This window comes from Phyllostomus discolor, chromosome 8 (genome assembly GCF_004126475.2).
Source record: "Phyllostomus discolor isolate MPI-MPIP mPhyDis1 chromosome 8, mPhyDis1.pri.v3, whole genome shotgun sequence".
NCBI lineage: Eukaryota > Metazoa > Chordata > Mammalia > Chiroptera > Phyllostomidae > Phyllostomus > Phyllostomus discolor.
The window spans coordinates 46962951-47072980 of NC_040910.2; the positions used below are offsets into that span (position 1 = coordinate 46962951).

Consider the following 110030-nt stretch of genomic DNA (forward strand, 5'->3'; position numbering starts at 1 on the left):
ATGTTCCTGGCAGCATTCTTCACAATAGTCAAAAGGTGGAAACAACTCAAATGTCCATTATTGGAGGACTGGATAAACAAATGAAGTATGTATATACAATAGGATACTATTCAGCCATAAAAAGAAACGAAGTACTGATACAGGATAAAACCTGGAAGAACCTCAAAAGCATTATGTTTAGTGAACAAAGCCAAACTGAAAAGGTTATGTATTGTGATGTCCCTTATATGAAGTATCCAGAATAAATCGAGACAGAAAGCATATTAGTGGCTGTTAGGGGATGGGGTATGACTACTAAGGTGTAAAGCTTTCCTTTTCGGGTGAGGAAAATGTCTTGGACCAGTCATAGGTGATCGCGTTGCACAACATTGTGAGTGTACCAAATGCTACTGCATGATCCACTTTAAAATTGTTTATGGCTCGTTTTATGTGAATTTTACCTCTAAAAAGTGTTGAGCTTGGCAAACCATTCTTTCAATAGTTCAAGTGTTTATTAACTCAATTCTGATAGCCAACCCCATAAGAGTGCATTGGTTGCCCCCTATCCCATTGTATTTTTCCCCAAACTAAATTCTAATTTCTTAGCTGTATGAAGTATATACTCCCCAGATAGTGTTTTGAGGGGAGGTACATAAACTAATTGCAAAAAAACAATTAATTATAGTACCTTGTTAGGCTTCAGTGTCCTTGTATAAGATGATGGGAAAGTAGCCCAATACTTTCTCAAATACCAGAGCCATTCATGTTCCATGACTGCAAAGGCACACCCATGGTTTTTTTTTTCCCCATGCCTATTTATTGAGACCCCCAAGAAAGCTCCTATTAAAAAAAATGCTCAAAGGCTTTTACTCTACTTCCATTAATTCTAAAGTTCTACTTGAATTCTACTGTGCCAGAACTCTACTTTTGGTGAGCAGGGACCACTTTCAACCAGGTTATCAGGCAGTGTATAGGATTTTTTATGGTCCAAAAATCTAATTTTGGAGTTGATACTAATGATATGTACTCTTGAATGGGCACTTTGCTCATTACATTTAAGTTTCCCCTTTAGCAACTGTATTTATTTCATAAAAAACAAGTGAAATCACACTGGCCAGCAACATGATTACATTGTTGTAATTAGGCTGCCATTCCCAAAATATTCTTTGCTTGGATAGCAGGGATTGCCATGTTCACTAAACCTGTTTTTAAACAAAGGTCCTCTATGGAAAGCTCATGGCCATTGGTATTTAACAGACCTATGTATTAATTTGGGTATCCCTACGTTTTCAAGGTGTGACCCTAAAATTCCTTAACCTTTCCCTCAGGAGCCTATAATTGGGAAGTAAGTGATAAATATTAGTTCCCAGTGAGGAAGCTTGCAATTTGCCCCGGTTATTTTAGAGATGTAAGGGCATTTCTTTGTGCACCCAAGTTGTTACTCCCCATCTTGGGGAATGATGGCCTGGTTCAATCTACCTTTAGGAATAAAATGATTGGTGTCATTTAGCATTGGGTCAGGGGTGGAAGAACCTTAATGAAACTTAGATAGCTTTAATAACAACCCCTGAATTACTTTTACAAGAAAAAAAAAGCAACTTTATAGTTTTATCATTTTTCAGTCGTTTTTGCCTTAAGGGAGTAAGCTTCAAAGGGCATGTAGACCTGGAACTAAGCCACAGTGATGCAGTATTAAGGAATGATGAGCAGAAACAATTCAGAGGCACTATTTTCTTGCTTATGAGCATTTACTTTTCAGCTCTAATATTGAATTTTTTCATATATATTCACCTTACATCTCCAATAGAGCTCCTAAAGAGCAGCATCTGTATCTTATTTTTATCATGAATTAGCACCTGGTACACAGTAGATGCTCATCAAATATATATATTTTTTAAGATTTTATTTATTTTTTAGAGAAGGGAAGGGAGGGAGGGATAGAAACATCAATGTGTGGTTGCCTGTCACGTGCCCCTCCACTGGGGACCTGGCCTACAACCCAGGCATGTGCCCAGACTGGGAATTGAACTGACGACCTTTTGGTTCGCAGGCTGGCACTCAACCACTGAGCCACACCAGCAAGAGTACTCATCAAATATTTTCACTATCTCTTTTTAAATAATTTCTCACTGGTCAAATGCTTCCTTAAATGTGAGTTCAAAAGTTTCCAGGAAAACAGCCCCAGCAATACCATTTCAAATAGGAGGTCTCTTCCAATTCTTTCAATTATATGAACATACAACTGGTGCTCACCAGACTTTAACACATGCTAACTTTCCTTTCTCACAGACTCAGAAAGCTCCAAAGGAAGAGTACATATCTAAAATAAATGTTTATTCCATTATATTAATTTTTTACACATAGCATCTTATATGTGGCAACTTATATTGGTTTTTCCATTCATGGGAGTGACATCAAGTTTTCTTTTTAAATGTCTTAGAGAAAATACTTCAATTTATAGAGGAAACCCTGAAGTAATGCAGAGATGGAACACATGAGATAAATTCTGAAGGTGATTCACCAAGGATTAAAGATTGGAAAACAACTCCCTAGTCAGTGTCTTATTCTTGAGGGGCCACTAGGTGTGTTTCCAGTGGTGAAGTTGTGTCAGATTCAACAGGCCTTTGAGAGTTCACTGATGTGATAGAGCCAGCATCATGTGTTAACAAGATTCTGCCACATCTTGTGAGGATCACACACCATTCAGTGACAACAAAAGCAGGAATCAAAAACTGATGCCAAAATAAATTCTTGAAAGTTAAAAACAAACAAAAAAGCCCATCATAAAGCAAGGTGTATCCTAGTAATGAGCTGCTCCCAGACAATATCATCATCATCATCATCATCATCGGCATTCAACTAATGGCTGTATTTATTTAACAAGCAAAGCTTTATCAAAATCTAATTACCCAAATTTTATTATTTCAACTGTAGAGAGAGCACAGCTGCTTGGGGGAATGTACAATACTTCTGCAGCCTTCAAACTGAGGCAGAAAGCTACACAACTCTATAAGACAAGCCTGTGAGGTACATTTTTCTGAAGGAAATGGCTGGGTCTCTTCACCAAAACAAGTTTTCAGCATATTCCAGTACACACACCCTAGTACTGCTTATAAACCAAAGGAGAAAGAGCAATGCATCATATAAACATCCCTTGAAACAGGGAGAGAGTATCACTCTATGGAAATAACATCTTTGGACTCTGCATCAGTTTGTTCCACTTCAGCTTTTGTAGCAGCTGGGGTAGGAACAGTGACTGTTATGGTGCTTTCTGCCTCTGCTTCATCTTCAGCCTCAGCAGCCTGGGCAGCTTCACCACTGGCCTCTGCTTCAGCATTCTCCTTGTTAGATGCCATTTCACAGCGTGTGTCTGCTTCCAGTGGCTGTTCACTAGTGGCTTCTGCCGTATCCACGAGGCCTTTTACTTCGGCCAGCATTTCAGTATTTTTTGGAAGGGGCACTCCTTCTCCTTCTACTGCGCTCACTGCTGCTGTAATCACCTCCGCTAACACTTCTGCAGCCACCTCCTCAGGTGTCTCCTCCTTATCCTCACCTCCTAAATTGTCATCTCCTTCAATTTCTGGATCGACAGCTTCATTGGTGAAAGGGTCTTCACCCTGGCCAAGAAGAAACACAGGTCAGTGCAATCTAAAGAACTGTCCAAATGAGAGATGGAAGGAGGCCCAGGTTGCTGGGGGCTTGTGTTTTCACAATAGCAGAATCAACAAGAAAAATACTTTAAAGTATACCAGGTGAATTAATCCTAAAAGTTCTCAGAGCCTATAAATTCAGAAACGACATCTTTGAAAATCTTTACCACAACTATTTTTTGTATTTTTTGTTCAAGCATGTAACCATGAGGAAAAGTTCAAAAAGACCTAGTATCTAAACCAAAAAGAAAAATTCCTAACAGGAAGTTAACTACTATTAAAAACATTTTTTTAATCCTCACCCCACATTTTTTCATTGCTTCTAGAGAGAAAGGAAGGAAGAGAAACACTGATGTGAGAGAGAAATATCGATTGGATGCCTCCCATATGTGCCTGAACTAGGGATCAAATCCGCAACTTAGGTATGTGCCCTGTCCCAGGAATCAAATCCTCAACATTTTGGTTAAGGACAACGTTCCAATCAATCGAGTCACACTAGCCAGTGCAAGACTATTTTAAATTTTAGTTTAATTTAGGCTCAAAACCCTGGCATGAGGATTGTCCCCATTTTACAGATAAGGAAATGAGACTTAAAGATCAGTAACTTGCCAGAGGTCACACAGCTATTAAACATCAGTCAGGAGTCAAATCCAAGTCTGATTCTCTCAGAAGCCAAACTTCTCACAAGCATATTGTCTCCAGTTTAGAAAAAAGAAACTAAATTATTATGACTACCAGAATAGGAAATGTATTTTTAAAATATGGTGATTAGAAGCTTAAGCCTGCACCTGATTCCAGAGACTAAATCTGTTTAGGCCATTGGTAAAACACTGACAGTCACAGTTATTAAATTGGTTACACTAAGTCCTCACTTAGTGTCATCAACAGGTTCTTGGAACTGCAGATAAACAGTATACAACTAAATTAATTTTAACATAGGCTAACTGATAGAAGTAAGAGTTAAGTACCTGTGGTATCTCATCAACATTATAATGAAATGACATTGAACAGACATTATTTGAGGACTTGCTGTATTTAGATTCTGTGCCTTTAATAGACAGAATGAGCCGTCAAACACTGAAGCATTTAATAAATGAGAGGAAAGCACACAGGTCCTACCTAACCAGGCTATGCTGCAGCTTAGCTACCAGCCTCAAATGTTGAAGTCATGGTGCTGAGCATTTAGCAAAATGGGCTTCCCAAGGAAAAACTAGGGGCTCCTCCAACTTCTCTCCCAGGAATCCTCCTCCTCTTTGGGACTTACGCTGCTCCTGTCACTATGGCTCAGTGATTGTGGCACCTCTGGCTCTTCCCTTTGCCTTGAACCTCCATTTCAGTGTCAGTTGGATTTGCCAGAAAAACCTGTTTTCAGCTTCTTTCCGGGGCAATTACCTACCTTAGATACATTTTTGTCTTTGTTATTTTTTTAAGCATCTCACCATCATTTGCTCAGTATTTTATGGATAGATAGTCAAAGTTTCTCATGGTCAGAGTCAGTATTATTGTACAGATTAATCAAGTAGAACCACATCCCAGAGTTTCCAGGCAAACACCGTGTCTCAGGAAATCCACAGTGGTGGAAATCCCAAGCCTGATATATTCCAACATCCCTCAATTCTTCAAAAACCTCAGAAATGCTAAATACTGCATCCAAGATACAATTCCATACTCATAGTCCATTTCAAAAGCTTTTCCCGTTCATTGGACTCCTAACCTTGAGGTATTTTTCCAGCATCTTCACTATATGTCTGTTGTTCAAAACACTCTTAGCCACATGGAGACTTGTTTTCTTGAACTGTTCAGCAGCCAGCTGTAAGGGGAACCAAATATAGACTTTAAAAAATGGCACATAATGGAGGAGCAGGAGAACACACCAGCCAAGCTAAAGAAAGTTGTCCTGAGATCAGCCATAAGCAGAGATGACCAAACTTTCTTCACTGAGGCAAATCCCAAAGTGCCAGACTCCAAGAGTGAGAGAAAGAAAGAACTAGAGACATCAGAATTAACACTGTGAAACTGTAAAAGTCTGATAATCTTAAAAGATAAAAGCACAGACACACTTTTGATGTACAGGTATGATGTGCGTAAGCAAGGATGAAATAAGCATTTACAGATTAGCAGCTTTGTGAACTACATAGGGAAAGGAGTGAACTTTTTCAGTTTTGAGTTATATTAACTTAATCGTAAGTTTATTACCAAAAGTATGCATGCTCCAAAACAGACCTAGTCACACATATAGTAATCCTTTGTTTACATAGTGCTTTTGGCTGCACTTTAATAAAACTGGGAGATGGGCAGGCAGGCATCAATTGCTCTATTTCATAGGTGGATAAATTAAACACAGAGATGTTAAATCAAGGGTCAGTAAGCTACAGCCAGTGGCCCAAGTGCCATCACACTAACTCCTTTACTTAGCATCTGTGACTGTTTCTGCCCACCAATGGCAGACTTATTGGACAAAGACCCTATGGCCTGCAAAGCTAAAAATATTTACAGTTTGACTCTTTACAGAAAAATTTGCTGACCCCGGACAAAACTTTTAGTCTCAGGCCCCACTAGTTAGTAAGGACCAAACGGGTTCCCAGGACTCTGCTCTGAGTGGCCCTTGGCCTTAGTTTAAAAAAAATCCAGTTTTTCAGCAACTAGGGAATTGATTTATGTGGTTTACAGGGAACATTCTCAAGTCAGGGCAATTTCAGCTACACATTAATCATTTCTAAGCAACATATTTTCTCTTATTTTTAACAGAAATTGGGATGCATCATACAAATAACTAATGAAGTGACAGACTTGATGGAATATGGCGAGAGCCCCTGAAAATATTAGTGTTCCCTGTAAGACACAGAAGGTTCTGAAACCTGACTAGCAGCCTGAGAAGGCTTGCCTGGCAGCCAGCATCCATCCAGATGGGACTCACCCGGCGGTTGTGATTGTGATCCACAGAGTGCAGGTGCCGCTGCAGGAGCTGGTGCTGTGCAGGAATCAGCATGTCGCAAGCCAGGCAGTGAGCAGCCTCAATCTTTTTGAAGAAGTGTTCCTGGCCAATCCCTGTTGATGAAATCCAAGTCATGTGGGATCTGGGACAGCATGCATATGATGCTTTCCTCCCAGCCCCCAACAAGATCCACCTTTTCTCCCTGCAGCCCTCTCCAGGGATTCAGTTAGGACAGAATCTGAGACAGGCGTCATCTGCCTTCCAGCAGGAGTATAGGGTTGGAACAACGAGCCTCTGCACTGGGTTATTTATTACTTCCAATTTTTCTCATTCTTTGATTCAAAGAGGAAATAACTGCAGAGTACTTCACATTACTCTGGTAAGTTGCTTATAGAGCTGAGATCTACTCAAGGACCTCGTTCCACTACTAAGTGTCTCTCCCACAGGTCTTCAATCACATCCTCAGTAGCCCTTTGTTAACTTTACACCAAGTCATGTGCCTTGGTGCTGCATGGAACAGTACACCTCCCATGATCACAACTCACCTTTGAAAGGATCTGGTTTTGGTTTCATGCTTTCCTTCTCCATCAGTTCCTGACGCCGTTTCTCAATCTTCTTATTCCTATTTACAATGTATTCCTAGAGGAGTTGGGAGATGGCACCAAATGAAATCAGGAGAGGGTAGCATGTGTGGGTATATCTTGAATGCACCAGAGGCAGCTCACCACTGGTAGCTTCTAAGCCCCTATCAGATGACAGTCTTGTTTCAGTTGTTCCAAGGGTGGGAAGATGGCTACCACAGCAGCTCTGTGGGCAGAACTAAAGGGAACTACAATGGCTGGAGTTCTCAGCTGTCCTTCTGACTTGGAGATTGGAATAGCTGTTATTCTGGAAAAAGAAAACTTGACCAACCAAGTTAAGACCTCCTAGTTCCCTTCCCTTTCCTTTCCCTTTGAAGAATCTGACACCTGTAGGGTCACTGGGAACTGCTGATGGAGAACAAGTGCGCCTCACCTGAAGGAACTCCACAGTCTTGTCGGGTAGTTTGGTACTTATAAATTGCAGTGTCTCTTTGTGAAATTTGCTTTGCAGATGCTTCTGGATTTCTTCATCTTCAAAGCTACGAAACTTGCACACTGAACAGGCAAACTGAATCCTGGAAAAGGAAGACAAAAACAAGAGTAGTGATGCAGGGATAACCAGTTCATCTTTGGTTAGAACTGAAATGGAAACGAGAAAGCAATTTCTGAACCAAGACTTCTGACTTCTGACTGGGTGTCAAGAACACCAGTTACCACCTTGTTTCTTCATCCTAAGAATGGGAGTAAAACTTCAAAAGCCTTCAGGAAAATGACTCGCAGAACAATTTACTACCATAACAGTCTTTATGGCACAAAGGTCCTTAAGAGAACACCCAAAAGTGGAGACTATTCAGAACTGTGGACTCCCTAAGCCTCTAGCCCACTGTTCTGGGGGCACAGTACGTAACACCACAGCTTCTCAGACGTGTTTCTTTTTGCAGTCATAGGGATGATATAAGGCCACCCAATTTTACATGGTGGGAAAATTCCAAAGACTTTGCACAATTAAAAATTCACATAATCTAAGATCGATTCTCCCACAGGACTCAATGTAAAGGCATATTATGTCAAATTCATGGATAAAAACTGAGGTTTTTTATCACGTGCTTCCAAAGTCTCACAAATGCAATTATGCTGTAAGGTGAGGGGAGAGTGGCCTGCAGACCTCCATACCCCCACCACAGTGGAGTGCTGCTTCCCTTGGATGTGCCCAGGATTTTTGTGCATTTTCCGGGGTAAGAGCATAAGCCCTGTGCTACTCAGGACTCCTCCTTGGCCAACTCAAGAGTTCCGCCAGCCTCCAACACCTGGCTTTAGATCTCTACATAAACACCACAAGCTTTTGTAGGTAACCCTGACAGAGGAGTGAAGAGGAAAAAATCATCCAGGCCTTATGTGTAGAACTGTCAGAAAGAAATGCGCTTCCCAGGTTCATCTTAATCTCTCCTATGAGAATTGCTCCAAGAATTGATAATTGCTCTGAGAATCCTCAGTCACTACGGTGGAATCTAAAGATTTTTTAAAAAAAATATCATCTCAGTTTTCATGTAGCATGAAAATAGATCAAAACTAGCCATCACTTACTCATCTGTTTAACAAGGGTTTTGATGAACTTTTAAAAAAGTTTTATTTTTAGACAGAGTGGAAGGGAGGGAGAAAGAGAAGGAGAGAAATATCGATACGTGGTTGCCTCTCATGTGCTCCCTACTGGGGACCAGGCCTGTAAGTCAGACATGTGCCCTAACTGGGAATCAAACCAGTGACCATTTGCCTCACAGGCCAGTGCTCAATCCACTGAGCCACAACCAGTCAGGGCTGATGAATTTTTTAAACAACTGAGAGCTCCTACTTTTTGGTTCCTGGATTCCCTGCCTGTGTTAGCTCTTTTGAGAACCTGTGCAGAGAAGCAGCCTTGTGTGCTTAAAGCCTTGGCAAGCAAGTGCTCCCATGGCCAGCAGTGGTTTGCATTTTTAGTCAGCAGCTACTTCATTACTGAGCAGGGAGAGCAGTGCATGGTGTGACCATACACCAACACCCTTTTGGCTTTTCAATTTTGTGCTTCTTTTTTCTGCTCAAAGACAATCTTGAAGGTAACATCTATGCACATGTAACTGCTAAATCAAACTCCAGAGGCGGTCTGGATTTAGACAAAGCAACAGAGCACTTTCTTAGCAGCTCTGCTGAGTGGAGATCATTTGACTGGGATACAGACACAAGCCAGGAGACAAGGTAATTCCCTACAAGTATGGACAAGGGCAACAGAGGCCCCTGCTGGGGACATGAGGGTCACAGGACCTCCTGGCAAGGATATGATTCCATACATGTTTCCCAAGTTTTGTCTCCCACCACTTTGACTAGGATTTCCCCACCAGACAGGTCCCCCACCCTACCCGACAGAGTGAAGACAGATAAGCTCAGCCTTGACAGTGCCCAGGTCCCGCTGACCTGCCACTCACCTGTCAGCTGCTCGGTCTCGCATCCTGTCTCTTCTCCTTTGCTTTTCTCTTCTCTTCTTCACTTCATCATCCTCATCATCCTTCTCTCCTACAACAGAGAAATCCCTTCAAGACCCTTTGTTGAGCCCACAGAGGAACTGAGCACCAGGGCCTTGATGGGCTGCAGCGTGACCACTGCACCCCATGCCCTGCTGCTGCCTCCACACACAGCAGGGTCAGGACACCCTGAAGCACCAAAGGCTCCCAACAATGATGGGCTTTGATGAGAACCCTTGGGAGTTCCCAGGGTAGACACTTCACTTCTTTCATAGCCTGATAAGGCTGGAATGGGCCAGGGACATGACCCACCTGTCCCATTCACACTGCAGCCCATCTGCTCTCTGACCTTCCCTACACTGCTTTTCCAATTCAGTGCCCTACAAGTGGGTCTTCTCCCAAAATCAGTTAAGAGGGAAACAGTTCTAGGTAAAGAGGCAGCAGCTGGAAGGCCTCAGAAAATAAAGAAAGCTCTTCTACCTCCCTCCGTCCCACCTCTAGGTGGACAATGAAAACCGTCCCTTAAGCCTCTTCCGAACTAGGGCCTCAGCAGGTCTATCAGTCCTTGCTGGCCCGAACTCTACCTTCCACTCACAAAAGCTGTTACTCTAGGGCTTTCTCATGGCTATATGGAAAGCAATCCTAGAAATAAAAGTGGGAAGAGACCTATCGGTCCTCCATCCATCCCCTGGGGCAGTGCAGGAGCTCCTCTGAGAGCTGTGCAGCCCAGCATCCCAGCATGAGGCCAGGCCAGGTTACCGTGGCTCAGGGCCAGGGCTAGACACTGAAAAAAGGTTGGATAAGCATCTGAACTGTAACCCCTACCCCTGATGCCAGTCACGAGACTGTCCCACGAAGATGGCGACCGGCGTGCGCTGCTCAGAAGCCTCTCAAAAGGGCGTGTGGGATTTTTGGCAAGAGGTCACTGCCTGAAACTATTACTGCTGTTTAATAGCAAAGTCATCCCAGGTAGGTAGCAGGACCTGTGCGCAATAAACATGTCACCTTTGCTTTAGCATTTTCCCCGCTGCACGAGCTGCTCAATGCTGTATGGTCCCATGCTAAAAACATAATTGCTTCAATAACCAGGGTGAGAGGACCTCAGGGGGTTGAACACATAAGGGAAGGAACATCTAAGCCAGGGTCCTTCAAAATTTATGGGAGCAGAGCCAGCCTGTGATTCATGGGGGAAACAGCTATGGACAGACCCATGGAAACAGCAAAATGGCTTTCTGGTAAGCTCAAGGCCACCATGTCTCAGGCTGCTTCTCCACGCTCCCCCAATAGGTTTAGCCTGGCTTTGGTCTTGCCACTGACTTTGGACTCTTAGGTCTCTGCCACTGTAAATGATGGGACCCGCTGAGCAATGCCTGCCTCTGGAGTATCTGGACCTGGGTGTATCTGACAGCCTCCCCACTGCCCTGAACTGCCAATCCAGGCAGGTGCCCAAACTCTGTCCCATGCAACAAGTGCACTGCAACTGCCAGTACTCCTACCATAGAGGCTGAGAGCATGGCCCTGGGCTGGTAACCAAAGAAAAATGTGGAAACAATGAAGCCCAGAAGAATACTGTACGAGGACCTGCATTGGCCAAGGGGAACTGAAAAGATAGGCTGTAGGGCACCTTTTCCTCTTTTCCATTTCTGAGACTCCTTTCACTACCACTGTGAGCTGCTTCAGACACCTGCAAATGAGTCTCTTCTCCGCCCTCTCCATAGCCTGCATTGAATGAGACCAACAGACCCATTTGCAGCAAGTCTACTCCATTCTATGGAATGAAGCCTTGGGGTGAGTGCCATAGCCAAGGCCCACCCAGCAATCACAGCCCCTTTTCTGCCCTGAACTGTCAGCAAGTACTTCCATTCAGGCCCCACCCAGGCTTGCTTCTCAGAAGCCCAGTTTAGCTCGGAGTTGGGCAGTGAATATAGGATAGCCAGGTAGACACAAGAAAGCTCAAAGGAACGATAGGTGATGCCTACCTCTCTGCCTCCCGGAGTCGAAGAATTCGTCCTCCTGAAAAAGGACACACGAAGTTGGGCAGTGAGGTATAATTTTCAGAACTCTCCACACCAGTGCAGTTCCCTGACACCACTTGGTGGAAACTGTGCCACCAGGAACCTAGTCACAATGTGTTAGAACAAGACCCAGGGCCATGGGATAGAGCCTCAGTGTGTCCTGTCATTGCTGGGTGCTCTGAGATTCCGTGATCATAACTAGCTTGCTTTTCTATTAAAGACACTGACCTTCTTTCAGCTCTCTCTAAAGCTAAAGAATGGCCTCTGACAATGTACACCTGCATAGCTCTGCACATTGGAATACCAGGTCATTCATAAACTGTATGTCAAGAAACCTCAACCTGTAGGATGCTACTTCAGACACTCTTTACCGACAATAGGCTTTACCAAGTTTTCCAGCTATGTGTTTATATTTACCAAAGGATATAAAAAAAAAAAGCAGGTGTAGATAAAAATGATCACCTAGCTCTGGCCAGGTGCCTCAGTAGGCTGGAGCATTGTCTCATACAACAAAAGGCTGTGGGTCTGATTCCCCATCAGGGCATGTATCTAGTAGGCTGCCTGTCCAATCTTTGTATCAGAGGCAACCGATTGATTTTTTTTTTATATCACATCAGTGTTTCCTCTCCCTCTCCCCCCATTCCTCCCTCTCTAAAATCAACAAAAATATATTCTCAGGTATGGATTAAAAAAAAAAAAAAGGAATGGGCTCTTTGGCCTTCAGTTAGAAGATATATATTTTTTAAATCTTTACCCAAAGACTTTTTTACTGATTTCAGAGAGAGGAAGGAGGAGAGAGGAGACACTGATGTGAGAAAGAAACATTGACTGGTTGCCACCTACATGCGCCCCAACTAGAGACTAAATCTGCTAACTTTTGGTATATGGGACAATGTGACAACCAACTGAGCCATCCAGCCAGGGCAAGGAAGCCCATTCCTTGAACCCAAGATCAAATTACCAATCAGCTGGTACAGAGATTCCTAGACTCAAGACAGAAGCAAAATACACAAGGGGCAAGCAAGGCCCTCAGAAAAGCTGAAATTTCACTATACCCTACCCCTCTCATCTAACCCTCATCAACTTGACCATTAGAAGCACCTGGACAAAGCCTTTAATACACCCCAGGCCGACCCAGACTTGGATCAGAATTTGCAAGGGGTGGTAAAGGCTGGCTCCCCAGGTCCTCAGGTGTGGTTCTGGCCACGAGCCGGCTTTAAACACGTGCTGGTTAGAAAGACTACCATGAGTAGTTGGAAGGACTAAATGACATGGATGCAGCTCAGCACCAGCATGAAGCTGGCAGTCTGCAGTACATGTTTGGAATCCTCAGCCTGCAGAGCCACCGCACTTACCATATGTGCAACTAGATGCTTCACTACAAGGACACAGCAGGGGACTAAGAATTTTTTCCAGAAGAGAAGGATTGTTGCAAGTGGAATATTCTTAGAAACCCAGCTGCAAGTCAGGGTATTAAATCCACTCACAAGGTGGAGGTGAATCTACCACAGTGGCAGTTCCTGCCTCTGAGAGAAAAAAGCTAAAATAAAATAAGGAAGAAATCTCGCACTAGAGACAAATGAGGCTGACGAGTGAAGGTGGACTTACACCCCTGAATTCTTCATCTCCTGACCGGAAGTCACCAACTCCATCATCTACCAGACACAAAAGGAATAGGGAAAGTCAGCCCCTCAGCAGTTGGCCCACTCGATTTTCACCCTCCCAAGCTCACTGTCCAGTGACCAAGCTCATCTTTACTATGGTGGGGGCTACAGGAGCTTGGATGACACATAGCACCCTTGAGTTCCTGTGCATTCACTGTACGAACAGGCGGGCAGAGCACTAAGCATGAGACTGTTTCCTCTTACACCAACTGAAAATTCACTGTATCCCCCACCCCCAGGGCATACCATTTTCGGAAAAATCTCCTTCGCTGTCAGCCCGGGCCTGTTTGGCATCTGGTTCACTGAAGATTTGCAACTGCTTCCGTTTCCTGCTCATGCCGTCTGGGCCACAGCGGTCAAACGCTCTCCACCTGGGCTACAGACACAAGCATATCCTCATGTACGGCTTACCCAGACCACTAAGATACCCCAAAGAAACGAAGAATGAAGAGGTTTTAAGACCAGAGAGTAAAAGTAGACAAGGTCTTCTCAGAAAGCAAAAACAACGTAGTTTACCCCCGCCTACAAGTTATGCTGAATGTAAGAAGCCAGACACAAAAGGATGCAATACTGTATTCATATGAAATGTCTGTAACAGGTAAATCCTAAATCCATAGGGACAGAGAGTATGTTAGTGGTTGCCAGAGACTGGAGGAAAGAACAGGAAATGACTGCTAAAGACAGAAGTTTCATCCTGGGTTGACAGAAACACTCTAAAATTAGATGGCGAAGAAGGTTGCATAATTCTGTACACTTTTACTAAAAGTCCTATTACACATTTGAAAATGAGAGAATCTTACAATCTATTACTTTTACCTCAATAAAGCTGTTTAAAAAGCAAAGAAAAGCAAGCAGGTTATAACCTTGCAAGGGCTTACCCGATCCTTTATCCGGGTCTGTGACTGGCCACATCTGTAGGGCACAGAGTTGTCATAACCTCCGGTCCCCTGCATGCCCATTACCCCGTAATTGGGAGCCATAGACTGGGAGAAAAGGGAAGGTGGGGGCCTGCTGGGGGAGGGGCCTCCCAGACCCCGCCCACCCACATAGTTCAGCTCAGTCCAGGGAGCAGACAGGGGATCAGAGGAAGCTGATGGCATGAAAGGGTCACTGCGCATAAAAGCGCCGGGGTTGCTCCGGTCCTGGAAGCGACCCTGGCTTCGGTTCCGTATGAAGCCGTCAAGTGAGCCCCGCTCACGGGAGGGGTCCCGGCAGTCGCTGTACTGACCACCAAAGCCACCATTGTGGTCAGGCCCCAGGTCAAAGTCATAGTTGTAGCTATAGCTGGGGCGGTAGGGATTGTGTTCGGGCAGACAAGGCCTGGAGTCGTAGGAATCGAATGACTGGAAGCGGAAGGAACTGCAAAGAAAGCACAACCATCACTACACACTCTGGGTGCAACCTCAACACCTCCTGCAAAGCTGACCTTCCTACACTAAGAACAGCAAAGAAAACCAAACCACCATGCACCCCTCCTAAATGCTAAGAAGCAAAATGGAACGCTGATGAATGAGGGTGCAAGCCGTTGGCTCTAAGCTCCTGGTGCAGAAATGAGGGAGTCTGGCACAGTTTAGCCACAGTCATGCCCTAAACCCCATCACTCAGGAAATATATTATAAGCAAGTCCTATTACAATGTCTCTGCCCCAACAAAGGCCCAACTCATCCACCCACACTCAGGAGGCTGCTTGGGAAGAGCCTTTCTAGGAGAGTGGGTGCCCACTCCCTTCTGCACAAAGCATAACATTTGGATCCCCAGAAAAGGGCTAAGGTACATAATTACCTGTCCCGGTCCTGCATGCCCTCCCCACAGGCGCTGCTCCCACCCCTGCCTCCTTCCTTGGACATCATGTCTAAACGCTGATTGATCTTGGCAATAAGTGAGTCGGAATTGTCAGTGCACGGCTCTGCACCATAAGAACCCAAATGCATGGCAGGGCCCCCAGCGGCTAGGCCATCATTGGCCTTGGTGGCCTCCCAGGAGGCTGGGCCGTAGCTGTAGGTTGCTGCTGTGGTGACGCTGGTGTTCTGGGCACCATAATAATTGTAGTTTTCATAACCTGCCAGAGGGAAGAAGAGCCAAGTCAGACCTCAGCAGCCACAAAGCCTGTCCATGGTCGGCACATCCGGGGAGGAACACCTATTGCCATAAGAGAAAAGGGACCAAGTGCTGTTGGTATCACCCACACTGCCTTGTTACAGGAGGGCAGGAGCAAGACCTCAACTCTTAGCAGTGGATTTTCTGTGACAGATCCTAAGACCTGCTTCCCACCCAAATCCAGAGGTAGCTGAGAACACACAAGTGACAGCTAGGGTTGCTGACATCTACCATGGAGATGTTGCTCCCAGAACACAACCACAGCCCCCTCACCTCCTGTAAGTTCCCCTTGAGGCCTCCTCAGCACCTCAGGCCCAGCCTGCCAAGCCTTCAGGAGAGCTATGAGCACAGCTAGGAGAGGAGATAGGGGTATCCCTGCATCCTAGCTCCTCTGGGTGGCTGATTAAAGGCTCCCTCACCCACCCACTGACTCCCATAAGGGCCTACCTTGCCAGCTGGCCACACCAGTTCCATATGCACCTTAAAAGAAACAAGAATACACAAGAGCTTTGTTTGCAGAACAAAGGCAAGTGAGACAACCCAACCCCCAGATGTTGAAGGACAGCTGTCACCTCATTCCACTATCCACAGGGCCAGGGCTGCAGGTGTCTATTGCAGCACTCTGGGAGGCAACCCTTGGTTGTCTATTAAGGCCAGGAAAGGCTGGGCCCCTGGTGGTAAAACTAATTTCCTCCAGAGCACTCAGCTAAGCAGGGATAAGCAGGGATTCCCTCTTAGGCAAGCCTAGTTTCTCCCATCAAAACAACAGGAAGGATGCTGCATCCTTCCCAGGAAGTTCGTCCAGTACAGGCCACCACCAAGAGGCTAGCAGGCCAGGTCCCCAGGTAGAGCCCTTTTAAAGTGCCAAGCACTCATCAAGATCCAGGGCTCAGGCACCACCAAGAACATGGAGAATGCACCAGTGTGAAATTACGTGCCCAACTCAACTGAGCAAGAGGACAATGTATGTCTGAGTGACATGGAAGGCCTCTTCTTGGGATGGGTGAAGAAGTGACCCTGTCCCCAATGGTGCTAGGGGCAAGTACCAGGCTCAGAAAACAAAGGAAACCATTGCCCCACCCCCTGGGACAGATGCTGCATAAAGCTGGCAACAAGAGCACATTCTGGTCCCTCAAATGCACTCAGCACCATGACCTGGACTCCAGAGCAGGGTGAGCAAACAGGTTGCAAGCCAATCACCAGTTGTACAGCTACCCACAAGCTAAGAATGGGTTTTATGTTTTTAAATGGTTGAAAAAAAAAAAAAGGAAAATGAAAAGAATATTTAATGACACCAAAAACATCATTTATATACTCATCAAAACCCACAGAACTGTATAATACAGAATAAATGCATATATTTTTTACTCTCACCCAAAGACGTGCTTATTGATTTTCAGAGATAGGGGAAGGGAGGAGACAAAGAGGAAGAGAAATATCGATTAGTTGCCTCTTGCATGTTGTACCCTGACTGGGGACTGAACGTGCAACCCAGACTTATGTCCTGACTGAGAATCAAACCCTGCAACCTTTTGGTTTACGGGACAACACTCCAACCAAGTCACATCGGGCAGGGCCAGAGTAAATATTAATGTAAATTAGGGGTTACAATTAAGAATAATGTATCAACACTGGCTTGTTAATTGTAATAAATGTATCCTTCTACCGCAAGATATTAATAATATGGAAAACTGTAGGGGGAAAGATATGGTGAGTATATGAAACTCTATATATTATCTATTCTGTCTTATAAATCTAAACCTGAGAAAACCTATTAATTTAAGAAACCTTTGGTTCTAATAATCAGCTACTTACTTAGAACAAAATAATAGAAATTGCTGAAATAGACTATTTTGTGACACATGAAAAAATTATATGGTGCGTAAATGTCAAATGTTCTTCAGTAAACATTATTAGAAAACAGCCATGTCTATTTGTCAGTAAACATTATGGGAAAACAGCCATGTCTATTTGTTTATAAATTGTCCATGGTGGCTGCTGCACTACAAAGATCGTGTAGCCTCCAGAGGTGAAAATATTTACTATCCGGCTCTTTACAGAAAGGTTTCCTGGTCCCTGGGCTTCCCCCTACCCCTACCCCGTGCTTCTCCAGGCTACAGGCCATTATCCCCCCATGCAGCCCTCGGAATAGCTCTGTCAGTCTGATGCCTTGGGCTGGAGGTCCTGGGAGCCCCTGCCTCCCTGGAAAGCAGGTCCAACCTACCCTGGGTGTTGGTGGGTCCAGCATTCCATGCCCCATAACCTGTGAAGAGAAGAACTGTGAGTTAGGATCCTGGGTGTCAGACTAGAGAATAGGTGTTTTGGAGGTGCTCTGACGAGGCTAAAAGGGTATCTTCAAAGAAGCTCAGTGATAGCCTTCCAAGAAGACAGCAGAGGCACAACACTGCCTCCCTAAAGGTCATCCCACAGTTAGGTGATTACATCATCACACCCCACCTGCCTGAGGTCAAAGCAGAAACAAGAGGGAAGAGGAATGGGCTTTGGGCCAGCTCTGGTCACTTGCTGAGAGACCTTGGCCTAAGTCTCAACCCATAACTAAGGATAACACAGAAGAGCCACCAGTTAACCCAGCATTTAGGACACTCCCATTCCCCCTCCCTGCCTCACCAACCAAATAGCCATAAGTGAAGAAACTTTGGAATTTGGAGACAATTGTGCCTCTCCAAGCCTCACTTCATGTGGCTTTGAACTCTCCAAAGCTCCTATGGGCCTTCAAGTCCCAGGGCTTCATCTGGCCCTAAGGCATCAGACTGTGCTCCCTTCTGTGGTGACTCCCTTGCCCCTCCAGACCCCAATAACAGCATCCATCTGGTCCCTCTTCATCTCTGTGATCCTTGATGTGGTACAGAGCTGGGGACAGGCAGCTATCTATACTGTCAAATGACTTCACCTTAATGAAGCAAAAACACATCTGGTCTCCCTTACCTGAACAACCCAAACCACTAGCTGACCTGCCTACTGTGGGCCAATGAACAACATGTTAGCCAGCATCACAGAATGCTGTTCAGAGACAAGGGAGCTAAGGCTCAGGTTTGGGTACTTGATCAAAAGTCACAATGGAAGTTTGTCCTCTGCAAGGTATACTCTCCCCATGCAACACAGCTTCCACATCTGCAGAGAAAGGCAGAGTGGCGGTTCTAACAGCAAACGACCAACTGCAGGGTATTAACTGCTTCACTGTAGGACGCTGGTCTAACAAAAGGCATATACTACTCACATAACTTCACAGTATCCCTTAAGATATGTTACTATTTTTCCTGTTGTAAAATGTTTGAGAGACCAAGTCACTTGCCCAAAATCATGGAGTTGGGAAATAAGTCAGGGAGCAATTGTCAAGAGTCAGCAAGTCCTAGAAAATAACTCCAGGTGGAAAAACTACAGAAAGATTCAGGGAAGCTGCAGCATCTAAACCGAGTCTGAAAGGTTTTTAGCAGCTACAAAGTGGGGTGCGGTGGTGTGGGGTAACCTCTTCAAGCTAAGGTCCTGCATCAGGCAGGATTGATAACTGGCTGAGAGATCTAGTGGGAAGGCAAGCAAAGAAGGAAGAGACCCAGTCAGGATGTAGAAAAGATCAGGAGAGTCAGGCTGAGCCACTCCAAGACCCCGGACACACCTATGCACCTCAGAACCTCTCTGCTTCTGTAATTCCTGCGGCCTGGGCCTGGATCCTATTAACGCTGACTGCCACCTCTCAAGGTAGACGCCTTCTCTAGGTGCTGTTTCCAAGATCAGATCGCCTGCTTCTCGAACGTCATATACTCAGATAAGGAGCTGTCCCTGGTCAAGCCAACTGTTCCTAAAGGGCAAACTCGACTCCAAGCACAGAGAATCAAGGCTTCCCAGGACACTAATTCTCAAGACAAAGAGTAAGTTCCTAGAAGGTCCGACCTGCCGCAGGCCCTACAACCCAAGTGGGGAAAGAACACGTCCCCTCTTTACACAACCCTCTAGCACCTCCAGGCCACATTAAGGCATTGCCTGAGAGAAAGCCACCAATCTGCCACGACCTCGAGGTACATCAGGCTTCCAGCTTTGCACAATACCCAGCATATGACCCTCAAGATCTCGTCGTAGGCCCACACGAGTCAGGTCCACGGCTGAGCCCCACAGAGGCCTCACCCGGCCCGGCCACGCTGCACCGCGGAGCTGGTGGGGAAGCCTCAAACCCAGTGCCGCCCGGACGCACTCTGGAATGGGAACCCCTCGCCACGTACGACGCGTAGAGGTCCCCACTGAACTCCGCGGTTCCCGGGACAGGCCCGGCCGCCTGAGGAGAGGACTCAGCGCCCCACGAGCTCCAACAGTGGCTCCGCCCCCCCAGACCGCCATTTTGTGGCGTCTTCCGAAGGAGAAGGACGGTCCCCGAACCGCACAGTCGGCAAGGAACTTAGCCGCGCTGGGGGTGAGGAGTAGAAACAGCCCAGGCGGCACAAGGCGGCCCTAGAAGCCCGCCGCAGCGTCGGGACGCTGAGTTCTGCCCGCCTCCTCAAGCACCGCGGTCCAATCCTACGCAGCGCCGCGGGAGCGACAGCGTCGCAGTCCAATGAGCGGCGTGCGCGCGCCCTATCCGCCTCTCCGCACGGCCAGGCTGCGGTAACTGCATTCGGGCGTAGGCCCAGGCCCTGTGGCCCTCTGCGCAGCGGCATATGTGGACAAGGCCTGCCCAACCCACACTACACCAGACTGACCATACTAACCTCCTCCGTAGCCCTGCTCCATGCCTCAGGTTCGGCCCGCCCGCAGCCCTTTTCTAAGCTGCCACCAGAGGCTCGCGCTCAAAGCACCTCCCGCCGTCAGCTACTGGAAGACCAGACGCATACGTAACTCTGCGTTTAGTACCATTGCCTGGCTTTCACGGTGGGCCCGCCCCCATCGCCCCAGCTGGTTGGTTGGCTTGGCGCTCATAGCATCATGGGAGTTTGGGTAGGGCTGCTGGGCCTCACTGTGCGCAGGCTCATAACTCGTCCTTCCCGCCCCTCCCCCCAATCCCGCACGCAAGGGCCCCCACCCACCGGGGAGCTCCCGGCTTCCACCTGCCATCAGCACCACCCACAGAAACACGCCTGGAGGTGGGATGGGAGTAACTTTATTGAGCTCTTCTACCAGCCTGTGTGTCGCACGCCCTGCCCGCCTCCGACCCGGGTCACGGGGTGTCCCCACCGCCCTCTTCCTCATCGTCGTCCACGTCGAGGCCGGGGATACCACGGATCCGGCGCTGCAGCGCACCGCCTAGCAAAGGCACGGCCTCCTCCTCTTCCTCAGGAGGCGGCGGCGGTGGGGGCGACACAGCTCCAGGGGTCGGCTCCGGGGGCACCGGGGGCTGCACTGGCATGCTTTCGGTACCCTCAGTGTCCCCTGCTGCTTCGACCATTGCCCCCTCATCCAGGACGCTGCCCTCAGCCTCCTCCTGTTCCTTCTCCTCCTCAGGGCTGTCAGTAAAAGGGTTCTCACCCTGTGGAAAGGGCACAGATGCTGTTAGGGAGAAAGGACCCGTGGGACCAGGGACTGGGGATGCAGCCGGGGCCTGCATCAGGCACCCACCCATACCTCACCTTCAGGTAGCTCTCCAGCTTCTTGCTGATAAGCTTGTTGTTGAGAATACTGCGGGCCACCATGAGTGATGACTTCTTTGATTGCTCCATCATGAGCTGTGGATAGGGCAAGGCGGGGAAGGGTTGGAGAGGCTTCTCTGGGTGTGGAGACCCCCACCCTGCCAGATGGTGGGGCCCTCCTGCACCGCACACCTCCACCGGACTCCAACCTGATTTCTTAGGTTTTTAAGTGTACCTTGGGTACAAGCGAGCCACCGGCCAACCCTCCGAGCATGGAGCCACTAACAGATTTTATCATTGCTGAAATGCTCCGTTTCCCCACACCATACTTTGTATGCAACTGATTAAAGACATTCTTTACAGCTGTATTGCAGAAATCTGATTCACTTCCATAAAAGCTATAGGAAGTGAACATATTTAGAAAACCTACTAAGAGCTAAATGTGCAATCTGTAACAAAGAGCGGCCCTAATAAGCACAGAACTCTTTAGGATCAATAAGGAGGATATAAAAGCAAGAATATAAATATCTGACAGTAAACTTAAGTGCCACACATCCTTTCTAATCAATAGGATTCCCAGGATGAAGATTTAATATATACACTAATGGCAAGGTTGAAAAACGGCATTTTTACCCTGTTGGAAAGATGCTCAACCGTTTACCTGTATTTTTTGGAAAGCAGTTTGGTAGAAAGTATCAAAAGTAAAAATTTTGAGTACTGTTAATTCCTTCCTGGAATCTATCCTATCCTAAATTTAGGAATAGGAATGGTGTGTGCAGTGGGTTGCAGTAATGAAACACTAGAAAGCACCTAAATGTTCTTCAGTGGAGTAGTAGTTAAACATCATACATTGAAAAGAACATTATACAGTCCTTAAGATAGGGCTCATCTCTCTCCCCTGACATGATAATAAAGTTGTGTGACAGACTGTCTGTATAGTTACCAGAGTCTTTTGCCTGGGAGGACTGACGACAAACTGCTAGGTGATTTCCTCAGCAGTGAGATTACAGGCAAACCACACTTTCATCATTGCGAGGTAATGTGTATACAAAGCCATAAGCAGGAAAGTAACTGATAAAGCTATTTTTCTTGGGAAACTCCACTTCCTGCATCCAGCTCTCTACATCATGTTTCACTTGCTGTTTCTACTCCCTTTATCTGCCTTTGCCTTTTTTTTTTTTAACATGTTCTACCACTTGGGGAAAACATTAACAGAACTCATGCATGCTCAAAATGAAACAAGTTAGAGATGCATAATTGGGACATAACAACAGACCACTTCCTCCCCAACTTTCTCACATGCCAACACAGTATCCTCCTCCTAGGAGGAGCACAGTTGCACACAGGACAATGTCTCCCAAATGAGGTATATTTGCATTCTTTTCAGATTTCTGCTGCAATGACCAGACATCAGCAGAATAAACAAAAACTTCTATGCTGGCGCTTTTAATTCTACCAAACAGGTTCACCAAAGGCCGTGTGCAGGAGTCATTTGCAAGAGTTGTAAAGCATGCTTCCTCCAACTGCACTAAAACAATCTACTTGTCTCCCCCACCTCCTGGTCACCATCAGATGTTATTATCACTGTGGGATACTTCTGTGGCTTCCCATGGCATGTCCCTGCCCACCAGAGAATCCAAGTGCTCTGACACACAGAGTGGCCACCTGCCCAGTGTTTTTATGTGGCCTGGGTTTCCTGACTTGCTTAGGAAGGCTTCCTTTAAAACATCAAGGTAAACAAATAATCTATGTTTTGTTTTGTACATTTAAGATTTCTAGAATCTAATTACATAGTAGGAGGTAGGAGTCAACTTATCCTTCCAAAAATTTATAAGATAAACCAGTTTCCACTAAAACCCCCAACTTTCCACCTAAAACTCATTCGGTGGTAAAACATGAACTAACATTATGTTTTTTTGTACCATTTTTATTTGTTCCACTTACATACAAGTCACCTGAAGAATTATTGAGGGTTCAACTACTAAGAACTTCCCCATATCCAAGTGACCATATCATATGTTCTGAAATCTAAAAATTAATTCAAGAAGATCTGGCCGCAGGGTTTCAGAAAAGGAACCTGTACTGATGTTGACAAACACGAAGTTCCCAAACACATAGGATCTTTCACTAGACTGATGCTATTCTGGTTCCAGTTTTATTACTGTGTCATTATCATTTTTTTCTTATTAATTGCAATGGCTTTGCAGTTGGTTGTATCTGCTTAAGCAAGGCCCTGAACTCACTACTACTTTCTATATAAATTATACTCTACAAATAAAACTTTCAAATAATTTCAGTCAGCCTCCTTCCCCGACTTTGACTGGAATTGTACTATGTTAATGTGGAGAACACTAGTTTTTGTTGTTTTTCTATTAAATCTCCCACCTAAGACCACAGGCTTCATGCATTGAAGTATTATTTGTCTGAAATTTAAGATCCCATAACTTTCTTCTTGAAGCTACATCCCTAGTTATTATATGCATTTTGTGGTTATTGGTAACCCCCCCCATTTATATTTCTAACTGGTTATTACAAGAGTGGAGAAAAACTAGTACTTTTTGTATGTTATTTTAAATCTCAACCCAGTTGCCAAATTCAATGAATTAAGAACATTTTGCTGGAATTATTCTCCTTTTCTGAGACTCATTTATTTGCATATAAAAAGTTTTCATTTTCAGTATCTTTATACTGATGATGTTGCTTATTTCCTATTGAACCATCCTTGTATTCTGGAAACAAACTTATAGCGTATCACACATTTCAATCACTCCTCGATTGATAATTATATTTTATTGAGTATTTTTTAATCCTCTGCCGAGGATGAATTGCCTTCACAGAGAGGAGAGAGGATGAGAGAGAAAGAGAGCAATATTAGCTGCCTTCTCATGTTTCCTGACTGTGCATTAAACCTACAATCTGGGTACGTGCCCTAACTGGGAATCAAACCCACCACCATTTGATTTACAGAATGATGCTCCCCAGCCGGGGCACATTTATTCTTTCATAATAACTAACCTCCAGTTTCATCTTGGTGTTATCTTTATCAAATTTTTGGAATTAAGGTTAAAAAGGCTTTCTAAAAATGAATTTGAGAATAGACTTCCAGCATGGCATCCTGAGAAGTTCTGCAGATTTATTTCTTAATCCTCACCTTAAGATATGCTTTATTGATTTTAGAGAAAGAGAAAGGGAGGGAGAGAAACATCGACTGGTTGTCTTTTGCACGTGCTGCGACCAGGGACCACCCACAATCTAGGTATGTACACTGACCAGGAATTGAGCCCGCATTCCTTCAATTTATGGGACAACACTCCAACCTAAAGAGCCATGCTGGCCAGGGCAAGTGATGGTGGTTTAACCATGACCTGTAGCTTTTCGGCTTCTCAGCTCAGCATGATGAAAACTCCACTACGGACAGCATCACCAAGAATACAGGCCTCCCTTTCTACCCAGCTCATTCCAATTAAGGATTGTATCTTCCCAGGAGGGACAGGATGTCAACATCTAACTATCTGCTGTTGAGGCTAAGTTCTGGGCAAGTTCAGTAGAGAGATGGGTACTCCCTTCTTCTATCCAGTTCCCCATGGAATGGAAGCTGGGTTGGACATGACATGCTAACAATACTGGCTTTTTCATAAAGCAGAGTTCCCATGCTGGGAGAGGCAAGCCAAACCAAGAATACCAGAAGCTACAGCTGCCCCTTCATCCATCTCTTCTAAAGCAGCAGAGTCACTCAAAGAGAAGCATTCCATTGTCCCCAACCCCAATTCTGGAGTTTAGACTCAAAGATTTTGCTCAGGGAGAAAGGAAGGCCTGAAAACAATAAACTTTCAAATCTTGTCCCAAAGGAACATACTTCATTTGCAGGAGTGTAGGGAAGTTCAAGACTAACAGCACTCTCAAAACAGTGGAGCGTGTGGAGAAAACTAAAAGGAGGCAGGTAGATTGACAGCAATATAAACTAAACCACTGGCTGGATGGGTTACCGGAGAAGACAAGTGAAACAGGCAGCTAAGAATAACTGAGTTCACAAAAAAGCTCAAACAATGACCTTAAAAATGATCCATGTAAACTAGCCCAAATTTACTTAGATCAGATTGGGGAGTAATTTCATGACTCAAGGCTTTGTTGAGAACAATAGATAAATCAGCCAACGATTTGTGGAGCTTAACAGCTAAGTGTAAGTCTGGGAAAGAAACAGTCAAAGACAAAGAAACAGTCAATGGTTCTATCGAACCATTATTATCCCAGGATGGCTGTACACTTGCCTATGGCTTCCTCCTCCACGGCACAATCAGAGGCTTTACACTGTGGGGATGAAAGAAACTTCACTAAAATAATTTTTTAAAGATTTTATTTATTTTAGAGAGGGGCAGGGAGGGAGAAAGAGAGGGAGAGAAACACTGATGTGTAAGAGATACATTGTAGATCAGTTGCCTCTCACACACCTTAACTGGGAACCTGGCCCATGACCCAGGCATATACCCTGACTGGAAATCAAACCAGTGACCTTTGGATCTGCAGATCAGTGCTCAATCTACTGAGCCACACCAGCGAGGGAACACACTAACATAATTTGACAAGGCAACTAAACAAACAAGCAAGCAAATGTATAGTAACAAGACTTGGGGGGAAGGAAGAAGAAAAGGCATAGTGACACTGTCTCATCAAATAGAAATCAATAAAAGGATATTAAAAAAATGGATAAAAATCGTGGAGCTGAAAAATATAACAATGGACATGAAAAATTCCCTAGAGGAGCTTCACAGATTTGAACTGGCAGAAGATTTAGTAAATGTGTAGATAGGTAGAGATCATACAATCTGAAAACAGAGAAAAAGGAATAAAGAAAAGTGAACAGTCAGTCCCAGACAACCTCTGACACCATGAAGTCACCCAACTATGTATAATGGGAACACCAGAAAAAAAGAGAAAGGAGCAGAAAAATTATCTGAATAATGGCTAAAATGTTCACAAATCTGATTAAAAACTTTGCTACGTCCAAGAAGCTCAACAAAACTCCAAATAGATAACCACAGAGATTCACAAAGACACATCATAATAAAAATCTTAAAAGCAACAAAAGAAAAATGAATCATCACTTTTTAAAAGGGAACACTAATAAGGTTAAAAAACTGACTTCTCGTCCGAAATTAGGCCGAAAGAAAGTGGGATAACATTTAAAATGCTAAAGAAAAAACTGTCAACCAACAATCCCTATGCCCAGCCAAGCCTTCTCAAAAATGAAGGTGAAATAAACATTCTGTAATAAAGAACTGGAAGAATTTCCTACTGGTGGACTGTATAAAAAATACCAAAAGAAGTTCTTCAAGCTGAAAGCAAGTGATCCCAGAGTAATGTGAATTTACATGGAAAAAAAAATAAAGGTATAATTCTAAAAGACACTATAAATGTGAATTTCCTTTCCTATCTTCTCAATTGATTTAAAAAAGGTTCAGGAGGACATAACAATTACAGATGCATCTAACAAAGCACCAAAAATACATAAAATAAAAACTGACAGAAATGAAGGGAGAAACAAACAATTCAACAATAATAGGTGGAGAGACTAATAAGCATAACAGATCTATAGAACATTCCACCCAACAACAGAATATACATTTTTCTCTCAGGTGCAGAAGAAACATTCTCCAGGAGAGACCTTATGCTCATAGGCCATAAAACAAGCCTCAGTACACTAAAAAGGACTAAAATAACACAGTGTATGTTTTCTGACCACAGAGAATAAAATTAGAAATCACTAATAGAAAGACAATTGGGAAATTCACAAATTGTGGAAATTAAATGACACATTGTTAAATAATCAATGGGTCTAAAAAGAAATCAGAGAGAAATTAGAAAATAACTTGAGGTGAATGAAAATGAGGATATGACATACCAAAAATTATAAGATGCAGTGAAAACAGTAGGAAACCTATCACCCCACCTTAAAAATGAGTAAAATAAACAACAAACTAAACCTAAAAGGCAAAAAGAAGAAAGAATAAAGAGTAGAGTGAAAATTAATGAAGAGAAAAAAAAGGGAGTGGGGAATATCAATGAAACCAAAAGTGTGTTCTTTTTAAAGATTAACAAAATTATCAAAACTTGAGCATGTCAGCAAGACTGACCAAGAAAGAAAGATGACTCAAATTACTAGAATCAGAAATGAAAGAAGGGAACTGTCGACCTTACAGAAATATAAAGGATTATAAAGGAGTACTATAAACAAATGTATGCTAATAAATTAGGTAAGTTAGATGAAATGGATACATTTCTCGAAAGATGAAAACTACTAAAACCGAGTCAAAAGGAATTAGAAAACCTAAGTAGACCAATTAAAGAAATTGTATTAGTAATACTGGGTTGGCCAAAAAGTTCATTTAGTTTTTTCTCATATGATGGCTCTAGTAGTGTTCGGTTGTCTGTTAACTTCATTCAATCTAACAATTTTGTTAGATTGTATCATGACAGCTGTCATATCAGTGTATATTAAAAAAAAGTCAAAATTAGTGAATTTTTGTGCAGTCATTTTATTATTGAACATCAAATAATGTATGCAACATTTTTGGCATATTATGCTTTATTATTTCAAGAAAGGTAAAATTGCAACTGAAACACAGAAACAAGATTTGTGCAGCGTATGGAGAAGGTGCTGTGACTGATCAAATGTGTCAAAAGTGGTTTGAGAAGTTTCTTGTTACTATTGACATTTTGGCAAAATAATTCTTTGCTATGGGGCAGTCTTATGCACTGGAAGATGTTTAGCAGCACCCTGGCCTCTGCCCACTAGAAGCCAATAGCGGGAGACAGCTGACTTACTCAAAATATCCAAATCAATAAAGTTATTGGTGAAAATGAGAACACGTCTTTTATTTTACAGAAAAAAAATAAATGGACTTTTTGGCCAACCCAATAGAAAAACTACTCACAAAGAAAAGCACAGGTCCAGATGGCTTCACAGGCAAACTTTACCCAACTCTTAATGAATTAATACCAATTCTTCACAAACTCTTCTAAAAAAAAAAAAGAAAAGGGAAAACTTTCTAACTCATCCTTTGAGGCCAGTATAACCTTCATACCAAAACCAAAGACATCAGCAAAAACCACAGACCAGTATCTCTATGAATACAGATGCAAAATTCTCAAATGAAATACTAGCAAACCCAGTTCAACAACATATAAAAGGAGTTATATATTATGACCAAGCAGGATTTATCCCAGGTATACAAGGGTGGTTTAATATTCCAAATCAATTAATTGTAATATATCATTACAACAGAATAAAAAACAAAACCACACGATCATCTCAACAAGATGCAGAAAAAACATTCGGCAAAATCCAATACCCTTCCAGGATAAAAAACTCAACAAAATAGAAACAGAAGGGAATTCATTAATCAGATAAAGAGAACCTATGAAAAATCCACAGATAACAACATACTTAATGGTAAAAGACTGTTTTACCCCCCAAATCAGGAACAAGATAAGGACGTCCACTCTAACTTCTTTTTCAACATTGTGCTGGATGGTCTAGCCAGAGCACCTGGGCAAGAAAAAGAAGGAAAAGGCATCCAGACTGGAAGTAGTTAAACTATCTCTATTTGCAGATGATTGACCTTATACACAAAAAATCCTAAGGAATCCACTAAAAACTACTAGAATTAATAAACAAGTTCAGTAAGGTTCCAGAATACAAAATAAATATACAACAATCAATTGTTCTTTAAATTTTTATTTATTTATTTATTTTTAGAGAAAGGGGAAAGGTGGGAGGGAGGGAGAAAATTACTGAAGTGAGAGAGAAACATCAGTGGGTTGCTTCTTGTACGCGCTGCAACAGGAGACAGAACCCATGACCCAAGCATATGCCCTGACCAGGGAGTGAAACTGGCAATGTTTTGCTTTGTGGGATGTTGTCCAACCAACTGAGCCACAGCAGTCAGACAATCAACGATTCTTTTTTTTTTTTAAAGATTTATTTATTTATTTATTTTTAGAGAGGGAAGGGAGGGAGGGGGGCGGGGAGAGAGAGAGAGGGAGAGAAACATCAATGTGCGGTTGCTGGGGGTTATGGCCTGCAACCCAGGAATGTACCCTGGCTGGGAATCGAACCTGGGACACTTTGGTTCCCAGTCCGCGCTCAATCCACTGAGCTACGCTAGCCAGGTCAACGATTCTTTTTAAAAATTTTTATTTATTGATTAGAGAGACAGAGACAGAGAAACACTGACTTGTTCCACCGACTTATGCACTCATTGATTGTTTCTCATATGTGACCTGACTGGATATCAAACCTGCAACCTTGAAGTATGGGGGCGACACTATAACCAACTGAGATAACTGGCCAGAACTCAACTGTATTTTTAAATATTTTTTTATTTCAGAGAGAGGGGAAAGGAGGGAGAAAGAAGAGAGAAATATTGATGTAAGAGAGAAATATTGATATGAGAGAGAAATATCAATTAGCTGCCTTCCATAGGTGCTCTGACTGGGGACCAAACTTGCAACCTAGGCATGTGCCCTGACCTGGAATAGAACTGGCAACCTTCAAGTTTGTAGGACAATGTCCAATTAAGCCACATGGGTCAGGGTTCAATTGTAATTTTTATACACATGCAAAGAACAACCCAAAAACAGAATTAAAGAAAACAATTCCACTTACAATGGCATCAAAAGAATAAAACATTGCCCTGATCCTGACCGATGTAGCTCAGTAGGTTCAGTGTCTTCCCTTAAAGCGAAAGGTCACTGGTTCAATTCCCAGTCAGAGCACCTGCCTGGGTTGCAGGCCTGGGTCCTGGGTTAGGGGAGTGCAAGAAGCAACTGATAGATGTTTATCTTGTACATTGATGTTTCTCTTCCTCTCTTTCTCCCTCACTTCTCCTCTCTCTCAAAATAAATAAACTCTTTTTTTTATACTTAAAAAAAAGTTTATTTATTTTTACAGGGGAAGGGAGGGAGAAAGAGAGGGAGAGAAACATCAGTGTGTGGTTGTCTCTAGCATGCCTCCTACTGGGGGGGACCTGGCCTGCAACCCATGCATGTGCCCTGACAGGGAATTGAACCAGTGACCCTTTGCCTCACAGGTCAGAGCTTGATCCATTGAGCCACACCAGCCAGGGCTAAAAATAAGTAAACTCTTAAAAAAAAAAAGGGATAAAATACTTAGGAATAAATTTAACAACAACAAAAGAAAGTGCCAAATGCACTTCGAAAACTATAGATTTAAATACATGGAAAGACATCCCTTATTTATGAATTAGAGGACAATACTGCTCAGATGGCAACACTCCCCAACTTGATCTGGAAATGGAACACAATCCTATCAGAATACCAGCTGGCTTCTTTGTAGAAACCGGTAAGTTCATCCTAAAACTCATAGAAACTCAAGGATCACAGACTAGCCAAAACAATCTTAAGAAAGAGGAACAAAGTTGGAAGATTCACACTTCCTGATTCCAAATCTTACTACAAAACTATGATGTGGTACTAGCATAAGAACAGATATACAGAAGAACAAAATAGAATTGAGGGTCCAGGAATAAACCCACGCAGTTATGGTCAACTGACTTTTGTTGACGAGGGTGCCACAACCATTCACAATGGGTAAAGAACAATTTCTTCAACAAATGGTGCTGGAACAACTGGACCTCCACCTGGAATAGAATGAAACTGGACCCTTACTTCACACCATGAACACAAATGAACTCAAATGGAGAAGAGATCCAAATTATAGGAGATAATCTGTAAAACTCATATAAATCTTTGTGACCTTGAATTCAGCAATGGATTTTTAAAGATAATATCCAAGCATAAGCAACAAAAGAAAAAACAGATACACTGAATTCATCAAAATTAAACTTTTGTGCTGCAAGACACATCAAGAAGGTGAAAAAACAACCTGCAGAATAGGAGAAAATATTTGCAAATCCTGTATCTGATATGAGATATATCTAGAATATAATAAAAACTCAACTCATCCCTGGCTGGTGTGGCTCACTGGATTGAGAGCAGCCTGTGAACCAAAAGGTTGTGGTTTGATTCCTAGTCAGGGCACATGCCTGGGTTTTGAGCCAGGTCCCCAGTGAGGGGAAGTGTGAGAGGCAACCATACACTGATGTTTCTCTCCCTCTCTCTTTCCCTTCCCCTCTCTCTAAACATAGATAATTAAAATAAACTACAAAAAAAAACCCCAAAACAAAACAAAACTCAACTCAAAAGCACCACACAATTAAAAAAAGAACAAAGGATCTGAACAAACATTTCCAACCCAAGGAAGACAGATGCCCCCCCAGCCCCCCAAAAAGCCTATGAAAGATGCTCAATATCATTAATTATTAGGGGAAACGCAAATAGAAAAATACAACAGATACCACTTCATACCCACTAGCATAATCAGAAAGTCAAATAAGTGCTGTTGAGATGCGGGTAACTCAGAACCCCCAAACATTGATGATGGGAATATAAAGTGGTGCAGCCATTTTAAAAAACAGCCTGGCAGTTCCTCAAGAAGTTAAAGAGTTAGTATTTGACCCCAACACTCCACTCCTAGATACATACCCTGAAGAAATAAAAATTTATGTCCACACAAAAAGTTGCACACAAATATAATAATGTTGACTATTACTTATAATAGTCAAAAGGCTGGAACAACCCAAATATCCAAACTCATGAATGAATAAATCAAATGTGATATACCCATATGAGATAGTATTTTTAGGCCATACAAGTTCAGACACATGCTATAATGTGAATGAACTGTGAAAACATACTAAGTAGAAGAAGGCAATCACATAAGACCATGTATTATGTGACTCCAATCATATGAAAAGTCCAGACTAAGAGAACACGTAGAGACAGATAATAGATTAGCGGTTGCCTATCATAGGGAAAGAAGCACTGAGGGTTTGGGAGTAATAGAAAAAGGGCCTGGGTGTCTTTATGAGGTAATGAAAATGTTCTATGATTAATTATGGTGGTGACTACACAACTGTAAATATGTTAAAAATTACTGAATTATAGCCCTGGCTGGCGTAGCTCAGTGGATTGAGTGTGGGCTGTGAACCAAAGTGTCGCAGGTTCAATTCCCAGTCAGGGTACATGTCTGGGTTGCAGGCCATGATCCCCAGCAACAGCACATTGATGTTTCTCTCTCTTTCCCTTTCTCTGTCTCTCTCTCTGTCTCTCCCTCCCTTCCCTCTCTAAATGTCAAGTATGTGATTATCTAACCACTATGTTGTTTACCGAAAAGTAGTATTTATGAAATAATATTGAATGTCAATTGTAATTGGGGAAAAAAATTATTGAACTATACACCTTAAATGGCTGAACTGTAGAGTATGTGAATTATATCTCAATAAAGCTGTTATAAAAAATAATAATTAGAAGCTTTCTCATTCATTTCTACAGTCTAGAATTTAAAAATATAGAATATTTATTTATTTTTAGAGAGGGGGAAGAGAGGGAGAAAGAGAGGGAGAGGAACATCAACGTGAGAGAGAAATATTGACCAGTTGCCTCTAATAACCTAGGCATGTGCTCTGACTGGAACTGAACCAGCAATCTTTCACTTTGTGGGATGATGCCCAACCAAGATGCACACACATCAGGGGAAAAATATACAGTATTTAAATTGTATTAAATTATCTCTATAAACCAACTACTTCTGGTACCTTGTTAAGTTTCTTTCATCACCCTTCTAAACCCCTCTATGGTTTCTAGTTGTTATGGCTGTTTTTCTTTCTTTTTCTTTTAACTCCTTAGGGTCAATTTTGAATTTATATTTCGCTAGCTATCACCCACTTCACCTAGATTTTCCAAAAGTTAATGCCATGCACCATCCACACTCTGCAATCTGCTCTCTGTTCTCTTCCTACCTCTTATTAGCTCCCAACCCAAGAATCTGACCTTGTAGGATCCCTACAGCTTCTCTGTTGCAAAGACAATGGGCATTTCCCCTCTTTCCAGCTCTCTTAGTGGCAAATACCCAGCCTGAATCTCAACTACCCAAGCCAGACCCTTAACCTCATCTCACTGTTGAGAATCACTGCACTGAGAAAGACCAGAGATGAATTTAATGCACATGAAAAAAGACTGATAAATGCTATTTCCTATGGCCCCCCTTGACTGCTATCACCTGCTCATAAATCCCTTCGGCCTCCTCCAGGGTGATGGCAGCCAAGCCTCTGTCTATCCCAGGCCCATCTTCTCAATTCTTTCCCTACTATACAGCTCCCTCTAACTCCACCCGATCTCTAACAGTTTCCTCCAACCCAGCATGTCACCACCCATTAAACAACACAACAAAACAACTCCCTCACTCCCACATACTCTGGCTTCTATGCTAGGCACTGAGGATCCACTGAAAAAATTAAGACAGACTTTGTTCAATTTCTTGCCAAACTTGTTCTTTATCTGTACAATATTCTGCTTTCTCCATCATGGCAGTACCACAGCCCCCTAGGTACTCAGGTGAGAAATCTGAGACATTCCAGACTCCTGACACTCCCTCAAGCTGACCTCCTGCTTGCTTCCTTAAACAGACCTTCTATCCTGCTGTTCCCTCCATTCCCAAGGTACAGGTATACCTTTATGCAGCAGGCCGTCATTGGCTCAAGCTTCCCTTCCACACCAGGTGCCCAAAGTCTCTAGTTCAACACCAACACTAATCCTGTTAGTCCCCCACTTACAAACTTTGCTGTCTATGGAAACAAGTTCAGGCCCTTCAGTCCACCCATCATGAATCTCTGAAGTCCAACCCCTCCTCCAGCAACATGTGTACTGTACACTTATGTTTCCTTTCTGAACCTAATCTGGCCATTGGCCCCTATGCACGTGGAGTTCCCCATATCCCACAGACTGCTTGCTCCTTACAATCCAGCTCTGATTCTGCCTTCTCCAGCAGAGTCCCCATTTCCCACCCTTGTCTGTGACTGCACTGGGCCAGAAATGTCCATATCTACCTGTCCCCTACAGTCCCTCACTGGAAGGCAGATTATGTAGCCCTAGCATCTCCCACAGGATGGCCACTCACCCTGCGATTCCGGTTATGATCCACAGTCTTGAGGTGCTTCTGGATGATCCCAAACTGCATGGGAATGAAGAGGTCACAGGCTGCACAGTGGGCTGCCTCTACCTTCTTCACAAAATGCTCCATAGCAATTTCTGTAGGGGAAAAAGGAGAGAGCTGCCACTGGCACCAGGTGTCTAAGATAGACCCAAGAGTTTGGGAAAAACACAGACTAGCTCCTCACTTCATCCTGTGAGTTCCATGTGAGCCTAAGGCTGTTCTCACAAACCCTCTCTGGGGGAAGAGGGAAGTCATGCTCAGAGGGCAGGCTGAGGCCCTGTTATTGGAGTGGGATGGAACCTTCTCACCTTGTGTCAGATCCTGGTCTCTGTAAATCTGCTGGATCAGACCATCAAGGTCCTCTACGGTTTTTCTGAGTTCCTCTGTCTTCTTGGTCTTATTGGTGACGTACTCCTGCCAGAGACAGTGAGGAGAGAACCACATCAAGGTTCGTGTGGGCCGCTCTATTTCCTGAGGGGACTGGAAAGAGAGGAGCAGCTGTGCCTCTTCAAGGCTCACCTGCAGAAAGTCAGCCGTCTGCTTGGGAAGCTTGGTGCCTACGTACTTAAAGTGCTCCTTGTGGAACTTGCTGTCGAGGTGGTTGGCCATCTCATCCTCATAGAAGGTCCGGTACTTGCAGAGAGAACACACAAACTGGATCCTGCCACAGGAGGGAAATGAGGGGCTGAGGCCTGAGTGTCCCATGGAACAGTGCTGTCACCTCACCCAACCCTGCTTCGAGCCCTGAACAGGTTCTGTTCATGGGCCTCTGAAGTGCAGTCCCAGCAGGGGGACAGGCTAGGACCAATGGGTTCGGGAGTAGAAAGGGACAGAACATCTCTAGGCTGCAGTTACTGCAACGTAGGGGACAGGGGAGGAGCTGTTCCTTCCCACAGGCAGGAGGCTGATGCAGCAGCTGCTGCAACAGGCAAGGAGTTGCTGGAAGGTAGCCGGAGGGCCTCTCTACCAAGGCTGGGCAGGAGCTTGTGCACTTTGCCCAACTGGGGACCAGAAGGAAGGATGCCCTGGCATGAGCCAGGCGGCCCTGAGGTGCAGAGTGGAGTACGCAGTCCTGAGGCAGGGCCCGAAAAGGTGCTGCATCTTCCTCTGGGGGCCTGGGGGACTGAGAGGCCCAGTCCATCCTCTGCTCAGAGTGCTTGGGGGTGGTGTCAGGAGGGATGGGAGGCAAGCAGGCCTGGGCACCTGCTGCCTCATCTTCCTCTTCCAAGAAGAGACCAGTGTGAGCTAGAAGGAGGACGCCTGCCTGGCCTGCCAGAGGGCAGCCTGGAGTCACCTGAGCGAGGTGCTCTGTCTGGGCCTGGTGTCCACAGCAGAAGCCTGGGGTCTGGGGCCTGGGCTGCAGCAGGCCGCCGTGGCAAGGGGCAGAGGAGGCCAGCCGCCACCGAGGCCTCGGGGCAGGTCCCTACCTCTGCCGGACGTCCTTATCTGGGCCACGGGGTCAGCTTTTTCTGGAGAGCCCAGGGGGCCGGGCGCCGGCGAGGCTGAGGAAGGTCCAGCAAGAGCAAGAGTCTGAGGCGGAGGAGGAGGAGGCAAGCGCCAGTACGGGAGCCCTGAGGGCAGACAGACCCGACCAAGGGGCGTGAAGGGCTCAGCCACAGATAGACCCGGCCTGATAGGGCCGGTGGACAGGGCAGAGGGCAGGCCCAAGGCTGCCACAGCCCACAGGTGCTGCCATCTCTCCTGGGTACAGCGGCGGCCTCTTGGCAGCTAGCTGGGGTGGCACAGGCGCCTTGGACCTTGAGTCTCTGATGTGCTGGCCCCCTCCCGCAGGGGCATCAGGCCCCCAGTGCACCTCGAGGCTCCTGCGCCAATTTGACCAAGCGCCGGAGCTTCTGGGCAACAGTGCTGAGCAGTGTCTGGTCTCAGACCCAAGACACCAGTGGTCGCCAGGTGACCATAGAGAGACAGGGGACGAGCCAGGCCTTGGAGCTGGGTCGGGTGGGAAGCAGGGTCCATGCACGGCCGAGCAGGTGGCAGCTCCCAAGGGAGGCTGGAGGGCGATGAGGCGGCAGAGCTATGGCCCCTTTCTCCTGGCAGCAGCCCCAATTGTGAGGCAGAGGCAAAAAGGTGGGGAGCGGGGAGCTGGTTACCTTTCTACCATGCGGTCTCGTTGCCGTTTCTTCTGCTTGTCCTGGCTCTTCTTGCCTGCTTGTAACTTGCGCTTGGTCTGGCCACCCTCATCCTGGGTGCTCAAGGACCCTATGAGAACAAAGGAGCATAGCTACCAGCTTGGCTCCAACAGGTCAGGATAGGCCCTGTGGCCTGTAGCTGTATCATCTGCCATCTACTCCAGGGGGTCCATTTTGAGAGCAGCTGCTGAGCAAGGCCTCTGGCCTTGACCAGGTGGGTACCATGGGAGCAGTTTTGGCTTAGGTCTTGGCCTTAAACGGGGAAGATACACACTGACCCCACCACTGTCCAGGACACCCACACTCTGCAGAGTGGGCCACTAGGAAGCTGGAAGGCAAAGAGAGGCCACCTTGGTGGGGAGGGCCTATGTGTGGGATGCAGTGAGGCTATGGCCAGGGCCTAAGTACAGCCCCCAGAGGCAAAGATCCCAAAGTTTACACAGCCCTGCCCATCCCCACTGGACACCATGGCAATAGTGGGCTAAGGATGTATTTACTGTTAGGTACCTGTCGGCACTCACTTGGGTGGGGGGACACAGACTCCCAAAACAGGGGCTGGAGAGGGGCTAAGGGAGAGAACATGTACACCAGAGCCGCAAAAACTGCACCAAAGGTCCCAGCTTAGACACCAGCCACTGAGGACTTGGACTTCATATTACTAAGGGACTGAGGGCAGGGGGTGTGCCTGGGGTTCACTTATACTTGTTTGCTGCCCGCACTGGAAGTCAAAACTAATGTGCTAGGAGGAGCCATCACCACCCATAGCCTCTCTGAAAATAGGGACAGAATAGAAAGGGGCCAGAGAAAGAGGAGCCCCCTGCCAGCCCCACAAGGTAAGGCCCAAGCTGGGTATGTTTATGCCACAACCCTGCCCTCAGCTGGATGCCTCCTACCATGAGCACCCGGAAGAGCTGCCGCAACACACAGACCACTCAGGAGACTCACCCTTGTCTGCATCCTCTTTGCCGTCCTCCTTTCCCTCCTCTTTTCCCTCTTCGTCTTCTCCTTCCTAAGACATGATTTCAAAAACCCAATGTCAAGCATTTGCAGTTGTTTGCAATGGCTATAAATGACAAGGCCCTGAATGTGACAGATACTGGGCCAGGTGCCACACACCTTCCCAGCAGCCCTTGCTCCCTCTACCAGAGCTCTCTGCCTCCCTGTGAAAGCCCTGCTCTGTGGCTCAGGGACTCACACAGTCCACTCTTCACTGGCACCCCTGCAGACAAAGCACACAGGGCCAGAGCCACTTACCACTCTGGAGCCCCTTTCCACAGCGTCTGCACCTTCAGTGCCATCAGCAGCTTCCCCTTCAGTGCCCTCATCTAGAAGAGGAGACACATTCAGCCCAGGAGTTCCAGGGGCAGGAGGTAGGGGCAGTGACCAGTGACAAGGGTGACCCTTGCTCACCATTGTCCGAGTCACTGTTGTCCGAGCAATCAGTCCGGGAGGCTTTGCTGTCTGGCTCATCAGGGCTGCCACTCTGCTTCCTCTTCTTCTTCTTGGTCTAGGTCAGAAAGGGGGAGCTGGGTCAGGGCAGGTGGCTCTGAGCTCCTTGTTCTGCCTAGTCAGGAGCCAAGAAGGGAGACCTCTTCCACTCACCCGGAAGTCAGCTGTGGTCCAGGTCTTCCAAGTCCGCCTCATCTGCTTCATGCCATTGCCAAACCCGAAGCCAAAGCGGGAGCCGCCTGGGAAGGCGCCCCCACCACGCATGCCCTGGAACATGCCATACTCCGGGATGATGTTCTGGGAGAAGAGGGAGGGCAGCCTGGAGGCACCAGGCGTGCACTGTCCCCGGGCCCCCATGGGGTCTTCCCACATGCGCCCGTAGCCTGAGGCCATTGGCCGGCTACTCCGGGAGTCCCGGGCCCAGCCCTGAGCCCGTGGGCCAAAGGTGTCGCTGCCACGCATGCGAAAGTGGTCTCGGTAGGCATCATACTGGCCCTCGTAGGCCATTTCCATCTCAGAGTCAAGTTCGCCATAGTCGTAGCCCGACCGGTAAAGGTCACGCTCACTCAGGACAGCCCTCGAGTCACAGGCCTCGTAGGAATCATATCTGCAGAGGCAGGTGGCAAGGATCAGGGAGGGCCTCAGGTTCTGTCGCCTTTCTTTCCCCCCAAACCCCCGTCCTGGGGACAGAAAGCTCTGTTCCAGTACCCACCCACCTTGCTGGAGAGGCTCAATGTTCAGAAATGCCAGGTAAAAGGCCTCTCGGGAGCAGAGTTCTAACAGTAGGAACGGCCCCCTCAGCTGATGTCCCCACAAGCCTGCATGTGGACAATCACCAGCCTGGGGACCCTAAGAAGGACTGAGGACCGGGGTGGAGTAAGTCTCAGGGGCAGAGACACCAGAGACCCCTTAACCCTTTGAAAGCACATGCATGTATCTGTGGTAGCCACTCCACCAAAGGTTGTTCCTTGGCAGAGGCAGAGCTGAGCACCCCAACATCCTCCAGCACATGAAATGCCTGTCCAATGGGCTGATAATGCCCATGAGAAGCCTGAATTGATCTCATCCCTCATGGCTGGGGGAATCCCAAAACTCTCCAAAGCCCCTCATTACCCAAAAGGAGAAGGGGAACAAATGGGAAATGTTTTCCAGGAAAAACACTTTGAGCTTGCCCAAGGACTGGAAAAAATGCTCTATTCCATCAAGCTGGAACCCTGGGGGAAGGGGAGAGGGGGGAGGTGGGGCAGGGGATTGAACCCTATGTAGTAACGAGAAAGGTAGGCTGAACCTCCTATGGCAGGAGACAGGGCACTGCAGAGAGCCATTCTACCCATGGCTGTAGCCCACAGCCCCACAGGCCCAGAACCCACTTGTCTCTCAGGCACAGGAAGTGGCCAGTGCTACCCAGTTGCCACTTCATCCCTCACGCCTGGATCCAGGCTGTGGCAGATGGTACATAGGCAGCAGCAAAGGGGCCACAAGGTCACCAGGACAAGAGCCAAGCCCCTCCCTGCCTTTGGCAGCCTCAATTTCAAGCACTGTGGCTGTCAGCACAAGGGCAAGGGTTGTGCCTGGGGTTCCCTCAACACTTTTTTTGCTTTCTACATAACCCATGCAAGCAAGTCCCTCTGCCTCCCAGTGGCCCTGGGGGTCTCACTTGACCCCACCAGTACCCAGCAAGGCCCCTCCTCACTTTCTGCTCTCCCCATCTGTCAGCTGGAGCCATTAGACCCACTACTCCACTTTGTGCTAGAAATCCATATACTCCCTCCCTGAAGCTTCTTACTAGAGCACAAGAATGCCTGGGCCACCACCAGTTCAGACAGTGACAAATGCCTACAGAGTAATGCTGTGGAGTAGGGCAGGTCTGGGTGCCAGGCCCAGCTCCACCACTTACTCCTGGGTGCCTTTGGGCAAGGGTGTGACATGCCTGTGCCTCATGTTGCCCATCCGCAGAATGAGGACAGGACAGTTCTTCACAGGGTACTTTGGAGGATCGACAGGTGCACACGTCTGTCAGGTGCTGAAGGGCAGCCAGGAAGTGTTCATGTCTGCCCTGTCCCTTATGTAAGGATGGCCCAACACACTGTGCTCAGCCCCACAGCCTCATCCCACTCTTCACACCCAACCCATCTGTCCTGCCCTGACAGCAGGAAGATGTAAACTCTTGTGCAAATTCCAAACGGCTGTCTCCAGAGGGAAGGACTACTTAACACTCTGCTCCTATGAGCCATTTGGAGGGTGCAGTAAAACCAGCCTGGTCTGAGGTTGTTCTCCGCTACAAGCTTGGGGAGAGGCTGGTCATTGGGCAGTGGGGTGAGGGCAGGGGGGCAAAGCCAGAGGATAGTGTACTGGACCCCAGCAGAGTCTCTGGGAGCGTCAGCAAGAGAGCAAGGAGGGAGAAAGCAGACACATAGGCAGTTCAGAGAGGGAGAAGGCAACAGGCAGGAAGCGCCCCTACAGAGCCTCAGGCCCTAGGCAGGTGCCCACTCACCTTTCTCCACCTGAGCTGTACATGCTTCCTTGTATCATGTCTGTCTCCAAGTGCGGCACCATATCTAAGCGCTGGTTAATTCTGGACAAAACGGAATCGGCACTGGCGCTACCCACAGCACTAGGGTTTGCATTTGTGTCAGAGCTAGGCATTTCCCAAGAGTTTGAAGTGGCCATACCGTACCCATAGTTGGTGGTGTTATCCTGGCCATAGCCATAGCCATAACCATAGTTCTCGTAGCCTGCAACAGGGAGACAGACAGAGATGGCAGGGGCAGGGAGAAGACAGGCAGAGACAGAGCCGAACACAGACACAAGGGCATTTTCTGTTAGAGACAATCTAGGGACCCTAGCCACCCAAGGAGTTCTCCTGTGTAGGAGTAGCCAACCCAGAGCCCTCAAAGGCACCCATCCCACCTGATCAGGCTGGGCAGTGGCAGAAATACACAACCAGCTCAATCCCAAGGGAGAGGAGAGCGATCATGGAAATGATACTTGCCTCTGTTTGTCCCAGAGTTCCAAGTTCCATATCCTACAAAAAGTAAAAGGGTAGTTACCTCTTACAATACAATGAGAGTTTAGTTCAGGAATGAAAGAAGACAATGACTTCTACTATCTGGCTGTAGGAGATTGAACCCGTCCTTAACTGAGAAGCCTGGAGCTTGAGAGAACCACTTAAATGATCCAGGCCACTTGCTGCCCTGGCGCTCCACTTTCTGGGTCTCTGACCACCTGCTATTCAAGGAGCTTCCCCTTCAAAACACTCTCAGCTAGGGAATTTGGCTCCCATACTCTCTTAAGGACCCAAAATTAGAAGATTACCCCTGTTCCTGGCTAACCACTGATCAGAGGAAAAGGAGAGTGGTTCCCAGCGCCTCACATAGACTCTGCTGTACAAGAAGCTCAGCACCAAGTCCACATCAACTCTGAAGTCATTTCACTCAAACTGTCCAACAACGTTTTGTGGAGTAGAGAAACTGACCATGCTAGTCCCTCAAATGTCTGGAAGGGCCACCAAGCCATCAAATTGTGTGAGTATAACACATCAGCAGAGGAAAAGACAAGACACAACTCCAATCCGGATTATAAACTAAATATGCTCTGTAGTTTATCACAGAACATGAAAAAAATTCATTCCTTCAGGAACACAAAGCCATTTAGAACTGATGAAGTATGAAGCCAAGTGGGAACTGAGTCAAGCAGACATGCTTCCTCCATAAGGGAATTCATGAGGACAAGCACCTTCCCAGTATCTTTGGTGAGGGCCCAGAGTCATCTCCTACTCCTGGTTCTCTCTGCCCTGCAAAGAGGCCATGCTCATTCCAGAGCAGGACGAAAGTTCAGCGAGATGGCAGCATGATGAATGGCAGAATGCACCCACAGTGGAGCAAGAACACACACACTGAAAAGAACCAGGCAGGCCCCGGCTGGTGTAGGTAGCTCAGTGGATTGAGTGCCAGCCTGTGAATCAAAGGGTTGCTAGTTCAATTCCCAGTCACAGCACATGCCTGGGTTGCAGGCCTGGTGCCCAGGAGGGGTGCATGAGAGGCAACTACATATTAATGTTTCTCTCCCTTTCTCTCTCCCTTCCCCTCTCTCTAAAAATCAATAAATAAAATGTTAAAAAAAAAAAAAGAACTAGGCAGAACCTGGGACAGGTTGAGATCCTTCTTAATCTAGTGCACAAACAGACTGGGGAGGTGTCAAAAACCAGCAAGGGACTTTAGATGACCATTATTTTTAATGCATGTGAGCACAAAAGAGCTCATGAAGCAAAAAAGCACTTCATCTGGGGAAACCAAAGCAGACTCTTCTCATTCACTCATTTATTCAAAAACTAGCATCTTAAGCACACAGAGCAGAGCCTGGCAGATGTGGGCACTGCTCAGGCCCAGAGCATAGCATGTTAAAAGAGAGAGACAATACAAACCAATGAGTGGCAATGGACAGTCAGAAGTGAGAAATCACATAATGAGTGATGAATAAGAAGAGAGGCTGGCAGAGCTACACAAGGAATAATGCACTTAGCCCTGGCAGCTACAGAGAGCCTGGCCATGTGGCTGTTTGCATGAGGGACAGTGACCCTAAATATTCAAAAGGAGACAGGACTGGGAGGCAAGGCAGACTCGTTGAGGCTGTTAGTGAGGCTGTTGAGGACCTACCAGAACAGTGAGGAAGCACAAGGGAAGGAAAGAGTGGACACTGACTCTGTGAATACAAGCACAGGCTGCTGGCTGTTATGATAGGCTCAGACAAGCAGTCCCTATGTACTAACTGCTACGCCCAGAGCAACCCAGACTCGCTGATGGGCTCCCCAGTTGGGTCCTTTCAGGTAGAAACCTTTGTTTATCTACCCTATGGCATTTGGAGACACAACCTCCACCCTCCAAGATTTGCTCCTTCCAAAAGAATATCCAAACTCACTTCCATTCCCAGAAAGATAAGATCATTTTTAACAAAGGGAATTTTTAGGACATTTCTTTTTAAATTATTTTCTAAATCCTCACCTGAGAACATACGCACTAATTTTAGAGAGAACAGAAAGGAGGGAGAAATATAAGAGAGAAACATCAACTAGTTGTCTTTCATATATGCCCTGACTGGGGACCAAACCCACAGCCTAGGTATGTGCCCCAACCAGGAAATGAACCTTTGGTTTGCAGGATGATGCCCAACCAACTGAGCCACACCAGTCAGGGCTGGGCCATGGATACACACACACACACACACACACATTTTTAAAAGAAACAAGTCAGAGAAAATGAGATGGTCACAGTAAGCAATACTTATAAAGCAAAAATAAATTCTTGGTGAAATATCTCATATGGGCACCAAAAAAGAATCTATTAAGCTTTATGTAGCACAAGGAAATTTGCTATAGTAAGAAAAATAAAGCAGGATACACAACTCTAGCCACCCATAAATTATTCAACTACCTAAGATAGGTATGCTGATACAAGTTAAATATTAAAATGGTGAGATCTTGATGGAATATTTTTCAAAATGTTATTTAAATGTTGTTACATTGTTCCTGAAATTTAAGCCAGAAGGAAAAATAAAACTGTTGTTATATTTTCACAGCATGACTGTCTACATTAAAAAAACAAAAACAAAAAACTTCAATCTATAAGTTACTAGAATAAGTGAGCTTAGCAAGGTTTATTACAAAGTCAATATACAAAAATCAACCCAATCTCTACATATTAGCAATGAACAATTGAAAACTGAAATTTTAAAAACTATCATTTACCTTAGCATTAAGAAAGACTTAAGCGTAAATTACAAAATATGTGAAGAATCTGTGTGTTGGAAACTGCAAAAGAAATCTAAGATCTAAATAAATGGAATATTATGGATTGGAAGACTTAATATTGTTAATATGTTAGTTCTCCCAAACTAATCCATATATATTCAAGGCCATCCCACTCAAATCTCATCAGGAATTTTTATAGAAATGGATAAACTGATTCTAAAATTCATATGCAAAAAAATCAAAAGAACTAGAATATTCAAGTCAATTCTGGAAAAACAAATAAACTTGGATGACTCATATTAACTGATGTCAAGGTTTACTATAAAGCAATCAAGACAGTGTAGAACTGGAGGGTATTTAAACATATAAATCAATGCAACAGAATTAGAGTACAGTCACAGACTCACACATACATATTCAATCGACTTTTAACAAAGGTAAAAAAAGAATCTTGACTTATACTGCACACTTTGTAAAAATATTAACTCATGCCCTGGCTGGCGTAGCTCAGTGGACTGAGCGTGGGCTCCGAACCAAAGTATCGTAGGTTCAATTCCCAGCCAGGGCACATGCCTGGGTTGCAGACCTCGGCCCCCAGCAACCGCACATTGATGTTTCTCTCTCTCTTTCTCCCGCCCTTCCCTCTCTAAAAATAAATAAATAAATCTTTTAAAAAATTAACTCAAAATGGACCACAAAATAAATGCCAAACACAGCCCTGGCTGGTGTGGCTCAGTGAACTGTCATCGGCCTATGAACCAAAGTTGCTGGTTCAATTCCCAGTCAGGGCACAAGGTTGGGTTGCGGGCTAGGTCACATCTCCAGCTGCAGGTGTGTGAGAGGCAACCACACATTGATGTTTCTCTCTCTCCCTTCCCCTCTATCTAAAGTAAGTAATTTTTAAAAAATCTTATAAATAAGTAAGTAAGTAAATAAATAAATGTTAAACATAAAACTACGAAGCACCTAAAGAAAAGAAATCTTAGAAGAAAATCTTTGTGACCTTGGGTTAGGTATAAATTTCTTACAAACACAGAATCACAATCTATTAAAGACTGATAAATTGAGTATCAAAATGAAAAATTGGTGTTCTTCAAAAGACACTGATGCGAATAAAGAGAAAAGTCACAGTCTGGGAGAAAATATTTGCAAATGGCACATCTGATAAAATCCCTATACCCAGGATACATAAACCAGAGGGAAAACAATTCAAAAAAGATGTGCAATTTGGTACCGTGTTTGATTAAAAGGGGTGAGGCAAGGCAGGCAGGAGATGGAAGCCATGAAAACCAAGTTTCTCCTCATTTATGAAATACCTGGTAACTCCTCACCCAATTTTAAAATATTTTAAGTCTTCCTATCCTGTAGGGACTACTGCTAGTACTTCAGGTAGCTTACTTATGTCTATTTACTCAGTAAGGGAATGTTACCATTGTAGGCTGTCTTTTCCCAGACCTTGATAGTAAAACAAGCTAACCATTTCAGCAAACAAGACATTATCCTTATTAATTCCAAAGAAGGCTCCTTGTCAACTGACAGGCCATGGAAAGACCAGCTTTATCAGCTGGTGGCTACTTCTGAATTAGATTTAGTACGTCTGTCCACAATTGAGAAATCAAGCAGTGATATTCCCTCAACCTTATATTAGAGGAGCTGCCTGGCTTGAGATAGGCCTGACATCTCCAAAAGCTTGCTAGATTCAGCCAGGCAGCCTCTGACACAGCAGTCCCATATACTACCCTGGGGCTAAGTTAATGGCTTAGTTTTTGCAAGTTAATGGCTTGGTTTTTGCTCATACCAATCAGGCTGCTCTGGCACTAGATGGCACTCACCTACTCTCTGGTTCCCAGGGGCCCACACTTACCATAATCACAGGTAGGCTGAGCACTTGTGTCTGAGTACGTTGACTGCAAAGTAGTTTCAGATCCCTGGACAAAGCCTAAACATATGCAGAATGTGGTTAATTTCCCCAAATAAGCCATCTGTTAATGACCTAAAAATACCCTTTAGTGTAGACTGACAGGTCTGCCCCTTACAGAAAAGCCACCAAAAACTCTAGCTTCTGAACACTTTAATCATACCTCCATAACATATTAACCAATGGAAAGGCAGGCTATATTTAACTTGCTGCACCAGAAGAATTGGATAAAAATTTTCAAATACTTGAAACCAGTAACCCGTTTCGATAAATGAGTACCCAAAATATCATTCACTTAAATGAGGAAAATGCTCATATCAAGTGACTGATTATTGCAGGTGGGCTGTCTCCGATTCAGACAAGGATGGGGGTTATTTTCGAACAATGTTAACACAAATAATATCCTCCCTCCCCCAAATCCCAAACCAAAACCTGCTTTGTATTTTTAATTTTCCTATAAAAATGTATGTATTACAATTACCTTTTGAATGTAATTACTTGGGTTAGCATGTTTATATGGAGTATTACATATATATTATATCCTATTTTCTCAACTTAAAATGAGTTGGTTCCAAGCAAGGAAAATTTGAACCTTTTACAGACACTACTGCTCTTAAATACTTATTGTAATAGACTACGATCAATCCTAACACTATCTTTAAAACTACATCAAGGCCCTGGCCTGGTAGCTCAGCTGGCTAGAGCATTGTATCCACACGACAAGGTTGCAGATTTGACCCCTGTCGGGGCATGTACAAGAATCAACCAATGAATGCATAAATAAGTAGAACACAAATTGATGTTTCTCCTCTCTTTCTAAAATCAATTAAAACAACAACAACAACAACAACAACAAAACACTACATTAGCCCTGGCCAGGTGGCTCACTTGGTTGGAGCATCATCTCATACACCAAAAGGTTGCAGGTTCGATCCCCAGTTAGGGCACATATCTACGTTACAGGTTTGATCCCTCATCAGGGTGCATACAGGAGGCAACTGATTGATGTTTCCCTCTCACATCAATGTTTCCCTTTCTCTCTCTAAAATCAATAAACATAACCCTGGATGAGGATTAAAAAAAGAAAACCTACATTAAAATAATTTTTTTAAATGATTTACCCACAACACAGAAATTATGACAGATAACCATAAGGGGCAATATTTGCCTATTTCCACCAGAACCAACTCATGACCTAAAAATAAAAGCCAGCATCTCCAACAGCTGATTTAGAACAAAAGCATACATGAAGTGCCTTTCCTGGGATAGGCACTCATGTATTGTTGACAGTCTCTCTAGTTCATCTCTTAAGACCATACCCACAAAGATGACAGCAACGGCAGCCAATACTCAACAAGGGTCTCTTTCACAGGGTGCTAAGAGCTATATCTGCATTATTTTATTTTGTCCTTACCACAAGCAACAAAGAGGACAGGGCTAAGATCCCTTACCCTGCAATCCTATAGTCCAAAAATGTCTGTAAACCAAGTGTTCTCCTCAAACGTGGTAAAATGCTCATTAGGGAGCAAAAATGGCCTGTGAGAACAATCTTTCTTTACACCACTAGATACAGAAATAATGTGTTTAATTATTGGGTGCTAGCCCACATCCCAGTGTGGGTGCTGTGAAATGTCCTTTTCTCAAGCCAGAATTCCAAAACACACCCATCACCAAGGGTTTCAAATGAGGATCAGTGGACCCACACTTTCATTTCCAGAGGGAACTGAGAAGAGGCACCGGGGAAGGAAAAAGCCTAAAGTATACAAATCCAACCTTTTTAACCTTCCCTAATTAAAGAGGGCACATTCAGCCCTTACTGGTGTGGCTCAGTGGATTGAGTACCGGCCTGCAAATCAAAGGGTCGCTGGTTCCATTCCTGGTCAAGGCACATGCCTGGGTTGCGGGCCAGGTCCCCAGTACAGTGCGCGCAAGAGGCAACCACACACTGATGTTTCTCTCCTTCTCTTTCTCTTTCTCTCTAAAAATAACAAAGAATCTTTAAAAAATTCTTTAAAGTAAGTAAATAAAGAAGGTACATTCAGCCCTGACCAGGCAGCTGGTTTCCTCAGTTGAATAGAACATTGTCCCATCATCCTGATACACCAAGGCTGCAGGTTTGATCTCTGGTCAGGGCACATGCAAGAATCAACCAATGAAAGCATAAATAAATGAGACAACAAATCAATGTTTCTTTCTCTCTCCCCCACTTCCTCTCTAAAATCAATTTAAAAAATTAGAGAAGGCACATTCAAATGGATTCTCTCCAGGGACCAAGTAGCTTCCTAAGATACCTAAATTCTAAGCATTGATGAAACAGATCAAGAAACACTAAAAGCATTCTTCATATGGTTCGCCTTTGGGAAAGCCTCAGTATAAAAAGGTACCCTATACCAGCTTTCTCCACTGTTTGCTGAAATAGATTCTGGAAACCTTTTTGTTTAGCAATCAGACCACCAACAATATGGCACCAAACTTTAGGTAATATGGTTTGTAAGTACTGCAGCTGCAACTGGAACCTACCACATGCTGACAGGAACACACACTGGAGCACAGTACAAAAGCTGTCTATTCAGGGAAAGGGGCCCTGGTTCTTTCTTCCCTGGCAAAAAGGGAAGGCAATCGATCCAGCCTTACGAGCTCAACGGCAACCTCTGCTCAAATTCTGCCCTCCATACGTTAACTTTCTGTTCCACGACACTGTCCCCAAGTCAGGACCTTCAATAGCCAGTTATGCTCTGTGAGTAAATTCTTTCTTCTCCGGTTCATACATCATTCTCTTCTTGGTTTGATGAACCAGTTTGACCTACTCTGGGTAAAAAATAAGCAAGTTTTTGGTCCTATAAAGCTAAGGGTCAGACCATGGATTTATGGTAACTATGCATCATAGCTGCCTCCTCTTGGCCAGCCTCCCTGACATCTTTTTCACATAAAAATAAACAAAGTGTCTCAGTTTATTTTCCTTCTTTTTCTGAAAGGGGAAACTATGTGGTGGAAACCAGCCTCCAACATGGCCTCTAATGATTCTTGCCTTCTGCCATTATGTTATCCCTTCCCAAACTGATAGAGGTAGTCAGTGTAACCAGTAAGATTGCAAAGATGACTGAGTATGACTTCCAAGGCTTCCACCCTGTGTTCTCTTAGATCATTCGCTCTGGGAAAACTAGCCACCATGCTGTAGGGTCCCTTCAGTAGGACTGTGGAGAGGCCCACATAGGTTCGATCCTTAGTTGGGGAGCCTACAAGAGGCAACCAAGAGATGGTTCTCTGTTAGGTTAATGTTTCTTTCTCACTCCCCAACCCTCTCTAAAAGCAATGAAAAAATGATTTCAGGTGAGGAGGAATGGAAGAGAAAAAAAAAAAAAAGAAAGAAAAGTAATCTCACGAGAGATCCCAACCCAGAACCATCCAGCTAAACCACTTGTTTGTTCTTACACAAAAACTGTGAGATAATAAATGTTCTTATAAAAAGACTGGTAGTTTAAGACCTTTGTTTGAAGGCCTGCTTCTGGCTTTTTCTGTCCTGTGTTTCCACTGCTCTCATCTCTCCCCTCAGTGCCAGAGATGGAGACTCCTTTCCCAAGTACACATAAACTAAGTTCAAAAGGTGGAAAAATTATCATGAAGATAATTTATTTTAATCACATTCTATTAGTAATAGTAATTATAACATTTGCTCCAAGGCCTCCAGAACTTCTTAAAGGCAAAATGGTTGTCTGAGATACAATTAAAGTGCCTTTGACTTTAGTGGTCTGCTTTTTAAAAACGAAAGACATTATAAACCTACTGTGCTTTTTAGTTGATCAAGATCAAGGAAAAAAAACTAATCATAACCTCATTAGCTTTGCTAACTCAGTACTCGCTCAAACCCTGAACCTACAGTCTACAAGATCTGGAGTTCAAATTCAGACTTGGCCATTAGGGACCTCTCTAACTCAGTTTCCTTGTCTATAAATATAAGTGCTCCATTTTTAAGTTACCCCACAGTACCTAACCATTCCTATTGTGGCTTCTTCAGAATTCTTGCCCCTAGATACGGAACTATCTTCCAGTTCTTGGTAAGACTTGGTGAAAAAGATTACAACTCAATTACACAGATGTCAGTAACAACCCTAATGACTTTCCTCCTGAATCAGGAAAGTTACGGAAATGCTAGGGCAGGGTTGCCCAATCTTGGCATTACTAATTTGCAAACCAGATGATTCTTTTATTTTTAAAGACTTATTTATTTACTTTTAGAGAGAGGGAAAGGGAGAGAAAATCACCTATCAGTTGCCTCTTGTACTTGCCTCAACTGGGGACTGGCCTACAACTCAGATATGTGCCCTGATGGGGAATCAAACGAGCAACGTTTTGCTTTTGGAGCCAATGCCCAATCAACTGAGTCACACGGGTCAGGGCAAGTGAGATAATTCTTTGTGGTGGGAGTACATTGTAAGATGTTTAGCAGCATTCCTGATCTCTATCCACTGGATGACAGTAGCACCCCCCCCAAACATGACAACCAAAAATGTCTCCAAACATTGCCAAACGTCCCCTATGGGGTTATAATCACCCCTGGTTGAGAACCACTCGGCTAAGGGATGATTGCTCCTGACCTGGGAAGCCTCGCACCACCTTCTTGCCTAGACCAACATAAAGCAGCCTACAGAGGAGCCCCAGAGGCTTAGGTTCCTTTCTCAGTTCCCAACATTCCTGAGTAGAATCCTGGTTACCCGGCAACCACACGTGCTCAGCCTAATACCCAAAACGACGGGGAGGGGGGAGGGGATGGTTGCCTGTCTCTCCTGTTTGAGCGCCTCATTGGTTACTACCAAGACAATCGCAGCAGTCCAATTCACCCAGGGATGATTTACAATTGCCCAAGCATATCCCTGGCCCCCCTCTCTGATCTCATCATCCACCCTCCACTTTGCTCAAGTCCCACTGGCCTCCCTGGAAGATCTTTTAAGGAGCCAGGCAGCTGCAGCACCGCACCCGCACCCCCACCCCCGGCCTTTACGTCAAGGGCTCCTTGGGTCAGATATTCTTAACTCCCTTACTCTAGTCTGGTCTCTGCTTGAGAGTTACCTTTTTAGAGGTCTCCAACCAGCCCATGTAACAGAACAAGCCCCTCGGAGTACTGACCAGCCCAGAATATATCCCATATTCATTTGTTTGCTTGCTTTGGTCTGCCTCGGCCTATAAACTGCTTGAGGCATTCTTGCCAGTATTTCAGTGCCGATTCAGCACCTAACAGGATGAATCTGACAGATGGTGAATGAATTACCGTGGCAACCAGCCATTCCGCTCAAGGCTCAGCTCCTCCTCAAGGCCCAAAATACCTCGCTAAGTCCAAACCCTCCAAATATTTACTCTTCGCCCCGGGACAGTGTCTCTCCCAGCCCGGGGACCACAAGAGACGGGAGGGAGCTGCGACATCTTGCAGGGACACTGTGCAGGGCAACGGCGACAGAGGCCGAGCCCGCTGACTGATCCAAAGGGGCGAGACCTGAGAAAGGACGACCTGTGGCTGCGAAGTCCGAGGAGGCCGGGCCAGGAGCGGAGGTGGTGAAAGAAAAGACCTCGAGTCCCGAGGCCGGAGCCCGCAGACACAGGCAACAAAAGTAATGACCACCAGCGGCCCGGAGCTGGGACGCGAGGGTGCAAGCACTGACAACTGCGGAGCCGAAGGTTGAAGAGGGAGAATCTTAGGCGACGGGCCCGCGGCGCCATTTTGTGACCGCAGAGAGGGCAGCATCAAGGCCTCGGGGGAGAAGCCGGTGAGCCCGGCGCGGCCTTGGTACGTCCCTGTCCCAGGAGACGCGATCCCTAATCCTGCCGGGCTCACCTGTGTAGCTCATGGCAGCGGCGAATATTGCACTTGAAAACTCAGGCACACCACACACCGGACGCTGAAATTCACGACACAATCCCACCGGCTCTTTCTGCACACAACCGAGCCCCGCCTCCCAACCGCATTGGCTCACTCCCGCCCCTGGCTTCACGCCTATTGGGCCACCACGCTGTCTCTGTCAAACGCGGAGGGCGTTACCAATCGCATGAAAGTCCCACTCTATTCCCCTCCTTCCGTTATCTCAAGCCTGCAGTGATTGGCTAAAATAAGCAGCTCTGGAGGTGGAGTCCTGTACGTTCGAAGGGGCGGAGATATGCACTACGGAACACCCTAAGGCTCGGGAACGCCTGGTGGGAGGAGAGTCTGCGCCTCCTACGCCCACCAGAGGGAGCCGGGGTAGGCCACCGAGGTGCTGTGCCAGCCTGGGCTGTTTCTAACATCTCTGGCTTTCAGCTCCAAAACGAGCATGGTAAAACCATGTTGGAAAGAAATAACTAAGCGCCAAACAAGATGCTGGGCAGAAGTTCAAGCATATGAGGCAACATATGTAAAACAATCAGTCTAGTGCCGGGTGCACTAAATGTTATATTTTGTTATCAATGGTTGCGTAACAATAGCAAATATATTTATATAGCATGTTTATACTATAGATGTAATAAATGTTTGGATTGTCATCTTGAATGCTTCCTCATACCTGCGAGGGCCTTTAAAAATAAATTTGTCAGCCCTGACTGGTGTAGCTTGGATTGAGTGCCTCTGACCTGTGAACCAAAAGGTTACTGGTTTGATTCCCAGGCAGGGCACATGCCTGGGTTGTGGGCCAGGACCCTGGTTGGGGGCATGCAAGAGGCAACTGATGGATATTTCTCTTGCACATTGATGTTTTTCTACCTCTTTCTCCTTTTCTCCTCTCTCTAAAAATAAAATCTGTTTAAAAATAAAATAAATTCTCACTTAAAAAGGTAAGAAAACAGGCGGAATTCCTAACTTGCTCAAGATCCTTCACACTTAAGTGTTAAAGCTGCAATGACTCCTCCAAAACCTTCTTGGTGGTTCTGGACTTCAAGGGATCCTTCAGGAGCCAGGCCAGGCTCCAGCCCTGTTCACACCAGTGTTCACATCACTGGATATGTGCCATCCACTGTCAGAGACATCTCATAACTTCTGAGACATTACTCAACAGAGCTGCAGATACTGAAAATGGCACTTAATGTATGTTTATGAAAACTCATCAAGCTACACTATTATGGCTTTTACACTTTTTTCTGTCATAATTCGGACAGGGTAAGGGGAGGAGGGGTTGAGAATTAATAGCTAAAGAGATTGGTCATGAGTTAATAACCCATGAGTAGTTGCGAGGGTTCATTGTACTATTCTATTTTGTAGGATCGGATTCTCCGTAAAATTTTAGTAAAACGACTCCTCCCCCCACAAAGGGGGGCTTTCTGCAGATCTTGCTGCCTCATGGGACAAGGTTTCTGATGCCTTGAAAAACTTCCTACGTGAAGCACATAAATATATATATATATATATATATATATATATATATACACACACACACACATTCCAGCTTTGGGGCTCATTTGTGTTTCCTCACTCAGGGATGCCTGCCTGCCTGTCCTCTGCAGCAGTCTCCTGGATACTTCTCCTGGGGAGCTTCCTTTATATCAAATACCACAGCCATCATTTTACTCTCATTTGATGATTTCGTTAACATCCAATCTTCTACCTCAAAGTCAGAATGACTTAATAAGGGGTGTGCTCAAAAGTTTTAGTAAAAGACCCCTTAGTGGTAAGACCTCTGACCCTTTTAAGGCCTTACACAGCTATCACTACACAATTGTGGGCGAGGAAGGGCTTCTCAGATAACTTTTATAAGTTCTGGTATCATTTGAACTTTTTGAAAACTCAGCTTATATCACTTTCATATTTTTTAAACTAATTTGTAAAAAGTTGAAATATATGCCTTTAGGTGAGTTCTCATCCAAGATATCCTCCCTGCCTTCAAAGTCTAAGACACACCCACCCACAGCCTGGAAGGAGAGCAGTGGCAGAAGCCTTCCTCCACTGGACAAGATATGTCCTGACCTCCCTCCCACAAGCAGAAAAGCCAAGTGTGCAGGCCAAGACCACTCCTATGGGCATATCGTAACAGTTCTTAGCCTCTTCTTCCCAGTCTGGTACATGGTGGGAACTAGGGAGGGTAAAAGAGGGCTGAGGAGGCCTCTTCTGTCTATACCCCATGAGGTCATTCCCACTTTCTAGTCCTTGGCCATTCAAGTGAAAACGGTAAGTTGAAAAACCACATGTAATAAACAAGGAGCAGCCAACAAAATATCTTAAAATCTCGGAAATGTTCAATAAACATTTGTAGAGCGAGAAAATAAATAACATTACAGAGGAGCCAGCAGCTTCCTTTTTGTCACTGGGGTTCAGGGTGCATGTCTTCCGGCAGGTTACGTTTCTTGATGGTAGGCCAGCCCCTGCCCTCTAATGGCTCCTGGCAGCTGTGCACTCCTTCCTCACCCAGAGTGTCCCCACACCCTCACTGGTCAGCTCCTGCCTCCTAGAGAGAGCCCTTGGGTCTCTACCCTGGCTCCTTTCCTGGACCAGCTGCTCAGAGCCTTGTTTCTTCTCCTCTGCACACAGGAGCCCCTTTACCACCTGGCCAGAGCCCCCCCCCCCCCCCCCCCCCCGCCAACTGGCCATGCCATAGAAGGCCAACAAGCTGGAAACTTGAACTCATCCCCAGCTGGATCTGGTTGGCTTGGCGGCCAATGGGAAAACCCAGGGCCTCCAAGGGCCCTGGGTGGAGGTGGCTTGATCTCAGCACCAGGTGATGCCAGCCTGTCCACTCGACAGAAAAAGACACACTGGCCGCCTGCCCCAGGGTGTTTCCAGAAGAGAAATTTAATCTAATTTACATACTTCTAAGTACATCGATAACCAAAATGTGGCCACTGAAAAAGTTAAAAGATCGATCAGCTCCCAGTTTCTAGCTGGCCCAGGATTGCAAAATAAAAAGATCCACGTTCCTTATTCTCTACACAAAACGCGTTTTTAAAAAAGTGAAAGGTCTAGGGAGCTATACATAGAAAGGAACAGTGAAAAAAAGAAGGAGGGGAATGGGAGTGGGGGAGGAGAGTCCCACCCCACCCCCTCCAGGGCCCAGAGCCCCAGAGGCTCTAGGGAGCCTGGACATGGCAGGAGGCAGCTGTCAGCTCTGGGCTCTTCCCAGCTGGGAAGGCCACTCTGGATGGGGAGGGAAGGATTTCCGTGGCATTGTGGGCTCAGTGGGGGCTCCCAGGCCCCAGTGACCCACAGAGGGAGTGTGCCTTCCCCTGAGCAAGCACCTTGGCATGATGTGGTCGTTTGACTCGGGAACTGGGGGGCTGGGGCAGATCCCGGGCCTCACGAGGTGCGTGCGTACATACGTGCGTGTGAGAGGATATTTACGGGGCAAAAGGACAGGGGGTCTTTGGGGTCTTTGCGAATGGCCACAGATGGCAAACAGAGCCCCGTCTGCTGCTAGACATTGGGAGAGCACTGGCCTTTCTCCTGTGACCAGATCACCTGCCACCAGGGACCTGGCCACTACCCTGGCTGGATCGGATGGGTGTGGCCTAAAGGAAGACACCCTGGGTTTGGCCCCAGAGTCCTTGAACTAGGAGAGGGGTGCCCCGGCTGTAGTGTGCCCGGCCCCCAAGGGTGCCGGTTTGAGGTTTTGGCTTGCTCCTTTGGGAACAGAAAAGAAAGGAGGAGGAGGAGGAGACAGAGGTGGCACGAGAGAGATCTGGAATGCTTTTGTGTTAGGGCGCCTCTGCCGCCGCTGTCTGTGCTGGCGGGGCCTGGGGCTCCTCGGGCTGGGGGTCCACTTTGGAGAAATTCATCTCCAGGATGTGCCGCTGTAAGTGCCGCACCCACTCCTCCTGGATGGAGAGAGGTCCCTGGAATTCCACCTCACAGAACCTGCATGGGAGACAGATAAAGGGAGGAGTGGCCAGTGCCCTGGCTACACCTTGAGTGTCCAGCAAACTTGCTGCTGCTCAGTGTGGACAGAGCAAGCCCAGGATTTGGGGGGAGCCCAGAAGCCAGATGTTACCACGTGGACAGCTACCTCTACCCATCACAGGGTATTGGTGGGTCCCCTGAAGTGCCCATCTCTATCTCTATGCTCAGGGCAATCTGCTGGCTCAGGTGCTGGGTACAGGCCATCTGGCTTCCCAAGCACCTCTATCATCTGACTGTAAGCATGCACTTTGATTGGAGAGAGCAGACAAACAGATCCTGCCCTGGCAGGTTCCAGGACAGAAGGATGAAGCTGGGGAAAGGAGGGTCAGGCACTAGCCGGCACCCACCCTACTTATGCACCCAACTCACCAGCTCCCAGCCCTCACAGCCCTAAGGGAGGTTTCAGAGCACACAGGCCCTAAGCTCAGGCTCCTGTGTGGCTGCAGAGACATGGGTGTAAATCCTACTTCTGACTTGGCCTGCGTAGCCTGAGGTGGCCCTCTCACATCCCAGACTCCCAGTTTCCTGGCCTCAGATGTCCACCTACACTTTGGTAAAAATGAACTAAGACCTATTTTTTCTTAATCAGGCAGACACTTGTTGAGAGCTGTATTCTAGGCACAGTTTGACTGCTTTATAAACATTCAACTCTTTTAATCTTCATAACAAATCAATCAGGTAGGTCTGCTATCAACCCCTTTGTATAGGTGGGAATATTGAGGCATGGAACAGACAGTCCTTTGCCAAAGTCACTAAGCTGCTAAGTGTCAAGATCTCCCTGGCTAAAAAGCTCAGGGCCCCAGCCTAATGCTCTGAGGGGCCTTTGTCTGTAAGAAGCCCTTTGCCTGGGCCTAGCCCATCCCAGGGCATCGTTGAGGCTCCCTCTCCCAACCCTGAGCAGCCCGTCCTGCTCAGAGGCTCCGGGTGGCCAAGTCCCAGGCAGGTAGCCTCCCTCCACCCCTCCCTCTCCCAGGGGACTCATACCTGCACTTGAGGGTATAGATATTGCCGACGAATTTAACCAGTGACGTCTGGGGGGGACGGGGCACCAGGGAAGGGACTGGCCGGACCCGGGGTGGGGGTTGCCGCACCTCCTCCAGCTTCCGCTGCAGGTCGTTGGCCTCCTCACCCCCCCTGGCCGCAGAGGTATCTGCAGGGCGGGCTTGTCGGCGCTCAAATTCTGAGGTAGGAGGAGGGAGAGGGATAGGAGATAAGCTGGAGGGCAAGGCCCCTGGGGAGGTTCCTGCCTTCAGCAAGTAATGGGCAATTACTGTAGGGATTTATAAGATGGGACAGCTGGTGCCTGGATGCTGCCTGGCTCTGGTGACAGATGGATGGTGGATGGTAAGTGAATGGCTGAGCAACTGAGGAAGTGACTCCAGGGCAGATGCACAGCAGAAAACCCAATGGGGAGGAGGCAGTGAGTGGACCCTGCTGGTGTCCATTGCCCTCATGACCCTCTGACCCCAACACTCACTGTTGATGTTCTGCCGCTGGTGCTCCTCAGCTTTCACAGTGCCTGGTGGGCTGGCTGCCAAAGGCCGCTCACCACTGTCGGCTGCCCGGCCAGCCTCTGGCCCTGGCTCACCCCCAGCACTGCGGCCCACCATGGACAGGACCCCAGGTGCCAGCCCCAGGGGCAGCCGCTTGTCACCCTCTCGGCCGTGGCCTGCGCTGCGGAACTTCTTGGTGAAGGGGCGGCCACCCTGGATGTAGCTGCGGTAGGCGCCCACCTTCTGGGGCCGGTGCTTGATCCACTCGCTCAGTGTCTCGATGGGTGAGCCATTCACACACCACTCAGTCACGCCGAACTGCCGCAGGTGTGCCCGAGCATGGCTGGCCAGGGCCTTGCGATTTTCGAAGTAAAGGCCACACAGCTCACAGCAGGCCTCGGTGGCTGCAGGCAGAGGGGGCGCTGCTGAGCCCCGGTCCCAAGGGAGCAAGGGTACCCAGAAGTCGCTGCCCAGGTCGGGAGCCAGTCCCGCCTCCCACTGGGGCCTTGACCCCTGCTGGGGGTGGGCATGCATGAGGCAGTGCCCGGCCCTGCAGGCCCCGGCAGATGCCCTCCCGAGACCCTGCCACCCACTGCTTACAGGAGTGGGAGGTCTTCTCATGGAGGGTCTTTGCCTTGAAGGGCAGTTCAGTCTGGATGTAGGTCTTGGCCTTGACCTCTGCAGAGAGGAGGCGGTCCTCCTGCAGGGGTCGCTTGGCTGCCACTGAACCCAGGTAGCTAGTGGCTGAGGGCTTGGCACCAGTGATGGGTGCCAGGCTGAGCTCGCGGGGTACCTGAGCCAGCCCAGCTCCTGGTTTGCCCAGCCGGCCAGCCATGGGCACCAGTGGCAGGAGAGGCTGCACGGGCCCAGGAGCCCCTGTGGGGGACCCATCCTCAGCCAAGGCAGGGGCCAGGTCTCCAGCTGGGGGCTCCTTCTTGATGAGGCACGGCTTGGACTTCTTCTTAAGGATCTCCCGAAGTGTGTCGATGGGCGAGCCATTGACAGACCACTCAGTCACACCCATCTGTCGCAGGTGGGAGCGCGCATGGCTGGACAGGCCCTTGCGGTTCTCAAAGAACTCACCGCAGAATTCGCAGCGGATGTCACGCACCGGCTCTGCCCGAGATGCTGCAAGGGGTCAGGGAAGAGGGGAAAATAGGGGGGTGGCTACTGGCAGGAGGCCTCCAAACTGGAGGCTAGTGTTGACTGCCCTGCTCCCTCATCTGCCTCCAGGGGCCCTTGTGTACATCTAGTTCTTCTGCTTGTTCTGTCACCTCAAAGTCTAGCGGGCTTCCAGATGATTCCCTGTGACATGGTGACATGTTAAGGAGCAAGTGCTCCCTTGATCCTGGGCTTTCCTCCTCCGCAAAATGGAGATAAAATTCCACCTCCCAGTGTTACTGGGATGGCCTAAAGCGGGAGCAGTTCAGAGAACATGGCACCAAGCAGCGTGAAATCACATGAGCGCTAAAGCCTAGGGCTGGGCCATCCTCATCTGCTGGGCATGCAGTAAGAGCTCAGCCAACCTGACAGTGCAAGAGGGAAGTGAGTGACAAGGACATTACAACTAATGACTGCATACACTGAGCTATTTTTCACCTGGCACCATGGTAAGCATTTTATACTTCAGAAAACCATAGAGTGGGGACCATGCTGATTTCCATCTTCCAAAAGAGGAAACGTGCCCAAGATCATTTATTGTTAGACTGTGGGGCAGCTGAAACCCTAACTTGAACCTGACTCCAAATGTCAAGCACTTAAGTGACTATAAATGTCAGAAAGAGAGTTTTGACACTGGCTTCTAGTGGGTCTCTACTCCTGCCCAAGGCAGATGTCACTAATTGATCCCTGCAATCTTTCTCTTTAGGAATATGGTTGATAGCCACTAACCAGTTGATTGAAGATGACACAAGAAATAGAATCTTTTTTGCCATCACTGAACGTATGAAGGAGAATTAAGCCGCAGCCCAGTTAAGGGTCAGTGTAGCAGGGCTGTACAGCCAGCCCCTAGTCCTCTGGACCTGTGTATTCTCCCTTCCATTTCAACCTTGGGCCCTCTGGGTATCCCGAGGAGGAGGGGGAGGTCACCCCCAACCTGACCTGTTCTCCATGCCTTGCCCCAGGGTCACACTTACACAGGTTCAAGGGGGCCATATCTTCCCGTGGCGCCACCCAGGGACCCTCAGACGGGTGTAGCTCCCCATGAAGGGCCCCCGGCAGCATCTCACGCTTGATCTCCACACGCATTTGTTCAGGCTTCAGTTTCTTGGTCAGGGAGGATGTGGCCAGGCCTGAGAACATCTTTCGGGCCGTGGGAGGAGAAGAGGCAGTTGGTGAGTGGCCCAGGGGGCTGCCTGGTGGCAGTGGCAACTTCTTGGCCAGTGGCGAGAGGTGAAGGTCTGCAGGGCTGCGGGCTTCCAGTGAGCTACCAGGACCTCCACTGCCCACCACCTTGGCCAGAGCTTTTGGGCTATGTCCCGGTGGATTAGGGGGTCCGCCGGGCCGGGACTGGGTCCGTCTTTTGAGGATCTCCCGTAGTGTATCGATGGGCGAGCCGTTGACATACCACTCAGTCACGCCCATCTGCCGCAAGTGCGAGCGCGCATGGCTGGACAGACCCTTTCGGTTCTCGAAGAACTCACCGCAGAATTCACAGCGAATGTCACGAGCCGGTTCTGGGCCTGAAGCTGCAGCAGGAGGAGAAAGGGGCAGTTAACACCATGGGTACCATCAGCATTGTCACCTGCAGGTCTCCTGGTTAGCTGGGCGTGGGCAGCAGCACACCCACAGGCTGGGGTGGTGGTGAAGGGCAGGTGCAGACCAGGGAACTGAGGATAGGGGTGGGGGCCAGACACCCAGCAGGAGCAAGGGGAAGCTTCAGAAGGCCATGGACCCTCAGTCCTGGCAGAGAAGGACAGAACCAAGATTCCACAGCTCTGCGGGTCCCAACAATGACTGGGACAGGAGAACAGGAAGTGGCAGTCTAAATGCCACATGCCATCCGGACCAGGGAAAACCATGGACACCTTTCACACCAACAGGCAGCACCCCACTCTTGGCCTTCTTTCTCAGGGAAGGTCACAGTCATGGAGGTCAAAGGCCAAGAGGGAGGGCCTAACAGCCGACTGCCAACAAGATCTCTGGGCAGAACCGTCCCACTGCCAAGGGCCCCTGTCTACTCCCTGCCCCAGCAGGGAGGGAGTAGGAAGGGGGCTGCGACCCCCCCGGGAGGGGCTCAAGGGCCCGCAGGGAGGAGGGGGCAGCTGAAGCGAGAACCTACAGAGGTTGAGAGGAGACGGCTCCACATCAGAGGCCCAGAAAATGCCGGCGGCTGCGGCGGCCGAGAGGTCCTGCTTCCCCCAGGGGCTGGCCATACCCGCAGCCTTCAGCTTGGCCTTCTTGGCCGGCGGTGGGGGGGGGAGCAAGGAGAGGGCTGTGGAGGCAGGAGGCCGCCCCAGCTGGGCCAGCACGCTGCGCCCGGGTGGGAGGCGATTCTGGACGCCGACCCTCCTGATGAGCCCGTGGAGTACGTCTATGGGGGATCCCTTGGCGTCCGGGTCGCTGACGCCCAGGTGGCGCAGGTGGGCACGGGCGTGGCTGGACAGGCCCTTGCGGGTCTCAAACCAGGCACCGCACAGCTGGCAGTCCAGCTCTCTGCCCCCGTCACTATCTAAAGCTGCGGAGACAAAACACAGGGGGGGGGTTCACGGCCGCCACCTTGGCCGGCCCTGGGGGACTGAGGCAGGAGGGCCTGGTGTGATGCTCGGCTGCTCAGGCCATCTGGGGTCTGAGACTTGTGCCGTGGATTGATTTTAAGAGGTTCTGGGAAGGGGGACGTCCTGCTACCTGTCCTGTTCTTTGGCATCACGGTGGGTGTGGAGAGCTCAAGGATGTGGGGTAGAGAGTCAGTAGGTTCCAGCGATCTAATCTGATGCTCCCAGGCTTTCTTCCCTGGGACCCCAACTATGGGTGCTATGCATGGTAAGTGGCGCATACAAAGCAGGGCTCTGTCTGGCTGCCCAGCATCATGAAGCCAAGGGAACCTGCAGCTCAGGGCCCTGCTCCTAGAAGTACAGCCGACTGTGGAAATAGCTTCATTGGAACCTGAGGTGCCAACTGGGATGGTCATCCCTAAATTCTAGGGGTCACCAATGTGAAGGAAGGCCTGACATTCTAAGGGCTGCCCAAGTTAAACCTGCTCACTGAGTCTGAGGTGGTTTCTTCCCACACCCTATCTAGCCAGGCCCATAGGCAGACTGGTGCTGGTAGTCAGAGGTGCTTCTGTGCAGAACTGATGGCCAAGAGCATGTGAAGATAGGGCCAACCACAGGACCTCCTGTCAGGTAGACCCTTGTCTACCTGCAGGACCTAAGATGTCCCAAGGGAACCCTGGTTCCCTTCATTGCCCCAACCCTTAGGCCCAGATAAGGCCAAAAGCTGCCCCTAAGTGGCAAGGATGACCTTGGCTGGCTTAGCAGCCACAACCAAGCCTCCAGGGAAAGAACAGCAAAGTGGGAGACAGGTTTTAATATGCAGCACAGCCAGCACAACAGGAAACATAGCACTGTGACCAACACTCTGACCCAGGTGACCCAGGACACAGGACCTGCAGTCTCCATTGCCCCTACCCTGGTCCCATAGCCCAACCTGAGGTCCCCACCCCCCCAGTGCTGGCACCTCCCCTGGCTCCCAGGACCCACACTCACTGAGGTTTAGGGGCCCCTCGTCCTCAGACTGAGGCCACTGTGCCTTTGGGGAGGCCGGCCGGGGGCTCAGGGACAGCTGGGGGCTCTTGTCCTCAGGATTCTTGGGGGTAGGGGAGCCTGCCAGGGCCAGTGGCGCCTTCTTGAGGAGTGGGGAGCTGGGCGGGTGAGCCAGGCCCTTGGCTGAGAAGCCAGGAGGCGACTTGATGGCCTTGTTGACAGCAGGGGCATCCAGGGGCTTGGCCAGGGTGAGCAGGCTCTGTCGGGGGGCCCCAGCGACCACCTCCTTCGGCGAGCTGGACTTCTTAGTCAGGCCTGGGGGCAGCCCGAGGGGCGTGTCAGGCAGGCCCTTCTGCTTCACGAGCTCGTAGAGGAGGTCAATGGGGGCACCGCTGCTCTCGGACTCGGCCACACCTAGCTGCCGCAGGTGGGAGCGCGCGTGGCTGGACAGGCCCTTGCGTGTCTCAAAGCAGGCACCGCAGACCTCGCAGGTGGTCAGGCTCTGGGCTGGAGGGCAAGACAGAGGCCAGGAGAGCCAGTTGTGAGCCCCACAGGCCCTGTTCTCCCACTTCTCTTTCCCCAGGGCCCCACTCACCCAGGCTCCTTGCAAGGGTTTTGCTATATAGTCAAGCTCTTGTGATCCTTAAAATGACCATAATGAGGTGGGAACTGGCCTGTCCAGTTTGCAAATAAGGAAACTGAGTCTCAGAGAGTGGAAGAGTTGTGCCCAAGGGTACACAGCAGAAGACAGATTCCTACGCGATCCAGCCGGTGAAATGCTTTTCAGATCTCCAATGTACCAGAGTGTCCTGGCAACAGGTTTTCACACAATCGCTGACCTGCCAGCCACACCCTTCACAGAGCTAGGTCCTGATTACTACATGCCACTCAACTCATGCCCCAAACACTGGGCTGGATGCCCCAGCCACGGTCCCTGTGATGTCCTTCACCCTCTTCTACAGAGCTCTTATCCCTGCCTGTCTTCTGCTTCTTTGCCTCCCCACTCCCCAACATCATGACCCCAAGGACAAGGACCAGGTCTATTTTACATCTCTCACATCCCTGGGGTCCAGCACAGTGCCTGTCACTACTCAATGACCTGAGAATCTATGCACAGACAAGGCAATGTCATGAGAAAGATCACACAGCTAACAAGGGTCAAAGTCAGCCAATGAACTGGGTCTCAGTGTGAGTCCTTGTTACCCATGCCCACTGCTTCTCCGGAGGCCCCTCATTCACCCAGTAAAGGTGAAGCTCAAGGCCATGAATACTCAGGACAGAAGCAGCTCAAAAAAGAAGACAGCTGGCCCTGGCTGGTGTAGCTCAGTGGATTGAGAATGCGCTGTGAACCAAAGGGTTGCCGGTTCAATTCCCAGTCAGGGTACATGCCTGGGTTTCGGTCCAGGTCCCCTGTGGGGGATGTAAGAAAGGCAACCACACATTGATGTTTTTCTCCCTCTCTTTCCCCTTCCCTTCCCCTCTTTCTAAAAATAAATAAAATCTTTAAAAAAGAAGAAGAAGAAGACTGCTGGTGTCTCCTTGCTGTCTCAGGGTGGCAAAGAGAAGAAAACTGTGGCCAACCTGGGGCCCCACATTAATCCCCAGGCCCAAGAGTTCCCTGTGAGTGTGACCAGCCTGACCAGCAACCCCACCCTGCCACCTGGGCCACTCACCCTTGAGGTCTGGCAGCTCTTGCTTGCTGCCATGAGGAACCTCTGCAGCCACTTTGCTGCTCAGCCGATTGGCTACCTGTTCCAGGGGCCCGGGAACAGGCAGGCTCTTCTTGGAGAGCGGGGGGGAGCCCAAGTCCATGGCCACCATGGTGTTTTCCTCAGAACCCAGGCCTGTGAGGTTGGGAAGACAGGCTCAGCCTAGACAAGGCATGGGCTATCCCCCATAAGGACTGAGAGCAGGGACATGATGGTGGGGGAGCCCTCCTCCTCATCCTTGGTGCCTGTTCTCACTCTTGGGGGCAGCTCACCCCATGAAAGTTGAGGCTCCATCCATAACCTCCAGAGCCAGTACAATGCAAGGATGTCAAGGATGCCCACTGACAGCAGAGACTGGGAACAGCTTCCACCCATCTCTGAACACAGACAGGTCAGTAACGCAATGCTTATCTGAGCCAAGAATTCTATGGTGGAAGATCTCAGAGAACATCTTTCTCTTGGCAGAACTTGTGGAGGGGGGCATCTGTTAGTCTTAGGGGCAGGTGGGGGATGGTCAAAATGGGAATTGGGTAAGAAAAGACCAGGGTCAGAGGCAAAGAGACAATGCAGAGATGGGGAGCCAAGGACAGGAAGCAGGCTCCAAGGAGCTTGTGGGGAATCTCCAAATAGGCAAGACATCTGGGGCTGGAGCTGCAAAGACAACAGGAGGACCTTGGTCTGGCCTATCTATCTCAAACTGAGCCCCAGGTAGGGTAAGGTGAGACCTAGGAGATGACTGAGACTGGATGGAAACCACAGAACTTAAGTATACGTTTGTGAAGCATCATCCATCAGGTCAGTAAGCCTCCCTGAATTAGATGTGCATGAGGACAGGGAATCAAAGGAGCATTTTTCATGGTCTAATTTTTAGAGAAAAGGGCCTGAGAGGCCTGTTGAGCCCCAGGTTTAGTGCTTAGAGCATGGACAGGGCTCTGAGAAGGAAGGACCAGTGTGTCAGATAGGGCCTTGGAAGCAATCAGTGCTATGGTGGGGAGTTGGCGGGTCGCCTGCTCAGCTGAGTCCTACGAAAGCAAGCAGAAGGCAGGCAGAGGGGACCAGTGGGGCCGGGACACCGGGAACTTTGTCAAAGTCTCCGGGTGAAGTGAAGTGGTGCGTCTGTCAGATGGAACAGGGGCTGTGTCAGGGCTAAAGTGACTTGGAGTTGATTTCCACGCTGTACGGATCAGAACTCTGGCGACGGACTATGCCAGGACTGTCAGCCCGGGCGAGGGTCCCACGGGGTGGCGGTTTAGTGTTTCTGAAGGCTGGGGGCCTGAGAGCTGCGACAGGAGGCCCGAGACCCGCGCGACTGGAGGGCCTGGGGGGAGGGGCAGTCCCGGAGACCAGACGATGGGCATTGGGGGCAACAAGGCAGACGGGACGTTGACTTCGCCCTCCCCTATCCCTCCCCGGCTCGGGCTCTTACCCGGCGCGGGCACAGGCCCGGGCCCCGGCTCCGACTCGGCCTTGGGCCCGTCCCGCGGCAGTGGCGGCGGCGGCGGCGGGGGTGGGGTCGGCGGCAGCAGCGGCTCGGGGAGGGCCGCGGGGCCCGGGCTCGGGGGACCGGGCGGCAGAGCCCCCGTGGGCGCGCGCTCCCGGACGCCCCCCGCGCGCGGCCCCGCCGCCGCCTTGCTCTCCGCTTTTGTCACTCGGCACTGGGCGGTGGAGGCGGCCATCTTGGCTCCGGCGCACGCGGGGCGGCCGCCCCAGGCGGGAGCAGAGGAGCGCCGAGAGCCGCCGCTGAAACCGCTCCGCCCCGCCCATTGGTGTGCGCCCAGGACGGCCAGTCGAACGCCGAGCGCAGGGAGCGAAACGCTTGTCCCGGCCTTGCTAGTCCCGCCGCTGGTGGATGCACGCGAGCCGGGCTCCAGGGGCCTCCAACGGCCTCCCCAGTATATATAGCCCCCAAGGCTAGGATAGGAATCCTCCGGTCACACGCATCCGTCTTAGCCTCCAGGGTCCCAGAACCCGACGAACGGAGCTAGGACCTGCTCTGGGACCCTGCTCCCTTCTCTTCCCTGAAGTCTCTCATCTGAGTCGGGGATTCTGGAAGATCCCTGATTCCCAACCATGAGGATTCCCCCAACATTCTGACCGCACTGTCCCTACAAAACTCCTCATACGGCGGAAACCACATTTTAAGCAAAACCCTGGTCTCTCTAAAACCAAACCGATTGCCCCCAGCTGTTCCTTGACAGCTGGGTGGGGCCAGAATCTGACTGTTGCCCCGCCTCCAACTTAGCATCCGCCCCCTAAGGCCCACTTCGGGAGGAGTGGGAGAAGCTTTTAAGGACAGCTCCGCAGGGCCAGTGCCCAAACCGAGCCCTAATCTTCAGCATCCTTCCTCAAGGCAAGGCTGCCAGGATCTTAAGCATTCCTTAAACGCCCACCGCCCCCGCCCCCACCACCCACTGAAAGACTGATCATGGCCACCCCTCACAGGAACAAGGCCAGGGCAGTGTTGGGTTGCTTCCTCACAATCTTATGGTTGGCAGGCTCCCTCATCACTAACTGGGAAGCTGGCACACTGGTCTTCTGGTGGAAACTGCTTAGCTAGAGCTCACCCTGGCTGCTGGGTGTGTAAGGGTTGTGAGACTAACATTCAGCCGCAGGCCTACAGCCTACAAACTGCCAGCTGTGCCTTGAAGCCACCCCTGAGACACCACAAACCTAGCCAGGTGTGTAAGCTGAATGTGCAGGGGGCAGTCTCCAGCAAAGGCAAGAAGCCTGAGGTCATGTCCCCCCTCTGCCACTCCCCCAAAATGTGACCCTGACCTGCCATTATCCTCTCTCTGTGCCTCAGTCACCTCTTGGTCCAAGGAGGAAAGGAAAGGGGGCTTTGATAGCCCTCCCCTCCCTTTTGCAGACCCTCAAGTGCCCTATACTGCTAACAGGTCTTGCAGATGGAACCAGAGTACAGATTGAGGTAGGACCTAGGAAGCTCCAGACAGGAGAAACAAGGAAGCCTCAGCCCCTGGACAACCCCCTCACCCCACGCCATTCAGGTACCTTCTCCATTCCTCCAAACCCACCTACTCCTCACTGCCAAGTTCTCTGCCTCAGGGTTCAATAAAGGCTTCCATAATGCCAGGCTTTCCAAGGCTGGGTCCCTTCATGGTGCCAAGCCTCAGGTCTCTTCACCAGAATATTACTTCTGCATTTCGCAAGCCCTCTCACTAGAGAGACCACTGAGCATGATGTTCAGAAGTCTAGCCCTACTGGTCTGTGGCCATGGCAAAGCACATAACCCAGTTTCCTTACCCATAAAGCAGGAACAGAACAATCCTTAGCCCCAAGAAATTGCTTTGTGGCATACATGAGGTTAAACCTTAGTATACTGCAAGCACTAAATTATCGCTGCTGCTGGATAAATTAGGCACCATTGAAAACCTAGAGTGTAGATTCTAAAACCACACTGTCCAATAGGATCAGACTAACCTGCACATTTAAGTGTTCAATAGCCCCATGTGGTCTGTGGTGACTTTGTAGGACAACACATTTCCATCATCTCAGAAAGTTCTACCAAATGGCACTGCCCTAGATAGAAGTTGTCATTAAGGGCAAGGATCAGGAGCTTGACCTGCCTAGAGTTTCAAATCCCAGCTCTACCATGTCTGGCTGTGTGACCTTGGGCAAGTTAATTCAGCTCTCTGTGCCTCAGTTTCCCCATCTGTAAAATGGAGCTCATCATACCACCCTTATAGGGTTGTTAGAAGCATGTACATGAATTCATGTTTGTAAAGTACTTAGAACAGCAAGTGGCTCCTAGTAAGAGCCCAGTAAGGGTGTTAAAATAACTGTCAGGTAAGGCAGGGTGGAACTGGATCTAGGAGGAGCCCTGGGCCAGCTGAGTAAATTAATGACTGGTAAGTGGCAGGGTGGTTATGAGAACAGTTGTCAACATACTTTGTAGAGTAACTTGAAACATTTTCAGGAAAGAGGAGTGGCTGCCCCCACCCATCTCTTCATCCCTCTGGGCTCCTGGGAAGGGTCAGGGCTCCACACCTGCCCACCCTCTCTCCCCTTACCATCTCCGTAGGCTGGCCCTGGGTCCTCAGCCCAGGTGGGCGGGAAGGGCACTGTGAGAGGTAATCGAGGTCTGCGGGAGGTCAGATAGCCACCAGGCATCCCCCCAGGCTCACGGCCAAGGGGGCTAGGAGGCCTCTCGGTGGCTGAGGTGGCCAGAAGCTCCTGTAGGATGTTGATGGGTGAGACGGTAAGCTCCCAGTTAGTGATGCCAAAGTCACGCAGGTGGGCCCGGGCATGGCTGGAGAGGCCAGCCCTCGTGTCGAAGCCAGCCCCGCAGAAGTCACAGCGCATCAGGCTGAAGGTGCCAGGGTCGAAGTTAGCCACTGTGGAGAGAGAGGGGACATGGACTGCCTGAAAGGGAAAGGGGTGGGTGGCTCTCCAGCCCCAGCCATTCCCTCTCCCAGGACTGCTCACCCTCTGAGGATCATATACTTGGTGCTGTTCCTCACTTGGGTGCCTCCCTTCCCTTTGCCCATCATGCTCCTGCTTGATGTGTCAGCTCCTAAGTCTCTCCCCAACTCCAAGAAACATTCTCTCCTGACCTCTTAGTTCCCCCAACTCAACAGTTTGAAGCATCAGGGATCCCACCTTCAAACACTTCTCCAGTAGTAGATTTGCAATCATTTGGGTGAGTGATCGATTAAGACCTTCTCGTGTCTAGAGCTCATGTTCCCAGAGCTTCTTCCCCCATCACAGCCCTGGTCACTCACCATCACATAACTGCCTGGTTTTGTGGCTATCTACCCATGTCCCTCACCCCCAGCGCATGTGCACACACACACTCTCAAACACCATACCAGCATCTCCTAAAGTGGTCTCCATGTCTGCCAGCATCAGAACTACCCAGGGCATTCGTGTTGGAGAAAGACCCGTGGAATCAGAACCTTGGTGCCTGGAACTCTGCATACCTCACAGGCAGCCCCGGAGGTTCTGAAGCCAGCCAGGGTCCCACCACTGCTGTGACTGGGCTGCGAAATCCAGGAGAGCAGGGACTGCTGTTTCATTCACTGCTGTGGCCCCAAAGCCCAGAACAGAGGGGACCTCACTCAGTAAATATTTGTTGAATGAAGAAACCAATGAAATCCCCTGCCTGAGGCTGACTCCTCTGCCTATACTCCTTCCTCCAGCTGCTGGAAGGGCCATGGCATGGGGGTATCCCCACACCTCCACCGAGGTGACTGCCTTTGCTGTGGGCTCCCAGGTCTTCCCAGAGGGGAGGCCCCAACTTCACCCAGCTTGGCACTATGGGAGGATTTAGAGTGAGGGTTGGTTCAGACTCAGCTGCCCAGCTGTGTGTCTTGGGGGCCTCGGAGGGAGGTGAGTGCTGGAGCGAAGTCCCCCTACCTTTTTTTCTTCTTCTTCTGGAAGGAGAACCTGCGCTCGATGGCTTTCACCTCCTCAGCGGAGATGAAATGCCTCACATTGTAGCTGACGCCCACACGGTTTAGGTGGCCCCGCACATGGTTGGCCAGGCCGATGCCATTGTGGAAGCGATCGGGGCAGTAGGGGCACTTCCGCTCCTCATGCTTCAGCGCCACTGCAGGGTCCCCATCCAGGATGGCATCCAGCCCCAGCGGGCCACCCAGTGGGGCATCCAGGAGCAAAAAGTCCAGGGGGTGGTTGCCCCCTAGCCCCAGCTCCTCGGGGTGCAGCCTTGGGGGGGCCCTGGCTGCTGCAGCCAGGACCTGGGACCTCAGCTTAGCCACCAGCACAACTGGTACCATCCCAAGGAGCTGTTGCTGCTGTGCTGGTGAGGCCTTGGCTGCCTGCAGGGCTTCTCGGAAAGTCCGCTTCAGCTCCAGTGCTGGCTCTGGGATGAGGCCAGGAACGGCTAGGGGTGGAAAGACCCATTTCATGGAAAAAGTCTATTTCTGAGGCCAGCTGTACATCCTCCTCCTCCTCGTCACTCCAGGGTGCCTCTGGTCCCCCAGTTGGGCTGGGAGCCTCTGCAGATAGACAGTGTTTTGCTATTACTGGGCTGAAGGAGTAGGGGGGTAGATGCTAATGGTGAGGGAAAGGCTGCCTTCCCAGATGCCTCTGGACCCATGCTGTGTGGCAGTGGCTTTGACAACAGGAAATCCTTGCACTCAGTTGCTGGCAGCCTGGGCCAAAGGCCAGGCTGTGGGTCCGTAATCCGTAGGATTCTCCTGCATGGTGGAGGCCAAAACAGGCTCAGCATTGCAAAGTAGTCCTACAGCCAGCTTCAGGGAAGCTGGGAGTATGACCTTGGCTGGTGCAAGGCTGGCTGGCTGGGTCCTCCTCGAAAGCTCGCCACAACTCCTCCCACTGGGGATGGGCATGTACAAGCCTCACATGCTCCCTGAGAAGGCTCTCGCTGGGCGCTGGGAAGCCACAGAAAACACAAGCATTAAGGCTTGAGGAGGCTCCATAGGGCTGATAGTTGAGGGCAGTAGCATCAGGGCCTGGACTGCTGCCCCCAAAGGGCTCCTTGGCAGTCTGGCCTGGAGACTCGCGCACGTGCAGCTTGGCATGCTGCACAAAAGCTTTGGAGGAACTGGTGCCAAAGACGCACTTGGGGCACTGTAGCCGTGCCTCCCGGCCCTCATCGCTCGGAATCTGCTTTAGTTTCTGAATCTCTTCAAGGATCTTCTCCCTGGAGGCCTGGTGCTGTTGCCGGTGCTGCTCCAGAGCACGGGGGTCAGCAAAGGCCCAGCCACATTCACTGCAGGTCATTGGGGCCAAGTTAGCTGGGGGCTCCTGGCCTGGGGCTCGGCGGTGCTGGTTCATGTGCTCCAAAAGGTGCTCCTTCTGCTTGAAGTAGATGCTGCACTCCACACACGGGAACACAGCTGGGTCCTCGTCCTCGTCCTCATCCAGGCTGGCCACCCCCTCAGCTACCTCCTGCATCAGCTCACACATGTAGGGACTGGTCCGGACTGAGGGCAGCAGTGGCTGCAGTCGCTCCACAGAGGCCTCAGAGTTCACCATCCAGGTCTGAGTAGCCACTTCTGTGGCTGACCTAGGCAGGCACCACTCCACACTTGGCTGGGCCAGACCCTCCAGATTCGTCAAGTGCTCTCTGGTGCCCACCACCGCCACATCCAAGGTCTTTGTGGTGTCTTCTACGGGCACCAGCACTGTCCTGAAGGAGGTGAGAGGTGGTGGTGGAGGTGGCAGGTCCAGGGGCAGCCCTGCATCCTGGGGTGGGGACTGCTCATCTGTGTCTTGGAGCCAGTTGAACCTTGGGTGGCCCTGGTGGGGCTTCTCCAAGAGCTTTGGTTCACCCTGGTGGCACAAGAACCTTCTAGAGCCCTCAAGCTCAGCACGGGGCTTCATGGTTCTTACAATGACTGAATCCTCGAACCTCTGCTCAGATGGGATGCCCTCCCCGGCTTCCTGGACCAGGGGATGCTCCCAGGGCCCTGGGCCATCAGGGAGGCCAGGGAAGTGGCCCAGGAGATGGGGTGGTGGGGAGCCCGGCGGGAAGTCCAGGCTGCCTCCATCCCAGCAGCTGCAAGGAAGTGCCAATGGGGATAGGTTAGCCATGGGCCTCAGTTTCCCTCAGTTAGCCATGAGTGGGGAAAAGTGGTCCTCCCAGGCAATCTGAGATAGGCCCCAGAGACCCAGCCCAAGGGCGACCTCAGAATGGCTGGGAATATGGGTGTGAGGATGGGGAGGTGAGGGAAGTACATGTGGGCCCTTCTAGAGCTATTAGGCCAAAAGCCAGATTCAGGTCCGAGGATGTACCTGTGCATATAGCCTAGCCCTGCTGCATTGTAGGGGAGTGTGTGGAGACCACACTGGGGTCATAAGGTATGTCTCCAAGTCTCCTGGCACAGTCAACTCTCATCTGTCTCCGGGGAAGCCCCAAGGCTTTAACCCATGCTCCAGGCTGCTTTTGTACTAGTCCTCCCAAACTGGGGTGATTTAGTTTATTTAGTTTCACTTTTCCAGCAAATTTGCTAAAACTCTGTGGCATAAACAGCTTTAGGGACATAGCTCCCCTTGCCAATCACCCCCTCCCCCCACATGTCTCCTCTTGGAAGAGCAGTCAAGAGAGGTGCAAAGTTCCCACTAAGCCTTTGGCCCCAGTGACCCTGACCTCCTTTGGGGGAAGAGGAAGGTGAGTGAAGGCCATCTCACTAAGCCTCAGTTTTCCAATCCTAAAAATGGAACAAGGCCCAAGAACCAGGAGCTTCTATGCCCTTATACAACATCTAAGGAGCTCTCTCATGTCCACAATTGAAGAAAACTTAAGATGTGAAGGGTGGTTATTTAAATGATCCCAACCACAGCCCTTCAACGGGGACCTTGACCACATGAAGTGCAGGGTGCAAATGGCACAACTCGGCCTGAGGAAATGCTTCACTTGGCCCAAAGCCTGGCTTCTGGTCAGCCCATGACTAATGTGGGCCCTTAGTATGACTGCTCCAGATCCATCTCCCTTCATTTCCAAGATCCCGCCTCCTCAAGGGGCTGTCAACCACACCAAGAGGCCAGCCAGAAATCACAGAGCCACCTCTCTAAGCCCCATCAGTGACATGAGATACTAACAAGACCACTCCCCCAGGGCTGTGGAAAAAATTCAGTGGGGTAAACCTGTGCCAAGAGCCTAGCACACAGTAAGTGCTCAATAACAGAGAGCTATTATTAATCCTGGTATGACTATTGTCACGTATTGGCACCCACCATGCCTTTTACTAAAGGGTCACTGCTGTCAGCTTTGCTATTGATTCCTGTTTCCATTCAACATCCCTTGGATCCCCAAGATAAGCTCATGAGATGTGTCTTAGGGACTTTACAGATGAGGAAACTGAGTCTCAGAGAGGCCTGGCAACATTCTAAGGATCACCTGGCAGAGACAGGACTCCAAGGATCCAACCTCCAGGTTCCTACCCCTCTGGCTCTGCTCCTGGCAGGGATAATGAGAGTTGACCGTCTGTGTTCATCCCAGTCCTCCCCCCCACCCCCTGCACACGCCCAGGGGCTTGCCTGCTGGGAGCCACCTCCTCCTGCCTGGCCTCCTGAATCCCTCTGGTCCCCTTCTCACTCCATGGGCTTTCCTCAAGCTTGGGTACATCCTGCTTGCCCCCCTGCCCTCCCTGAGGTCAGGGCCAGCGTGGCACTCACCAGCTGCTGATCCGATGGGTGGCGGAGGTGGCACGGGGGAGGGCTTCGCTGAGGCCGGGATGGGGCTGCCCGTCTGCAACAGAGAGGGGAGACCCTGAGGGGCTGGTGTCCCCTGGCTGGGGCCCTTTGTACCCCAGCTCTGGGAGCCCTACTAGGAGCCTTGTGAGGGCCTGGCTCCCCAACCCTCTCCCCTGAGAGGCCTTTGGCCTCTACATTCCTGAGCCTTGAAAGGGGTTTCCTTGGAGAAGCCCCTTAGCTCTCCTGGGGGACGCCAGGGGCTTACTGCCTTTAATCAACTTTTGTCCCTGATGGGCAGCCAGGGTGATTTTTTAAAGTCACGCACTGGTAAAAACTCATCTGGCTCCTCATATCTACAATAAAAGCCAGACCCAAGGTAACCATCTATGAGGCCCCATGAGAGCCTGCGAGGTCAGACCTCTGCAGGTCTCTCTAGCCTTACCTCCCTCTTTTCACCCCTCTCTCACTCCACCCCCAACTGCTGCTGAAGTCTCAAGCCCACCTAACTCTTTCTGGCCTTAGGGTCTTTGCATCAGCTATCCCCTCTGCCCCAAAGAGCACTTCCCTAGCCACCTGCTAAAGTGAGCTCCCATGATTTTCTCTCTCATTACCTATTTCATTTCTTTCTTAGCACTCTCTGACCTGCCTAGCTCCTTCTCTGGATGACTGCATGCCTGTGTCCCCTGCTTGTATATAAGCACCCCTTGAAGGCAGGGGGAACTTTTCAGCCTCATTCACTGTAGCACCCAGCATCTGGCACACAACAGGTGCTCAAACAATACTGGTCAGATGAGTGAGGAGCCCTCTGGCCTGAGCCAGGGAGGTCCATCTTGCCTTCTAGATACCTTCCAGGCCTATATCCTAGAATCTCCTCCTGGAACCCCTCACACAGATAGAGCCAACTCTCCATTATCCGCCTGTGGAGCCAATGCCTAGAGGGACCACAGGGATCCTGGCCTGTGCCTCCTCTGCCCGCCACCCCTGCCTGACAAGGCGAGTGTGCCAATCGGGGCTCCCGCCAACAGCCTGGGCCAAGGTTAACACACTGGGGAACTTGTACCCTGTCCAGAGCCCGACAGATGCAATTGCTGGATTAGTATCAATTTGAAGAAGGGCCAGAAACAGGTCTAGAGCTGGGGCTCATTTTTTTTCCCCCAATCCCCCACTGTCAAATTTTCCCAGGACAGTGAGAGCTGACTGTCAGGAGTCAAAGAATAACAAGTCTGGGCGGGAACAGATAGAAAGCTCAGAGAGTCCTGATCACTGCCTGAGGGGCTTTCTGCAAGGCAGGGCTGTGACTGGTGTCTGGCCTCAGGAAGGTAAGGATGCTGAGGGAAGTGTAGAAATTCATTGTCCAGAGCAGTTTGTCACTCTTGGTGCTATTCACATTTGGGGCTATTACTCTTTGGTGGGGCTGCCCTATGCATGGTAGGATGTTGAACAGTGTCCCTCGTTTCTACCCACTAGATGCCAGTAATCCCTGCCTCCCCCTTGCAGTTATGACAATCAAAAATGTCTATAGATCTATAGTGTCCCCTGGGGGCAGAACTGCCCCTCGTTTGAGAACCCCTGGAGTAGGCAGATAGGGAGCAGAGTCGGGCCAGGGGTATGTGTGGATGCAAGGGGCAGTGTCAGCGTAGGATGATGGGGCAGGTGGAGTGTTGGAGAGGGTGGAAAGCCAGGCCTACACCAGCCAAGGGAGTAAGACCCCAGCAGCAGAGGTGTGAGCTTCTCAGAACAGGGCAACCAGTACACTGGCAACAGGCCCCAGCACAACTCCAAGTTTCAGGGTCCAGTGTCCTGCTTCTGAGCTTCAGGGACCTCAAGCTGCTAAGATTCCGGGCATCCCAGATCTGATGATTCTGTGACTGCCATTGTCTAAGAATGCAATGAGCCAGGGGGGCCCCCTGGCCTCTTTGAGCAGCTCCAGTGAGGCTCCTATTTTTAGTGGCAGTGACTTTGAAGGAAGCAGGCCAAGCAGAGCCCCATATCTAAGACACCTGGGGGCCAGGAGCTCACCCAGCTGGCAGGGATTCAGAAGTCCCTATGGGTCAGATGAGGTGCCCAGGACACAGGCCTCAGCAGTGGCCATGCCAAAGGCCCTCATGGACTCCTGCTTTCTGGGATCCCCAAGAGGTTTGGAAATGAGGAAATACAAGAAGGGTGTCTGCGAGCAGCTTGAACCCCAAGCCAGGCAGCATGGCTGAGTGGTCAAAAAACTAGACTTTGGAGTCAGACAGATCCTAGTTCAAGAACCAGCAGCGACAGGAAGGGCGTGCCTTTCCAATTCTAAGCCTCAGTTTCCTCCTCTGTATAGTGGGAATAGCCACAGACCCAGTCTCATATGGCAGGTAACTGGTGCCACAGAGAAGACAATAAATGTTCCATCCACAGAGGCAGCAGAAGAGGGGAAAGAAAGAGGTAGGAGTGCCCACGGGGCCGGGGGGCCTCCCAGATGTCCCAGGTTGGAAGCTGGAGGCTGGCCCCAGAGTCTCTGGCCCCTGCTCACTCCATGCTCCAGTTTCCTCTCTGGCTTGGGGCTCCGGCAGGGCAGATGTGTTGTTCATCCCCCGACCCCTTGGTCCCAAAGCCAGTACACACCAAACTTTTCATCAATCTGCGTGGACCATCTTAGCCCCCCAAACCCTGGCTGCTCCTGGGAGGCCAACCAGAGAGGGCAAACACTGGAGGGTGGCTGCAGGGAAGTTGTGGGGGCCAACAGCCTTACTGGAGGACAGAATAGGCAGTGAACACAACCATGTCCAGGTGGAAAAGATAGCCATTTCAGGGGTGCCCTTGGGGGATCCTGAGGGCTGGGTGGGGCTGATGGAGGGCCCAGGCTTCAGGGTGGAACAGCAGCCCAAGAAACTATTCCTATTTATAGACATCACAAGACTCCTAGGGCAGGTGCCCATGCCAGGGAAGGGGGGTGGAGCAGGCCGAGAGGGCGGCAGGGGGTAGGGGGAATGCCATGCCTGAAGCCCAGGCCCTTTTCCAACTGCCAGGCTGAGACCCCACTTCAAGCCATCCCCACCCTATGCCCCATTTACTCAGGGACACCACGAAGGGTGGGCCTGCCCCCCCCCCCCGCCCCTCAGCAGCCACATTCCCCTCCTCCCCAGACACATGCACTGGACCCTGGTTGATTTGCTGGGTGCTACTGAGGAGACACCTATCCACCTACCTGCCTACCTGGGGTTTTTGCCAGTTAGAGAAGCACCCAACTCCTCAGAACCAGGCCCTGGAGCCTAGAGCCTGCTCCCTGGGGCTCCCAGAGTCAAGGTCCTGGGCCTGCTCTGTAGGGAAGTTGTGGGAGCAGTGTGACCTGGGACAGGGTCCTGCCTCTCTCAGCCTTGGTTACTAAGGGTTTGGAAGAGGGGATTGCTAAGGCCCCTGAGCTCTAGTACCCACAGGTCTCCCTCTGCCATCCTTTTGCACAATAACTTCAGGTGCCACCAGTCACCTCCATGCCATCGCATGTATGGAGCCTGCTGCCTAACTCACTGTTCCTCATCCTTGAATCCTGGATGCCTTCCAAGCTGGGCCCAATGGGCTTCCCCCATTGCAGCCCCAGTGACTGGTGGTTGGTCTGTCACCCTGATCCCAGGTGGCAGGGTCCATGAGGGAGGGGATAGTGTGAGTGCTTGGTCACCAGCTGTGCCCCAGTGCCCAGCTGAGAGAGTGCTCTGTAAATATCTGAGCATCATGAGCATTGCTAGGTGAACATGCGCAGGTCAAGAATGCCTTGATGGAGTGTGGTGATTAAGGATGAGGGAGGGCTGTCAAGCCAGGTTACTGACTAGCTTTAAGACCTTGGACAACTTAAACCCTCAGGGTCTGTTTCCCCATCTTTAACATGGGATAATAATAACCAAGGTTACCCCACAGGGTTCTTTTGAGAATCACACGAGATGATCATGTAAGGGCTTGGCATGGAGGATCCCCCCACCCCCCAACAGGGTGCTTGCAGATTCCTAGAAACCAAGGCCTTAAGGCCAAGGAGATGAAGGGAGATGTGTCTGGCGCATCAGCTTGCACTGCCCTCACCACTCTCCAGCCATATCAGACTCCTCCTCACCACAGGGCCTTTGCACCGGCCATCTTCTTCCCACCATTCATTCCACACTCCATTCAAATTCCATGCCTTCGGAAAGGCTTTCCCAGGTCCCCCAGGCACAGGCCTGGTATTTTATTGAATACCTTCACAGCATCTGTCACTACTTGTCCTACTTTATTTGGTGGCTTGTTGTCTATCTCCCTTACTAGAATGTTAAGACCCTGAGGGCAGGGACTTGTGCCTCTTGTTTTTATGGCTGTATTCTCAGCCTAGAACAAAAACTGGCATTTAGTAGGTGCTGAGAATTTAATGAGTAACAAATATTCAGGTAGGGACAGTGTGAAATCTCCTTCTGCTGGGTAAACTGAGGCACAAAGGGGTGGCTGGCATCCCTGACAACTCAGTTTCTCCCCAGCCACTAGAGGGCACAAGTTGTTTTGGCACAGGGCTCATGGGGAGGACTCACCAAGACAGTGCAGCAAGAGAGAGTGAGGATAGACTGCTGGGGAACAAGTGGGTAACCCTGGGGAACAAGTAGACTTGGGGCAGGGAGCTTGAGGTTCTAAGCTGGGCACCTGAACCCCCAATTAGTGTGTTCAGAGGAGGGAGCGAGGCAGATCTGAGTTCGAGTCTCAGCTCCTTGCTACCCACTGTGGGGCCTTGGTCAGGTCATTTGCTTGTGGGGCCTCTGTTTTAACTACTATAAAATTGAAAACTAAGTAGAGTGCAAAAAGAAGGCTCTGGACCCAAGCAGAATCTGAATCCCAACCTAGTGCCTGATGGGCTGAGTGAATTGGCCCTGTCTGAGCCTTGGAAATGGGGCTGGATACTCCCCCAGGGCCACAGGGCCCACTCTCTTACCAGAAATGCCACCTCTGCCATCCAGAAAGTCTTGAGGGCCCTCCTTGGTGACAGGCAGGTAATGGGTGGATCGGAAGATGCCACCATCCCCCTCAGCAGCCTCAGCTCCACCTTCGATGTCCTCCCTTGGTGCTGGGCCCGGCAGTCTCTCAGGGCCCCGAGGACGATCTGGGGCAGCCAGGCCGCCTGCCAGGGGTCCATCCATGGATGCTTTCTGCTTAGCTCCACTGAGCTGCTGGGCTGGCTCAGTGAGGCATTGTAGGTCTGGAGGCAGAGAGACAGGTGCTTAGGAGAGGTAGGAAAGGGACTCTGCCTCAGTTTCTCCTTCCTTGAGCCCCAGTCCTCACCCTTGCAGGCCAGTGCCTCAGTTTACCTCCTGGCCAGGTGAGCTGAATAAATGGTGCTGGGGTCCTACACAGGTGTACAGAGAACACTCTTTACATAGATCCTGTGCTGCCTCAGTTTACCCATTTTTACACATGCACACTCAGCCACCTGTTTTCTTCCAGCATTAATCTTATCACTTCTTGCAGAATGCCCTCACTTCCATGCACATGTATACCCTATGCTCCCACCGTGGCATGCATGCCGGCCACTTCAATACTCTGATCTTAGACCCTGTCTAAAGTCCCTCCCATCATTACCACTGCACTTTCCCACACTCTAGCCTTCCCCCCACAATCTTAGGGTTCTCCAGCATTAATACTTTCACCCTTACAACAGCTTCAAGTGACCCCAGATTAACCCCTTTGCCTTCCCCCAATATTACCCCTCCTGTACACCCAGCCTGGATTACTCCATTCGCCCCTCCCAATATCTCGCTAGTCTGTAGGCAATAGGGACGGATGGGGCTCCTGGTCCAGAAATGAGGACCCTGAGGAGGCTGTGAGGGTGGGGGCTGTCCTCTACACCTATAAATACCTTCAAGGTAACGGCGGAAAGTGAAGGGCAGGAATGAGGCGCCCTCCCTGGGGAGATGGTGGGGAGGCCGAGCCCAGGCAACCGGGGCGGGGCCGGGGTTCCAGGCCTGGCTGCGGGCGCTGCCCTGGGGGCCTGGGGGCTTCCAGGGGGCCCGTCCGAAGATTGGCAGTCGTGGCGGGGGTCCCAGCCCAGGCCTGAAGGAAGCACCTGCGGGTACCCACCCGGTGGGCAATGCCGGCGGGGAACCGGTGGAATCGCAACTTCGGAGCACTTTGGCAGCGTGAGGAAGGGGGATCCTGTCTGGACGCCCCCCGGGAGTCGCAGGGGTGGGAGTGGCGCCGCGCCAGCGCACCCCTCGGGGGACCAAGGTCCAGGAGCTGCGCCCTCCGCCCGTGCATCTCGGGGCGGGAGACCCCGCGGGACGCGCGGAGGTGGGGGGGACACCTGCCCCAGGACCCCCGCTCCTCCCCCCACCTGTGCGGCCCCGCCCCCGCCCAGGCCCCGCCCCTGAAGGCCCCGCCCCCGCCCCCCCCCCGGGGGGTCCCGCCTGTCCCGCCCGGCCTGTGCCTCCCCCTCCCCCGCGTCGGCTCCGCCCCGCCCGCGGGCTCCCCAGGCCAGACCGGGCCTCACCAGGGGAGGCGGCCGCCGCTGGCCAGGCACCGGGTGCTCGGAGCTCCCCCTCTTGATGCTGCAGTCGCTGTTGCTACCGCCACTGCCACTACCGGTACCGGTGCCGCGGCCTCCGCAGCTGCCGCTGCCGTCCAACGCTCGGGGACATTGTCCCTTTAAAATTGCTCCCCCCGCCGCCCCGCCCCCCCGGCGCGCCGCCGTGACCTAAGCGCGACAGCCCCGCCGCGCCGCCATGATGGGGAGGTCTGGGCAGCACCCCCCCCCCCCCCTCCCCCCCGCCGCCCCCCTCAGCAGCGCCCCGGAACGGGGAGCGGTCAGCGCGGGCGCGCCATGTTGGGAGTGGCCAGGAGAGTCACCCTTAAAGGGCCCCACAGACTGGGAGTCCAGGGAGAGGCTCTATTATCATGACAACACTCTTGTCCTCCTGCCCCGCCCCCCAACCCCATGGCTCCTCATCACTTCACTGGTTCTTCCAATGCTGCTCGCTAATAGCACCAGAAGAGTGGGAAAGGGGCAGAGAACTTGCCCAATGGGTCACTTAGATCATTGACCACCCAGTCATTCCTTAGCCTTCAGTCCCCAGTCAGCTACCTTCCAACCACAAGCTCACTCCCTCCTTCCTCATTATCCACACTGGACTTCAGTATCTCCATGGCCCTAGAGCCTACCCTAGGTTCCCACTGCTAAGCACCCCTTCTCCCCCCAGAATTTCAGCCTCCTATTACACACACATAATAGGCCTGTTGCCTTCTCCCAGCCACCACTCATCCACATGTCTTACCATGCAGCTCTCCTTCCATTCATCTACACAACTGAATTGTCCACCATACATCTACCCATCCAATCAACTAACCACCTATCTATCTACCTGTCCAACACCTACCCTTCCATCCATCCAAAGACCCACTCTAACTACCACCCATCTACCTCTCATCTACCTACTCATCCATCTACTACTGAACTCAACATCAGATCCTGTTAGTCAGCTAACCATACTTCCGAATCCCCACACCTGTCAACCTATCCGAACATCCATCCAGCTCACCCATCATGTCTCATCTACTTGTCCATCTACCACCACCCAAGTGAATACCTACTTATCCATACAACTCCACCCTTCCCTACTCAGAACCTTTCACCCACCTACCCAAACATCCATCCATCCATCCATCCATCAATTGCATGTTTACTTGCTTGCCTCTTCCACTAGAGTGTACATTCCCTGAGGACAGAAGTCCTGCCTGTCTAATTCATCACTATTTCCCCACTGCCAGCTCAAGAGTCTCAGGCACTTTAACAAATGTTCACACAACACATATAACCACATAATTAATTCAAATATTTATTTCCTAGTATGAAATGGGCTTTTTCTAGACAGATGTACCCATCCAAGCTAACCACCTACTTAACTACTCATCCACTAGTGAGAACATCTAGCAAATGCTAACCTATTAATTTGTCTATGTCCCATCCACTCTACCCCTCACCCATAATTCAAATGTTCACTCATTTACTCAGCCAACAGCCACAGAGCTCAACTACCTCCACACTTACCCACCTATTTCTTCATCTGCTTCCCAGACTCATGCTCTCCCTGCCATGGAGGAGCTGGTATGGGATTTAGGGACCCTGGAAGATACTCTCAAATGGGGCATGGAGATTGGTGGAGGTGGGATCTAGTGGGGATCTGGGCTTCATTAAGAAGTGAATGTTGGGCCTAACAAATGATGAATACCTTTTTTTGAATACTTTAAATAACGGGTCCTTTACTGTGTAAGGACCTTTAGGTCCAACTTACAGATGAGGACATTGAGTCTCTAAGAGAGTGAAGGCATGAAGTCACACAGCTAGTGAGAATCTCTTTACATCTCCCCCTACATTCCCTCCAATTAGGAGATAATTTAGGAGAGGGGTTGTTTTCTAATTGGCAACACTTAGGGACAAAGAAACCATTGATTTTACTGAAATCAAGATTTTACTGGGCAACCTCAGTGCCAGACTGGCTGCCACCTACAGCTCCACTGCACACTGTGGGCCATGTAGGGCTGAGGTAGGGGGCCCTAATATGGATCTCTTTTGCTCCCTGACTCTGTGGTGTGTCCTGGGCAGCTCAGGTGGTGTCTCCGTTGACGCAGGATGCTTTGAGGGGCAAGGGCTGGCTCCGGGTGCCCGGCGTCCATGGAAGGAACTGCAGGCTCTTGATGGCATCCCTCAGCTGGGCTTGAGAACTCTCCATCTCAGCCAAGCGATGCTCCTGGAGAGGCAGCAGCAGTGGGCTCAGAGCCAGAGGAGAGTTGCACCCCAACTCTCATTTCCTCACCTCCCAGATCTGCCCCAGATTTCGGTCAGGGCGGGTGTGTGTCTCACCAGACTTCTGAGACAGTGAGCTTCACTACTTGGAGCGTCTCGATCTAGATCCAAATGCGAGGTCCTGTGGGAATCAAGAGCAAAGGGGGAGCTCAGAGGCTGGGAAGCTCCCTTCCAGCCCCTGATTGGAGAGCTAGGGATTCAGGGAGGCGGGGCTTTAAGTTAGAGGTGGAGTTTGTCCAGAATAGGGAAAGAGGCCTCGGTAAACTTGAAGGGGCTCAATCAGAGCCCGGAATGCCTAGGATGAAAGGACAAATGGAATCTTTGGAGGCGGGGCTTGGTCCATCCTGGGTGGGGTGATGACCAGGTTGGGGGCGTGCTCAGACTGAGAGAGCCTGGCCCAACCTGCTTAGGAGGGCCTGTTCGAGGAATAGGGTTTGACAAGACTACTTGCCAGGGACCTGCAGTCGGGCTTACTTAGGTACTGGCAGAGCTTTAAGAGGTGGGTTTTAGACAGGTAAGATGGGGCATGACCGTGCCTGGAGGGATTTGAGTGCGACTGATTGACTGAGAGACAGGGCCTGAATGAAAGTAAGGCCTGGGTGATCTGGCTACGTGTAGCCGGTCTACCTGGGGGCGGAGCTAATAGAGAGGCAGGACTCACCTTCCACCCAGCCTGGAGTCCAGGTGTTCCAGTTGGACGCGAAGCTGCTGCTGCTGCTCAGTCAAATCCCGGATGTGGATGCTCAGCGACTCCACGAGGCCAGACAGCACCTTCTGTTCCTTGCGCAGGGCGGCCACTTCGCACTGCAGCTCGGCCAGCTGTAGGGCAGGGAACCACTGTAACCTGACCCGCAGTCCCACCCCTTTTTCTCCCGGAAGACCCTGACCTCCCTAGTCCTTGTGCTCTGCCTCCTCACTACCTCCCTCTTGGGGAACATCTCTCTCTTATGCAGAGGAGGAAACTGAGGCTCCGAGAGGATTGAGCTAGGCCCGAGGTAGCATGACTCAGGGAGCTCATATTTGAACCCCGACCTGCCTGGTTTACAAGTCTCCTCTCTGCCCTTGGTGCGCAGACCTGGGCTGGACCTTACCTTGCCCATGGGTCGGTGCGTGCCTAGCGCCTGGTCTCTGTCTCGCGGCTGGTCCAGGTGGCGCTGCCAGGGTACTGACGGCTTCCGAGGAAGTGAGGCCGAGGCCCCGGTGCAGGGCCAGCCGCGGGGCGCGGGGCCTGTGCGTACAGATCCTTTGGGTCGCGGCCGGGGCCCTGCGGACGGGCGGCGGCGGGCTGGGCGGCCAGCTGGTACACTCTGCGTGCGCTGCACAGGTCGGGGCAGTCGTGGGGGCTGCTCCTGGTCTGGCCGCTGCCGGGCCCAGCATCCTGAACCGTGAACGCTGCGAAGGGACTGGCTCTTGGAGATGAGAGGGGTGTGCTTGGAGAGATCCCGAGGGGGCAGGAAGCCAGGCTTCTCCCCTGCTGAAAAGCTGGGGTAAGATAGGAGAGCTCAGACCCTTGACTGGCCCCTGAGCAGATGCTGCTCCTAGCTCTGATCTGAAACGACCACACCCATGATTTCTTTACTCCTATGTAACCCAGTCGCTGATGGGATCACATTTTGACCTCTGACGCTGTTCTGGACTTCTGACAGTACTGTCCTCTCTATGATCCTTGACACTAACCCCAATCTAACCTTTGACTCTTTTCTAGACTTGTCTTGAACTCTAACACAGTATGACCCTTCACTTGACCCTCTCTGTAACTTCAATTCCAATCTGACCTTGGGCTCAATTTCTGCTTACAAAGGTATCCTCTTCCTTCCTAAATGATCCCCTTGTACCCCCAACCTCTGACTTTAGACTGACCTGTCTCTGACCTGCTCCCTGAAAGACCATGGTCTGACCTCTGACCACAAACATGACTCTGCCTATACCCTTGACCCATGTGACCCTTACCTCTGCTTACAATATTAACCTGTCCATAACCCTTGATGGTGTATCTTAACATCCGACCTGACTCTGACCCCTGATTTAACCCCATCGACAACCTCTCACTGAAATCTGACCTTCACTGCTGACCACAATGTCACTTTCTCTCTCTGACACCAGATGTGATTTCTCCCTTACTTCTGAAATGACCAATTTCCATCTTGGACTTCAATCTGGTCCAGTGCCTACCCTCTGACCACACTGTGAGCCTCTCCCTGATACCTTGAGTGACCCCGTCTTCAGCCTCTGACTTCCACCCAACACTGACACTGACCCCAATGTGACCCTGGCCCTCACCCCTGACATAATCCGGCCTTTACCTCTCATCCCAGCCAGACCCTGTGCTTGCCTTTGGCCCTGCCCCTTCTCCCACTTGTCAGAACTGGACAGACTGGAGGCAGGCAGGTTACCTGGAGTGGACCTGGGCTGGGGGTGGTGGAAGACGCATTGGCACAGACACAGGTACAGGCCGGCCTTCCTCTATGGCTTGCAGGATGGTGGGCAGAGGTTCCAGACTGTCACGGGTTGCCTGGTGAGACATATAGGGAAGATGCTGAGCAAGCTCTCTGGGGACAGAATTTCCCTGCCCTCTTGCCTCCCTATGCCATGCCCTGGGCTCTGGTCACACCTGGTTAAGTTCAGCAAAGATAGTACAGAGCTGGGCATGCAGGACTGCTAGCTGGAGGGCCAGGTCACTGCTGCCCTGGTAACCACTGGGTGCTGCATCCACATCAACCATGGCCACTTGGTCCAGGAAGTGTTGCATGGCAGGTCCATGATTCTCCAGGAAGCTATTCATAAAGTCCATGTAGGCCTCCTTTTCACCAAACCTGGGTGAGAGTCCAACTGAGTGGGTCAGGTCTTGCATCTGCCACCCCCATGGCCCCGTTCTGCCCCTCAGCCTTCCAGCACCTACGGGGCACGATTGGCGAGGTTCTGGATGACCTTGGCAATCAGTGTCAGCGTGCGGGCTGGGCCAGGTGCTGGGTGCTCTGGTGCCAGGCCAAAGAGGCTGGGTGCCAGGATGGCAGGACACAGGAACCGCAGGAAGAGAGAGGCACACACCAGCCGGGGGCCCAGTGCCTCAGAACCACGGGCCTTGCATGCTTCTCTCCAACCTGAGAAAATGATGCCCAGCTCTGCTGGGAACCAACTGGGGCAGAATAGGCGATGGTCAAAAGGGGAGTATATGGGAATAAAGCTCACGGATGATCAAAATCCTAAGGTCAGGGATCAAAGTCACCTGCATTCTGCATTCCAAGATTGGCAACATCAATAATGATGCTTGGGGTCAGGATTTATGGTGGTGTTACTATGGTGACTTCTGGAGTCAGTAATCTTGGAGTTGGGGATACAGGTTCACATGGGGACAGAGGCCATGATCTTGGGATTGAGCTATAATATGAGATTGTGGTGCCAGATAGAGTACATGATATGAAATAGAATGTGCTCACAGGGTCACCTAGGTTCAGAAGTCATGGTATCGATGTCCCAGGTGGCATGGGATTAGGCATATAGGTCAGAGGTCAATGAACTGGAATCCCAGGTTTCCTGTGATCAGTTGCATGGGATTTGGAGTAGAGGGTCAATTAAGGCCAAGGGTCATGGGATTGAGGGCATGATATTACCTCAAATCAGAGGTCATAAGATTGAAGTCCTATGTTAACTGTGGTCAGGTGGCATGAAACTAGGGTCTGTGATCACTTGTGTTTAGAGGGCAAGGAATTGCATCCTAGGCTAATGGGTTTAGCCGGCATAACGTTGGGAATGAGTTGCCAGAGTTAGCAAATAAAACTCTGAAATAACTTTAAAGTTAAACTTGAATTTCAGATAAAAAATAATTTTTAAACATAAGTATGTCCCAAATATTGCATCACATTTAACTGGGCATCCTGTATTTTATCTGGCAACTAGCACAGTGGCTGGGAGGTAGGGGCAGGCTCAGGCGCTGGAGCCTGGATTCTTACTCGTAGGAGTGGATGATATTCTGGAAGACCTCCTCGCAGTTGTTTTGCAGTCTGGCTTGGTGCTGGGGGAGCTCTGAGGCTGGGCACTTGCTGGGGTCCACCTCACAGTCCTCAGTGGAGTCACAGAGATGCCGCACGACCTGTCCTGCATCCAGCACAGCCAGACGGGCCAGGGCCATGACCACCAGAAGTCACCACACCCAACCTCCAATCTATCTCCAGTTTACTGTGGGGATCCCAAGGCATCACCTACTGCCAGAATCCAGTTTACCCAGGGACTCCCAGATCTCCCCTGGGATCCCCTAGTCCTCCCAGCAGGCTTATGCCATATCCCCCTCCCTTGCGCTGCTCACCCAGCGTCTCTTGGAGGTAGTCCTGTGCCACCAGCTTCATGTACTCATCGATGGCCTTGGTGGCCAATGTGTTTTCCCGGAACAGCAGCGCCTCACGGCCTCCACTGCGGGCCAGCTCTGCGGTGCCCAGGTCTGTCACCAGTGCCTGGGCATAGCGGGTGTCATGTTGCCTGGGCACAGACTGAGCCAGGGGGAATCCCTGCCCTTGGCGAGTCCTTCCCACCTGGGCACAGGCCCTGCCCCCCAAAGTTACAGGTCAGGCCCGGGCCTTTCTGCTGGGGCACCTAACAGACCGGAACCCCCGCCTCTCACAGCAGAAATGTAAGCCTTTCAGAGCTGAGGCTCAGCTCAGGCCCAGACTTTCGCCGCTGAATCTCAGGCCCCGCCCCTCAGGGAGCACCGCCCCTCGCAGGTGCCACTTAGTTTGGACACCAGGATCCGCCCTGTCGCCGCACTACACCTGTGCTCGGCCGGTGGCCCTCAGCACTCGCACCATGGCAGCCGCCAACTCCTCCTTGCCCTGCGCGGACAGCTCGGGCTCCAGTGCCTCGCAGAGGCGTGCGTAGTGGAAAGTGAGGAACTCTGCTAGCTCCTTGTAGCGCTCGGACGGCAGCACGCGCAGGCGCCGCGCCCTGATGCGCGCCCTCAGCGCGGCGCCGGCTGGCGCCCCAAGCAGCGGGAACCAGCGCTCCAGGCCCGCGGCGGGCGCTCGTGAGGCGCCCAGCTCCTCCAGTGCCAGTGTCGCGCGGCCCAGAGCCGAGCTTCCTGGGCCCGCTCCGCGCAGCCGCAACGACACACGATGCGCTGGCGGCAGCGCCTCGAAGTGGAAGCGCTCTGCCCAGAAGAGCGGACCCGGACCAGCCCGCGGCGCAGTGCGCGCCAGCAGCGCGCCATCCAGCCAAAGCTCGACGCGCACTCCCGGCGGCCCCGCCGCCACTCGTGGCAGCCCCTTCGCTTCGTGCACCCACACGCTGAGCCAAGTCTCTTCTCGTTCCACGTTGTCCTGCGGACCAGAGTCGTAGAGGGAGGAGTGGGTGCTCGGTGGTGGGCACAAGAGGTGAAATGTGAGGCCCATGCCCCCTGGGAGATCGCTGGGCCCCTGGGGGAAGAAAGTCAGGCCACAGGGGTCCCAAGGTGGCCAAGTGGAAGACCTTTAGCTGTTCTATGATCTCCCGGATAGATGGGTTCTACAGGGTGCTGTGGAACAGCTGAGGGGTGGGGACTTGGAGACTGCTTGGTAGGCGGAGCTTTGGATGTGAATAGGATTCAGATTGAAAAGAAGGAACAGGGTCGTTGTGCAGGGGACTGGTACTAGATGGGGAAGGTCTCGGAGTAGTTGCACAGGTGTGGGTGGGCAAGAGTGTCTAAGGAGCGGGCTATGCCAGGGTTGGTGAAAGGGCTGGGGCTCTGGTGTGGCCTGGGCCTCCAAGCTCCTGACTTTGGACAGTACTGACCTGGCTGGGCTGGAAGTGGCGACGAAGGTCCTCGATCCAGCGGTCTCTTTCAGCAGCCGAGCGACAGGAGAAGCAGCGGCTCCCTCCTGCCCATGTTACCTGTTGGGGAGGAGGATTTCGGTTTGCAGTTGAGACCAAGGTGGAGCCAAAGGGTCAGAATGACGTGAAGAGTTGCCTACATTTACCTGGAAACAGTGGGGCTCCTCCAGGAGGCTGGGGTGCAGTGGCCAGACCCGCACATCCCGCTCGGCGCCCAGGTCCAGCTCAGAGAGTGTGGCCAGAGATTCCCGAGAGCCCAGAGCACTGGGGGCTCTGGGGAGGGATGGGGAACAAGGGTCATTTCTCCCTTCTCCTCCCAACACCCCCTGCGGCCTGAAGGGTGAGGAGAGGCCAGGATAGACTTAAACCTAAACTGGACTTGAGCACATCACTTTTAGGATCAACCCAGTTTCTCGTGGTGGCCTGCATGACCTTACATAGTATAGCTCTCGATATCTTTTGACCTCATTTCTCTTCACTTAATCACTGACTGAGCTCCCATCGCACTGGCCTTGTTTTTGTGTCTTCACCTGAGCTCTTGGCCTTTGCACATACTGTTCCCTCTGCCTGGAATGCTGTCTCTGCTCTTCTTGGCCTAGTTAACTTCCACCCATCCTTCAGATTTCAGCTCAGTTCCCTTCCCTGACACTCCCAGACCAGGATGTTGACTTAGCCCCTGTTTTAGAATTATTTTGTCAGACTCTACTCCCATTCTTCCATGAGGAACTGGCTCCATGCTAGGGTCTTTCAGTGGCCCTAGCATGGCCCAACACAGGGCAAGACACAGAGGGGGAAATAGAAGGTGTGTGTTGAAGGTCAGAATGATAGGCAGGATGAGGGGGAGGGGGCAATGTTGAATCTCAGCCCCTCTAGCCCCAGAGGCTCTTACCCATCCCGGGAGGCATTGGCTCCTAGCTCTGACCTGGCCTTTTTCTTTTCTTTCAGCCGCTTGAGCAGCCCCTGTGGGGAGAGGACTGTCAGCTGGGCAGAACCCTGTGCTCCCTCCTCACCTTCTTTTTCCTCAGGGTGTCCTGGAGTGTCTGCTAGTCTTGGGGGACCACAAGCTTAGGTAGCCACAAGCTCAGGCTGTATTAGTAAGAATAATAAAGGCAACCAGTAGCTTCCATTTCTAAAGCACCAATCATATGCTTTCCTGTGTTCTCTGTTGATTTCTCATAAACAGCCCAGAGAGGGAGGTTTTCCCATTTGCTCCATCTGGCAGATAGAGACACCGAGGCCCAGAGAGGTTCAGTGACCTGCCCAGAATCACCCAGTAATAGTCCCCTCTCACCTCTGAGACACCCCCCCCGGGATGTCTCACCCGGACATTGTGGACCTGGTGGGGGCCAGCAGCCTCTGGTTCGGTCTTTCCAGAGGTCCGGTCTGTGGGTAATCAGGGGTGGAGGGTTGAGGGATGGGATCATCTGGATTCTTCCCCACCTTGACAGGCTCCCAGATGCCCCTGCCCTCCCCCCATTCACATTTACTTACCTGGATCCCTGAAGTTCCCCATGGCCACCTGGATGCTGCCCTCAGAGCTAGCACTCCCCACCCGGGACCGACGAGGACCCTGTTCCTCCACAGGAGTGGTTAGTCAGAAAGGGAGGCAGGCAGAAAGACAGAGGGAGAGGTGGACACCTTTCCATTATCCCCACTCCCTTCCCCTCCTTCCTTCCCATGGCCCGTAGGCCCTCTCTCACCTCATCCTCACCCCCAAGCAGCACCAGCCTCCCATCCAGCAGAGCGAAGGCCCCAATATTCCAGATGGGCACATCGGGTGTGGGTGCCTCAGGGATCTGAGGACTAGGGGGTTCCGGCTCTGGCTCAGGATCTGGGTAGAGGAGGAGATGTTGGGGACCTGGGAGTTCTCCTTGAACCTTAGACCACCCTTTTCATTCCCTGAGGCTCACTGGGAGCTCCCTCCTAAGTGCCTCCTCTTTCCTTCATTCCCTCATCCCCACCCCAGGCAGCCAAGTAGTTGTTGACTTATTGAGCAGGGTCCTTCTCTGAGCCTTGTCCCCACTGGCCATGGATAGTGGACTTAGCCCACCTAGTATGTAACCTGTTCTGTGTTTACTGCGCCACATGCTTTCTCTCATTTAATCCTCCAAAGCCATTGAAAGGACTATTGTAACCCCCATTTTACCAAGGAGAAAACTGAAACCTAGAGAGGCTGAGTGACTCTTCTACATTCACAAGCTTGTGAGTGACTGAGCTGGGCCTCAGGTGTAAGCATCCTTCTCTGAACCAATTCCATGTGTAGGTCCGAGAAGTTAAACAACAGGACAGCACCCTATTTTCTTACATAAATAATTAGTCTAAGGTGGAATATATTCAATGTTTGAGAAAGGGACAGAAAAAGGTCAGGGTAGGGGGTGGTGGCAGTGCAGCGGTCTCCCAGGGACAGTAAGTTTGTGCTAGGCCTTGATGGCAGGAACAGCTTGATCAAAGGCTGAGACATGGCAAGACCCAGGGAAATAAAGGGAAGGACAAAAGTGTTGGGGGGACACAGAGGCTAGAGAAGAAGGAGGTCCAGGAAGAGATTGGTACAGGACCTTGGGTGCCAGTTAGAAGGGGTTTTACCCTGGGGGTTGTGTGGAGCAATGGAACGTACTTGAGCATGCAAAAATCAGATCTGCTTGTTAAAGAGAGCTCTCTGGATTCTATGGAGTGGGCAATACTTGACACCTGGAGAAATTTGAAGGGATGTTTTGCAAAATGGAGCTATGAATGATGAGCATTAAATGAGCTTCCAGGAACAGGAGGGCTGAACCAACCCTCCCAGACTACCTGTCTGTCCTGTTGTCTTAACACTAGGGGAAGGAATGATAACTCCCACTGTTAACGGACTACTTAAAATGTGCTAGGCCCTGGCCTAGCGCTTCACGCATGAGCTCCAAGGTTCACAGCACCCTTCTAGATCCCTCTGCGCACCACCTAGCTCCATCTGTCATTTCTCATTCATACTTGTTCACTGTCTTTCATGCCCACTACACTGTGAGCTTCACAGGGTAGCCAGTGACATCTGTTTGGTTCACTGCTGTGTTCTCTGTGCCTAAATCAGTGCCTGGCACATAGTAAATGCTCAAAGACCTCTGCTTGAATGAATGAATGAATGAATGACATCATATACCCTTCCAGGTAGGGAGCATGATTCCCATTTAACTGATGGGGAAGCTGAGGCCAGGCCAAAGGAAGTGAAGAAACTAAGACATGGAAGCTGGAACTAAGAAATGGAAGCTAGAGAGCAGGAGGAGGCTGAGATGGATATCCAGGCAGGAGAGGATAGGACTGGGCCATTGAATATGAAAAGAGACCAGGTGGGGCCAAGAGCCTATTCCCTGTCTCTTCCTCAGTAGACCCCCTGGCCCACAGGCCCTTGGCCACGCCTCCCTCCCCCAGGCCCTGGGTAAGGGGGAAAGAGGGAAGAGGGCAGCTGGGTCCCAGCCACTTCCTGTTGGGCTTTCGTACTCCCCACAACTTCCTGTGTCTGTAAGTCTGATGCTCTGGAGGCAGTCAAAACCCAAGCATCCGGCCCAAGCTCTGGGTGGGGGAGCCACGTACCTGAAGCTTCTGGTCTTGGCTCTGGCTCCAGTGGTGGGCTCTTATGCCTCCCCCAAAAGCTCTTGGATATTCGGGGGCGACTTGGGCGTGATTCCTTGGGGGGCGCAGAGAGAACACGACGGAACAACGAACGACGAGCTGGTTGGCTGTTGACTATGGGTTCCTGGTGGCTCAGTGCTCTCCCCCAGCCCGCAAGGCGGCCCCAGTGGAACCCTCCAGTTCCCTTCTCCCCACCTCCTCCTGTGTGCCAGCGATAGGAGGTTATTGGGGACGGAGCTGCAGGCTGGGCTTCAGAGGACTGGTTTGTTGGTGGTGGTTCCATGGTAGGGATTCTCCTGGGGGAGGAGAGGATGACAGTTCTGTTTTGTGCCGGCCCACATGCTGCCCTTACCTCGGCCCCCTCCCCATTCTCAGCTCGCCCCCAGAAAACCTCCCCACCTCCCAGGGGCCACACACATTCCTTCCCTTACCTTGATTTCCTGACCAGCCTCAGAAGCAGCAGCCTTCTGCACACTGCCTGGCTTCCTCCTACTGAACACTACTCCACGTGACCCTGTCTGTCCCACCCCGCCCCACAGGCAGGCTGGTAAGGCACAGTGAGGGCAGGATGCAGGGGGAGAGGAGGTGACAGAGCAGGAACCAGAATCTCTCACTGATCAGGAGGGAGTACATGCCCCTCTCTGAGTCTTGGTTGCCATCTCTATGAACGGGCACAGGCTGGTAAGAACGTGGAGCCTCTGGAACTCTCATCCGCTGTTGGTTAGAGTGTAGACTGATTCACCCAATTTGGAAAACTGTTTGGTTTAATTGATGAACATTGACCATATACCTCTCATCTGACCCAGCAGTTCATCCAGTAGACATGCCCACTGACATTATTCATAGTAGCCTGAAACTGGCAACAACCCAAGTGTTCATGTACTGTAGAATGGGTAAACTGATATCAGGCAGCAAGGAGAATAAATAAACTACTGAATGATTGAACTCAGATTAATCACAAACAATGCTAAGAAAGAAAAAGACTATACACTGTATTGTTCCATATATATTAAGTTCCAAAGTAGACAAGACAATACTCAACAAATATGGAAGTCAGTGTTCTTTGGAGGGGTTAGTGGTGGGTGGGGCACGAGGGAGGATTCTGGGAGCTGATCATGATTTTTGTCTCTGCTTTTAAAATTGAGGTGAAAGCCCTGGCCAGGTGGCTCAGTTGGTTGAGTGTCATCCCATACACCAACAGGGTATGGATTCTGTTCCAGTTGGAGTTTGTCAGGAGGCAAACGATAGAAGTTTCTCATGTCAATGTTTTTCCCTCTCTCTCTGTGTCTAAAGATTCAATGAGCATGCTCTCAGGTGAGGATTAAAAAAAGAAACTTGAGGTGAAAGCCACATGACATAAATTTAATATGTCTATTTCTTGAGTGGGATGTTGGTTACATGGATGTGTTAGGTTGTGGAAATTCATTGATGCACTTTTCTAATAAACATTTTCATGAAAAAGAGGCAGGCAATTACCGTTCTGAGAAATAAGTGAGTCAACATGAGAGTCAGTAGAATCCTGGCCCATGAGTGGGTTCCAGTCTCAGCTGGTCCTTTTCTCACTGTGTGGCCTCAGGCAAGTCACTTCCTCTCTCTGATCTCCGATTTCCATATTTGTACAACACAATGATAATATCAGTTTCAGAAGGTTTATAATAGGAGCCTTCTTTTATTAAAAAAAAAAGTTTCCTGAGCACCCACTGCGTGCTAGGTGCCACAGAAGCTACGGGAAATGAAACAAACATGATTCCTGCCCTCCTGGAACTCTCAGTGTAGGGCAATCCTACCTGGTGAGAAGGACTGGGATGGAGAGGCTGAACAGAAGTGATGTTTTTTGAGCTGGAAAAATCCAGGAAGACCTCCCTGAGGAGGTGCATTTGTAACCTGAAGCACGAGAGGGAGCTGGGCATGAGAAGAGTATGTTAGGCAGAAGAAATGGTTTGTGCAAAGGCAAGGGTGACAAGAATCCGCAGGGTAGGGAGGGTAGAATCACCTTAATGGGCATGTGGCCTGTGCATTCACCCAGGGCTCCACGCTCAGCAGGGCTCCACACTACATTTGATTTAATGCTCTGCTATTGCTGCCTTGAAGTTCTTGCTTTTTGAACAAGGGGCCCTGCACTTCCAATTCTACTGGGCCTCACAAATTCTATAACTCATCCTGAAGAGGAGGGTGTTTGGTGAGGGCCAAAGACCCTTCTGGGGCTGGATGTAACAGGCAGGTGCACACACCTTAGATATACCCGTCTTATTCCTACTGTATCGGGCCACCCACTACACACACATGCAGAGCCTTCTTGTGTTCCTCCATGTCTCTGAGCATTTACCACCTCATTGCATTCTGGCTCCACTCCCACCTCCCTGCGTTTTTGCTGGAGGACTTTCTCTGACAGATGGAGCCCATGCAACAAGCAGCCCAAAAGTGCCAGAGAATTAGCACCTCCTTAAGAGAAGTCCTCAGCCAATGGCTATGGGAGTTGGAAGATTAATACTCCAATTTCCTCACCACTGCGGTGGGATGACTTTAGGGTATGTCCTATACTGTCTCCCAGAGGTCCCCAGTGGGATTGAGCTCCATGTGCCCCCAGTGCCAACTTGCTTGATAAGGCACTGTTTCTGGGCTGCCTTCCCTTCCCTACCTCTCTTCCTTGTTCCCCAAATGATGTGTGCTGGGATCACCTCCCAAACTACTTGTACTGGAATTTTTGTCTCAGGGTCTGATTCTGAGCAAATCCAAACCAAGACAACATGTGCAAACACAGATAATGTATAGACATAGGCTTTCTTTCCACAGTTTTTATTGGAGGCCTGTGGCTGGCAGGGTCACTGGAGGTAGCTTCTTCTTAGATATCCTAGAGGCCCTCCTGGCAATTCTTGGCTTCACATTCTAGAAAAGACAAGAGAGTGTGAGGCTTGAGGGCAAGGGGAGGCTGGTCACCCCTCCTCATGGTGGAACCCTGTATGTGGAAGAAGAGAAAGTGAGGGGGTGGGTACAACTCTAACTGCAGGCCAGCTTAATGAAATAGAGTGGTAGTATGCAGGTAGCATGAGATTGTGCAGGTGTGTGAATAGAAGTGTTTTGGTAGTGATTGAGGTCAGGGTCTGGGGCCAAGGTTGTGCTGGTTGGGCCTAGATTGTTCTAGCATAAGAATTGCCATCAAGGGTCAGGGAGGCTGGGCCTGTGCAAGCATCCTCAGGGATGAGATTGTTGGGACAGAAGACTGAAACCTACAGTTAGGAACTGGACAGAGGATGTGCAGGCAAAGGGGTTTTCTGTAGGGAAACACTGATTAGGTTACTGTTGTGTATACAGAGGTCCTTTGAATAAGGGCCGGGGTGAGTCCAAGGTTAGGTGGGCTGGGATGAGGTTGTGCAGGCAGAAGCATTGTGACTTGGGTATAGGTGATGCAGGCCAGGCTGAAGTTTCGAGGGCAAAGGGGCTGCTGGAGGAGTCAGAGTTCATGCCCTGGTTGGGAGGGCAGACGAATTGAAAGCTGGGCAAACAACAACCTGGCTGGATCAGGGGCTAGGCTGAGGTTGTGCAGGCAGAGGAAATGTTGCAATCAAAACGACTTAAAAGCTGGGACTAGGTTGACTGAATAGAAAGGCTGCAAGGGAGGTCATGGACCTGGCTGAGGCTGTGTGGGCATAGGGGTTACAGGAAAGAGAGGGGCCTGCTGAGGTTGGGCAGGCAGGCAGGCAGGCAGGCAGGGTCGGGAGCTGAGCTTGTGTCAGATAGATCTCAGGCCGAGGTAGTACTGGCATCACGGACTCACCGCGTCGAAGTGAGGCCAGGTGCTCAGCAGGTGGAAGAGTGCGTCACCAGGGCACTCAGTACGCACCAGCTGGCGGTGGCCAAGCACTGCATAGTCTGGCCTCAGAAGGCCAGCGCGCACCGCGCATCTGGGAAGCACGTCGCGCACCGTGCTCAGCGCAGCATCTGCAGGCAGCTCCGCAGTATAGTTGCCCACGATGGCCACGCCGAAGCCTCGGGAATTGTGGCCTAGTGTATGCGCGCCCACCCAATGCCAGCCGCGGCCCTCGTACACGTAGCCGTCTGAGCCCACCACGAAACTGCGGAGGAGAAGGGGGCAGCCAACGTGCGGCGTCAGGGGTGTCTTGCCCGACGTCTGTGCCAAGTTCTGCCTGGTCGCACTGTCTCTGCCTGGCCCTGCCTCGTCCCACTCCTCTACCGGATGCCACCCCAGTAACCCTCCTGTTTCTCTGGCATTGGCTACGCTCCTTTCTGTCCGGCCTCTCCAAGTTGACTCAAGTCCAGCTCCTGCCCAATTCACAACACTTTTCTGTCTTAGGCCTAACTCCACCACTGCCCTGCTCCAGCCCCAGAGGGTCCCACCCTCGCTTAGGCCACGCCCCTCTCCACCTTGCCCCAGCCACACCACTCCTCTGTTATGGCAGGTTTGCTCTGGTCCTACAGGCTCCCTGAGTTAGACTCCGCCCACTCGAGCTCTGCACCGAGTAACTGATCCCGCCCCCGCTCCCAGGCCCCGCCTACCTGTACCCGATGTCGTCCCAGCCTTGTGTGTCCTGGTGGAAACGCTGCATAGAGCGCATTTTCGCCGCACAGCGCTCGAAGGCGGTGCAGGGAGATGCAGGCAAGTATGTGTGATGCACGTACAAGAACCCAAGAGGCAGCCGCAACGGCTTCGGGCGGCCCCTGTACGGTGCTGCACCCCAGCGGCAGCGGGGGTGGATGGCCGGGCATCCTGTGGGAAAGGGTGTACAGGGCTGGGGTCAGTCATCATTTCTCTTCCTACCGCCTGTACCCCCATTCAAGCGCATCTGTGGGCTATTCCCCCAGCCTCCTTCCAGATTTGGGGACAGTTCAGTCTCACACCACACTGGCCTCCCTTGAGATCTAACTTAACTAAATCTTACAACATCCCAGTCCCATCGGAATTATCAGCTATGACTCCCATGCCCTTCAGAAAACCCCCCAAGAATTGTAGGTCAGACTTCAAGGCTGACAACCAAGGACGCAACACTCTCTGCAGCTGGCCCTGCCCTGAGCCCTAGGAGAGACAGCCACACTGAGAAAGAGGAATCTTGGCCCACAACTATTATGCTTAGTTGTGTACTACTTGCTTTCTTTCTCAAACCATCCAGCAAATCCAAGAGGTAGCAGACTAACCCCACTCCACTGAAAAAAATGAGATGCAGAGAAGTGAAGCAACTTACCTAAAGATGCAAGGAATAACTGGTTGAATTTCTATTCCAGTCTCTGTGCCTTTGCATGTGTCGAGCCCACCCCCTGCAGTGCCTGCTTCCTTACTTTTTGTTGTTGTTACATGAACTCCTATTCATCCTTCAAGACCTAAATCTAGCTTTTGCTTACCTCTGCAGCTGCCCTGTCCCCCCAGCGAGAGCCCTATTTCTCCCTCTGGAATTCCTAGTCCTGGCTCCCCCTGACCACATGGGGCTGAGAGTGTCTGTCTCTGTGAGAGGGAGGGTCTTGGGGGAGGGGGTCCTTCTCACCCAGGAAGGCCTCAGTGTACTCCTTGGTAGCAAGGGTGGCCACCTGTGCCAGCTGTTCTTGGCTCATGCCCTGAAGCTGCGGGTGTGCTGGCTCCAGTCTCTGTAGCAGGATGAGGGTGCCCCAAACCTGCTGGATCAGGGCAGGGGCTGAAGTCAGAGCAGCTCCGTTCTGCCTTCGGAAATTGCTTCGAAATCCTGGGTCTCCAGCCACCCCAGCTCCATAGTACTGGCTCAGGAGGTGGCTGAGGGGTGGCCGGGGCTCAGGGGCCCGGCTCAGGTAGTCTCCAAGGAGGACCCCATCCAGAGCACCATTGAGGAAGGCCGTCGTAAGCAGTGATGCCCCAGGGTCCAGGAGTGTGAAGTTCCTGGGGTTGGAGAGCTGGTCCCAGCAGCCTTCAGCTCCTAGGCCTGGATGGCTCTGGGTCTGGGGGCCCTGGAGGAAGGTCAGGCCCAGGTCTCTGGCCAAGGTAACCACCAGGAGGCTGTCCACGGTGGTTGGAGACTTTGCTTTGGCATCTAGTGAGGAGGTCTGGTTATCTAGAGAGGTGACTTGGACATCTGAAGAGGAATCTCGGACATCTGGAAAGATGGCTCCCATATTGGGATCTGTGGCTCTGACATTTAGAGACATAGCTCCCACATCTGTAGAGCTAACATCTGGAGAGGCATCCCTGAGTCCTGGGGAGGTGGCTCTTACATCAGGAACCACGGCTCCAACATCTGGAAACGTGGCTCCAGCACCTGGAGGGGTGGCTGTGCTGTCCAAGGGCAAGTTTATGACCCTTTGCCTCTGCAGTCCTGCTTTCAGCCCAGCCAGAAGAGGCTCCACAGCCACTGTCGAGCCATCGGGTGCCAGTACCACCCCATATTCCTGCCTGCCCCGCACATCATGTCGAGCCGCCTCCTCAATCAGGCCTCGCAGCTCTGGACTCAGTGCAAGGAGATCCAGCTTGGTGGCTCTGAGACTCTGTCCGTCTAGCAGGAAGTGATGGAGGGGATCGTGAGGACCAGGGTCCTGGGCTGACAGCTGCCACACAGAGGCGGTGTGGCTGGCCTTGGTGACTGGTGCCTTCTGCTCAAGCTCAGCCAGAGCTTGGATGACAGAGTCCATGAGGAAGGGTAGGGATGCTGCAGGAGGAGGGATAGTGTTAGCCTGGCAGCCCAGCACCCCCTGTTCCTGAGCCTCCTGCTGCTGCTTCCACATCTTCTCAGTGCTCTCCATCTGACAGCCCTGTGACTCCCAACACCATCCTTGTGTGAATGAGGAAACTGAGGCACAGACAACAGGTTAAGGAGCTTAGACTACCTGTGAGCACTGGGGAGCCATGGCAGGTTCATGATCAGGAGTGTTTTAAGATTGCTCCTTTGACTGCCTGTGGAGAATGAATTTTCAGGAGGCTAGGGTAGAGAGAGGGAAATAACGTGGAGGTGAGCAATAAAGATTGCCAAAGCTAGGGTGGTGGCAGTGTGATGGACAAAAGTGGGCAGAGTCCCCAGGTATTCTAAGGGAACGATGAACAGTTTTTGGTGGTGGATTGGAGTTTGGGGAATTTTAAAGGGCAAGGTGTCTGGAGGACGTGCAGGGAGGGGAAGGGTAGGCCTGTGTCTTTTTTTTTTTTTCTTTTTAAGATTTTATTTATTTATTTTTAGAGAGGGGAAGGGAGGGAGGAAGAGAGGGAGAGGAAATATCAATGTGTGGTTTCCTCTCACACACACCGCGACTGAGGACCCGGCCCAAAACCCTGGCATGTGCCCTGACCAGGAACTGAACCCACGAACCCTTGGTTCACAGGAGGGCACTCAATCCACTGAGCCACACCAGCCAGGGCAGGCCTGTGTCTTGTAGAGGAAATGTCAGCAGCTGAACTGGACCCTGAGCTCTGAGTGCTGGGCTCAGAGCTGGGTTGTTGAATAATAGCTAACATTTCTTAAACATTTACTATGTGCCAGGCAACTTCTATAACTTTACAAATTTAATCTTCGTGATGACCTTATGAGCTCAGAAAGATTAAATGACCTGCCTTAGGTCACACGACAGGAAGTGGGAGAAGCAGGATTATGAACCCAGAAATTCCAGTGGATGGTCCACACTGTAATTCCTCTGTTTTTCTCTCTGACTAAAATGCCTTTTCCTATTTCTCTCCAAGTAAAAATCTCCTTCCTGTCCTAGATCTGTGTCCCTTCCTCCAGAAAGCCTTCATGATTTTTGCTCTTCTGGCCCCAGGTCTTTCCCTCACCCCCTGCCTTGACCCTGTGCAGCTGGAAGCATCTGTGTCCCCAGACTGGAGGTTCCTGGAGACTGAAGTCTCCTGGGGTCTCCAGTCTTGCCCTGTAGAGGGCTGGTCACAGACAGGACAGCAGTACACTTCTGTAGAATTGATCGTCCTGGCCACAGGCCTCTGCCTTGTGACTTACCTGTCCCTGGCTCCGGCCACGGCCACAGTCCAAGCAGGATCCAGAGGACAGCCTGGACTACTGTTGTGGGATTCCAGTTTCTGGGGGGCATATCTGGTTGACTTCAGCAGAGACCTCAGCAGAGCTGGAAGGAGACAGGCACAAAGAGCGGAGCGGTGTCTTTGGTCACTGTCAAAGTCCAGGGGTGAATGATATGGCTGTCCCTTGCAGAGCTGTGGGCGGGAGGCAGCGGAGGCATAGGGACAGAGTACCCTGGGTCAAGGTTGTATGGTTCTCAGGGGCTTTCCTGTCCTATCCTGTCCAGGCTGAGGTCAAGGGTCAGTAAGCCAAGCACAACCCAGGAGGCATCTGGAGGCCAGGTAGTTTAGACTCCAACAAACTCTGCCCATTCCCCAGAAAAGCAGACTGGGGCCAATCCAGCAAGTCCTGCCTCTTTCCTGATCATTTGGTGGCTGCTGCTGGCCACTACAGGGGACTCTCAGGTGCCAGCCCAACTGGTCAGACTGAATGTTCTGGGGGAGGGGAGAGGAGGACACACCTGAAGTTGGCACTGCCTCCTGCCTTTGCTGCCAGCACTTCAGGCTCAGGCAGAGAATGGGCGCAGGGGCTGGGGATTATTTTTGGCAGGGCCCAATGTGAACCCAGGGGACCAGGAGATGTCTTTTCTTATTCAATTCCAGCTCCTGATCCAAAGCCACCAGATGTAGCTGAGAGCAGGGACTGGGCCCCGGCCTTCCGGACCCTGGCTTTGTCCCAGGAGCTGGTTTCTTGGCTCACCTGGGTTGACAGTGAAGGGTCCTCCCCTTCTGCGGTCCTGTCCTGCAGAAGTGAGCCTGCCTCCCTTTATTTGAGTGTCAGGTGGGATGGGCTCAATGTGACTGGGATGCTGTGCAAATTGCTTCACTGTGGCCTTCCCACCCTGAAACCAGCCTGGGGAGTTTCCAGGGGACCCACTAGGCTGGGCACTCAGCAAAGGGCAAGCCCTGGGCAGGCCTGGGAATGCCCAGGCTGAGCCAGGCTTGGGATTCCCCAGGGGGAGCCTGCTCAGATATCCTGTGTCTTCCTTCTGGGGACTCAGCATCACCCAGCACGAAGCTGGGGACACAGTGGAGGCTCAGGGAGTAAGGACCTAGGGGAGGGAGTGAATGGGGGTTACTCCCCAGGAGAATCAAGGAAATCTCCTCTAAGTCCCAGTTTCCAATGAGAGTGGGGCTCTGCCTGGTAGAACAATGTGCAGGAAGAGGTCCATGTGTCCATCTGGGGCAGGGACTAGAATGAGGAGAGTGAAACATCCTCCTCTGGCACAAAATTTAAGGTGGTGCCAAAAATCTCAGTCAACAAGTTAAGCAATATTTTAATGGATCAAAGTGAATGCAAGAAGTCCATGATGGACAAAATATCAACATTTGATAATAGATGGAGATGGATCAGGGACAGTTCTGTGCAGAGATTACTGGAGCCAGAGTTAAAAGGAAAAATCAAGAATTCTGATCCCGTCTTTGTGCCTCTCTCATCTCACCCTAGTCCTGGTGGCCCTGTGTAGACCAGAGGGGAGCCCTGGGGTGCTGTGGGGGGTGGCTGTCCATGAGATTCCACCTGATGCCCCAGGCATCTATGGAATCCCAGACCTGGTCTGGGAATAGCCTTGATTCAGCATTATAAATCTTGAGTTTGTCCCTCTGATTCTCCCACCAATTGCACCTGGGGCAGTGGGGAACTTGTGGTTTTATTTAACCGTCTTATGCCCATTTTATCCAGCAGGGGGAATAAGCTCAGAGAGGTTAAGTAACTCACCCAAGGTCACACAGCTAGAAACTGGGTGGGGGGCTCCAAGCCCAGTGCATGTTTTCACTATCCTGTGGTTGGGCCTGGATCAATGTAATTATGAGCCTTCACCCTGGGGAAGTGTTTGCCGACCAGCTGCAGAGCAGCTTCACCCAGGAATTCAGGGGCCAGCCAGAGGGGCTGATTCCCTTCTAAAGTTTGGAGTTGGTGGCAGAGACTGGCTCGAGTTTGAACGAGGGGAATGTCATGGCCAGCCAGCATTTCTCTTAGGGTCTGTCTGGGATTTGTGACCTTCTAGGGTAGGACTCTTTTCCCAGGAAGCCTCCATGATTACCCCTGGCTGCTCTGTTTTCTTTTCCTGGCTCCCTAGCCTAGGGCTCCTCCTTTCGACCCAGACCTGTCCATTCAGGGCTGGGAGTTTCTCTGTCCAGTTCTGTCTCCCTGAGACTAGGAGATGCAGAGTCCTCTTAGAGTGCCCAGAAATGCCCAGCACAGGCCGAGGACCAAGTGGGTGGCAGGGAGGGATTGCTGAATACATGAAAGGCTTGACTGAGGATGTGGGGTCAGTTTGGGATCGGGATGTGAAACACATGCGCACACATACATGAGCACACAGGCACCTGGGCTGGGCCGGGCCTGGGAGGAAGCAGAAAGGCTAAGGCTCCAAGGGTGAATCACCTCCACCCCTACTCTTCTCCCACCTCGTGAGGCCACCTGCCAGGGCAGGTCAAGGCCCCTCCAGGTTGCAGACAGACCAGGGGTCTTGCGAGAGTGCCACTGTTCAGGGCCTGGGGACACCCCTAGTGGAAGTAGCATTGACACAGACAGGCAGAGCCCTGGGCCCTGGATCTGAAGTGAGGCTGCTATCAGGGCCAGAGGCCAGAGGAGAAGGAACTTGGAGAAGGGCTGGTCTTGGAGCCAAGGTCAGAGTTAATAATATTCAGTTTGGTAGCAGTAATGTAATAATAAAGACCCTGATAATTAATAGTGATAACAATAATTGCTGTGTGCAGAGCTTTGAGTTAAGATTTTAAAAACCCTCACTCAAGAGTAGGTTTTTATTGATTTTAGAGAGAGAGGAAGAAGTGGGGGTTGAGGGAGAGGGAGAGGGAGAGGAAGAAGGAGAGAACATTGATCCAGTTGCCTCCGGAATGCCCCGACCAGGGATCAAACCCACAACCTAGGTATTCACCCTGGCTGGGAACTAACCTGCAACCTTTTGGTGTACAGGGGTGATGCTCCAACCAACTGGGACGCCCGGCCAGGGCTAAGCTAAGGTTTTACATTCGGCTCTGGGTTTTGTTAGGAGATGTTGTACAGCAGGAGTCAGCAAACTACAGCCTATGGATCAGCTGTCAATGTGGAAAAAACAATGTTTTTTTTTCCTCAAGGTGAAATTTACCTTACATAAAGTGAACTAATTTTAAAGCATAAACTCTGTGGCATTTAGCACATTTACAATGTTGTATAACCACAACCTCTATCTAGTTCTAAAACATTTTCATCAACCTGAAATAAAGTCCTGTACCCATTAAGCAGTCATTCTCCAGGATTCATTCATCCCTATCAATCACTGAGCCATGCTCCATTTTCTGGACATTTCATATAAACAGAATCATCCACTATGTGACATTTCGTATCTGGCATTCATTTTTATTTTTACTTTTTTAATTCTAACCTGAGGACATTTTTTTCCATTGCTTTTAGAGGGAGAGAAGAAGGGAGAGAGAAACACTGATGCGAGAGAGGAGCATCAATCGGTTGCCTCTCGTGTGCCCTGACCAGAAACCAAACCCGCAGCCTTTTGGTTAGGGGATGATGCTCCAACCAACTGAGGCACACCAGCCAGGGCCTGTCTGGCTTTTATTATTTTACTGAGCATAATGTTTTTGAGTTTTATTCACGTTATAGTACGAATCAGTGCTTTTTTAAAAATCATGAATTGATCCTTTTTATGGCTGAATAATATTCCATTGTATGGATATATCACAATTCATTTATGTAAAATGAAGGTTTATTGGAATACATCTTTTCCTGTTTGCTTATATGTTGTCTGTGACTGTTTTCATGCTATAACAACGGAATTCAGTTGATTTAACAGAGATCATCTGGTCTGCAAATCTGAAAATATTTCTTACTGTGTGACTTCTCCCTTCCCCCAGCTTCTTGAGACATAACCGACATACAACAGTGTGCAAGTTTAAGGAGCACGGTGAATTGACTTGACATGTGCACGTTTTGCAAAATGCATACCACAGTACGATTAGTTAACACATTTGTCACTTCACAGTTACCTTTTCTGTGTGTGCTGAGAACTTTTAAGATCTACCCTCTTAGCAAATTTTAAGCCTATAATACTGTATTGTTAATTATAGTCACTAAGCTGTACATTAGATTTTCAGAACTTATTTAACTCGTAACTAGAAGTTTGCACCCTTTGACCAGCATCTCCCAGCCCCTAGCGACCACCATTCTACTCTCTGTTTCTATGAGTTGACTTTATTTTTAGATTTCACGTGTAAATGAGATCATCCAGTATTTTTCTTTTTCTGTCTCTCTTATTTCACTTAGCAAAATACACTCAGCTTCCATTCATATTGTCACAAATGTCAGGATTTCCTTTTTTTCTGATGGCTGAATAATATTCATCTATATATATTCACACACACACACACACACACCCCTTCTATATTTGTTCACCCATTGACGGACATTTAGGTTGTATCTGTGTCTTGGCTGTTGTGAATAATGTATCAGGAAACATTCGGGTGCAGATATCTGTTCAGAATAGTGATTTCATTTAGTTCAAATTCATTTGGCCTTTAAAATTTTTTTCAAAATGGGTTTTAATCAATCACAGTTTTTAATCACAGTTTTATATACAAACTGTTGCACAATTATTTTTATGTGGCCTCTTAATAAAGTTTGCCAGCCCATGCTCAGCCAGCCCACCCATATTCAGTTCTCAGTCTGTTGCTTACTAGCTGGACCAAGTGGCTTAATCTCTATTCTTCATTTTTTCTATTTCTAAAATAGGACAATAGTACCAACCTCGTAGGGTTACTGTGAGAGTTAAACTGGCTAAAACTGTGCTAGCATGTGGAAAACGTTTGGTGAGTAAGGAGTCATTTTTGCCAATCTACCCACCTGCTCCAGCCTCCCCAGCAGAGGTCCAGCCCACAGGATAATCTGTTATGCCCAGACTCCCACATTCTGATCATCTATTATTTCTGCAGCTGGGGCATTTGTCCAACCCCAGGCTTCCCTACTGGCCCTGGCCCCTCAGCAGCCAGCTGGGCCTTAGGGCTGGGCCTTAAGCCAGTCTGGAACCCCAGCCAAATCACTGAAGCCAGGACAGGCCAGTTCCAGAATTGGCTGAACCTAATTTTCCAAAGGGAAAAGCAAGTCATGGTGTGAGCAATCAATCCCACAGCCTCCAGCTGGGGCTATTCTACAGTCCCCGGTGGGTAGAAGTTGACTGAAGTTGTATCTTTCTGGGAGAGTAGAGGTAAGATTTAATCTCTAGGACACCTGGTCCTGGAACAGGAGAGATGGGAGTTTTGTAACTGAGGACACTGGATACTATAGTGAAGTCATGAGTTCAGCCCTCGTCAGTATGCTAGAGGCCAAGACCGAGGGTGGGGTAAATGGCACCAGATATTGGCACTCCCTGGGACTTAATTACCTAGCACCTACAGCAGTGCTGTGACACTCATTTTCACCGGGGGCCACATCAGCCTCATGGTTACCTTCAAAGGGCCAAATGTAATTTTAGGACTGTATAAATGTAACTATTCCTTAACTAGGGGCAAGGATTTTGGCACCGCCGCTGGGTAGAAACAAGGTGCCGGGCCAGCTAAAACAAGGTGGAGGGCCGGATTCAGTCTGCGGGCCTCGTGTTTGCCACCTGTGACCTACAGGCTCTTAGCTGTCATCGCCCTGTTTCAATAGAATGACACAAGGCAAAGGACTTCAAACATTTTTCTCTAAATAGTAAATCTCAAATGTATTCACAATATTGTGTAATGAACCCCCACGTACATCCATCATTCAGTGGACAGGTGCCAGCTCCTGAGCCACCTGATTTCTCCATGACCTCCACCCACGGGTTCTCTTTCGCAACATTATCTCACGTTACTGGTCATCGTCGAGATCTATCAATTCATTAGGTGCTACGACAGAGTGATATCAGAATGATCTTATTTCTTCTTTTATTAGCTGGAATACCTCTGGAAAGAGAATCATCCTCTCATTCTGCCACCTGGTCCCAATGTACAATTCACATGGGAAAAGCAAGGTAAATGCTTGGTTCTTCTTTCCTCTAGTTTCCAAAATAGCTATTGGGCTCCTTTACATTCTCCTGAGGTAAATAATGAGATTCCTTTCCTACATACATATTTGTGAACCCATGAATTTACTGAAATGGGTCACTGCATAATTAAAAAAATCTCAAATAGCAGAATTAGTATTGTTGTAATTATTATTATCAATCTTTTATCATGATCAAAAAATTAACCTCATTCTTCCTTCTCCCCCCTCCATTTAAAAATATCTCTGATATATTGTACTATAACATATGCAGTTGAGAGTTACTGAGTCATTCAAGTGAGGCAATGCCACATTACTTTTTTATTGCAGTAAAATATACATGACATAAAGTTTACCATTTTAACCATCTTTAAGTGCACATTTCACTAACATGGGTGCAATCTCATTATTGACCAACTATTCACCGTCCATCTCCAGAGCTTTTTCATCTTTCAAATTCAAACTCTGTTCCCACTAAACACTAACTTCGCATTTCCCCTCCCCCAGCCTCTGACACCCACCATCTACTTCCTCTCTCTGTAAATTTGACTCCTCTAGGGACCTCATATAACTGGAATCATGTTTTTCTTCTGTGACTGGCTTCTTTTGCTTAGCAAAATGTCTTCAAGTTTCATCCACGTTGAAGCATGTGTCAGAATTTCCTACCTTTTAAAGAATAAATAATATTTCATTATATGGATGGCCCATACTTTGTTCATTCACTCATCTGTCGATGGACATTTGGGGTGTTTCTATTCTGGGCTATTGTGAATAAGTACTGCTATGTACGCAGGTGTGCAAATATGTTTGAGTTCCCACTCTCACTTCTTTCTGGTATATATCCAGAAGTGGAATTGATGGATAATATGGTCATTGTATGTTTAATTTTTCAGGAAACCTCCACACTGTTTCCCACAGCTGCTGCTCGATCCCACATTCCCACCAGTAGTGCGCAGGGTTCCACTTACTCCTTATTCTCACCACCACTTGCTAGTTTCTTTTTATAATAGCCATCCTCATGGGTGTGAACTGAGGGCATTATTATTTTTTGGTTGTGTACGCCGGGTGCTTTATTCTCCAGAGTGGTACATGCTGTGGTGGGCTGGGCTTGGGCCAGTGTCTCCATACGTATGGAACTGAATAAATAAAGTGGATTTCTGAGAAGAAGTCTGGTTTGCCTTGATGTGGAGAGGGAGATGGGGGAGGATGGAGATGCGCATTACAGCCAGGGCTGTGATCAGTCCTGGGCTGCTTCCAGTCTGGAATGCTGGCAGGTAAGGCAGCTCTCAGGATGGTCACTTTCAGGCAGGGGATGCCCACTGGGCTTGGAGAACCTTCTGTACCATGTCTTCCCGCTGGGCACCTGATATCTCCCGACCCCAGGCAGGAACTCCTGGTGCAGGCAGGCTTACTCCAGCCATTGGCCTTTCCACCAGCTGTACATATTCTGGGTCCATGGGAATAGAGCTGTGGTTGCTCAATGCTGTGCCTCCCTCTTCTTTTTCATCATCGCTCTCTAATGGTGGGTCTGGTAAGTGAAGCCCCAGGGCCTGGATCCAATCCTGGATATCAACGGCTACATCTTTCTTCATCCCCCACTGGTGCCAGCTCCTCCTCCTGTGGTTCGGGATCTTGGTTCAGGGGCTGGGAGGCATAGCCAGCTGGACCTGCCCTGGTTTCCTCTTGCTCTTCCTCAGGCTCCTCGCTGCTCCAGTCTCCGGTGCCTTCTGTAGGGCCCTGGGGCGGCTCTGGTTCCTCAGTCTGATTGGGGAAGATATGCTCAGGGCCCAGGGCCCAACCCCTTATTTTTAAAATATAATATTATTTTAGAATTATGTAAGATATTTACATGGTTTCAAAGTCAAATCTATAAAACGTAGTACACAGAGAGATGTCTAGCTCCTATTTCTGTGCCTTCCATTATGATTTTTGCCTCTTCCTGAGGCCACCATTTATAATTTTTCATGGTCTAGCTTTTAATTAAAATAAATATATATATGAATCCAAGTTGCTGTTTTTCCACTGTTTCTAGTGTACAGAGATCTTTCTTATTCCTTTTCACAGCTGCATAATACTCCAGAGTGTGGTTGTGCCATGGTTTATTCACTTGTCCCCTATTGATAGACATACAGGATATTTACAGTTTTTTGATACTTTAAATAGCGTTGCCATGAAAACCCTTGTTCATCCATCTTTTCTTATTTTTTGCAAAAGAATCACTGGGATATATTCCTGGAACTGTATAAATTCATATATAATTTTGCCAGATATCACTCATTTCCTCTCCACTAGTAAAGTATTCAAGTGTGTAAAAAATTAACAAACTTTTTCATTTCCCTATATCACTTTGCATTCCCACTAGGAAAGTATGCGTGTACGTAAAATACTCACAAGCCTTTTCATTTGAATGGGAGGACTCCTATTTATTCTTCAAAACCCACCTCCTATATTCCCCTTTCTAGGAGGCCTTCACTTCTCTGGATTTCTCCGCTTGGCTTTCCCAGCTCCAGGCTCCTTTCTGGGCTCGGTCCTGACTCTGAAAGCCTGGGAGTATGTCCGTCCAATTCCATACTCTCCAGACTGGGAGCTCCTTGAGTGCTGGCTCCAGAGCTGAGTCTTCAGGGGGTATCAGCACAAGTCAGAGCACAGAGAAGTGAAAATAACAGAAGATTTTCTCTCTAAACCAGGGGTATCAAACTCATTTTTTCCCGGGGGCCACATCAGTCTCCCAGTTGCCTTTGAAGGGCTGAAATAATTTTAGGACTATATAAATGTAACTACTCCTTAACAGTTAAGGAGTTGAAATTACATTCGGCCCTTTGAAGGCAACCACGAGGCTGATGTGGCCCCCGGTGAAAATGAGTTTGACAACCCTGCGACAGCCCCTAAGCCCTGGGCCTGCCTGGCTGGGTGCTCCTGAGCCAGGGGGGAAGAACCAGGTCAGGCTGCCCAATAGCCTGGGTTCTGCTACCTGCCCTCTTGCTGAGTCACTTGTGTCCAAGGGTGGTGACTTCACTGTGGGTGTGTGTCACCTGCACAGCTCTCTGGCAGAGGAGTGGAACCTGCTTGAGGTCAGGGAGATCCCACGTACAATTCAGGCTTCTAGAATGTTTTCATCACCCCAGATGTAAACCCAATATCGATTAAGTAATCATTCCCCGTTCCCTCCTCCCCTCTGCCCCTGGGAACCGCCAATCTGCTGTCTATCTTTAAGAATTACCCACCCTGGGCCCTGGCTGGCGTAGCTCAGTGGGTTGAGCACGTGCTGCGAACCAGGCATCGAAGGTTCAATTCCCAGTTAGGGCATATGCCTAGGTTGCAGGCCATAGCCCCTAGCAACCGCACATTGATGTTTCTCTCTTTCTCTCTCCCTTCCCTCTCTAAAAATAAATAAATAAAATCTAAAAAAAAAAAGAATTACCCACCCTGGGAATTTCATATAAAAGGAATCATACAATATGTGTCCTTTTGTGTCTAGCTCATGTCACCCAGCATAATGTTTTCAAGGTTCATTCATGTTCTGGTGTAAGTGCCTCATTCCTTTCTATGGCTTCGTTCCTTTTTTTTTTTTTTTTTTTTTAGTCTATAGGATTTTCTATGTGCACTATCTTGTCATTTGCAAACAGTGAGAGTTTTGCTTTCTCCCTTCCAATTTGGATGCCTTTCATTTTTCTTTCTTCTCTGATTGCTGTGGCTAGGACTTCCAATACTATGTTGACCTTTTTATCGCTGTATAATGGACATTTTGGGTTGTTTCTGCTTTGAGCTAATGTGACTAGTGCTGCTTTGCCCCTGTGTGAGCCTGTTCTTGTTTGAGTACCATTTTCAATTTTTCTGGGTCTATGTCTTGGAGGGAAATTGCTGGGTCATGTGATAACTATACATTTAACTTTTTAAGGAATTGCCAAAGGCCCACCATTTATTTTTACACACTTTGTATGTCTCATGTCTTCCAAAGCCGGTAAGGAGAGAATTCTACATGGAGGATTCTAAGTTCTCATTTTGCAGCTGAGGAAACTAGGGCTGGGAGAGGGGAGGTGGTCCCACACCATCCTAAGGCTAATGACCAGAAAAATAGCTCCCGCCTGCTTAGTGACTTCTGGGTGCCAGACACTTGCTATAGAGGGTTTTAGCCTTGGGTCCCCAAAAGCCTCACCATTGCTGGAATCCAACAGATCTGGGTTTAGCTCCCAACTTGGGCAAGTGAGTTCCTTCTTCCAAGCCACCATTTCTCTCCCTATAAGTGACCATGATCAGAGGCGCTGCCTTACTGTGGAGAGTGACCATGGTAATGTAGGCAGAGGATGGGCCTTTGATTTACAGATGGATCATACAGACAAAAAAGTGGCCGACTGACTTTCAGAGGGGTGGAGTAACTTGCCAAAAGTCACACAGCAGTTGGTGACCTAACCCAGCCTGCAAGCATTTTTGAGAAGTTTCCTGAAGCTTAACCCCTCTGGGAGCTAGTGAGAAGGAGAGATTCCTAGGGCAGGTCCCCTGCTTTGCTGCTTTGCTGATTTGCTCTTTGGGGAGCTGACCTCTAACAACACAGAATCTTGCTGAATCAGGCTGGGTGGCCTGTGGTCACAAGCCACAACAACTGGTCCCCTGTGGCAAGTCACTTTTGCCCCAACCTGCTCACTCCTTTTCTTTGCTGTACAGTTTATATCAGCACAGCCTGAGTCAGGCTGACTTCCTGGGCCCCAAACAGACCTGGGCCAGGTACTTCCTCGACCCCAGGTGTTGGCTCCAGCTGGCCCCTCTGCTCAGGGCACCCTTTCCCCTTTCCTCTCATTTCTGCCTTGTATACACTAGAGCCATCGTGATCTGGTTTTCACCAACCTCTCTGAGCTCCTCTCATAGGGGGTTCCTCACTCTAACCCACTGGCCTCTTGCTCTTTGAGGATGCCACCCTCATTCAGCCCCAGGGCCTTTGCACTTGAGACTTACTTTGCTTTCAATGCTCCAGTTCAGGTCTTCCTGTGTGATTCAGGGATTACTTAAACATTACTTCCTCTTAGAAGCCTAGCCCTGACCACCTTATCTAAATTAGGTTTCCAGTCCCTTCCTGTGAACTCCTCCTACTTGCTAATCCTGGGCAATTCAGACTTTGCCTGTCTGCCCTTCTCTAGAATGATCTGACCATCAGGATTTCTGGCCCAGATGCGCGAGGAGTCACTTCCCAGATGGAGGGCTAAGTCCTTGCACCTTGGTCCTTCTAGCTCCCTATTACTTCTCTACAGCATCCTTACTTGCCACACTTTCTAGGGGAACACTTCTCCATCTCCATCTCTCCCCTTAGCTTCTTGAGGACCAGGGCCTCTCCTCCCTGCACCCACCCCAAGGCTCTCTTCCTGCACCCACCTGGCTCTTTGTCTATCGTCCTTCTCCTCCCTCAGGAATTCTCTCCTTCTTGTACATTTCCCCCTCCCCTCCATGCCTCCCTCCTGCCCTATTTGCTATCTTTCTCTCTATCCCCTTTTTCTAAAAACAAAAAAACAAAACAAAAAACCCAAACCAGCCCTGGCTGGTGTGGCTCAGTGGATTGAGTGACTGAGTGCTGGACTACCAAGCAGAGGGTTGCTGGTTCAATTTCCAGTCACGGCACACGCCTGGGTTGCAGGGCAGGTTCCCCTGTGCT

At 49.7% G+C, this 110030-nt stretch overlaps 6 protein-coding genes across 14 annotated transcripts; all 6 read right to left on the reverse strand.

Moving 5' to 3' along the window:
- Positions 1–2296: 2296 nt before the first annotated feature.
- AKAP8 (A-kinase anchoring protein 8) lies at positions 2297–20344 on the reverse strand. Of its 6 annotated transcripts, none has more exons than XM_036032469.1 (14): positions 19649–19869; positions 17638–17676; positions 15861–15893; positions 15099–15378; positions 14195–14675; positions 13563–13692; positions 13261–13307; positions 11617–11650; positions 9602–9689; positions 7579–7720; positions 7110–7203; positions 6547–6677; positions 5344–5439; positions 2297–3596 (listed from the first exon to the last, which is right to left on the reverse strand). In XM_036032469.1, exons 1-14 carry the CDS (start codon positions 19761–19763, stop codon positions 3153–3155), a joined length of 2154 nt encoding a protein of 717 aa, XP_035888362.1. In that variant the 5' UTR covers positions 19764–19869; the 3' UTR covers positions 2297–3152. The 6 variants fall into 6 exon arrangements, with proteins under 6 accessions (XP_035888362.1, XP_028375133.1, XP_035888366.1 ...); XM_028519332.2 differs by lacking the exon at positions 19649–19869 and adding an exon at positions 20132–20344 and having other exon boundaries at positions 2874–3596; positions 15099–15375; XM_036032473.1 differs by lacking the exon at positions 19649–19869 and adding an exon at positions 20135–20268 and having other exon boundaries at positions 3153–3596; positions 15099–15375.
- A 159-nt stretch (positions 20345–20503) lies between these two features.
- Positions 20504–51296, reverse strand: AKAP8L (A-kinase anchoring protein 8 like). Of its 3 annotated transcripts, XM_036032474.1 has the most exons (15): positions 51149–51278; positions 45268–45342; positions 40650–40682; positions 40335–40392; positions 40152–40232; positions 37811–38264; positions 37619–37715; positions 37463–37533; positions 37154–37217; positions 36170–36278; positions 34578–34719; positions 34367–34472; positions 34023–34153; positions 20987–21082; positions 20539–20886 (listed from the first exon to the last, which is right to left on the reverse strand). In XM_036032474.1, exons 1-15 carry the CDS (start codon positions 51159–51161, stop codon positions 20578–20580), a joined length of 1839 nt encoding a protein of 612 aa, XP_035888367.1. In that variant the 5' UTR covers positions 51162–51278; the 3' UTR covers positions 20539–20577. The 3 variants fall into 3 exon arrangements, with proteins under 3 accessions (XP_028375201.1, XP_035888367.1, XP_028375202.1); XM_028519400.2 differs by having other exon boundaries at positions 20504–20886; positions 40152–40392; positions 51149–51274; XM_028519401.2 differs by lacking the exon at positions 40152–40232 and having other exon boundaries at positions 51149–51296.
- Positions 51297–53474: 2178 nt separating this feature from the next.
- Positions 53475–78831, reverse strand: WIZ (WIZ zinc finger). Its single transcript, XM_036032475.1, is given in 18 exon segments — positions 53475–55123; positions 56150–56345; positions 56643–57062; positions 57259–57786; positions 58794–59345; positions 59939–60334; positions 61365–61868; positions 63035–63205; positions 67099–67424; positions 68447–68944; positions 68946–69052; positions 69054–69184; positions 69187–69220; positions 69223–69297; positions 69299–70571; positions 72191–72263; positions 77127–77390; positions 78678–78831. Coding segments are annotated over 17 exon segments (5649 nt in total). The 5' UTR covers positions 77332–77390; positions 78678–78831; the 3' UTR covers positions 53475–54963.
- Positions 78832–80413: 1582 nt separating this feature from the next.
- Positions 80414–91564, reverse strand: RASAL3 (RAS protein activator like 3). Of its 2 annotated transcripts, XM_036032476.1 has the most exons (18): positions 90818–91562; positions 90348–90682; positions 88484–88614; positions 88275–88353; positions 88105–88166; positions 87673–87743; positions 86930–87056; positions 86745–86843; positions 85751–86293; positions 85291–85435; positions 84938–85082; positions 83887–84123; positions 83599–83800; positions 83381–83499; positions 82079–82469; positions 81649–81806; positions 81045–81108; positions 80414–80931 (listed from the first exon to the last, which is right to left on the reverse strand). In XM_036032476.1, the coding sequence occupies exons 2-18, from the start codon at positions 90667–90669 to the stop codon at positions 80788–80790; spliced, it is 3039 nt and encodes a 1012-aa protein (XP_035888369.1). In that variant the 5' UTR covers positions 90670–90682; positions 90818–91562; the 3' UTR covers positions 80414–80787. The 2 variants fall into 2 exon arrangements, with proteins under 2 accessions (XP_035888369.1, XP_035888370.1); XM_036032477.1 differs by lacking the exon at positions 83887–84123 and having other exon boundaries at positions 90818–91564.
- A 1602-nt stretch (positions 91565–93166) lies between these two features.
- Positions 93167–98508, reverse strand: PGLYRP2 (peptidoglycan recognition protein 2). The gene is made up of 5 exons (XM_028519908.2): positions 98297–98508; positions 95882–97009; positions 94902–95112; positions 94162–94459; positions 93167–93272 (listed from the first exon to the last, which is right to left on the reverse strand). Exons 1-5 carry the CDS (start codon positions 98385–98387, stop codon positions 93183–93185), a joined length of 1818 nt encoding a protein of 605 aa, XP_028375709.1. The 5' UTR covers positions 98388–98508; the 3' UTR covers positions 93167–93182.
- A 6975-nt stretch (positions 98509–105483) lies between these two features.
- On the reverse strand, positions 105484–108640 carry LOC114503719 (male-enhanced antigen 1-like). The gene is given in 3 exon segments (XM_036034489.1): positions 105484–105972; positions 105974–106190; positions 108546–108640. Coding segments are annotated over 3 exon segments (594 nt in total). The 3' UTR covers positions 105484–105690.
- Positions 108641–110030: the final 1390 nt, after the last annotated feature.

Coding starts and splice junctions, on each gene's coding strand:
- AKAP8 (XM_036032469.1), bottom strand. CDS start 19,763: ATGGCGGTCTGGGGGGGCGGAGCCACTGTTGGAGCTCGTGGGGCGCTG. Junction 15,894..17,637: donor TGGACCCACCAACACCCAGG/GTAGGTTGGACC, acceptor GTTTCTTTTAAG/GTGCATATGGAACTGGTGTG. Junction 7,721..9,601: donor CGAGACCGAGCAGCTGACAG/GTGAGTGGCAGG, acceptor TTCCTTTTCCAG/GATTCAGTTTGCCTGTTCAG.
- AKAP8L (XM_028519400.2), bottom strand. Junction 38,265..40,151: donor TACAGCTCAGGTGGAGAAAG/GTGAGTGGGCAC, acceptor CTGCCTCTGCAG/ATATGATTCCTACGAGGCCT. Junction 34,154..34,366: donor AGACCAGGATCTGACACAAG/GTGAGAAGGTTC, acceptor TTTCCCCTACAG/AAATTGCTATGGAGCATTTT.
- RASAL3 (XM_036032476.1), bottom strand. CDS start 90,669: ATGGAACCACCACCAACAAACCAGTCCTCTGAAGCCCAGCCTGCAGCT. Junction 85,083..85,290: donor CTACCTCCAAGAGACGCTGG/GTGAGCAGCGCA, acceptor TGCTGGATGCAG/GACAGGTCGTGCGGCATCTC. Junction 81,807..82,078: donor CGCACCGACCCATGGGCAAG/GTAAGGTCCAGC, acceptor CCTGCCCTACAG/CTGGCCGAGCTGCAGTGCGA.
- PGLYRP2 (XM_028519908.2), bottom strand. CDS start 98,387: ATGCCCCCCAGAAACTGGAATCCCACAACAGTAGTCCAGGCTGTCCTC. Junction 94,460..94,901: donor TGGGACGACATCGGGTACAG/GTAGGCGGGGCC, acceptor TCTCCTCCGCAG/TTTCGTGGTGGGCTCAGACG. Junction 93,273..94,161: donor CCTGGCCTCACTTCGACGCG/GTGAGTCCGTGA, acceptor TGTCTTTTCTAG/AATGTGAAGCCAAGAATTGC.